This window comes from Chenopodium album, chromosome 4 (genome assembly GCF_948465745.1).
Source record: "Chenopodium album chromosome 4, dcCheAlbu1.1, whole genome shotgun sequence".
NCBI classification, from domain to species: Eukaryota; Viridiplantae; Streptophyta; class Magnoliopsida; order Caryophyllales; family Amaranthaceae; genus Chenopodium; species Chenopodium album.
In genome coordinates, this window is record NC_137837.1 from 78,658,151 (window position 1) to 78,764,708 (window position 106,558).

General features: G+C 34.7%; 11 protein-coding genes and 1 pseudogene across 18 annotated transcripts; 7 read left to right on the forward strand and 5 right to left on the reverse strand.

Moving 5' to 3' along the window:
* The first annotated feature begins 6,297 nt into the window (after nucleotides 1-6,297).
* Nucleotides 6,298-13,480, forward strand: LOC145629436 (uncharacterized protein At4g26450-like). Of its 5 annotated transcripts, XM_081682037.1 has the most exons (7): nucleotides 6,298-6,754; nucleotides 7,239-8,674; nucleotides 8,762-8,840; nucleotides 9,072-9,258; nucleotides 9,898-9,952; nucleotides 10,586-10,680; nucleotides 12,944-13,480. In XM_081682037.1, the coding sequence occupies exons 1-6, from the start codon at nucleotides 6,750-6,752 to the stop codon at nucleotides 10,642-10,644; spliced, it is 1,821 nt and encodes a 606-aa protein (XP_081538163.1). In that variant the 5' UTR covers nucleotides 6,298-6,749; the 3' UTR covers nucleotides 10,645-10,680; nucleotides 12,944-13,480. The 5 variants fall into 5 exon arrangements, 3 of the variants coding, with proteins under 3 accessions (XP_081538163.1, XP_081538162.1, XP_081538161.1); XR_014111675.1 differs by having other exon boundaries at nucleotides 6,299-6,754; nucleotides 7,239-8,840; nucleotides 9,898-9,976; nucleotides 10,589-10,680; XR_014111674.1 differs by having other exon boundaries at nucleotides 6,300-6,754; nucleotides 7,239-8,840; nucleotides 9,898-9,976.
* Nucleotides 13,481-18,371: 4,891 nt separating this feature from the next.
* LOC145627437 (pirin-like protein) lies at nucleotides 18,372-21,865 on the forward strand. The gene is made up of 6 exons (XM_081679822.1): nucleotides 18,372-18,589; nucleotides 18,774-18,823; nucleotides 18,930-18,968; nucleotides 19,108-19,136; nucleotides 20,434-20,600; nucleotides 20,928-21,865. The coding sequence occupies exons 1-6, from the start codon at nucleotides 18,471-18,473 to the stop codon at nucleotides 21,421-21,423; spliced, it is 900 nt and encodes a 299-aa protein (XP_081535948.1). The 5' UTR covers nucleotides 18,372-18,470; the 3' UTR covers nucleotides 21,424-21,865.
* A 4,446-nt stretch (nucleotides 21,866-26,311) lies between these two features.
* On the forward strand, nucleotides 26,312-31,330 carry LOC145629437 (beta-1,2-xylosyltransferase-like). The gene is made up of 3 exons (XM_081682039.1): nucleotides 26,312-27,128; nucleotides 28,545-28,694; nucleotides 30,143-31,330. Exons 1-3 carry the CDS (start codon nucleotides 26,424-26,426, stop codon nucleotides 30,863-30,865), a joined length of 1,578 nt encoding a protein of 525 aa, XP_081538165.1. The 5' UTR covers nucleotides 26,312-26,423; the 3' UTR covers nucleotides 30,866-31,330.
* Nucleotides 31,331-34,066: 2,736 nt separating this feature from the next.
* Nucleotides 34,067-37,826, forward strand: LOC145627438 (putative MO25-like protein At5g47540). Its single transcript, XM_081679823.1, has 11 exons — nucleotides 34,067-34,670; nucleotides 35,763-35,924; nucleotides 36,055-36,173; nucleotides 36,260-36,334; nucleotides 36,424-36,514; nucleotides 36,661-36,720; nucleotides 36,808-36,876; nucleotides 37,008-37,106; nucleotides 37,213-37,257; nucleotides 37,387-37,489; nucleotides 37,571-37,826. The coding sequence occupies exons 1-11, from the start codon at nucleotides 34,506-34,508 to the stop codon at nucleotides 37,645-37,647; spliced, it is 1,065 nt and encodes a 354-aa protein (XP_081535949.1). The 5' UTR covers nucleotides 34,067-34,505; the 3' UTR covers nucleotides 37,648-37,826.
* A 3,867-nt stretch (nucleotides 37,827-41,693) lies between these two features.
* LOC145627440 (putative serine/threonine-protein kinase PIX13) lies at nucleotides 41,694-42,819 on the forward strand. Its single transcript, XM_081679824.1, has 4 exons — nucleotides 41,694-41,777; nucleotides 41,914-42,050; nucleotides 42,232-42,346; nucleotides 42,465-42,819. The coding sequence occupies exons 1-4, from the start codon at nucleotides 41,741-41,743 to the stop codon at nucleotides 42,794-42,796; spliced, it is 621 nt and encodes a 206-aa protein (XP_081535950.1). The 5' UTR covers nucleotides 41,694-41,740; the 3' UTR covers nucleotides 42,797-42,819.
* Nucleotides 42,820-44,337: 1,518 nt separating this feature from the next.
* Nucleotides 44,338-47,288, reverse strand: LOC145629438 (small ribosomal subunit protein eS8). Its single transcript, XM_081682040.1, has 5 exons — nucleotides 47,155-47,288; nucleotides 46,887-46,959; nucleotides 45,332-45,662; nucleotides 44,800-44,966; nucleotides 44,338-44,569 (listed from the first exon to the last, which is right to left on the reverse strand). The coding sequence occupies exons 1-5, from the start codon at nucleotides 47,156-47,158 to the stop codon at nucleotides 44,494-44,496; spliced, it is 651 nt and encodes a 216-aa protein (XP_081538166.1). The 5' UTR covers nucleotides 47,159-47,288; the 3' UTR covers nucleotides 44,338-44,493.
* Nucleotides 47,289-53,029: 5,741 nt separating this feature from the next.
* LOC145627441 (uncharacterized) lies at nucleotides 53,030-57,399 on the forward strand. Its single transcript, XM_081679825.1, has 4 exons — nucleotides 53,030-53,573; nucleotides 55,959-56,087; nucleotides 56,306-56,490; nucleotides 56,870-57,399. Exons 1-4 carry the CDS (start codon nucleotides 53,343-53,345, stop codon nucleotides 57,237-57,239), a joined length of 915 nt encoding a protein of 304 aa, XP_081535951.1. The 5' UTR covers nucleotides 53,030-53,342; the 3' UTR covers nucleotides 57,240-57,399.
* Nucleotides 57,400-57,683: 284 nt separating this feature from the next.
* Nucleotides 57,684-58,767, reverse strand: LOC145628295 (serine/threonine/tyrosine-protein kinase HT1 pseudogene; annotated as a pseudogene).
* A 1,666-nt stretch (nucleotides 58,768-60,433) lies between these two features.
* LOC145629439 (mitochondrial import inner membrane translocase subunit TIM22-3-like) lies at nucleotides 60,434-65,496 on the reverse strand. Its single transcript, XM_081682041.1, has 5 exons — nucleotides 65,232-65,496; nucleotides 62,765-62,829; nucleotides 62,373-62,445; nucleotides 62,229-62,282; nucleotides 60,434-60,920 (listed from the first exon to the last, which is right to left on the reverse strand). Exons 1-5 carry the CDS (start codon nucleotides 65,428-65,430, stop codon nucleotides 60,679-60,681), a joined length of 633 nt encoding a protein of 210 aa, XP_081538167.1. The 5' UTR covers nucleotides 65,431-65,496; the 3' UTR covers nucleotides 60,434-60,678.
* Nucleotides 65,497-66,123: 627 nt separating this feature from the next.
* Nucleotides 66,124-72,440, reverse strand: LOC145627442 (kinesin-like protein KIN-12F). Of its 2 annotated transcripts, none has more exons than XM_081679827.1 (16): nucleotides 72,037-72,440; nucleotides 71,784-71,921; nucleotides 70,862-70,945; nucleotides 70,654-70,779; nucleotides 70,501-70,560; nucleotides 70,343-70,396; nucleotides 70,159-70,251; nucleotides 69,950-70,045; nucleotides 69,688-69,836; nucleotides 69,257-69,397; nucleotides 68,981-69,110; nucleotides 67,950-68,870; nucleotides 67,764-67,865; nucleotides 67,608-67,676; nucleotides 66,702-67,484; nucleotides 66,124-66,582 (listed from the first exon to the last, which is right to left on the reverse strand). In XM_081679827.1, exons 1-16 carry the CDS (start codon nucleotides 72,322-72,324, stop codon nucleotides 66,337-66,339), a joined length of 3,480 nt encoding a protein of 1,159 aa, XP_081535953.1. In that variant the 5' UTR covers nucleotides 72,325-72,440; the 3' UTR covers nucleotides 66,124-66,336. The 2 variants fall into 2 exon arrangements, with proteins under 2 accessions (XP_081535953.1, XP_081535952.1); XM_081679826.1 differs by having other exon boundaries at nucleotides 67,593-67,676.
* Nucleotides 72,441-82,298: 9,858 nt separating this feature from the next.
* LOC145629440 (uncharacterized) lies at nucleotides 82,299-85,347 on the forward strand. 3 transcript variants are annotated; one of them, XM_081682042.1, is made up of 2 exons: nucleotides 82,299-82,659; nucleotides 83,794-85,347. In XM_081682042.1, the coding sequence occupies exon 2, from the start codon at nucleotides 83,817-83,819 to the stop codon at nucleotides 85,104-85,106; it is 1,290 nt and encodes a 429-aa protein (XP_081538168.1). In that variant the 5' UTR covers nucleotides 82,299-82,659; nucleotides 83,794-83,816; the 3' UTR covers nucleotides 85,107-85,347. The 3 variants fall into 3 exon arrangements, with proteins under 3 accessions (XP_081538168.1, XP_081538170.1, XP_081538169.1); XM_081682044.1 differs by having other exon boundaries at nucleotides 82,299-82,634; XM_081682043.1 differs by lacking the exon at nucleotides 82,299-82,659 and adding an exon at nucleotides 82,666-82,992.
* Nucleotides 85,348-87,440: 2,093 nt separating this feature from the next.
* LOC145627443 (protein TORNADO 1-like) lies at nucleotides 87,441-92,768 on the reverse strand. Its single transcript, XM_081679828.1, has 3 exons — nucleotides 91,239-92,768; nucleotides 89,642-90,885; nucleotides 87,441-88,979 (listed from the first exon to the last, which is right to left on the reverse strand). Exons 1-3 carry the CDS (start codon nucleotides 92,749-92,751, stop codon nucleotides 87,612-87,614), a joined length of 4,125 nt encoding a protein of 1,374 aa, XP_081535954.1. The 5' UTR covers nucleotides 92,752-92,768; the 3' UTR covers nucleotides 87,441-87,611.
* Nucleotides 92,769-106,558: the final 13,790 nt, after the last annotated feature.

Here is a 106,558-nt window from a genome sequence, read left to right on the forward strand (position 1 = left end):
ATTCGATCATGAATACTCGTGATCAAAACGATTTAAAGGTTAGGGTTAATATGCACCAGATTTTATTTTTAGGGAAATTCTACATGGTGGCCTCATGTTTGTAATTTTTCCACGTGGAAGACGATGTTTTTTTTGAATCTCTAAAGTGACATCAAAATTTTTTAAAGTTACAATTAGTGGCCTAATTGTCATTAAATGGGCTAACCATCTCTTCAATGGCTCATTTTTTAACTAAATTAAACGAAATGACTAACCTACCCCTGATTTAATTCATCCCTTCCCCTTTTTCATTAATGCCAACCACATTACACTGTTGATCGACATTGAATCAACAGAAATCCCAAAACCTTTCTTCTTCCTTCTACCTACATCAAATCAAACACAAACCTAGTGTGTGATAATTAGGGCGAATCGAACACAAGTGATTGTCAAATTTTTTCTGAAATTATTGAGCAATTGTTAGCGATTAAGGGGTTGGGGAAGATCGATATTTGGGAAATTTAGGGGAGCGAAATTTAGGGTTTTTGGTGGGATTTGAAGCAGAATTCGCACAATCGTGGACATCCTAGGAGTTGCTAAGTGGTATACAGACCTGAAGCAAGGTATGTCTTTAAATATAATGTATTTTTGATTTTTTTTGTACTTGCAGAAGTTAGATGCTCTGTTTTTGCTTGTGTGTGTATTTGTTGATTAAAGATGAGAACTTTATGCTTGTTTGGGGGTGTTTGATGTTGAAATATATGCGTCTGGTTGTTATATTGCAGAATGGATCAAGTTATGCTTAAGTTTGCTCATGGTGGTAATGTAATTGATGTTTTTGTTGAAGATGTGGATAAAGTCATGTGGATTGATTTGATCATTGAGTGTGAGGAGGGGTTTAGGAAAAATAACTATGACTTCCCTAAATTCCCTAATTTTCACTACTGTTATAACTTGAAAGCTGTTAACATTACTTCTGATAGTGATTTGATGAGTATGCTGGATAGATTAAAGGATAGGGCAGAGAAAACTATTTGGATTGGATTTGGGGATAAACCTAGTGATAGTGTTATTGCTGCTAGAAAGCTAGCTGAAACACAGAAAAAAAATAACCCTCCTAGCCCACCTAAAAAGTTGAATAGTCCAGAAAAGGAACAGTCTCAGACTAATGAGGGGTTAGATGATCTTGATCAAAATTGGGATATAGGAATTCCTAAAAGTGAAGATTACATCAATGATCTTAGGGTAGAAGCTGAGTTAAATTTCTTTGCACCACCTGAAGAGGAGGATGAATATGAAGAGAATAATCAAAAAAAAGGGAAAAAAAAGATTGCACCTAAACCTAGGAAAAGTAAGAAACTACCTGTGAAGAGAAAGCTGCAGTTAGTCACTAATTCAGAGAGCATAACCCCACAAGAGACTTTTTCTAATGCCCCTATTGTTCCTCAAACACAAACAACTATCATTCCAACTCCCTTTCCTCCTGTCCTACACAAAATTCCTAGGACTACAGCTGCTAGGAAGAGGGGTTCTCAGAACAATAATACTTTGGTTGAGGCAATGGTGGTGACTGAGAGTGAGTTCAATGCAGCAGTTAGGAATAGACAGGAAAATGAAGCTCAAGTGGAGGATGACAGTGATCATGAGGTAGATAACAATGCTAAGGTGTTAGATGACAGTGATAGGATGTTAAATGACAGTGCTAGGGTTGAAGATTACATAGATGACAATGTTGAGCTTCAAGATGACATGCAAGTAGGGCTTGGGCAGAGAGATGACATGCAAGTTGGGCTTGGGCAGAGAGATGACATGGATGGTGCAGATGCTGAGCTTCATGGTGACATGGATGCTGATGGGATGGATGGTGATGGTGAAGATGATGAAGAAATTGGGGACATTCATGACTCATATGACCCATACATAGCAGAGGAATGGCAAAGGGAACTAGGTGCAGATGATACATATTTGAGCAGGCTGTATAAAAATGGGGAATTTGTGTCTGATGTTGAGTTTGGCAGTATAATGTTGAAGCCTTGGATGATTTTTAGTGATAAAGACCACTTCATGTCTGTATTCAGAGACTACTGTATACAGTGTGGCTTTGCAGTGGTGGTTGATAGGAGTAGTCCAAGGAGATTCACTGCTTCATGTCTTGATCTGCATTGTAATTGGAGAATCCATTCAAGCAGGCTGCCAGATGGAGTGACTTGGGCAATAAAGAGCATAAGTAACTCTGAGCATACTTGTAGAGGATTGGATGAAAGAAACCCCTTGGTGACTGTTAAATGGGCTGCAGAAAAGCTAATGGAAGACATAAGGGCTAATAATGACATATCTGGCAAGACACTAAATGAGCTCTTATTTAGTAGATATGGTGTGGTAATGGCAACAAGCACCCTTTATAAGATGAGAGGGGTGGCTTTGAGGGAGATAAATGGTGGCCATGACACCTCTTATGGGCATTTGCCAAAATACTGTGAAATGGTGAAGGCAACCAACCCAGGATCTGAGGCCCACTGTGTTTGGAAGCAACTGAATCCACCTGATCCAGCCCTCACATTTTCAACAATATTCATTTCATTCAAGGCTGCAATAGATGGTGTAATTACTGGTTGTAGGAGTTTGGTGGGAGTTGATGGAGCCCACTTAAAAGGCCATTTTGGTGGGGTTCTTTTGTCTGTTGTGGCAGTAGATGGAAACAATGAATTGTTTCCCTTTGCTTGGGCTGTAGTTCCCAAGGAAAATGCTGACACTTGGAAATTTTTCTTCTGGCACTTGAAAAAAATATTGTCAGACTCTGGGAGGGGAAATGGCTGGTGTATCATTTCAGACAGACAAAAAGTAAGTTTGCTCTTGTTTTTTATCCTTGGGTGTTAATGAAATGCAACTAATTACTAATATAATGATTGTGTATTTGTATACAGGGAATAGATCCAGCATTGACTGAGATATGGCCTGAGGTGGACAGGAGGTATTGCTGCAAACACTTAGCAGCAAATTGGAAAGGTGCATTTCCTGGCCCTTTGATGCATTCCTTGTTCTGGTTAGCCTGCAGTGCCACATCACCATTCACATTTAAAAAGGCCATGGATAGGATACAAGTAGTAAATCCTAAGGCTTGTGAATGGTTGGCTGATTTGGGAAACCAGTCAAGGTGGACAAAACACAAATTTGATCCCAAGATATGCAATGATGAAAACAAAACCAACTTTGTAGAAAGTTTCAATGCAACATTGGGTGTGGATAGGTGCAGGCCTGTTTTAACACTATTAGAAGGTATAACTATTGCTGCAATAAATTGGTTTAATTTTGATTTACACTGTTTATAACTTGGTGTATAATGTTACTTGAATAGGTATAAGAAGAATGTGTATGGTGAGGCTATCAACTAGAAGACAGAAGTGCAGCAGTTGGAATGAGGATGAACCTTGTCCAAACATAGTGAAGAGACTAAGGGTGTTGACCTTTGAATCAAGAACTTGCAAAGCTTATCAATCAAGGGAGGGTGAATATGAAGTGAGGGATGGGAAGTCTATGCTTCCTGTATCACTTAACCAAAACACTTGTGTTTGTGGTTTATGGCAAATTTCAGGTTTGCCTTGTAAACATGCAGTTAGAGCAATATTGGCTGCTGGATTGAACCCTTACAACTTCTGCAGCACATGGTTCTCAGTCCAAACATATAAGCAAGCTTATGCCAACTCTATTAACTCTGTACCTGATTATGAGCACTGGCCAGAGATTGATATGCCTACAATACTTCCACCACAAATTACAAGAGCCATTGGTAGGCCATCTAGACAGAGAAAAAGGGCAGCTGATGAACCAGACAAAGGGAAAAGATCAACTACAGTCAAATGTTCTAAGTGTCAGTCCTATGGTCACAACAAGCAGACCTGCAAGGGTGGACTCACTGCAGTTGAGCAAAGTGCAAAGGATGGCAAGAAGATTGCAAAGGCTAGGGCTAAAACTGCAGCACAGAAAGCTGATAAACAAACTGCAGAACAGGGCACTTCCACATCACAGCCAGTTGGGAAGACAAGATTCACAAGAAGCTCACTTAAATTTGCTTCTCAACCTGAGCCCTCCATTAACACAACTCAGCATTCCAAAAAAGCTTATGAGGGTCCCACCAGCCAACCTATGACTAGGTCAAAGACAAATGCAAAGGGAAAGAACAAAGTCTAAGTTGTCCTGTCATTATTTTGTAGCTTACTGAACTAAGTCAGAGCTTTAGTATTGTTGTTTAATTTTTGGAGTCTAAGATACATATATGATCAGTATTTGGAATACACCATTTACTGTCCTGTTTTTTGACATTGCAACGGGCTTTTGATATCATATTTATGCACAATTTCTTTTCATACTTATGCTTTTCAATCTGTTTTCCATAAAATTGTTGCCTAAATTAACATAACCACAACAAATACCATAAATAAACAACAAACAAATGTAATAGATAATGACAGTAACAACCCCAATTTTTATTTATACTTAGAAAAATTACATACTTCATTCATAAAACCCTTACAATTTAGGATTCACCTACTTGCTACTACCCCTTTTCCTTCATTACCCTGAGTACATCATTTCATGTAAACAAAAACACAAATTACTAACACGAAAATAGCAACTCTCATAACCCTCTTAAACCCAACAGAGAGGTCTTCCACCATGTTGTGTATTGCAGCAATTTCTGAATTTGGTGAAGCATCGTAGTATCTAACATCATCTTCAGTAACCCAGTCAAAAAACCCGCAACCTCTGATTTTTTCCCTGCATTTGTAGTATGGCTTCTTAGGATTGCTCATGGAATCAGAAAACCTAACCTCAGCGTTTTTAGGAGGGTTACAATTGCAAAGCTTCATCCTTACCCAATTGAAGCTTCCATCAGATGCGCCCCTGTTCCTTGAAGACAGTCCTCGAAAATTCATCCTTACCCAAGTGCAAGTTCAGAGCTTTTTTTTTCGAATGAAATTGCAGATTAAGCCCTAGGAAATGAATTGGAAGAGGGAAAGATTAAATAAAGGGGAATTCATGTTAGGAGGGAAACTGATAATGAAAAAGGGGAGGGGATGAATTAAATCAGGGGTAGGTTAGTCATTTCGTTTAATTTAGTTAAAAAATGAGCCATTTAAGAGATGGTTAGCCCATTTAATGACAATTAGGCCACTAATTGTAACTTTAAAAAATTTTGATGTCACTTTAGAGATTCAAAAAAAACATCGTCTTCCACATGGAAAAATTAAAAACATGAGGTCACCACGTAGAATTTCCCTTATTTTTATTTTTATTTTTATTTTTATTGCACCGAATTGTTAGCCCAAACTTGATAAAGTCGAGACTAGTTGTACAAGATCAAATAGCCTACATATATGAATTGGGCACATAATTTTCATCAAAGCATTTAAAAATAGTTAAGTCTTTTGAGATTGGCCACAAAGAATTGTCTAAAAATGACCAATGTGCCTTTGACTATACTTATCTATCTCACAACGACTATGTTTAATCACGTGCATAAAGGAGAAAATACAAGTTAATCAGACTGATTTAACAATTATGTAAATCAAGGGGTATATTGGTAATTTCACCAATAAAATTAGGGACAAATAAGTAATTTGAATCTTCTTCCCTTCTCTGCTTCTCACATCAATACATCACAGCTATGGCTGTTTGAATTGTTCTCCTTCCTCCTCATGAGCAACACCATCATTGTGATAAAATGTCGTTGTGAAGAAGACTGTTTCCCTAAAGGATTAGTAATTTAGTAGGCCCTAATTTTACACTCTTTGCTACCAGGGTGTCGTTTTATTATTACCGTTGCGAAGTAGCGTTGGGTCATTGCCATTGAGAAAGGATGAATAAAAAGAGGCGGCAGGAAAAAGATGAGACGAAGATCCAGGAAAGCCTCTGTGGTTGATCGACGATAAGACAGGTTGTGGTGGTTGTGATGGACTTAGGGCGATGGTTGTTGTTGCGATCTGATGCGAATAGATCTGAAATTTTAAATATCATAATTTTTTTTCTAAAAAGTTGCAAAATATTACTTAATTGCCACCTAATTTAGCAATTAATATAACAGTAATATTAACGCACGTAAATATTACAATCTATAAAATGATACACTTTAAAAAAAACATAGAGTAATTACTTGCTTCCTCTTATCCAATTTTTGTAAAAGGAAAAAAATATCAATGGTCTTATGCTACAAAATTCCAATTCAGCCCTACAAATGTATTGTCCATCTCAAAAAAGATAAGGGAAAAACACGTGGGTAAATGAAAAAATGAATTTAAGACGAAAATTCACAAGTTTTAGCTACTGGATGAACCCTAAAACTCGTACATCGATCAAGAAAAAATAAAATAAAACTCCCATAAAATTAATGCGAAACCCATAAAAAATCCCCATTAAAGGAAATTATAAATTCAGAAAATTTGTTCGGCGTTTTTCAAAAAAAATAAAAATAAAATAAATTCAGAAAATTAATAAAAAAAATCCTCTCACATCAGTCAATCCTTCTTCTTCACCCTATTTTACCCACTTTCTCTCTCCTCCAGAATTCTGCATATTTTTCAGTGGGAGTTTTATTTCTTTTTTTTTTTTTATGTTTTGATTTTAATTCATCCCTTTTTATTACTCCAGCTGCTGATTTTTCCACTTTAATTAGCTGGGTTTTCTCTTCTATGATTTGATTTTAATGGGAATTTAATAGTATTGTGAAGACATTTCAAGTTTGAAGCTTCTTTCTTGATTTTATAAGATCAAAGATGAGGTAAATTTTTATTTTTTTTAAATTGTTTGCATCTAATTTGATGTGGGTATTCTTGATTTTACTTTGTTTTAACGCTAATTTTTGTATTTTTTGTGATTACTAATGCATAAATTCAAATTATATTCTGGGTATTTCAGATTATTCCATTTCTTTCATTTTTTCGATATTCCCTAATTTTAATTTTGGTCAATATTGCTGATTTTTGTGTGATATCTGCCATTTAATGTTGCTTCTCCAAAATTAGGTCAATTAATTGTTGTTGATGATGTAATATTGAACCTTCAAAGTATCCCAGATCATAATATTGTTTTCGGATTTGCCAGTATTTAGTGTAGTGATTACAAGTTTGATTGTTGTATGCCAACCTTTGATTTAGAGGAATTGGAAAACTGGTTCTATAAGGGTTAAAATTTGTGTTACCAATTTGAGAAAGAGCAGTTTGTAATATGGTTTAGTGTATGTTAATTTGTGTGAATGGATGCAGGTCTAATATGACAGGATCAGGGTTTTACAACTCAGAACCACGAAACTTCAACCGTGGTTTTGGGCGTGGGGCGCCAAGATCATTTCAACCATCTCCGCGCCATCCATCACCACAGCCAACTCGTAAAGGCGATCTTTTCATTGAGGCTGGTAAATTAGCAGTCGATTATTTGGTTTCGCGTGGATTGTTGTCCTCAAATGTGGTGTCTGGAAAATGTCAGAATGGCAGTTTGAAAAACAATTTAGTGGAATTACAGGATCTTCGTAATTCGTTAGATAGGGATAGTAGTAGAAGGTCTTTGACTGATTTGGATCTTACCATGTCAAGGAATAACTCAAGGGAGAGGAGAAGACTTGGACCCTTTAGGAGTTATAGTTCTGACTGGAGCCGTGAGAATGAAAAGGAAGGATCGCTGAGTGATGAAGCTGTTCCTTCAAGGACCATGGAAGTTGATAATGATACATTTCACAAGGATACTACCAATGATACGGATGTCGTTCAGAATTCTCATTCAGTTGAGCCTGCTCCCAAAGATGATAGGCAAAGTGAGTTGCAGGATGAGATTGCAAAGGGATGTTCTCTTGGTGATTTAGAATCAACGGTGAATTCTTTGGTCCAAAACAAGGATGATAATGAGGTAGTGAAATCTTCTGATGCAGTGAATGACGTGTTTGAGGAGACTAAACCTGGCACTGAGAATTATGACGAGAAAGATACTGTTGTGGACCACATGGTTATTCAGCAAGGTGAAGAAAAGATCAATGCTTCTCCTTTGATGGGCAGCAACCCAGACAGTGATCCACTTCTGTTCAGCAAGGAGAACAATGTCACTGAGACTGGACCTGATTCTCTTGACTGCCAAAAATATGAAACCATGAATGGTTCAGAAGAGATTCCTAGTTCCAAGTCCCTTGATGTATCTGATCACTCTTTCAGTGATGCAGGAGCTATGAGCCCTACATACCCTGCTGATCAGCAAAAATTCGTGGAATCTCTGCCTTTTACTGATAAAACATTTTCTTATGAACAAAAAACTAGTGAATTACCTGAACTTGGGATGTGCAGTTCTATTGCTAAAGATAGAGGTGAGAAACGACCCATGGAGATGGATCATATGATGGAGGGAGCAAAGAAAGCTAAGCAACAATGGCTTTCTGTTGCTCAAAGTGATGAGTACTCGCAGCTCTCAGATCTGAGGGACAAGAATTCTGTTTCACCAGTAAAAAGGGCCATTAACATTTTTAATGTGTCTGCCAGTCAGGAGAGCTTTACCAATGTCTCATTGCCTCTGAAAGGGGGTGTAGAATCCGATTTAAATCAAGGAGAGAAGCAGCTGCTATCAAATTCATTTAAAATTTGCGACCTCAACCTTATGGAAGCCTCTGATTTGCATGAGAACCATGAAGTTCCTGCTTTGTTGTATCCCTCAATTCAAGGTTCCAGTCGAGAGTTACCTGTTGATATCGATTTGTCCATTAGGAACAGTTGCAGTTTAACTAATGAATTCAATGGATCTGGATCAGTGAGAAAAGATATTGAAATAATTGATTTGGAAAGTACATCTTTGGAGGGATGCAAAAGCTCAAATACATCCATGAAAAAGTAATGTTATTTCCATGGCCTTTTTCTTTCTTCCACCTATCACTTTTCTTTTTTCATTGTGATTTTTTCACCCCCCCCCCCCCCCCCTCTTCCCCCTCTCTTCCCACAGCTAAAAAGCATTATGTGTGTATTTTTAGTATCCTTTAATTTGATATTGCATCACCGTTGCATGTGAAGCCATAGAATTATATGTGTTGATGAGATGTTTGCTTATTTTTCATCAATGAGCAGTACTGAAGCTGGCATAACAAGCATAGAGGGCTTTCAAAATCCACAGAATGCTACTGAGAATCCTGATGGTCAGGATGGGTATGGGTTCATGATATCAGAGTTACTTGGTAATGATGTCCCAAATTGTTCTTCAGTTCAGCCCGAGATGAATTCTTTGCACAATGGCATGGGCCTTAATCATGGCGAGGTACAACTCCTGAATTTTGAAAATATTGTTTAATCTCATTATGTTATTTTATTCCGTAATTGTTACCTTTATATTGGGATGTCCCTTTTTAATGTGGGTGTTAGATTTGTTGGGGACTAGATGGTCTTTGCGGAACAAAACAGAATAAGAGATGCAAACTGGGGACGTCCTGCTTTGAATGTAATAATGTATTTATGCATGTTTAGTGACTATCAATATACCAGTATAAGAAGATGTATAAAGTTGATATACAAACAATTTAAACCCTTCTGAATAGGCTGGTGTTGGGGGTGTCTTTCTCCCATCTCCCTTTAGATAGCTTTGTGTGTGAAAATGGGTATTGAGGACTAATTGCCCAGGCTGGCTGTTGCTAAGATAATTTGACCACTTCCTATTCCATGAAGATTTGGAAAGAATTTTATTTTATCTTGGTGCTTCGATTGATAGCTTATTTATCCAGCATTATTTATCAACTTTGGTAATTAGTGACATTTATGTGTAAAATAATAATATAGCCGAAAATATGCTACCCTATACCGAGTGTTTTGAATTGCTGTATTAAGAATGTACACTTTAGTTATTTGACTGGCCTCTTCTATAATTAGTTTTGGCTAATAATTTTGGTGTTGATTATTGCAGGCAATGTTCACTGAAGATGATCCAATCTACATGTCCTTGGGAGAAATTCCTCTAAGTATGCCAGATATTTAAATTGCTGGTATTATTGTTTTCTTATATGTAGAAGCATTTAGCTTAATCCATCTGAATCCCAAGCTGCTCCCTGGACAAATAATTTGAATTTGCAGGGACCCTTACCTTTAGGTTTGGATTTTTAGTAGTACTCTTCTTCGATGCTAGGAATCTTAGCACTTTAGAGTCTGGCTTTGACTTTTTGATCATCGCTGCTTGACCTATTTTGAAGGCACACCATTTTTACTCGTATACACTTGTTCAATAACCCATACTCTGAAGATAGAAAGTTTATGACTCTTTCGTAACCACTTAGTGATCCTGTATGGCTGTGCCCATAGTATACCTATCCTCCCCTCCTCCACCCCCCTACCCCTTAACAACAAGAAAGCATTAGTCCCAAAATGATTCCCCACCCCCATCCCCCCCCCCCCCCCCTCCACCCCCCCCCAAAAAAAAAAAAAAAAAAAAAAGAAAGAAATGGCTTGGGGAGCAATTCTCAGGAAAGCTTATTCTGAGAGGCTCTAGAATTAGCTGAGTGTCTTGCTGCTTCACCTGTTAGGCTTCTTTTGTTGTTTTCTTGGGTTAATAGTATCTGTTGATGGCTGGCATTTTATGGTTGAAACTCGGTTTGCAGCAGGTCTTTTACGTGCATGGGAGCAGCCTACGCAAGAGAGAAATCCTTTTGAACTGTAGCTTAATAACATGAGATGCAAATAACGCTGTAATCAGGTAATCTGCCTCTTTACTTCATAACCTTGTATGTAAAAATGTTGAGATTCTTGGGAGTTCATCTTTTACTGAATCAAACAATTTGCAACATATGAATCTAATACAAATATAAATGACATTTTGTTGATAGTCCTTGTCACAAGAAGCTAGGGTGCTTATACTACCATGCTATTTATTTTGGGGCTTCGTTTGCTTATTTCATGGACATGTTTATCAATCTATTAAGTGTTCAGTAGCTACTTGTTAGTTGTTTAGAGTTTCTCATAAGTTAGATAATTAGATCATACTTTTTGGGCCAATTGACCATATTGGTATAAAAGTTAACACCCTCGTAACAGATTAGTATAAAAGTTATTGCATTGGTATAAAAGTTAACATGTGGCGACATATTGGTATATAAGTTAAGAAATTCCGACATTTACCCCTATTTTCTCGTCGGAGGATATGCTTACGATACACACACTTATTTTTAGTGCTAATAACTTTTATCTGACATTTTTTTTCTTCTTTTCTCTACTTTTTATATTAATTTAAAAAGATTATGAAGTAAAAATCCAAAAAAAAAATAAAAATGAAAAGCCTATAGTAAAAAGAAGCTAGGGGAAAACGAATAGGAAAGCTAAGCTTGAATTTATTGAGGGCATTGGTTTTTTTTTTTTTTTTTTTGGCTTATTATACTAAGTAATTGGTTTTTAAATTAAATAAATAATATTGAGATTTTAATTTATCTTTTTAGTTGTTTGGGGTTTTTATTATTTAGTTCTTTGGGGTTTTATCACTTGATTGATTTATCAAATTTATTGTATTAAATTTAATTCTTTTTACTAATGCTTATTCAATGGTGTAATTAAATTTAAGATGATGTAACTATTCATAAATAAATTATTGATAATAATTAAAAAAAAAAAAAAAAAAAAAAGAAAAAATTATTGGTAATCTTAGGTGGGAGGGAAGAGGAAAAAATTATTATTTGGTGTTGAATAAGTATAATATGATAATAAGTAAGATTGCAAAAGTAGTTTAAAACAAATTATTGTTGAAAACATAGTATGCAACACACTCTTTCTTCCGACGAAATAGGGGTAAATGTTGCTATTTATTTACTTATATACCAATATGTCGCCACATATTAACTTTTATACCAATATGTCGCCGGCAATAACTTATATACCAATCTGATCACACGGGTGTGAACTTATATACCAATATGGTCAATTGGCCATACCTTTTGTGCCGTAGTTGCAAATTTGCAATCACCATAGCTCCTAATTCATGTTGCTGATACACTGGTTGAGAGGCAAATGACTAAATTCTTTTTACAGTTTTGGGTTGATAGGGGTCCTGTATAATTCTTCTACTCAGACTCTGGTACTGATCTCAGACTCACCTATTATGTTTTGGTCCTGAAAGAGCATAGAAGTGTAAAGTGTCCTTAGCCATTCAGATGGCGAAGATCTGACACATACTTCAAATTGAAGAGCCTGAGAAACATAATATGAGATGCATAATTTGGATGATTTTTGTGTTCCAGTGTTACAAAAACTCACACTAGACTTATAATTTAAGTTTTAACTCCTGTGATGAAAGTAATTAGGGACACGCTTAAAAACTCAATATGCTTTTATGAAGTCGCAGTTATATGTCAAGATTGTGGTCTTGTACCAATTTGAAAATGGAAAAACTCTCTTTTCTCATCTTGAAATGAGGGGTTCTCAACTGATGACACAATTGATTGCTGGAACTGAAGCAATTGTCTTGATCCAAGTTGGCATAAAAATAAAGCATAAAATGAGAATAGTTTAGTGCAAATCTAAGCTCCTTGTTACCTTTTGCAAATTTTCTTGAGAAGCTTTAGGTTGTGTATATTGATGGTGATAAATAGAGCACTCGAGATTATCAGTTTACAGTTTAGGGTTGGTAGGAGACCTATCACTTGCTAATTTCATACTCTATCGTAGAGACTATTTTCTTTGATTTTGAAGCTAATTTCATTTCACTCTATCACTTGCTGCTAATTTCATTTCACTCTATCACTTGCTGCTTGTTTGTTATGTGTGATTCAATTATTGTCCGAGAGGGGTATAATAAAAGTCTTAGAAATGGGAACTTTGACATGACAATTTTCCTATGAACAATACTTGCCTTCTTGAACTGAGGATTATTTTTGTATGATGTATGCTCGTAATTATACTTTTACAAGCTCATACATGCATTTCTGTAAACTAATATGGTTTCTCCTTGTTTTCTTTTTATTCTGTGATAGGGTACCTGCATGCTGCAATCACTTGTGTGAAAGTCCGTTAAGATAATGAGATTTCGTAGTCACAGATTGCAATTATCCTCATACTGGTACTAGCTGTGTAAAAACACATTGTACTTGAGGATATTGCTTGCCCGAGGTACCCTGGAAATCGTAGAAGGTTCCTGTGTTCAGGACAAAGACCTCCTTTTTCCAACCTCTGAACATGGTGTGCCGTTCTGAATTAGATTTAGCCATCATTTAGATGTTTTTACAAATTTATGTGTAGCCTCAATAAGCACCATTTTCAAATGCAATACCAGTGTGTGTGTGTGTGTAACAGTATGGCATATTGTAATGTATATGCGCATTTGCCACGAGCATTGCATAAGAATGACTGGAACTGCACCCATGTTTGAAGGAGTGTTACCAGTTATGAAGGTTTTATCGAAATTAGAGAAGCAAAACCAATTTGTTGTTCATGTAGAGGAAGATGAGTCCATGTAGAAAACGCTTTTCTTATATTTGGGAACAATACTACAGTTATATTTGCTTCATCTTGTCTTCAGTTAATTATACTACCTCCGGTTCTTATTACTCACTCGAAATCAATATTAACATCTCATTTTGCTATTAAATTATTAAGCTTCCCTAAAGTAGTGTTAAAACTTGAAATCAATATTAACATCTCATCTCGCTATTTATTTTCCACACTTTTCACATGAAATTAACAAAATAATACAAGCATGACTCGTATTATAATCTTGCCAAAGCTTTAGGGTCTGTTCTCTTTGGATTATTTTCATCTCAATTCAATTCATTTCAGTTTTTAATTTCCTTTTTTCATAAAATTTTCTGTTCAGTCAATACCAGACATGTACAAAATTTATTGAGCCATTATTTTAATTAGAATTTGTAACAGTCAATATGTTATTGCATGACAGTTACTCTTAGCCAGCTGAAGTAATTAAGTGAATATAATAATCTTAAGTAGCTTATATTATTAGCTTAACTTAGACCAAACACATATTGCTTGGATCATAATTATGTCATCCAACGGCTATGCTTCGTTCTATACTTGTATCATGCTTTTGTGTAGATGACATCATTAATGTATCATGACATTTTAGTTGCTGCCGTTTTTATCCATTAAATCCACTATTTTATCAGATAACTTTGCAATTATTTTGCTTGATTAATACAATTTGACATACAATTGGATGATTATGAGCCACTAAGTGTAAATACAAGTACATTATAATCTATTAATGGAATCTTGTCCTTATGGTTAAGTTTGATTCAAATACTTGATTACGTACTTAACTCTAAGTACACGATTCTTTGTAAATTTTAGAATTTTCATACTACATCCATTTCATAATAGTTTAAATGTGACACTTAAAATATGAAATCGAATCTTATTGTTAATACAACTTTTTTTTTTTTTTTTAATATCGTCCTATGACAATCAACTTTAAAATTTAAACGAGTGAATGGGAGTAAGAAAACCTAATGAGGCAGGAATCTATTACTCTATTAGGACTATTACAAGCACACAAATAGACCATAGTTTTCATACAGTGTTTAGACAAAAGCATATAACGACTTATATAAAATCGTTGAATGATAATATGATATGACTATATGAGAGAATCAAAGTCATGTCTTGTTATATTTTCATATTTTTACTCTAAGAATCTTTGAAATAGTAATAGAATAGTCCTATATATATTTCTCTACGAACATATTACGCCATCTTTAGTTATATCAGTGTATGTCTACATTGAAATCAGCAAAGTAATCAAATTATTCAAATATAATTATGTAATTATGTACCGTATTTTCATAGGTTGGCAACAAAGAAGGATAGATATTTATATTTTACAAAAACTCAAATAAAATTAAGACTAAAAAAATCATCATGCTTAGATCACCAATACGTGAATCACCTTTGTTTGCATGCACAAATTGTGATTTGTTTTAGCTTGTTCATCAAGTTGGTAATCCCTTTGTGTCATAATACATGACACAGATAAACATTGCATACATATCAATACATTAAATTGACTTATTTTTATATAATTAAATATAAAAGAAAATTATTTTAAGAAGTATATCATGAAACTTTATACTCCGTATTATATATTAAAACCTATAGAACAACATATTTTATGATAAAATATATTTTTATTACGTTAGTAAAAAATTATGGTCAAACTTAATGCATTAATAACTTAATAGTGAAAAAATGTCAAACGTCTCATGTATTATGTGACAGAGGAAGTACCATTTTTTATTTATTTTTCAGCCATGCAAAAAAAAAATTGTAATTAAGAGTCTGTTCACATTTACTACACTGAGCTGAACTGAACTGATTGGAGCTGAGCTGAACTGAACTGAACTGAACTGAACTGAACTGAACTGAATAGAGTTGTAATGAATATTTTATGAGAGAAGGAAATCAGGAAATGAACTAAAGTGAAATAAACTGATTGGAGTTGAAATGAACTGAAATTAATTAAATTGAAGTAAACGGTCCCTAAGTATATAAATGGTAGGTATTAAAACATTTTACCATCCAATGATCCAAAAAAAACTGTCATAATACATTGAATAGAGACATGAGTGAACAAACAAATATTATAATAGTATAACATGCATAAGCATTTCATCATATATGTGTATTTTAAAAATATGGATAAGTCGCAAGTGTGCATGAAACATCCATATATATATATATACCTTCTTCAAGTTTAGATCGTGTGACAGTCAATATTTTCTTCATTCATTCAATTAATAATCTCCCTTCTTGCTTCATTCTATTATATAACACTAACTTTGTCAAACTTGTAGTTTGACATTAATACCACTTGAAAAGATCGAAATAAGTGAGTAAAAACTAATACGTTGTCAAAGAAATATTGTTAATTAATTAGCTAAGGAAAGATTTATCTACAATTAATTAAACTTTCATAATAGTCGACTATTCTTCGGATTCACGTGAGACAATTCTTCTAATCACATGCAATTGATTAAGAAATGGAGAAGAGATAAGTAGAGAAGCTAATAAGACTGATCAAACACCACTTATAAAATGAATGATGCTTGGTTAATGTCATTCTGATGCACAATTAAACAACTTGTTAATAAACACGTAATTCCTTCCAAAAATTAGAAATAAAATTATTAATAAGAAAATTATTAAATGAGCAATAACCATCCTTTATTCATCAAAATAAACAAAAAGTACCTTGGCTACACCATACCCCTGCATGTGCAATTGGTGTAATATTTAAAGAGCATAAGAGGTATGTTTTATATCTTTTACTATCGATCCTTTGTATAATCACAAATATGGTCTGTTCTGATTTACTGAATTGAACAAAACTAAACTGAACTGAACTGAATATTTTACAAGAGAAGAAAATTAAGAACCGAACTGAACTAAAATTAAGCTGAAGAGAACGGTCCTTATTCCCTTCAATCCTTCATTCCTAGCTTCTTTCCATAAATTTGAAGGAAAGCTTTCTATAAGGTGCTTAGAAAAAAAAGTCCTTTTCAAAGGAAGGACAATCAAGATATACATTTTCTTTCAATAATATATTTGTACTTAGGAAAAAAAAAAAAAGTCATTTCAAAAGGATGAAACACAATCAAGAATTAGATCACTTATAAATGACCAAATATATTTTTGAACTATTTTCAAATTCATTGTAAAAAAAGATGAGAGTGAATGAGTTTTAAATTAAATCATATGGAAATTACACATACATTTGCAATGAATTGAGGGGAATTCCACCGGGCATGAATGTTTGACTATGACTACCTTATCATCCACATTATTAGTGGGACCAATTTAGGAGTTATGGATCTTTCTAAAGCCATGTATGTGCCTTTTACACCTTAGATTATTTTCCCTTCCCTTAAAATGCTGGCATATGCATGGTCTCATCAATCAAAATATTTCCATGGACCAACCCTACATTCAAGTTATCAACATAGAAGTATTTATTATAAATTATACTCATGTATATAGTTCTTATCAAATAATGTAGTTGACGAACTCGTACTTGATGGACATTCTCCTTACCATAAAATAAAAATCATATTCAAAATTTAGGATATTTTTTGTAATTTCAATAATGCTATCATGTCGCCAATTTATTATACGTGCGGAACTATACAGGTTTGTGGAGCTAAACAAACCTATATAAAGATTCACAAATCAACCAGCTTCCTAAATGTAGCCATTATATTAGGGTGACATGCTTAGCTCATTACCTTCTTCGTTCTTTCGTAAATTCATCCTTTGAAATTTCATGCTAGCTAATGAAAAACTTATACTTCGTATATACTATTAATATATGATCTTTAATAATATTTTAGTAAAAAATAATACAAAATAAAGATGATAGTTCAATAGTATATTTTTTAAATTCGGTAAAAAAAAAATTAAAAAAAAAAGTATACAAAAAAGTATACTCAATTGCATAATTATATTTTCATGGCACATAAATCACATAAAATGATCAAAGAATAATACTTTTTCGGTTTCTTTTTGCTTTCAAAACTTTAATTTATTCATTGTTCTTATATACACAATTTTGAAGTGATTTGATCAATGATTTAGGGCATGTTCTGATTTAATGAATTGAGCTGAAGTGAACTGGACTGATTGGAGCTGAACTGAACTGAACCGAACCCGAAATGAATATTTTGTGACAGCAGAAAATTAGGAATTGAAATGAACTAAATTAAACTAAACTGAACTGAAATTAAGCTGAAAAGAACAAGCCCTTCGTGTTAAGAAAAATAGTCATGCAACTGAAATACTCAATTTATACTTTTACTAAATCAAATTTATGTAAAGGGATGAGAAAGTATATAAATGTATAGGAATGTATTACAACACTTTTAATTTTATCTTATTTTATACGAAATATAAACTTATCTAAACTTATTTTATCTTTTTCAAACTTTCAAAACTTATCGAATCTACGAAGTACTAGAAATGAACATGACCTAATTATTTCCAATTTAATCATACATTCATAGTTCATACCCTTGTGTGCAAAAGAGGAAAGCCAAAGTGAACCAAATTAAACAACCCAACATTTAATTCAAGGAATAAGGAATTGTATCAAGTCATAAAATGTCACATATACATATAAAAACAAAATTAAAAAAGTTGTTCATGATTCTCATGTTTATATAAACATCACATATACGTTATGCTGACGTAAGCCAAAAGTATAAAAGATTACCTAGGGTGGCAAGGAAGCTCTCTAGTAGGCCAGTTTATGGGACCCACTTCCAAGTTTCCTTCCTATTGACTAAATTAATTAATTAATTAATTAAATAAACTACTATACTGTTGAATCTGATTAACGAACTTCCCTTAGTATAAATACATGCATTCAAATTCTAGTTTCTATTTCATTTTCTAAGTTTAAGATATTTTAAACATAACATTTCAAGAAAGAAAAAAAAAAATACTCCCTCGATTCATCCAATAAAGAAAGTGTCCGCTTTTCATATTTTACGGGAAAAGATGGTTGATACAGAGATCTCCGATAATGTTATTGATGTTCCACGTCCTATTGTTAGGAGGTTTCAAGCTAGGCCTCAACGTGAAGGTGTTGGTGCTGTTGTACGTAGAAGCATTGGCCGGTAAGCTTATATTATCCTCTGTTTATTAGTATTTTTCGACATGATTCAAGGACGGTTTGTGTAGGATCAAATGGGGTTACTAAAAATACAATAAAACTCGTCTGCATCATTAGCCTTTATTTGAAGATACATATATTTCGATCCACTGTTTGGCTCAATGGGTGTTATGTTTTTTTATTTTCAGGTTTGAGCTCAAGTATTTTGATCCTTTCATAGTTTTGGATGAATTCTCAGGTGGGTTATTAAATTTTTTGCTAATACTTGTTTTTAATTTGCTTAATTTATAGTAATGTATTGTATTTTACTGACATTGTTATTATTTGTACTGTTATTTCTGCAGTTTCTGCTCCTGCTGGATTTCCTGATCATCCACACAGAGGTTTGTTCTCTAACATTCAATATTCAGCTTCATAATAAATAAGTAATTTTCAGATTATTTTTACAAAATATATAAAATAAAATAAAATAAATTGAATAAGATTTATATGTCATATTAATATGTTCTGTTTTAATTACAGGGTTTGAGACAGTAACTTACATGCTACAGGTAAATTTTATAGTTAATCTTGTTTCATTTTGCAAGTAGTATGTATATATTCAAGTTAGGTGAAATTTCCTTCTTTCTTCTTAATGTGAATTTTTCCATCTTAAACAAGATTAGTAACAAACTATATATATTAAATTAATGACTTCAACTTGAATTTTAAGCAATGATAATGCATTTTGACCAACAAAACTACAGTACCAAATTATAAGTTTGCTTATTGTTGCATTTTTATATTGCAATTGCATAGCTAATGTGATGACATGCTCACATGCTTAATACTTGGAAGTTAATGGTATGTTTTAAGAAGTAAACTATATAAGGTCTATTTAGATTAGCTAATGCATCGATATATAACACACATATATATTGGGATGAGAACGATGTTACATAAGTTTTTACATGAAATATGAGATGTGCAACAAATGAGTATGTACAGTACAGACTCATCGGTAAAAGTTGTGTAAGTGTAAAATGAATAAAAACATAACATAGGTTCAATCAGTCTTCTTAACACATCAGGGATATGTTAAGAAACCGCGAGTTGATTGGTGCTAATGTACATATGTCATTAGTGCTTGAAAAACATGTTTTCATACAATGTTACTTCACATGAAACCATCATATATAAGTGACTAATACTATCATTAGAATAAGACCAAAGACTACACTTTCTTGGGTTTCTTTTCAATTGATAAATATTACGTGTCCTCATTTGAGATACAAAAAACTTTCGAATATACGAAGTTGTTTCAACCACTATATTGTAAGAATTTGAGGATATATTAATTTAATTTGGATACAGCTAGATTTTGCTGTTGTTGTTGAGAAAACATGCTATCATATGCTTTAAATTTGGGAGCTAATATGATATGCACATTGTGCACCAACATTATTGCGTAGTGCTATCATGGTCCATGCTTCAACTCACCAAAAAAAAAAAAGTGTGAATTTGAATTCTAAACCATTTAGATTCTCACTAGTATGTACACAAAATTAATCATTTCATGTGAATAAAACATATACAATAATAATGTCACATAAGTTAGTGGTGATCAAGCCGACTTTAGAAAACGATTAATAATGTCCAATTGGTTGACTTAATTAAGTTAACACCAGAAAAGAGTTTGACCACTTACAATCTTGACGGAGTTGATTTTAACACTAACTGGTATAAGTGGACACCTACCTTTCTTTGCACTCAATCTTTAACTTGTGACAATTAGTCTTGCTTAACCACATGCCGGTTAATGTTTCTCTTTTCTTATCGATTGTATGTATTTGTTGTATGTGTGCATAGGGAGCTATTACACACGAAGATTTTGCTGGACATAAAGGAACTATAAATGCCGGTGACTTGCAATGGATGACTGCTGGAAAAGGGATAGTACACTCGGAAATGCCCGCAGCCCAAGGTGTTCAAAAGGGTTTGCAACTTTGGATCAACCTATCTTCCAAACATAAAATGTAAGAAACTTTATTTTAATTATTATATTTTATATTTGGTTCGTAATTAATTACCACTATAATGTCGATCAAACTAATTATTTATAGATTATTTAGATAATTTTTAATTTAGTTTGGCATCATTTTTTATTTTCAGTTTCCTTTTTTTTGAAAACCAAAAACAGGAAACTAGAAAAAGGTGTTTCCACTTTACTGTTGTCATTTTTCAAAATTATTCATTATGGGACATATATCCTATACTTTTAAAAAACCAAAAAACAGAACACCACAGCAATGCCAAACGGATCCTTAGTTATTAACAATTTGTACTTTTAATATTTTGTTTAGGGTTGAGCCGAGATATCAAGAAATACAAAGTAAGGATGTAGTAGAAGCGGAGAAAAATGGGGTCAAAGTTCGAGTAATAGCAGGGGAAGCCCTTGGAAAAAAGTCACCCGTTTATACAAGAACACCAACTTTATACTTAGATTTTACTTTAAAGCAAGGAGCAAATCTTCAACAACCAATTCCAAAATCATGGAATGCATTTGTTTATGTCTTAGAAGGTGAGGGCATTTTCGGAAACTCAAGATCTTCACCTGTAACGGCCCACCATCTTCTTCTTCTTGGGCCTGGTGATGGGCTAGTTGCTTGGAACAAGTCCAATAAACCTCTTAGGTTTATTTTAGTGGGTGGTGAGCCATTGGGTGAACCATTGGTCCAATTAGGGCCTTTTGTCATGAACACACAAGAAGAGATTGATCAAACTCTTGAAGATTTTGATAATTGTGTTAATGGATTTGAGAGAGTGAAGTTTTGGAAGTCTGAAGCAATGATTGACTGATAAAATTTATGCACTTGCTATATATCCCTATTTACTTACCTCGTCTCAATGTATACGGGAGTTATGAGATGGGAAAAAAAAAAAATCAGCGGATTAATATGAGGTCTAATCCAAGAGAAAAAATTAAAGAAATTTTTTTTTTGAAAAGAATACAGGGTAAGAAAATCGAGCCACATACCCCTAAAAGGAAAATGAGCAAAGTAAGAAGATACGATATTAAGATTCACTTTCTTCTTTTTTTTATGGTAGCAAACCATTTCATTTGACACATAAATTAGATCGAAAATGAAAGATTTAGTTAGAGATATCATTACACTCTCTAACTCCTTTTCTCTTATAAGTAGACATCGATTACGAGTAGTGAAGAGTATTATTTGAATTCTTTATAGTCTTTATTACATTGAAACATGTTAGTGTTTATTTAAATAGCTTGTTATTATAATTGTGTAATGTTGTTTCTACTATGTAATTTAATGTATTTCCCTTAAAAATTGTATCCTTTGTAATTTTTTCACCAAAATTGGCAGCCTATAATAAAATAAGAAAGCATTACAAGTGGAACTATGTAAAATTTCTCCTTTATTAAGCTATTGTCTTTATTTCACTCTATTAATTTTTGCATAATAATGGAGTATACCTAACAACATTTTACAAAATTATGGAGTAGAAACCTAAAGTTTAACACGATTTTATCTCATGAAAAGGTCAACAAAATTATTAGTTTCAGAAAAATTAATACATATTTATTAGTCAAATTAAATTATACAGGAGCTCAATACTTTTCAAGTTTTTTTTATTGACATCTTAAGAATACCTCAACAACTTAGCAATAATCAAAATGGACAAATGGTCCACACATAAAGTTTCAATTCATCAAAAAAATTGAAATAAAGTGCTAAGTATAGTTTATAAAACATACTTACCTCCGTTTTTTATTAGTTGACACGTTTTGAGTTTAACACTATTCACACACTTCTCTTTTGACCATGGTTTGTAATTTATATCAATCAATCAATCAATCAATCAAAGCCTTAATCCCAAAAGTGGGGATCTTGTAATTTATATGTAAGGAGAAATATAGTAAGTGGGATCTTGTTAGATTCTTCACAATGTATATTTTCATAAATCAACTTTTTATAATTTTTACTTATCGATTCTTTAAGATATTAATGATTTAGTTTGTACATTGACAAATGTGACTAAAGAATCGCGTCAACTAAAAAAAAACGGAGGGAGTAGTTTATAAAAACATAGTAGTTTATAAAAACATACCACCAAACAAATCATATTTATGTATAGTATATGATCAATTATCAAGCCCATAAGTTCTCCAATTGCCCATAAACAACCATCCCACATCCCATGCCCATCAAAATCAATAATTATATCCACAAATTGTTTAGATGTAATCATTATTATGGTCATTTGGCCTATAAAAATCCACGTATCCTAAACTTATTTTTTCCAAATAAAAATTAAGATCATACGAGTATATTTTTTTTATTTAATTAAATGCGTATAAACATAAGACGAGTACATAATATGTTAAATCAATAACTAGGATATGAATACGACAAGTATAGTATTATATGGAGTAAGTGTTAAGTTGATATGACTTAAGGTTTATAGTTTTATCCGCCCATTTAGCTTTTCTAATTATTTCCTCAATTAACATGCTAAGAAGGTGTGTTACAACTCATGTATAAAAAACAACAAAGGACATACATGTTTTTATAAAAGAAGATTTTATGAATTTAAATATTTAACTTGATAAAATTTACTCTACATATCTAAATAAGATCGATTTATTTATTAAAATGAATAAATCGAAATCAAAGTGTTCAACCCAACTAAGCTTAATTTGATGGTTGAAGCCTGAGAATATGTTTTAGACTTTATCACTCCCTCTCACATAAAAGGCCCTTTGGGCTTGAAATGTGGATGCAGCACAGACCTTCTCAAACCCGGCGCGAATTAATTCCATTTTGAAGGAAGGGAGGATGAGATTCGAACCCGTGACCTTTATGTCATGCTGGCTCTGATACCAACTACCATAATTCCCTTTGTTAAAAAGATTAAATAAAAAAATAATAATAATAAAAAAAAACAAATACAGGATGTTTGTTTGAAGGGATAAATGGTGGAATAAGATTAATAATCCCTTGTATCTTACCATCTCTTGTTTTTTTAATGGGAATTGTTCTATCCCATGTAAAAGGAATGAGATAAAATATAGAGTTATTCTTCTATTCTTATAACAAGGGAGGGGGGGCGGGTTGGGGGGTTAAAATTGAAAAATATAATATATATATATATATATATATATATATATATATATATATATATATATATATATATATATATATATATATATATATATATATATATGTAGTAGGGTAATAAATTTTAGTGGTAGTCAATTAAATACGAGACTATTAATTTCTTTTAGAATCAAATAATTTAAATGACACATAAGCAAAATTGACAAATGAGATTTTCCAGTTTAATTAATTAAATATAAAATATTATCTTTTGATATTAGGAATTTAATCTAAATATACTACCTCCGTTAACAGTTATTTGCAACATTTGCCATTATCGGTTGCTATCTATTATGTGCAACATTCCACTTTTAGTAACTTTTTGCCAATTAAATGACCATATTACCCTTACTTAAACAACTTAGATATCTAATTAAATCACTAACTTGATTTAACTCTTTACCTAATGAATCTGATTATTGTAATCATTTTCACCAAAAATCATTCATCTTCATCAAAATCATTCATCTGCCTCACCATTCATCTCCATCAGAATAATTCATCTCCCTCACCCTTCTTCAATTTCATTAGAATCATTCATCTCCCTCACCCTTCTTCAATTTCATCATAATCATTCATCTTCATTAAAATCATACATCTCCCTCACCATTCAATTTCATCAAAATCATTCATCTTCTCTTGCGATTTGGGTTCAAACGACTTTATATGACCCGAGATATATCCCCTAGAATTTCTAGACTTTTCGACACCGGGCCCCGAATCCTCCAAAATTTCTCAAAAAGCATGGATATTAGCCTTCAATTTTGAAATTATTGACTTTTTTTTCGCCCGAAAATAAAAATTGCCGAAATGTTTCCCATGATCCCTAATACCGTCCAGGAGTCCCATTGGGTGGGTGGAACCATCCAATTTGCCTTTAAACGACCAATTTACCGGTTTACAACTTGCACCGGTTTCATTAACTCAAGCCTACCACGAACGTTTATGACAACAAATAATTATCATATATGGTTTCAAATGACATTATATGACCCCGAGATGTATCCCCTAGAATTTCAAGACTTTTCGACACCGGGTCCTGAATCCTCCAAAATTTCTCAAAAATCATGGATATTAGCCTTCAATTTTGAAATTTTTGACTTTTTTCGTCCTGAAATAAAATTGCCAAAATGTTTACCATGATCCCTAATACCTTTTTGGAGTCACATTGGGTGTGTGGGTGGAACTATTCAATTTGTATTTAAACGACCAATTTACCGGTTTACAACTTGCATTGATTTCATTAACTCAAGCCTACCACGAACATTTTTGACAACAAATAATGATCATATATGTTCCAAACGACATTATATGATCCCATTATGTATCCTTTAAAATTTCATGACTTTTCGACAGCGGGCCCCGAAACCTCCAAAATTTCTCAAAAAGCGTGGATATTAGTCTTAAATTTTGGAATTTTTTGACATTTTTTCGGCCAGAAATAAAATTTCCTGAAATGTTTACCATGGTGACTAATATCTTCCGGGAGTCCAATTGGGTTGGTGGAACCATCCAATTTTCCTTTAAACGGCCAAATTACCGGTTTATAACTTGCACGGATTTCAATAACTCAAGCATACTACGAACATTTATGAAAACATATAATGATTATAAATGGTTCCAAACGACATTACATGACCCCGAGATGTATCCCCTAGCATTACTAGACTTTTCGACACCGGGCCCCGAATCCTCCAATATTTTTCAAAAAGCGTGGATATTAGCCTTCAATTTTGAAATTTTTCACTTGTTTTCGCCCGAAAATAAAAATTGCCGAAATGTTTCCCATGATCTCTAATACCGTCCAGGAGTCCCACTGGGTGGGTGGAACCATCCAATTTGCCTTTAAATAACCAATTTACCGGTTTACAACTTGCACCGATTTCATTAACTCAAGCCTACCAAGAACATTTATGACAACAAATTAAATAGTTATCATATATGGTTCCAAACGACATTATATGACCTTGAGATGTATCCTCTTGAATTTCAAGACTTTTCGACACCGGACCCCGTAACCTCAAAAATTTCTCAAAAAGCGTGAATATTAGTCTTAAATTTTGGAATTTTTTTGACATTTTTCCCCCGGAAATAAAAATTGCCAAAATATTTACCATGGTCTCTAATATCCTCCGGGAGTCCAATTGGGTTGGTGGAAACATCCAATTTGCCTTTAAACGCCCAATTTACCGGTTTACAACTTGTAAGGATTTCATTAACTCAAGCATATTATGAACATTTATGACAACATATAATGATCATATATGGTTCCAAACAGCATTATATGACCCCGAGATGTATTCCATAGAATTTCAAGATTTTTCGACACCGGGCCCCAAAACCTCCAAAATTTTTCAAAAACGTGGATATTAGCCTTTTTGGAATTTTTTTACCTTTTTTTGCCCAGAAATAAAACTTGGCGAAATGTTTATCTGGTCCTTAATACCCTACGGGGGTCCAACGGGAATTGAGAGAGTAGTAAAACGTTTCTAAATCCACTCTCATAATCTCCAAATTCCAGTACATAACACAAAAACAAAAAAAATCACACCAAACTCCACATTCTCAAAACACACGTCAAATTCGTCAATGGCGCAAATCTAGCAACTACCCCTCTTCTTCAACTCCCCACAATTCTCCTCATCTTCTCTTTCACCACTTTCTCTCTCCTCCCCTTCAATGGCGGGTTCACCAAAACCCCACTCACCCCACAACTACTTCACTCGCAAACTCCTCACCAAGAAAACCTCCATTACTATCCTCCTTCTCTTCTTCTTCAACTTCATCTTCTTCTCTTACTACTTCCATCACTACCCTCCTTCTCTCTCCTTCCACCATTACAACTCCCGCCATCTTCGCCTCACTCTCTCCGACCAACCCCCACTACTTTCTCTCTCCTCACCCGTCGCTAAACCCTGGCCAATTCTCCCCTCTTACCTCCCCTGGTCCCCTCCTTCTTCTTCTCTCTCCTCCTGTGAAGGGTATTTTGGGAATGGGTTTTCGAGGACTTCTACTGTTCTTCCTCGAATTGGGTCGTCGAATTCGTCTTGGTTTCGGTGCCATTTTAGTGGGACTCTTCGGAGCTCCGTTTGTGAAGGTGGGCGGGTTAGGATGGATCCGGGTAAGATCCGGATGTCGGTTGGTGGGGAAGTGATTGAGGAGGTGATTGGGAGGTCGGATGAAGAGGAGCTTCCTGTGTTTGAAGATGGCGCGTTTCGATTGCGGCGAAACGGGGTTGGGAAGGGGAAGAAACGGGGTAAGGCGGTTTCGAAGAAGTTTCTTGATGATTTTGTTGATGAAGGTGAGATTATGAAGCATACTATGAGAGAATTGTTTCAGACAATGGAGTTGGTTGAAGATGAAGATGATTTTCAGTGTTCTCAGGTTAGGGTTTCTAAATATACTATACTTTTTTTTTTTGTTCTATTTTTAGAGATATATTATATAATTATGCTAGTTTGATTTATATTATTGTTGTTGTTGATGTGATATTGATGTTGTAGAATTCAATATTCTATAGTTATGGTTGATTAGATCAATATTAGTTGATATTGAATGAAATTATGTTTACATGTTCAACACTAATGTAATGTAGTTTGAGTTTGAAGAAGTTATGCTCGTGAGTACCTTGTCGGATTGTCGATGCTCCAAACGGGTTTACAATTCGATTTATATCAAATCCATGGAAAAGTTTCCAATTTAGAGTGTCTTTTCACTTGAATTTCGCTTATCTGAGCTTATTGGCACTTATTCGAGCTTAGTTTTGAATTGATCATGATAGCCCTTTTAGCCATAGGCTTGATTTTGCTTGAAATTATTGAAAAAAGGCGGGGGTGAGTTAATCCTAACTGTCCTACATAGTTTTGAATTGATCATGGTAGCCCTAATCGGCCATAGACTTAATTTTTTCTTGAAACGAAGAAAATAAGGTGTAGAGAATGGAGCCTTACACGCAGACATGTGTCTGAGTCGGAATGTCAGATTATCTTAGGAGTTTGTGCCCTGATTACTAGGTTTTGCAAATTGATTTGGAATTAAGGTGGTATGGTTATTCTGTAAATGAAGCGCTGATGTCTCATTAATGTGAACTTTGGTTTCTCAGATTATCTTTAATACAAAGTAGATAGTTTTAAAGGGAACTCAACCAGTGATTATATGCGTGTATTCTAAAGAATTACTTACTGAGAAGTGCTACTTTGGGGGCGGGGAAGAGAAGCCTTATAGGGACTTAGTGAAAGAATGAAAGAGAGGGAGACATAAAGATCCACTGTGGTTGATGAGCTCTTTATGATCTTTCTGACTTTATTTTATCTATTACCAAGTAAGAATGAATCTTTTGGACGATTGAGGAATGGGAATACATCCTAAATCTATTTTCCTTTTGTGAAAGAAAAACCTTTTCCTCACAGTTATGCTTTATTTGTTTACTTGTAAGTAAGTGTCTGACTGAAAGCTAAATTATATACAAGGACAGTTAGAAATTGTTGATTCACCCTCTTATTCATATGTAGAACTTTTAAATTATGGCCCTTTCTATTAACCTCTCTTTTATACATAAAATTGCAATCTTGGCGAAATGGGAGGGACATGGGAAGGGGTTGGTATAGGCCACATTTTAGTGTAAAAAAGGGATGTTGTCTGAAGGCACGTGATGAATTCTATTAGTTAGTCGAGTGCTGTGAAACTAATCACTTCAATGTTCAAACTGTGATCTAAAACTCTTCCTACTTTATTTATTGTAGCTTGGTTTTCAGCTTTCCTTACCCTTTGGTTATGTGACACAATATCTTGTGCTTGCAGTGGATTGAGGAGCCAACACTATTGCTGACGCGGTTTGAGTATGCTAATGTTTTTCACACATATACTGATTGGTATAGTGCATATGTTAGCTCTAGAGTAACTGGATTGCCAACACGGCCGCATGTGGTTTTTGTTGATGGTCATAGCAAGGTAAGCGAGTCTTATTACTCTCCATTTTCGACCTGTATCATTATTTCTTGGCATGCTCTGTAGGTATATGGATATAGAAACTAAGTTCTTGTTCTTTCCCTGTCACTGCACCTGTCATTAGAGAAAGCTTGAAAGGAAAGCTGGTATCTTTAAGAGCATTGGCTAAGAATAATGAGACATGTTTTTTTTTTTCTTATGTTCTTGGTCATGATTCACAAGTCATAATCAATGTAAGATATAATTTTTAGAATAAGTGACGAGACAAATCAAGTGTCAGAATATGGGCTAACTCAATGTAAGTGGAGATCACCCTTCACTAATCAGTAGTGGAAGAAATCACCAAATATCTCTTATCAACCAATGGTTATCACTCTTATCATTGAGCACTCAGCCCGCACAATTTCTGTATATTGTATTGTAAAATCCCTTTCTCAACTCAGATATCAAAGAATGCTTGTTATCTCTCACTTGATATTTAGACTCAGGATTACTTTCGAATAATGACCCATGCTCACTCTGTCAAGAGTATAGATTCTGTTCCTACTCCAAATAGGATATATTCTAGACTCATCTTAGTCTAGATCTCAAATACAACAAGCACTAGGAATTTCTTAAACTAATATTTATCTTCACCAAACAGTTTCAAAATTATGAGGAAATAATGCATACATAAATCCTAAACAACCTAGAATAAATAATTTCCAACTAAGCTAAACATCGAACATAGAAAATCTTGCGGCACAGCAGCACACGATTGTGTGCCATGACTCACAGTCATGTGCTGAGAATACATGTGCATGGTCATATGCTGGAGTTGTGTGCCATGTCCCACACTGTCTTTACTATAATAGCTTCTTGATAGACCAACCCAGGAACATGTTTTGAATTTTACATAAATGTAGTAGTAATAAAAAGAAGAAAAGAGACTTTGATCGGGAATAATTGAATTACGGAAAATAAAGGATGGTTATCAAGCTCTCCATTGGCCTGATTCACTCCCAACAGTCTCAAGAGCTAAACAAAGCTAATGTGACTCTTCAATATTTTGGATGCCTTTCTCTTTGCCTACTCTCCTTATTTATGGCACTTTCTGAGTCACATTCACCTCTACTAATCATCCATCTTCCTCCTCAAAGATACTACTAACAGAATTATATTAGATTACATGATGATCCTCCCTACTAGCATTTCTTGAGCTGGATTTGTTAGGCCTGTAAATTTAATGGTAAGTACTTGTTTCAAAATTGGAAAACCCACATCATTCATCATAGTCTTGATTGGGATTTGTTATCCCTTGACTGGGAAAAAAATCCTTGAGACATAAGTTCTCTTGTCTGCATTTGTCTTCTAGTTGAGGAATTGTTTCTGCATTGCTTCCATATGAATCTTGACATCTCAAAGCCAACCTACTTTGATTTAATGCATCAATTAAATTTTTTTTTTTCCAGACACAATTGGAAGAAACATGGGAAGCACTTTTCTCAAGTATTAGATTTGCTAAAAACTTTACTGGTCCTGTGTGCTTTCGTCATGCTGTTTTTGTACCTTTGGGGTACGAAACAGCCTGGTTTAAGGGTCTGAGTCAGCATATTGATTGCCGCGGGGCTTCTGCAAAATCCCTGTGGGCACACCCTGATAATCGCAAAACTGCACGACTATCAGAATTTGGGGAGATGATAAAGGCAGCTTTTGATTTTCCTGTGGAAATCCCCAAAAGACCAAAGTCATCCTCAGAACATAATGTACTTTTCGTTCGACGTGAAGATTATTTGGCACATCCACGTCATGGTGGTAAAGTTGAATCCAGGCTCAGCAATGAACAAGAAGTATTTGATTCATTGAAAGCATGGGCTTCTAATTATTCTCGATGTAATGTAAACCTCATAAATGGGTTGTTTGCTCACATGTCTATGAGAGAGCAAATCCGAGCTATCGAGGATGCTTCAGTGATTATTGGAGCTCATGGGGCGGGTCTAACTCACGTAGTATCAGCATTACCTGACACTGTAATTCTTGAAATTATTAGCAGCCAGTTTCGGCGCCCCCATTTCCAATTGATCTCTCAGTGGAAAGGTTTGGATTACCATGCCATTAATCTCTCTGGATCTTCTGCTAATCCAGCTGAAGTTGTTAGAGAGCTTAAAAAAATCATGAAAAGCATTGGTTGCTGAAGCTCTGTATATTGGTATCACAATTCTTTTCTGCATAGCTAAGAAAATATGAATGGTCGGCCATGTTGGTTATAGAGTTTCCTTTAAGGCCTTAGGTGTGAATTTCTGTATACAATTCTAGGTGTTATGAATATTAAAGGAATATATTCAGGTTTGAAGAATTTTGGTCATGGTGGCTGACGAGTCAAGGATGCGGCTTCTTAAATATTTTTAACGGATTGAGTTGTTTTTCTGTGTGTTCTTCCTCAGGCAGTTCAATGCAAGGTAGTTTAGGACTTTAGGAGTAACATAATTTGACCAGTTTGTACTCCATTCATATTACCAATTTCGCCTCTGGTTGCAGGTAGGCCTTTGTATACTTTGGCCCTATCATTTGTATACTTTAAATTTAAGGTAGTCCATGTACAGTTATAATTAATATCAATATGGTGGATGATCCACTTGAATGGATCTCAATTACCTCGAGGTTTGTCTCTCAGTGATCTCTCCTTGTCTTTGATACTTGACTTTTGTTACTGGGAAGTTTTCTTCTGCTTGCACTAATCTCTAAGATGCTAGGAATAACAAGAGGCTGAGCATGATATGAACTTTTGAACGGGGAACATACGTATTCTCATGTCTTGTACCTTATATAACCTGTCGAATCTAGACCGTACAGCGAATATCTTTAGCAATGTGAAAAGCACATCTGAAGCCCTTTTTACATGGGTTCTAAAGTTTCAGTGTGTGGCAGACAGTGATTACAGCGACCTACAATGCAAGACACTATCATGCATTTTAGAGTCTTCCTGGTTAATTTTAACTTGTGAAGAAGTTTGGAGCGAATTCGTCCGATGGTGGCCACACCAAAACACTCTGTGAGGTGATGATTTTTCTCACAGGTATATTATTCTGCAAGCTGCTCCATCCAAATATAGATAAGGTGGGCTTCAGGAGGAGTAGTTTCATTTTAAGAAGATGAAAATGAAATCTCAGTGGGGTTGTTACATATCTATATCTGATTACTGAATTGATTTCATAATATTTTTTTCTTTCCTTTTTTCTTGGTAGGGCATAGAGTAGGCTTGATTTTGGACTGAAGCATATTAGTGGAAATAGATCTGAATGTCTATTGACAGCATGTAAAGTACCAACAGTTTGTTGCTTATCAGTTTTCTTGATGAAATTACTGTTCTTTTTTAAGAATCAGAAACTTCTTTACCTTTGATTTGGGAGTAATTATTTGTCAATTGTACTGCATATTATGTTTTTCAAGTCCTTAAAATCATACGCGCTTTATTAGGGGTGTTGATGGTTTCATTCTGTGGAAAGTAGAACTTCGCGTTTTCTGATTTCTGTGAATTAAGATGAACGGTATACCTTGCTATAGGTGTACCCGGAAACAGTCTAAGGATGTATGTAGGGGTGATGTTACCGGAAAACTGAGTCTCACATGATATTCTTGGACTATAGAAGCAAAGTTTTGTTGCCATTAGTTTTGTAATTGCTCCAAGTTTCCTACCTAACAGCAACTAGCCTATATTAAGATTATTAACCCGATATGATATACGAAACACAGCAAATTTATTTGTTGGACCATCTTATCTACTCCGTACTAGATATAGGTATGAGTCATATGACATTGGTTGATGTACTTTATGAGTTTTGGAGAAGTGGTTAGTTGTTTAGATATGCAAGATTTCCAAAATCGAGAACGCAAAAGTGACTCTTAGTCGAGTTTAAGATACTTTAGTTTTAAGTGATGAAGGGAGTATGTTACAATTATTTTTGGTCTTAGCTATAAGATTGTCAAATACAATTGTCGTTTATTAACTTCTACAATTTCCTAACTAGCTTCGAGGATTTAATTACCAAGTAGAAATTGGTCTAGTGGTTAATATTGCATCTCACAACTTTGTGATCGTGGAATAATTGAGATCTTTCATAAAATAAAATAAAAAAATTGTTGTGGGATCAATCTCTACTGGGAGTCCGGGAGAAACTAGATTAGAACTCTCTTGGATCGAGTTAACACATGAAATGTTTTGGTTTGATAGGATGCCCTATTAAGGAGCTAAAAAAACACTTTAGTCATGTCACCCAGAAATTTTAGTGGCTAATTTATAGTACATCCGTAGCACTCTTTTATTATTATTAGAGACGTTTCATGAAGGGGGGATGATGAGGATCAAACCCCTCAAGAGATGGAGGGACTAACCATCCCTCCACTCCTAGATCCTCGTAATTATTACTGTATAATTTAAATTTTTAAAAATATTGTTTATTCTTGTTAGCAACTTCTTTTTTCAAATAAAAAAAAATAAAATATGACTCGGTGTTTTTTTTAAAAAAAAAAACTTGACTTGGTGTTGTTAGGAAAAACGAATTTTGATTTAATTAAGATTTTTTTTTTTTTTTTTTTTATATAAAAAAAAAATTATAATGGCAAAGTCATGGTACTTTAATGAGATTTATGGGCTATAATAAAAAGAAAGCTCCGGTCTTTTTCATTGATAAAGTCCTTTATATCATTGTTCACCCAACATACCCATTTTATAAAAATAACACTTTGTAATACTGTTTCAAATTAAAATTTCCAACTTCCAAACACATGACATTTGTCTGCTCTAATGCCAACTTTTTTATTAATTAGCACCATTAGAATTTTAAAGTAGTTGTTTGCTCATATGAACAATCTCAACAGTAGATTTTATCAAAACATATTTTTTTTAAGAATAAGATGACTTATCGGTTCATCCGTGGTTTACTTGTGTTGAAGGAGAGTATAACTATAGATTTTTTTTTTGGTGCAAAGAGTATAACTATATACTTGTACGTGATATCACTCTAGTCAGATTTTAAATTAGTTTGCAATTAATGAAGTTATCTATTAAGATATGATTTTTGAGTTAAAATAGCTTTGAATTTTACCTTATGTTTAACTTGATTGGACAAAATCAACTCGAATTAGATTTGATTAATCTAACATTTATTTTTGTAAAAAAAATCTAAAGCTTATCTTTCTTAACATAAACAAAATACACCCTTAAAACGTTTATATTTACGCTTTTTATTACACTTATTAAATTTGACCGCCATACTCAATTGCTTACCGATTAACAAATTATAAACCTAAGCACTTTTGCCAAAATTAATAAACTTTAACTTATGATATGATTCTACCTACGTAGTCAAATTATAAAATCTGATTCGGTCATCACCATCCACTCAATCAAACATTGCATACATTTTTTTATTTCAAAATTTATTCTTTATTTTCTTGCTTCATATTATCTTGATTAAATCAAAATTCCAAAATCACATGATAATTGTCTTTTGCCCTTTCTTTCTCCCCTCAAAAATCTACACCCAATAACAGAAAACAAATAAAAAATCATCATCATCAAAAATCGAAAAAAAAAAAAAACAGAAATACCCATATCAAAATTCTTAGGTTAATCATAAAAAATGTCATTATAGCAAACACTATATTTCTTCTTCTTTTAATACTACCTAATTTTTACCTGTAAATTATACATATCCATCAATTTATCACTCTTTTTTTGTGTATGAATTTACGCAAAATTTGAGTTTTATTCCTTATTCTTCAAAATTTTTTTTTTTGACCCAAAAAAAAGTTTGTTTTTTTAATAGAGTTACAATGGTTAATTTTTGGAAGAAGTTGAAAAATCTTATGAAATTGAAGAACAAACTCAAGTCGAAGTCCAAGAAGAAGAATCGAACCCCGGTTGATATAGTTCGCCGTGCTCGAGAATTATTGATTCTTATCAATGATAATACCAATGTTGATCAAGCACCTAATTGGGTTTGTTTTTTAATTTTAATCTTTGTTTTTTAATTTTAATTTAATTTTAATTTAATTTTTAGCTTATTTAATGGGGTTTGATTTTTGTTGTGTTTGGAACATCAATTTAATAGTGGGGTTTTTAATGTTATGGCAAATATGGGAAAAAAAAAATGTGATCTTGATGAATAATGATTAGAAAAGGTTTGATTTTTATGATTCTTTATTATTAATTTTGTATTATTTTGTATAATGTGAGAAACTCAATTTGGTTTTGTGTGATTTTTAATCTCAAAAAATATGAAACAGAATTAAGGGAGTGAAATTTTAATTTTGATCAATTTTGGATTATGTTGTGGGTTTTTACTCTGTTTGGAATGTGACAAATATTATTTGTATGATGAATAGATAAAGAACATATAGTACATTATTATTAAAGTGCAGGAAATTGATGATTTAACTTATATATACTCTTTCCGGAACTGATTTATGTGCTATTATGATTGATTTCGTCGGATTATGATTGAATTCGTCGAGTTCAGTAAACTCATTGCTGATGTATGATGAATAGATAAAGAAGAACAGAAAGTACATTTTTATAAAAGTGTAGGAAACTGATGATTTAGCTTATATATACTCTTTCCAGAACTGATTTATGTGCTGTGATGATTGATTTCGTCGAATTATGATTGAATTCGTGGAGTTCAGTGAACTCATTGCTGATGTATGATGAATCGATAAAGAACAGAAAGTACATTTTTATAAAAGTGTAGGAAACTGATGATTTAACTTATATACTCTTTCCGGAACTGATTGATTTATGTGCTTTGTTGATTGGTTTCGTCGAGTTAAATGGAACTAAAAAAGAAAAGTGTAGGAAACTGATGATGTAACTTACTTCTTTCAGAACAGATTATGTGCTTTAATATATGAATAAAATTGAATCATGATTGGTTTCGTCGAATTAGGTGAACTCGGTGTGGATGTATGATGAATAGATAAAGAACATGAAGTACATTATTATAAAAGTGTAGGAAATTGATAATTTTGATTAATACTCTTTCTAGAAATGTGCTTGAATAAGACTGAATTGTGATCTGATTTCGTCTTCAGAAGGAAGAACTAGGTGAACTCATTGCGGATGTTAAATCCATCCTTTATGGCACGAGTGAAGCTGAACCCGTCCCAGAATTTTGTGCACAAGTAACACAAGAATTCTTCAGAGAAGATACCCTTCGTCTACTTATATTTTGTCTTCGGAAACTTGACTTGGAGGTGAGCTATGAAATAATAATTACTGACTGAATGGTTTTCCTATATGAATTTTGAACTTGAAATTGTTAATTTTGGCCAAAATCCTGTTTTCCTGATGTTGCTTATTATTAAAAAAGATGATCTCTCTTAGGCCCGTAAAGATTCTACTCAAGTAGTAGCAAATCTGCAAAGACAGCAGGTTCATTCACGTCTAATTGCGTGTGATTACTTGGAAGCCAACATTGATCTTATTGATGTATTGGTATCAGGGTACGTAAAACAACGATTTTATCCTAATTTTTTCTTATTATGCTTAAGAGTTGATGAATTGCTTAAGAGTTGAATTCTGTCACAAGGTATGAAGACCATTTACTAGCTTTGCATTATGGTAATATGTTGAGGGAATGTATTCGCCATCAAAGCATTGCCAAGTAAGTGATCAAATATCATGTTATAGTTCTTATTCTACGTTTTTCCTGATAAAAAACAACAATAATGTTATTATTTCATCTGCTCATAGATATGTGCTTGAATCGCACTTGTGCAAGTTTTTTGATTACATACAACTTCCAGATTTTGATATTTCATCAGATGCAGCTGCAACTTTCAAGGTTTTATATCTTGCTCTATCTGCTTATCGTATTAGCTTACTATTAAAATTTTATGAACTACAAGAATGCCTGAACATTTAGTATGTTAGATGATCGATATGAAATTGCTCCCGTCTTACAAGCTGTATGCCTTGTGGTATTTGTAGGAGCTATTAACAAGACACAAAGCCACGGTCTCAGAATTTTTGTCAAATAACTATGATTGGGTAAGTTGTATATAAGTTACACTTATATAACAACATACATTTAACATAATGGATAATAATAAGTATTAAATTTCATCCGTGATATAGTTTTTCAGAGAATTCAACAATAAGTTGCTGCAATCCCCAATCTATATTACAAGGCGTCAATCTGTTAAGGTAAATCATTATGTTAATTTAGCAGTGATAATATATACCTATATAACTTAAAATCTCATCATTTCTTACGTAGTATTTGTTTTTTTGGAGATTGGTAATGTATAACTTTGTATTTTGTATAAAACCTCTAGCTTTTGGGAGATATATTGCTTGATCGTTCAAATTCTTCTATAATGGTGCGATATGTGAGCTCAAAAGAAAATTTGATGATTCTTATGAATCTTCTCAGGGTATGTAATTTCGTTTTCATTGAATTAACTATTATTTTCACGATTAATATCGTGATTCAAAAAATAAAAATAGTTATTAACCAAGTAATATATTGTTTTGGTATAGGAATCAAGCAAGCCCATACAAGTGGAAGCATTTCATATCTTTAAGGTATATGGAAATATATTATTTATTTAAGTTATATTACGCTTAAGAATGTAAGGCGTAATTAAGGATCATAGCGCCCTTAATTATTACAGTAAACAAAAAAACTAGATGTTAATTTATTATGTATGACAGTTATTCGCAGCTAACAAAAACAAGCCGCCTGATATCACAACCATACTGATAGCTAATAGAAGCAAGCTTCTTCGATTATTTAGTAACTTTAAGTTGGATAAAGGTAATCTTTATTACACATTTAAGCAGTTCATAATTTTGTTTTCAACTTGAACTTTGAAATTGCTTATTACATTGTTAGCAGAGGATCAACAATTTGAGGCGGACAAAGCTCAAGTGGTTAAGGAGATAGCGGAATTGACACCAAGAGAGATTCGATGACAGGCTTAAGTTGAAGAAAATTCGGAATTTTGTTACTAGGTGCTTAGGTTAAAGGAAGTTGTTACCTTCAAATTGATATTCAACTTGTATATTATGTAAGCTATTTCTTCATCGAGGCGGATTTGTAAATAAAACATCTTACTATGAGATTGATTTCATTTTTTGACTATTTAATTTGATATCGATAAGCGTGTCTATTATTTGACCTAAAGTTAAGTAGAGTTAAATATGTCCATGTAACCAAAGTTGTTGGTAAGAGAACTCAATAACAAATGTTTATTGTACAATATCTAAAAAAAAAGTCGAATATTTGAATAGATATGTGTCAATCTAGAATGATTTAAATTATTGCGATTAAAAAGCGATTAATCTACAAAATCTTTCTACAAATCAAATTAAAATAGTGGTGTAAATTGACTATATTGTTGAGATACACTTTCTAATTAATTAGCAAATCAAATTTGATCATCTTTTGGATTTGTAACCTAAATTTTCTTCTGAATTTATTAGCAATCACTTCAAACTTTCAAAGTCAGACTTTAGCAATATTACTTAGCTTCTCCTGCCTTCTCATTCAATCTACCAAGATCAATTCACGGAGTTTTACAGGTAGTTTCTTTATCCCCAACTCAAATTATCCAATTTAATTCGATTTCTTGCTCATTTACATCACTAAATTGTGGAACTATAACTTTTCAAGTTGTAATTTTGTGTTTATCGACATTTTGGTGTATAAAGTTTTTAGCTTTGCTGTAAAAATCTCGACTTCATGGTATTGCATACCACCTGTTTGATAAAATGACTAAATGAAACATAGTAATTTGATTTATGTACCCATTTGAGTTTTCAATGAAATTTTTCTGAGATACCCAAATTGAAAAAATGTAGAATCACATTTTCATCAAAATTATTGCTTCATTTTGCTGAATAATATGATTATTGTTGGTTGTAATTTGTAAAGATAGTTCATTCTCTAACATTATGCACAACAGCACAATACCTCTATATTTAATTGGCTAAATTCATAGATTTCTAATTGTTGGCTGTAAAGAATGAAAATTATCTCTTTTTTCTTTTCTATTGTTAGTTGCTGCAATAAATTTGGGGGTGAATGAACTAAAAAAGGAGTAGAGATGGTGATGTGTTATCCTTCGACGCCTGGAAAGCTGGCAGTGACGATGGGATGTTTTCTTGGTGGTATTTCTTTATTTGTTGTTGGTATACATTATTCCTACAAGAATGTTGCTCCACAACAAGCTCGTACGAAAGCTCGAAGCGATTTTGTTAGGGAGCATCTTAGGAAAAAGCATGGCTTTGGTGAGAAGAAAAAATGAGGCAGAGTGCCTTTTGCTTTATGTTCTAATTTTGTGTTTTCCCATTTAAACATGATGATATGTTGATGAATGGTGGCTTTACTTTTGATGCAAGAATCAAAATTAATATTTTCTCCTTGTAATCTTTGATTGACTTTTGAGTGGAAGTTCCATTTGAATACACAATGTGATTATTCTCTAAGGTTTAGCTTTTTGTAGTAAAGACTGAAGATTTTGTTTCAGCTTTACATACCTTTATATTCATTCATGGATGAAGAGTGATGCTATGGATGTTGTAGGGTTCGGAGTACTCTCACTGGTGACATGGTTTGCAATTTTGTTTTGGTACAATGATTGTTGTAGGGACAGGAGAGGTGGGAAGGTTAGTGTTGGAGTTACGAAAAAGTGTAACATGCGTTCTCAAATTGGTATGCTGAACTAAATGGTTGTTGGAGTTGGGTTTTCTGCAATGAGCTGCACAAGCAAAGTTTCTGCTCTTTTGGGTTGAGCTCACAAGATATGTGGATCACAGATGATTCAAAAGGACGCAGTACTAAATGGAAACGCATCAACAATCAGAAAGAGCAGAAACTCTCTGCGGAAGAGAGTTATCTGCTAAAGATGATCCATCATTTTTGAAGCTCGATGTATATCTAAATGGCTATTCGTCTTTGGGTCCAACAAAGAGCTTGGGATAAGTAATATTTGATGCTCTTAAGTGGTTCAAGTGCCTACTTTATGCAGTAGACAGAATGGGCACATAAAGTCATCTGAGTCATGAAGGTGCAGTCTCTGTCTTTGATAGAAGATATAATATTTTTGAAAAGCCAGTACTTTAGGTAATGGCAGATAAGACCCCGGATTTGTTTCTTACTTTCTTGTGATATTAGAAGAAATAGCTCAGAGCATGGTTCTTGCTAGAAGGTTATGTAATGGAAGAGGAAATGAAGAAGAAAGCATTGGGTAGTGCCCTTGTTTTCCTTTCCTGTATATAAATATAAGAAGTGGGAATACAATTGTTTATATTCTTTGACTCTTGCATACTCTATTACTCTAATACCTCTTGAATCATTGCTTCTTAATAATGAGAAACAGTCCTGGTTATAAGGAAAGTATATCAGACTTCTGGACAGTATAACTGTCAATAACTATGCCTGGGCTGAGCTGTTAATGAGAGCATTGCCTGTTTTTATGCTAGATTGCTTGCTAGTATTGTCAGATGTAGTTTGATACTTGGAGGGCTTATTGATGTTTTTTTTTTACACTGGTTAAGATTGATGAATGAGCAATATATTATCAAAATTTGTTTTTCAATTCTGTGTTATTTATGGAGCATCTCTTTCAGCTTCCCTCCCCCTCAGCGCCTCAAGTGACACTGCATCTGGCATCCCTCTGCTAACAAATTACAAATGAATGTGTGATGCATAATTTCAGATGCAAAAGGTATCAGAGGAATTCGGCCAAAATATAGGTGCTGAAGTCTGTAGGTATGATAGAAACCTTTCTGATTAAACTTTCAAATCCACTCACAGACAATCACATTGGCATTTTTATAGATGTTTTTGGATGATGTTTTGACGAATGAGAGTAGAAAGTCACTATTTTACTCAGATATACATTCTATTACAAACTCTCACTTATAAACTCAACCAATGTGGGACAACGTTCCACTCACATGTGGGTTATCTTATGGGCTCAACAGATAGAGACCTCACCAATTAAACTTTTAGTGGAATTTGTAATTATGTTTTAGCTTTTTAAGTAAAATTGAAGAAAAGTGTTAGAATATATATGACTTTGAAAACGTGTGTTTTGTCTTTCTGTTAGATTACAGGGTAGATTAGAAGATACAAAGGAGATGTAGAACAGTAGAATCAGCCAAAATAAGCAAGACGTTGAAGTCTTTCTGTTGTTTACTCCTGAACTTAACGTACTCAATCAGAAGAAAAAAAAAAAAAAAAAAAAATTCAGTCAATCTTTATGTTTGCGTTGTTCATAGGGTTGAATTCCACCTTATGACTTAATGGTTAATGTCTAATTCTACTTTCCTAAAATAGCCTGAAATAATTTCTTTGCTAACATATATGGAAACTCAGTTGACTGACATTTGATGTTTTCTTGTACAGATTCATAGTCTGTAATTGACTGCAGAATGCAAGGTAAGTCAGCGTAATTCTGCATAATTCTATACATTCTTTTGCTGTAATCTTCTGTTAGTAAATGAGACTACCTCTATATAACTTGTAATACATTCTTATGCTTTAACAACTCCTCATTCCCATTCACTTACCCATCATAATGTTCTCGTGCTTGCGTAATCTTTCTAAGAAAAAAGAATTGGAACAGAAAGCACCAGACCATGAAGTAGGATGTTCCAGCAGTAGCTTGAGGAATTTCGATTACAAGGAGTTGAAAAAGGCAACCAAGAACTTCAGCTCGACGAGGTCTCTCACTGATGGACTAGTGTTCAAGGGTTTTATGAACGAGGCGGTTCTTACTCCATCTTCTTTTTCCACTTCCAAAATCCCTGTGGTAGTCAAGGCATATTATTGTAGTGTAGAGAGTAGTCAACATATAAAATGGCAGGTAATAACTAACATTGCATTTTGGATGAATTAGAATGCATTAGGTTCAATCTTTCTAACTGATTTTTTGATCAACTTCTAAATATGTAGGATGAGCTGAACTTCTTGGGAAGATTGTCTCACCCGAACTTGATTCGCTTATTAGGATCAGGATATTGCTGGACAAAGGAACAATTTTTCTTAGTGTCTGAATATATGCCCAAAGGAAGCTTAAATAACCATTTGTTAAATGGTAAGCAGTTAAAATGTATAAAGTATTACTTTACTTATTAGTCTAGTTGTACATCAATTTATGTTACTCCCTCCGTTACTTTTTATTAGGCATTTTGATCAATGTCGTCCTGCTAAATTCGAGTTTTCCTCTGCAGGTAATACGCTTAGCTGGGATCAGCGGATGAACATTGCTTTGGGAGTTGCTCAAGGCCTAGCGTTTTTGGATAGTAGTTGTTCGGACATACCTTGGGTGTACGACTACTTTAGGCCCTCACGAATACTTCTTGATCAGGTACAAAATAAATATGAAGTATGATCATATAACAATTTGCTTTCTGTATTGTAGTTTATGAAGACCAATATGATACAAAGTATAAAATGTATGCAAAAAGCAAAATCTAAGATATAAATATGTCAATAATGTCATAGTGTCATACATAACTCTTATGTTTTTCTCCTTGTGGATCGTTCAGGATTATAATGCAAAGATATCGGTTTTTGGCTTACCAAAATTTTCAAGGGAAGAAGACTCGAAAAAACAGTTTAGTTGTAAAGGTTCAGAGTATTTTTCTCCAGATATCTTAAATAGTAAGTAATGTTTTTTTTTTTTTCATGTGTAAATCACGGTCTTTGCTAACCTTGTTCATTTCATATTTCCCTGGTACTTTTGTAATCTTATGTTATTTGTGTGATTGTAAAACTGCAGCAGGTCATAGGACGAACCATAGCATTGTGTATAGTTTTGGAGTGATATTGTATATGATGCTAATAGGCGTTCATCATGCTAAAGATACAAATAGGGAGAACTGGATAGAGCGGCTCTCAGTCTCCAACAAGGCAGAACTCGAGAAAGTTATTGACCCGTGTTTGAAGGGTCAATGTACACTCGAGGTAGCTTTCAAGGTGGCTCAATATACTAGCAAATGCCTTGGTGTGCGGCCTGCAAAGAGTGCAAACCGCCCGTCTATGCAGGAGGTAGCATTTGAGTTAGCTCAACTGCTGAAAACTGCACCTAATACTCATGGTGGAACGGAGTAGTAGCTTACTTTGTATGCTGTGGTTGTACATAGGCAGTTAGGCACATAGCATTATTCATCAAAATTATCTGTTAAAAAAATGTGTTGATAATTATATTTCATTCGTAGATGTCATATAACTTATTTATTTATCAATTGATTTTACTATATAAAAACATGTGTTAATATGTAACATGAGGATTTTGGTCGTTTAATTGTGCAATTTTGGGCTGATATTGAATTTTCTTTTATACACGTCCGATTTAAGGCCCTCCGTTAAGTATTACTCGTATTTGTAACTTTAGAATCTAATATTATATATATAAAGGGGAGTTTTTTCCCGAGATTTTAGAGCGCCACGTAGGATTTTTATTTTTAAAAAATTATTAGAGCGCCACACAGGATTAATATTTTTAAAACGCTACAATTGGATTATACCACCTAAGATTAGTTAACGTGCCACGTAAAATTATAAATTATAATTATATCCAATAAATAATTCAAGTGCCACATAAGAATAAATGACCAATGAGATTTTATTCAAGTGCCACATTAATTAAATACGAAATATTATCTTTTGAGATTAGAAATTTTATCTAATAATTTAAAACAAATACGGAGAAAATGATATATTACATACAACTAATAAAATAACAAATGTAATTACATAAATATGAATAATTTTTTAAAAAAAAATTAGATCGATCCGTGCATCGCACGGGCTTCATATAGTATTTTATATTAAATTCCCTTCAAGTTGCAACTATTGCTAAACGGAGGTAGTAGATACTTAGGTGGTCTTTAGCAGTGGGTGTGGTAATCCTGAAGGGCTGTAGGACATGGAATGTATAGGAGTTAAAGTTACTCAAAAGTCCAATCAAAATCAAAATCAAAATCAAAATCAAAATCAAATTTTAGATTATTAAAAACTCTTAAGATGGTAAAGTAAGGCTTGAGTTACTCCTACTAAGCTTGTGAAGGTTACTTTTTTATGGAGTACTATTTTGTGAAAAAGGCTCATGGAATTTATAGACAACTAGTCCGTTGTGGTTAAAAAAGCATTAACATTGTTTTTCTAAATTAATTTTAAAATTTTTGAATTGAATACAAACTAGCAACTCCTAAATTTTGGAAAATTAGGGTTGGATTTTTTTGAGCCATTTTACACATTCACATCCCAAATCCCAATCAAAAACCGAGCTTTCACCAAATTCATGTTCCAATGGTTGAAAAATGATAGTTTTTACATTAACACAAGTACCAAAAGGGAATGAAAAAATAGTTAACCAAACTAACCCAAAGGTTGTGAAGCACTGAAGTGAACAATTTCACCTCCATCTATCATACTGTGACTTAATTTAACCTGCAACTAACACGCCTTAGAGTTAAGTGTGTATAGACGCTGGAGTTGGGTGTTCAATAAAACATAGGCTAAAGCGTGTTCAAGATGCAACATTTTTCTTGTTCGTACAATCTTTCTTAATTGGAAGATCCACAAATAAATCATACTGATAAGTAATTCGTGTATACCCTGTTATACTTGCTCGAGCTTAGGAATGAAAATGGAAGCCAAAGTTTAACTAGAGGTAACATAAATATAAAATCAGCACGCTACACATTACAAAAAGTTTTGGACGAATTAACAGAGTTGAACTCAACACAACTACCATCAACCAAAAAAAGATATAACATATCTGACTATGATTCTACAGCAAAAAATTAAGCAGCAGATTTGCCCTTCTTCTTCTGGATTTTCTTCATGTAGAATTCCAGTTCTTTGCCCTCTAGTATATATCTGAAACAGACCAATTTAAAGCTTCTTTAATGAAACGCAAGCCAAACAAAATTTAGGCCAAAACATCTAAACTACTTGATTAAGTATTTTATGCTGTTCTATAGTAAAAGGAAAAGCAACTTTATCCAAATGATGATTTAAAGATGTCATTGAGCTACGATTTAGCAAATAGTAGGTCTTAGTTTTAATGGTAGAACAAAGTCCATTTTCACAAAAGAGAAATCACATACCCATCAGCACGGCCACATTGACCAGGACGGGAAGAAATGCAGGCCAACAAACGACCACCACCGAATTGTTCTTCAATGTGAGAGTCCAAAGTGCGGGTCTGCTGACGCTTTTCCAGCTTCCTCGCAACATGGTTACTCTTTTTGGCTTCTTCAGTGGTCTCAGCCTCCTATCAAAAAGAATACAAAACATACATCAGAAACCTAGTACAACCAAGATAATAATGACATACGCGTCTACTCTTGGAACTTCTCCAATTTCACTTTTAACAAAACTTTTCAAAAACTAAGTATAAACTCATGCTCTTAACCAAGTAATTAATCAATCCACAACTCAAAACCATAATTACAAGACCTCACACCCTAAAACCCATATTTGGTCAACTCTGCCACATGACATCTATACATTGTTTAATCAGACATAGGCTAATTAACAAGAAAACTGTAATGTGCAATGAAGGAATAGCATATATAGGCTAACTTCAATCAAGGTAAACCATGATGACAAGGGTTAAAAGGAAGAGGAAGCAAATACCTCGCTTTCTTTCTTTGCAGCTACATTCTTCTTCTTGCGTCCAATCTCAACTCCGTAATGCTGGAGATACCACTGCTTAAAAGGTGCAGCATCAACCTGGACAATGGCACTCTTCACCAAAGTCTGGGTCCTAACCAACTCATTGTTGGATGCATTGTAAACGACATCAAGAAGACGGGTCTTGCGAGTCACAGCTTCACTACCCCATGAAAAGTTACCAGTATCCAACCTCAATGCACGCCACTTGACATTACCACCACGAACCCTAACCCTCCTAACAGTCTTGTTGCTTGATAGCTTGGTGTTAGCTGGCTGTCTCCCAAGCTCGTACCTTTATATCATCAAAATAGCAAATTAATCATCAGCTCAAAGCACACAAGGGATGCAACAGGAGAGCACTGAATAAGGTGAACACTTTATGCAGACAAGGGTAGAGTCAAAGAGTCAAAGGTAGATAGATATATGCAAGTAATGAATCAGCTAGCCAAGCACTAAGATCCACGGGAAAATGAACATAAATAACAATGCAAAGTAATAAGAAACATGTATCATTCAAGTAGATAAAGTAACTCATGTAAGAACAGGGACATGACAGAACCAATTCATTATCGCACCAAATTTTACAAAATTAATTTGTTTAAAAAAAACCACATTTTTAAAGGGGGTTCTTGAAAATGTACCAATTAGAGAGGATCCAAATTGAAGAAAATAGTTCAAATTTGGACAATAAAACTCTCATAATCTTGGGAGTTTTTATGTGCCTCCAGAACAAAGCATACAAGAAATCGATCAGAAGATCTCACGCCTTATAGCCGAAAGATGAGGCAGTATCTAAATATTCTAGTGAAACATTGACATAAAAAAAATAACCAATGTAAAGTTTAATTTGAATGCTAGGGTAACTTTATGGAAAGCAAAGAGAAACATATGTATGCCAAAGTATCACTTGATTTCCTCAAAATATAAGGAGAACATAAAAACGATAACAATAGCACAGTGATGTAGCTTACAGATATGTTGCGTGCCGGTGGAGTTACTAACCAGCACAGGACCGTCTAATAAGCACAAACGAATCACTAATTTTTCAACAAATATAACCAAAGAGCACACACAATTACTAAAATCAATGGTGAAACGACTCACAATGAGACAACGATGAACAATATGTATGCCAAAGCATCAATATTTTCCCCAAAAATGCAAGGAAAACTTAAAATTGATGACAATAGCACATTTATGTAGCTTATGGAATATGTTGCGTGCAGATGTAGTTACTTATCAGCACAGGACCGTCTCATAAGCACAACAAAATTCATGAAATTAAATTCAAAAAATTGATCATACTCAAACATTATTATAAATCATGAAATAACACAAATTAACATGCTCTTATGTACAAAAATCAACTAAAAGAATGAAATTTTCAATCATATAATATCATTTCATCACATAAATCTGACATCAAAAATAATACAAACATAATCAAAATGCAAATCAAATTCTCAAATAAAAACCTAAAGATCGATAAATAATATTAAAAAAGAGGAGAAATTACTTTCGCTTCTTCCTCCAGGCCTTCTTCTTGCCACCAGTGGCACGCCTCTTGTGCATAGAATCACGAGAAATACCTGATAAACAAAATCAATCCCCAAAATTAGAAAAATCAACTACACATTCAGAAATCAAACCCTAATATTAGAAAAAACAACTTCAAAAACACATTCAGAAATTCTGAATGCGACGCCATTGAAGATTAGCTTGAAGAAAAACAAATGAAGATCTGATGAATTGAACAGGTTGAAAATGGAGGAGAGAGAAAATACCCATTTTTGCAGAATTGGAGGAACCAGAAACTAGGGTTTCTGAGAGGTTCGACTATGAATATGAGGGAAGGGAGGCAGTGAGGTGATGAAGAAGAAGAAATGGAGTGAGATAAACCCTAATTATTTCGTCAAATGGGCTTTATTTGGGCTTTTATTTAGTTTCAATGTATTTAATGGGCTTTGTAAATGATCTGTTAAGAAATAATTAGACCCGAATTCCTTACCCTAAAATTTTTTAAATGGGTTAAAGATTTTTTTTTTTTTTTTGAAGAACACAAATGGGTTTAAGATTATGGATTTGCCCGTCGAAAAAAAAAAGATTATGGATTTGACTATAGTGTGTTTCATAATTTGATTATTGGGAAAATAAAACTATATATAGAAATATAAACTTAAGATTTTTTTTTTTATATATATATATATAAAAAGTACTACAGTACAGAGTAATTTTTAACTAGTACTTGGCTATTTGCTTACAAATTTTTAAATAAGGCTGGTGTACATTAATTATACGGCTATTTCACCAAATGCCACTGAGCACTTTAAAAATTCACCAAATGCCACTGAGTTTTTAAAAAATTCACCGAGTGCCATTAATGACTAACGGCAGTAACTCCGTTAGTCATTAAGGCTAATTATGCCACGTGGTGGCTTATGATTGGTTGCTTATTAAATTAGTAAATTAATTACTTAATAAAAAACTTTAAAAAAAAAAAAAAAAAACACCCACCATGACCCAGCCCCAACCACCGTCTGTCACTGCCACCACCATATCTCCGCCTCCAGCCAGTCCCCACCGCGGCGCAACCCAGCCCTGAACAACCGCACCGGCGACGACGCAACCCAGCCTAGCTAACCCGCGCCAACGATGCAACCCAGCCTAGCCAACCCACGCCGACGACGCAACCCAGCCGCGATTCACAAACTCTCTTTCTCCCTCGACAATCCCTCCCCTCCCCACCGCCGATGGCCAAACTCCCCCCCCCCCCCCCCCCACGCCAGAGAACCCAAATCAGTTCATCCCCTCCGAGCTCCACCCTTTCAACCATCACGCCGGATCCCTTAATTAAAAACCCCAAAAATCGAAATCTAGGGTTTCGACACCTTAAACCCCCAATATCGATTTCCCTTAATTCGAAGCCCCTTCTCCGCTCCGGCGAACCCAAACCAACCCTTCCCCTCCCATCTCCACCCCCTGAAACCACCTCACTTAAACCCTAAAATCAAAAACCTTAAAATCGAAATTTAGGGTTTCGATTTTGGAGATTTCAATTTTGGGGTTTTAGGGTGTCAAGGATGGTGGTTTAAGGGGGGGAAGTGGATGGAGATGGTAGGGGTAGGGGGAAGGGTGGCCGTCGACACCAAAGAGGATGTTGGTCGTCGGTGGGGGTGGGGGCAAGGGGTTGGGCTGGCGTAGGGGCGGTGGTGTCGTGGTGCGGTGGGAAGAGTGGCTGGGGTTTAGTTTTTTTTTTTTTTTTTTTTTTTTTTTTTTTTTTGTTTCTGATTTTTTTTTTTTTTTTTTTTTTTGAAAACTTCTAATTTTAATTTTTTTTTTTTATAAATAAAATAAGGGTTTTTCTACATTATAACCCTCTAACTTTCCATTTTCTACGATGTGCCCCCCCTTTTTGAGAAATCTACATTGTAACCTCAAAATACATTTAGCTTCTATACGGTAACCTTGCCGTTAACAAATTCCGTTAGTGGGGCCCACTCATCACTTTATAATATTTTTTATCGATTTGCGTGTTGGAAATGGTTTCTTTTAAGATTTTGGGGGCTATTTTGGTCCTTAAGAGACCAAATTGAGCTCAGATTTGACAAAAAAATGACGCAAATGTCTCGTTTTGCGTATTAAATACAGAAACACGCATTTCGAGACATTTCTTAATATGCAATACGAGGCATTTTTGTTATTTTTTTTTTCTAAATATGAGCTCAATATGGACCCTTTAGGGCCAAAATAGCCCCCAAAACCTTAAACGGAACCATTTTCAACACGCAAATCGATAAAAAAAATATTATTAAGTGGTGAGTGGGTCCCACTAACGGAATTTGTTAACGACAATATAACGGCAAGGTTACCGTATAGAAGCTAAATGTATTTTGAGATTACAATGTAGATTTCTCAAAAATAGGGGGCACATCGTAGAAAACGGAAAGTTAGAGGGTTATAATGTAGAAAAGTGAACCAATTAGAATACACCACGTGGCATAATTAGCCTTAATGACTAACGGAGTTAACTGCCGTTAGTCATTAATGGCATTCGGTGAATTTTTTAAAAACTCAGTGGCATTTGGTGAATTCTGAAAAGTCCGATGGCATTTGGTGAATTTTTAAAGTACTCAGTGGCATTTGGTGAAATAGTCATTAATTATATTACTCAAATCGGATGTAAGGGTTTCTATAAAATGAAAGTCATATGTTTGAAATCTTAAAAATCACTCATATTGTGTAAAAAGAAGTAACAATACTACCCTTAAAATATTTTATCTCTTAAAACTCAATTCCAAATGTATGTGTGTAATGAAAATCATAACGGGTTAAAAGTCATCCAAATCTAGTTTAAAGTTACCCTAATATAGGGTGTTGTACTGTTGTCTTGTAAAATATGATGCAATTTTGAAACATAATTGTTTATAATATAAGGAATTGCACATCTTTAAAGTTTCAATGTTTTCTCACACATTAAACAAAATTTATAAGATTATGAAATTCATACATATCTACACTTTCACTTAGTTTTGTTAATTAAATCATTAATATCAAGTTACTAAACACACTCTTAATTCGTTACATATAAATAAAGATGGCACTGGCCGGGTCAGTCCGAAGCCTAACACGGCACGAGGACGAGCACGAAAAAAACATAACACGACACGATATTGTGCGTGTTGGGCGAGCCTGACCCGCCTTTATTTGGGAGAAGCACGATAAGGCACAACTAGGGATGGCAACGGGTCAGATTTGGACCGGATCCGGATGGACCCGGATCCAGATCCGTTTTTGTAAATAGGATCCAGATCCGACCCGGATCCGTCGAGTCTAGAAAATGAAGACCCGGATCCGGATCCGTCGGGTCCAACGGATCCGGGTCCAATATATTTGCCTAATTTTTTGCAATAAATGTAATGTTCGGGTCAAATAATTTATTTCAAACTTACGTTGTAGGTTATTAAGTTCAACCCCAAATTAACCAACTTATACACTCATATTTTGAATTAAAATTATAAACAACAAAAAAAAAAATACGATGTTACATATGAGCTAGTGAAAAAACAACGATGATGTATATAATATGAGCATCCAAAATTCATCTCTTGAAAGGGTTAATCTTTATCATTACTAACATTATCAACATTTTTAATAGGATTGGATTGGATTGGGAGAGAAATTCGGATCGGATCAGATTGGAAAATTGAAAACCGAATTATATTTTAGATTGGATCGGATTTGGACTAAATCCAAATCGAAAACCGAAAAGACACCCTAACTACAACTACAATTAATATTAGATTAAATAAATTTTAGGATAGTCTACACTAAATATCCTTAACATTGGTAGCTATACTAATCCTAAAATACCTTCAAACTAATATTGTGTTTGCCTCTAGATCACTTCCTCCCTCGCTACTACAACTTTATATCTCCTACTCTTTGAGATTCTTGTTGCTCTACTTCTTCCGCTAGTATTTCTCTCTTTCCTCTTCTTGCATAAACTCACGGTGTATATATATGCTAACAAACAAAGCTAGTTTCTTCTTCAAACTTGCCACCTAACTACAAGTAACCCAACTTAAGACAAAATATACTGAGTAAACCCTTTCTCTCTCTAGCGCTCTCTCTCTCTCCCATTAACCCTACCGTTTTTTCTCAAATTGCTCCGGCCATGAGGCTCACCGGCGGGCTTACGGCTTACCGCCCATGCCACAACATCGGCGAGCCTCCGATCTATCTCCTTAGGTTGTTTTTGTCCTTTCTCGTTTTGGTTTTTTGTCTGGTCGGCCTTACAACGTGCGCCGCTCCCCCTTTTCGACCGCCTTTTCTCCTCACCGGTCTTGCTGTCGGCTTGCTGCCGTTTTTCTTCTCCGCTTCCCCACCGTGCCTCTGCTCCACCGCTTTGCCCGTCGTCGCGACGTTTTGTAGGAGAATGGGGAGGGATAGTTATCTTCCTTTGAGTCCCTCGCATAGGGCCGTTCTCAGTCTGGTGTTTCCAGTCGTCGTTGCCGCGGTTCAGGGGTGTGTGGGGTTTGGGCTTCTCGGGCGGGTCTCGGCGGTTCGGGCTTTACTGTCCGGCGGTATGTGGGTTGGGTTGGTGAACCTCGGAGTTTTGGTGGTGGTGTTCGGATTGGCTGCGGGGTGGGTTGTTAGGGTTACAGTCGTAGTTCTTGTTTATAGTTTTCCTTCTGTTTTTTCTTTTAGTGGTGTGTGTGGTGTTTGGGTCTCTTTTTTCCGTCTTTGTGTGTGTGGTTTATTTGGGTTTGTTATTTTTTCTTTTTTTGTGGTGTGTTGGTGTGCTATGGGGTGTGCAGATCGGTGTGCCGATCTTCTGGTGTAGGATTTGAGCCGGGTTTTTTGGCTATGGGGCTTTGGTTTGATCTTTTGTTGGTTTGGACTAAAGGGTTATGCTTCCATGCCGATATCCGTGCTGGAATCGGAGATTGTCTTGTCAGTGGTGAAGTGTACGACACCAATTTTGATTTCAGGTCGAGGAGTACGGGTTTCTGAGCCAATGAAGGTTCGCGTCAAAAACTACAACATATTGTCAGACCCCCTTGCAAGAGGCTGCATAGGACAACGTTATATGAGCCAAGGGTATTTTAGAAAGTCATTTTGCGCGTGCAATTGTAGTTTAATTTATGTCGAATTTGTAATTGGTTCTTTTGTCTTTGTATTGTTCGATTACGATTTCTTATGTAAGTGTCGTATGGCTTACTATTAATGAATTTAATCTCCCCCTTCAAAAAAAAAAAAAAATAAAAAAAAATAAAAAAATTGCCACCTATTACCCCAAAATCAATACCTATAAACTAGCACAAGTAGACTGTGGATTAGGCATAAGGCAACCATCACAATTATTTCACTAACTTGGATTTTCAAGTCCACTTGTGACATATCTTTTCTTTTACTACGTAATTATTTATACTACTTGGGGAGATTAACCCAACAAATCCTTATATCAAATACACATTTCAAGTATGTTAGTTTTCTCCGTGTCCAAAACTCGTCCTTTTACACTAAGGCTATGTTTGGATAACAAAAAATGGAAGGAAAGGAAGGGAATGGAAAGGGAGGGAGACAAAGTTCCTTGTTTGGATAATATGTTGGGGGAGGGAAGGGGAGGAGGAGGAGGGAGAGATCCATTTTCCCTCCTCTTTTAATAAAGACCATCCCTTCTAAATTGGAGAGATTTGGAGGGAAAATGAAGCTCATCATTTCCTCCACTTTCCCTTCCTTCCCCTTCCTCCTATTTCCCTCTCTTCCATTTCCCTTCTAATTTCTTATCCAAACATAACATAAATGCACATGTTGATGGCACGGATGAAACTTGAACACATACGCTTTGTTTGGATAGCAAAGAAGGAAGGAAAAGAAGGGGGGGGGGGGGAAATGGAGGAAGGGAAGGGAAAAGAAAGGGAGGGGGAGGTGAGCTCCATTTTCCCTTCAAATTGGAGAGATTATGGTTATTAAAGAGAGAGGGAAAATAGATCCCTCCCTCTCCTTCCCCTTCCTTCCCCCAATCTTTTACCCAAACAAGAGATTTTGTCCTCCTTCATTTCTCTTCTCTTCTCTTCCTTCCATTTCTACTTATCCAAACAAAGTGTTAGAGTAAAGAGTAGTCGCAAGAAACAATTTTGAACTACACGATTCTTGCTTCATGAATATTGTTAAGGTACAAGATGAAATACTAAAACAAGACTCATTTTTACCAAACGATCTGTTTAAAACAACAGGTCTCTTTGAGTTTGACTATTAATTTTATGAAGAGAATATTTTTATAATATGCTTTGATTATATAATTGAAGTGCTTAAAATAAGGGATTGGACTGTTAAAGTCAGGTGGGGCTGAACTAGAAACAATAGAAGAAAATTCAATAGAAAGCCACCTTTAACGGCTAGTTTTGTGGGTTTCCCTTCCCGCCCTGCAGTGCCGGAGTGGCGTGTCGTGTCGAATCTACTTGAAAAAATGGGACATGTTAATATGATCAGTTCATGGGGTTCCCATGTTTCAATTGCTCAAAATTCTGACAAGTTTATTCCAAAGTTGCAATCTTTGAAACAAAGTAGAGAAACCCTTTTAATTGATTTCAATTCAGAAAGAAGATCAAGGAAGTTTCAGAAGATTGGAGTTGGGATTCCCAGCTGCTGCAAAAGAAGTGAATTGATTGATTTTGAAGAGAGAACAAGCGCAAATGAGGTATTGGGATGCCCAAATTTCACTTAATTTAGCTCAATTTGTTTGATTTGTTCTAAATTATATGGATGTAATCCTGTTAATTGGGTAAATTGTGGAAAATTGAAGGTTTTGCTGGATTTGTTGCTTCAGTATAACTGATTGGTTTGATTGATGTTGTTAATTTCTTAGTTCAATTGATTTATGAGTCTAAATTTGAGAATGAATCTGTATTGAATCATCTGGATTTCAGAAAATCAGGTTTACTTTGTTCCTGCTGAGCTTTAATAAGAAAATGTTCTTTTTTATTTTTATTTTTTATTAGAGCCAAAATTATGACCAGGATAATTAGTACATTTGTAAATTATCTGCAATCATTCACTTACAGGATTATAAATTCATTAACTTATATCTAAGCCCCTTCATGGCTTCCTTCCTAGGAAGTATTGTGTTATATGTAGCTGAAAATCTACATATGACATGGAAGCTTCTTTCTTTGCAATGGGGATAGTCTCCTTTCCATTTCCGAATTCGCTTTGTAGCTATTGAATTAGGTTTAGCTGTGATCAAGTTCGACATTGCAAACCGAGTTTGAGTTAACTACACCACAGTGCACTTGCTTCTTGGTTTGAGAAATTACATTGCATACCTCTATACTTTTTCGCGGAAACTCGCTTTGGAAATATAGCATTGAGAAGTTGAGTAGTAGCACCTTAAGGACTGCTTAACATAGACCATAAGTGTACTTTCTTCTTGGTTAGAGAAATCACATTGCATACCTTTATATCTTTTCCCGGAAACTCAATTCAAATAGAATTGAGAAGCTGAGAAATAGAAGCATAATCTAGCTCAACTGCTTAACATCATTAACTGGAGATTCAACTGGTTGCACTGGCATTATCTAGTTTCAGATGAAGGTTTTTTTATGTTTTCTCAATCCATGCTTTATGAAATCTGCAGAGGTTTAAATTTATGGTGGAGTGAAATTAGATTATCTTGAAAATAAACTATCCATGAGTCGGTAAACAAGGGTGATTCTGTATTCCCAGTGAATGTGAAACTCCTTATCCAACTTTTGCTGCATGCCTTTATATTTAGGCTATGATGTCTAGTTTATGAAGGCTTCATTTTATCCACTTCCCTTCTATTAGTCTTCAGGTTTGGAGCACAGGATAGGATAGCTAACCAAGCAAATAATCAGCTCTAGTTTTTGCTATAATTGAATCTTTAGAAGGGTTGTCTTACGTAGCTGATAATCCATATTAGACACGGATATCATGAGTGCATCTCTTGTCAGCATTAAAAAGAGAACTATCTTTAACCCAAATTAGCAAACTAGATAGGTAGAATGTATTAAAAACCTTGAGTCTTGGAACAGCATAATATAACTTGGGATGTTTTTCTTAAAAAGATTATATGATTCTCAGAGCTGTTTAAGTTAAATATGAGCCCTTAAGAATATCAGAGACAGAGCTTGGTACTTAGATAGTTGAAACTTGAGAACATGGAGATTCCATTTTTGGAATGACGTGTTAAGCACTCTTAATCAATGATTCACCTGCAAGTGTGGAAAATTTTGTTACAGATAGAAACATTCTTCTAGCTACTGCTGCTGTATACATAATATAACTTGTTTCTTGTATGCAACAACAGGAAATTAGGCTGGTTGCTCTAAAGACTATATCTATTGTCTCCTCATTCATATACTTGGAGAAGTTTAGCTCTAAAGTGGAGTAAAAATTAGGCTACTTTAAAATTGATCTCTAATCAACATAAATTCCATACCTGCATTGAGAAGTAAGAACAATTACTCTGATTTTTGCTAAAAGCTCCTAGTTTTTAAGGTTACATCTCTTATTCTTCCACTTACCTTCCAAGCTAACAAACAGCACCACCTGACACAGAAGTAGCTGACATGCTGATTTTTTTTTTTCATAAACCAACTTCTCACAATACTTTTTCTGCTCTGTCATACCTCATAATCTCCCTTCCCTCGTCTCTGTAAGAAGAGTCGTGAACTCATGGGCCTTTTCCCTAAAATATATTTGTATTATTTTAAGGCATTAGCACTAGAATTCTCAAAGTTTTTTTTTTCCTCAAAAGTTGCTTTAGTTTCTTTTTGCTTTGAGGTCCTATATTATATCATTACTGTCCAGTTGTTTTTTGTAGCAATGACTTGGTGGTGTCAAGTACATACATGCAAGACTCCAAAAGACACTACAAGATAGTGGGAAGGGACTTGTTGGAGGAAAGGGCACCTGAATGTTGACATTGCTAATGTGTTCATTTAAATCACAGAGAACTGCTTAAATTTGTTACAGTTTGCTTGCTCTGAGACTTGCTGCATCACAATCATCTAGCATCAGTTTATGCTCACTGATACAATGTTTAATTTTTTTTGCTGTGAAGGTCAAAAAGGAGATTATACAGTGTTACGAACTAATTCACAGGCTAGGGAGGGGAGTTATCTATATTGGCTCTGCAAGACCAGGAGCTAATCATCCACATTATAGCCAATCACTTGAGCTTAGTAGAGAGGCAAGTTACTCCCACATTATATCTTTTACTCTTCTTAACTAAGTCATTCATTTTTCTGATATTGTGCACATTATGCTCAAAACCTGATTGCGCACATGCTGTAGTGCATCTTGTATCAATGGTGTTTTTTTTTTTTTTTTTTTATAATTTTATTTATTATTTTTTTTTAATAAGAGAATTAAGAATTCTTGTACATCTTCACCATTTTTCTCCTGCAGATTGCAAATCTATTGAATTGCACTACATGGACAGGAGCTGGTCCAGGACTAATGGATGCAGCTATTGAAGGTGCGCTGCAAGCTGGGAAGCCTGTTGGTGGATTTAAAATCGAGAAAGAAGCTGGTCAATGGTCTTCAACAGGCTCTCATCCTTACCTTCCTGCTGATACATATCTTACTTGCAGGTACCCCCATAGTTTATTTTGCCCTTCCTCTTCTACTGCCTTTATGATGACTCAAATTTTTTTTTCAATTCCTTAGCATTGCAAACTTCAAAACTTTTCGTACTACCCTTCACTTGTTGACTTATTGTTTCTTCATACCGAGTCATAGCTTAATTTTTTTTTCCCCCTTCCCTTTCCTTTTCCTTCTTTTGAGTAATAGCCAATAATCATGGTTTTCATATCAAAACTGCGTTTATTTATTTAATTTACATTTCAGTATGGATATTTAAATCAAAACCCATATATATGTGGACTAACATCCAGAGGAACATAGGTGATCTTTTTTTAATAACGCCTTTAAGGTAATCTCACTCACTCATCCATCTTATTATATGTATAGGTTTTTCTCAGCTAGGAAACATGGTTTTGTGGATGCTGCAGTAAGAAATAGTCCCCAAGACCGAACAGCTGTAATTGCTCTTCCTGGTGGGATTGGAACTCTTGATGAGATGTTTGAGATCCTAGCGCTCATTCAGCTGCAGCGAATAGGATCTCAACTTCCAGTTCCATTCCTACTCATGAATTACGATTCATACTATTCTAAGCTCCTGGATTTCTTCAATGACTGTGAACACTGGGGAAATCTCGCAAAGGGAGAGGTTGAATCACTTTGGAAAGTGTGTAGTAACAATGAAGAAGCTCTAACCTATTTAGCAAGATTCTACAGTCTTCCTCTCATCAATGAAGAGTTAAAGAACACGAAACAATAGTTCCTTTAGACATGTAACTTGTTGAAGATTATTTGATCAAAATAAATTTGTAGCATGGCTTAAATTTTGTGATGTTTACCCAAAACAGGAAGAATTTAATCTTGTTCATGTCATGTTGCGCAACCTTAAATTTTAGTGAGGGTGTGACTCCCTTTTTGTCGATTTTTCTTGAAAAACTTTCAGGGATCTAAACTCTAAATCATTACAAGCAAAGCAACTAGCAATTCCACACCAAGATCAAGAACAAATTAAACTAATTGGGGTCTTCATTCAATACATCTTTGAATCAAAATATTCCAAAATCTTTATAGAAAAACTTAAAGAGATGATTGTATTTACAACTTTTTGAGTTTCTAATCAAGAAAAACTAACATGTTAAGAGAATCTAACAAAACACCTAATCAATTGAATCACTCAAGGAAAACAAAAACCAATTTCCCCAAGTCATGGAAATATACAAAGCTTTCGAATCAAGTGGAACAACCCCTTCTTGTGATGATCCTGTTTTACACATTGCTGCAACATCTTCACATTCCCTTCATTATCATCCTGAAATCCTTCAAACTTCTCCAAAACATTCACAATCTCCGAAAACTCAGGCCTCTTCTTAGGATTCTTGCTCCAACACCGTTCGATTAGCAGCCTCATAAACTCAGGACAGTCCTTAGAAATCTCAGGCCTCAAGTTCTTGTTAGCAACGCCATAAGCAACTTGAACCGGACTCAAACTACCAAAAGGAGTACTCCCTGAAACCATCTCATTCAACAACAACCCGAAACTATACACATCAACCTTCCTGCAGTACTTTTTTCGTGTGATCATCTCCGGTGCCATCCATCGAAAAGTCCCTACATCTTTGTAATCACACCCTTTTGCCTCACAGGAAACACCAAAATCTGCAATCTTCAGACGAAAACCCTGATCAATCAGGATGTTCTCAGGCTTTATATCGCGATGTATAATCCCTTGAGAGTGCACATACTCCATCCCTCTAGCAATCTCTAACGCAATCACAACAACTTTCTCGAAAGGAAGCAGAATTTTACTCCTTTCGAACCTGTTCAAGTACGCCCTCAGAGAACCCTCTGACATAAACTCTGTCAAAATACAGTAAACTGATGTCTGCCTGCAGGCTGCAACAATTTCCACCACATTCGGGTGTCGAAGCCGTGACAGTATCTTCCTCTCCTGATCAAACTGTTTCCTCAATCGATCTGCGTGTAACTCACGATCTTCTCGTTCATCATCGATCTCCTTGAATACTTTAACAGCCACATCTCTGTCGCGGTATATACCGTAATATATACTGCTTTCTGCACCTTGAGCCAGTTTTTTAACATACTGTAACTGCGAGAAATCCAAATCTCCTTCTTCCTCCATGATCCGAAACATGACTAACGAACATTAACTCCGTTAATATAGATCGAATCCTCGAAACGACACGCGTAAATAAACTCGTTACAAAGGAAAACATTGATTGCATTGATCATGATAAAACACATTGTTTAAGCTTGGATCATACAATAACGTTGGCGCCATAATCTTATGAACCAAATCTGTGATCAACCCAACACCGTTCTCGGCCTTAGGCCTTCGACAGCCAATTATAAGACGGTCTTACACAAATGTTTTTCGAAAAAAAAAAGAAAGATTTAGAGAGGGGGAGCAATGAAAAATTTTGTGGGATGAAAAATACTTGAGAGATTAGGGTTCTTAGAATATGAAAAAGGGATCCAAATTATGTTGTTATGTAGGAGAATTTGATTAGTTTTTTCTTAACAACTTTTAGTTTAAAATAAAATAGAATTTGATGAGAGAAAATTATGATTTTTTTTTTTAGGAGATTGATTATTTATTTTGCCCTTAATTTACTTGTTATATACATATTCATTTATGGGAAGTTTATGCCGCCAATCTAATACGTTTACTTCAAGTAATTCCTCCGTGTTTTTTTCAATTTTTTTTTTCAATTGGATTTTTTTTATTTATTAGTATATATATTTTTTGAAAGGGTTCATTTGGATATTTTAATTGCAAATTGCAACAGATAATTAAATATAGGATTAGCTTTTATTTTTTGAATAAAATAGGGAGGGGTGGTTTCATATATAGGATTAGCTATATACAAATGAAGTTATAGAAACAAATTGAATTTTAATCTTCTCTTTTTTAATATATGAACATTATCCTTAAAAGATCGTTCACAATTAAACAAACTGAAATTTTTATCAAAAATAATCCATATAGACAGTATTATGATAAACCATTAAGTTATAGAGATTATTTTCTATCATTATAGCAATCATCTCTATATCTTGTTTTTTTATAAAATAAAAAAAAATACAAATTCATAATAGTATAATAGGTACTTCCTCCGTTACATATTACTCGCAACAAAGGGGTATTATTTGTGAGACATAAATTATTCCTTTGTTGCGAGTAATATGTAACGAAGGGAGTAAATTGTTTACAGAAGAGAAAGAGGAGAAAGTTCTTGAAATAAATTTAGAAGAGAAAGAGGAGAAAGTTCTTGAAATAAATTTTGGCATGACCCATTATTCAAGCATTATTAGTAGAGAATGAGTCAATGAAAAACCTTTAGAAAGCTGATGAGTTGAAGGTAGAATTAAATCATGTCTTTAAAAAACTCAAAGTTACTTATAACTAAAGGGTAATGTTATATGTAGCTTTAAGGCTATATATAAGCATTAAATATACTCTTGGAAATTGTATAAATTAGGAATTTATGACCAAAACACGCGTAAATCAGTGTTATTAATGTTTATATTTTGATGATTTCTTAACTTTTTATGATTTTCAAGTGTAAATAACAAAGCCTTAATTATTGATTAAACACATCCTAAAAACATTTTCACAAGTGCAATCTTTCTTAAATTTTATTCCTGCCTTTCTTTTTCTATGAAACTTATCACCCACAAAAAATTATGGAGAATTACCATTACTACACGCGCTTATAATATACGGAGTACTCCATACAAGAAATTGAGAGTACGGAGTAATAATTCAAGGTCACAAACTCCCAATCATCATAGGAAAATATATATATTTTTTTTGTTTTGAGAAACCAATTTAATTCCAATTTAAATCGCAATTGTATGCTTAATTGATCATAAAGATAACCAAGATCAATTTGTTATAGATGATAATACTAAAAAATTGGTAGGATCTTAATCTGAGCTCAAAACAAAATCATTCCTCATTTGCAACTTCATTAAAATGATTAGCTAACATCCTTCGTAACAAAAACAATGAAATCCCTAAGCAACTCATGGGCCAAAAAGAGTAAAGAAATAAGCTAACTACATCTAAAGCAATGGGTAAGAAAAAGAGGTTGCGAAACATGATCCTAATATACATATATAGAAGAGCTTTGTAATAGCATAGGGAAGACGTAGGCAACATAAGCATCTCCGGACGATTATGCTGCAAAAGGGTGGTTGCGATTCTTTGATTTTCTGAGTGATTGACAGAAGGACAAGAATGGACCCTTTAGTTCATCAGACAGGGGAAACGCCAAAGGAGGAACTGCAGTCGGGCAACTATAGTTTTCTTGGGATTTGTAGGGTTGTGCCATAGCTGATTGCTTTTTGTTTAAGAATTCCATGGCGAAGGCAAATCCACCAAAATAAACGCAGCTCTGCAAGAGAGCTCCAGGAGCGCCTGACACACAGAATACAAAATTGAAATAAATCAATGATTGTAAGTCTAATTCGAAGCAGTATATTGCACACAGATCTTTATCCTAGTTATGAGCCGCTACATCAGTATTCAGTCCAACAGATGAACATTTGTTTTAGAATTAGTAAGCTTTTCCTTGCTAATTTTCCTCTCGAGCTAGGCTTAACCCCCACCCACTTTATCCTCTCTACTCTCCTTAAACCTTCAACAAAAAAGTAAAATAAACTTAATTGAGGAATGAAGTATGACTCAGATAAACCATATCAAACATAATGCCCCTTTCTAGGAATGGCAACGGATCGGATTCGGGTCGGATGTGGCTAAATCCGAATCCGATCCGTTTAGTAAACGGACCCTGGACTTGGATCCGAATCCGAGTCCGAATCCGAAAAATCCGAGTCCGAATCCGATCCGACTCGTAATTTTCGGATCCGAATCCGGTCTGTTTATTCGGACCTCCGAAATGGTCCGAATATTTTTTTTTATTTTTATTTTTTGTAATGTCATATATCTATAATTGCTTGTATTGTCATACCAATTAAAGTATAAACATAACATATTTAAATTATAAACTAAGTTACATAACAAAATTTTGCTACAAAACAAGCAAATAATTGTCCCAAGTTATAGAGCATATGCTTACACTCTCGGATTCGGACTCGGATTGGACTCCGTCGGACTTTGCGTAGGGTCCAAGTCCGATCCACCTCCTATTCGGATTCGGATCTATTTTATCGGATTTGGATTCGGACTAATTTTAAACGGATTCGAATCGGATTTTTTTCTTTCGGATCGGATCGGATTCGAATCGAACTCGGATTAAATTGCCATCCCTACCCCTTTCAGGAACATGATTCATTTACTATACCATTTGTCCTATAGGTAAACATGATGAGATATGCTATAATTTAGGCACCACAATATTCTATGACTATCTAAATCAAATAAGCGGAAGACAGCATTTATATTGTTAACAAACACAGTAGCATTTATATGGCAATCTAACAAAGGAAAGTGATAAAAGATATCAGGCTTAGTGGCTAACAAACATCATGATACCTTATAACTGAACATGAGATAGTAGAGAACATCTGCCGGAAGAAAACAAAAAAAAAGAAAGTATAAAACTACCTAGCCTCCATAGAGCAACTAGTACATTAATGGAGCAATCTATTAACAGACAACTCATCTGGAAGCACAGGATATACACCCAACCAAACACAATCACTTATAATACAAGCATACAAAATCACTCCACATTCAAAACAAGGGGTAATTCATACTACGAACCTGGATAAGTTAGAGCAAGACCAGTGCAGCAGCCAGCCACTCCGGCATTAATGACTTTTAAAACAGAGGCAAACAAATCAATATGTTAGGAACATTACTACAACACAGGTAATATCAGGAATAACAATATTCAAGATGCCGTACCATCATCCTTCTTTCTTAGCCTCCTTAACATGCATACCACCAAACTATGAATCCCAGAGAGTACTGCAAATGTCTTTTGAAAAGAATATATGGGGCAAATTGCTCAATAAGGACATTATAAAATAATTCTTAAGTATTAAAAAGTACGGAAAAAGGATGAATTCACAAGTATTACTCCCTCTGTTCCAAAAAAAGGGTCCTAGTTCATTTTTCAAAAATACTAAGGAGCATTAAAAAATGGATTATTTTAAAGGTGTGTATTAGAATATAAAGTATTGGAAAAGATACAATTATTTTTTCAAAGAAAGAGGAGCACAACAATGGAACACACAAAAATCTGGGACAGGAAGGCACCAGAGCATCAATAATCAATGTCAGGAATAAAGTCAGACCTTGGCATTAGAAGCTGCATTTGCGAAAGAGCCCTTAAAGCCTTGCTTCTTGAACAATCCAACACCTGTAATAAACACCAGTAGCAACCACTTTCACATTGAACAAAGATCATCCTAAAAGACCACACAATAATATATATGGAGAAAAGACGCAAAAGAAAGTACACTTCATAAAATACTATCAAGATAGATGGTTTCTAACAAGAGGAAGAACATAGCAGTCTCCCTAGGCAGAAAAGGCACAGTTAGATCTAATTGCTAAAACATCATTATAAAAAAATCCATTACAATTCAAAATCTATCCAGTAGGAGTTGGGTGCATAAGGATACCTACAAATCTACAACCCACATGTGCAGAGTGAGAGAGAGAGTCTATCCAGTACGAGTTGGGTGCATAAGGATACCTACAAATCCACAATCCACATGTGCAGAGAGAGAGAGAGAGAGAGACTCCATTTTTCAATAGTTCAGCAAAAGGAAATCTCCATTTTTCAATAGTTCGGCAAAAGGAAATCTTCATTTTTCAATAATTCGGCAAAAGGAAATCTCCATTTTTCAATAGTTCAGCAAAAGGAAATCTCCATTTTTCAATAGTTAAGCAAAAGGAAATTATATCCAAGTGCTTAATATCCCAAAAGACAATAAGGTTCTTTGAAAAAGCATTCTAAGCCTGACACTATTTTCAATCTGATCCATGAAAATTTAACACCCTCTAAAAGTCTAAATGTGATAAGAGTTATGTCCTGCAAAATCTCTAATTCCACCCACAGAATCTCACATCTCCATAATAATGATCACATCAACCTTTAAGAGAAAACTATAGAAAAGACCACACTACATCCCTGGTTCTTCAACCACTAAATGGTATGGAGTTACCACATTTGAGTACTTTATCATCTCTAAACCTAGTAACTTGTGTCATGCACAATTATTCAGGGGACATAGTTCAGCTCCAAATAATAACTATGGCCTTCCACAGGCTGTCAAATTCTTTTCTGAAATGACTAATTTTCAAGGTAACGTAAATATTGAGAAGTATAATCAAAGTGATCTAGAGGAGGAGTAAGATACGAAATTCAGCCTCCCAATTTCTAGCTTCCTTTTTAGCAGCTTTAGTCTCCATACTATCAACATTAAACAGCCACTGCTCTAAATTTAGAGAGTGAGAGGCAGCGAAATAAAATGAAGAGACAATCTGAGCCAAAAGTGAAATCTATTTTGTGTATACAAGCAGTCTCTGACTCTCCGCTCCTATTCTTGCATCTTATATTGCCAAGTTATACTTGATCACCAATACATTCTGGAATAGCACATATGTGACATTCCTGCTTCCTAGTACCTATTTACACTCATTACTAAGGCAAAAAAGAGAACTTCCCCGTTGTGTCAGTCTTTGCAGCAGTCTCTCACCACATCCTCCACCTCTCAAAAAAGAAGATGCTGCTTATTCAAAGTTTGCAATTTTCACCATATCAAGAAAGGTCATGGGTAAACATTAACTCTATGAACTTCTGGTCCATTAGAAAGGCCCACAATACCTATAACTTGTATGTGTGTATCCTAAGGATATATCATTAGAATAATACCCCTGCCAAGCACTTATAACAGCCAAAATATAGCCACCTTTAGATTCAATCATGAACAAAACCAAGCTTATTTTTTTTAATCTCGGCTAATCCTACAATATCCCTTATTTCAAATGCTGTCAAAGAATGGTTCCCCTCTATTTTATACATACCTAATTACTATAATGCTATCACTGCACGTCTAAGAAAAAGTCCAAAAAATATTAGCATTACTGGACAACTCTCAGAGCTTTTGACGATTCAAATAAGGTCAAAACTACAGTCATAATAACCAAAAAAAAAGCAGCCTTTGGAGAACTTCTCGAACGACAAACCATTGACAATTCTATAACATACATAGAGTATATAATTACTCCCTCCTGACCTCTTCAAATAGTCATTTCAACTTTTATCGTGAGACAATTACCGTTAGAAAAAACTTTCAGAGTCAAAGGGAGTAATACTTAATAACACCACAAAATTAACTCCAATTTCCTCAGCAGCAACCACAATAACATCAATTTATTGTTTCAATCACAATAAGTAATTTCAAAATCTCTAAGAAAGTTCAAAATTTCGTTCTCAATCCCAAAAAGGTCTATTTTCTTTATATTCTTCAATTTATAGGTTACAATGAGCCCAATTTGATTTATTCCATCATTATCTAAAGCTAAATAACAAAAATTCTCTGCAATCTCCAAGCAATATTCGCAATTACAAACAAAAAATTCATCAAAAAGAGTAAAAATCAAATCCAATTACAAATATCCATTCACAATTTCACGAGAAACATTCTTAATTCCACATAAAAAGCTAAATTTACTTGATAATACTTCAAAATTAGTCACAATTTCTTGAAATTAAAAAAAAATCAACAAAATAAGAAGAGAGAGAAAGATTACCATATCCAAAAACAGCGCCCATTCCAGCACCACCAGCAGCATCACCGGCGAACTTGACGAGGCAAATCAATGGAGAAGAAGGAATACCATTGATAGATAAAGCATTATTAGGAGAAGAATTAGGGTTAGGGTTTTCATCGTTGTCAAACTCAGAATCGGTGTTGTTAAAGTCAGTATTATTTGGAGCTTCTTCCGCCATCGCCGTATTTTCTCTCTCCTCTTTTTTCAGTTTTTTTTTTTTTCTCTCTCTACTTTTTCTACCTATCTACTCAGAATATCTGTAAAGAAAATTAAAACTTTTAGGTTTAATTTTGATTTTTGTTCTAATCGCATAAGCCTATAAAACGATGTCGTTTTACATATTACTCTTCATCTTTTGTGTGTGTTTTTGCCCTTTTGATGTAAAAATTGTTACAAGTTACAAGCTTACAACTTACAAATGATGGTTGATTTTGACGGAATTTGATTGAGTTTTTAATTCAGGACTATGGGAGATGTGATCGATAAGGTATAAGGAATGATATGGCGTAGTTATTCATTTAATGAATTATGAGCAACATTAGTAGAGATACATTTTTATAATTTTTAAAGATTAAGAGAGTTACTCGATCTGTATTATTCTTATCTTAATCACCATAACTATTCTCATGTCTTGTACACAGTATAGAAATTGCTAGTTCTCAATTTCTTATGCTTTTAAATGAATACCCTTGTAAAGTGTGCTCATATAAATTTCGTAAACTAAATTTAATTTAGATCAATTCGACTCCAGTTTTATTCGAAAAATGAGTAATTTGGTGATTTGAGTCTTGTGATATCATCAATTGGGCTATTGTTGCAACAATGATAACAACAATGCGCATCAAGACAATGAAGACAACTATTTATGGAATGAGAGAATAAAAAACATTTAATTAAATTAAAGAATGACAACGTTTTGATCCTTGGTTCTTAGCAATTTGACAACAAATAGTGATCCAAAGTATAACAATGGAGATTAACACGGTTTGTACACACCCATAATATCACCATGACCCAAGTAGGGTCAAAGGCTAGCCACTACTAAACCCAAATGCACAGACTTTATTTATATTATCTCCAGATTTTAGTAACGATGATCTTGATATATGGCTCCAAATTCTGCTTTCCAAGCATCATCATCATCCTGGCCTGTGAAAGTGCTGGTGGGAAGCGGCTCATCGTAATGTACAGGCCTTAATGCAGACTCCGGCAACTTACTTTCAGCCATGTACTGTTTCATTGTTACCATTTCCATCTTGTGTTTGTTCTTCTGTTTTTCCAATTGCTTCCTCAACTTGTCATTCTCTTGTTGAAGATCAGTAAGGTTGGACTGCAAAGGATACAGAAATTCAAAAGTATGTAAGCAAAAATCATTACAATGTATTTAAATCGATCTTGCAAAACTAACTCATATCCAATTACGTGAACTGTTGTGATCAGAAAATTTACCTCAGCAAGTGAAGCAGCTTCCTCAGCTTCTCTAAGTCTGACTAGAAGTTCACCAGCAGTTTGAACTGCCTCAGCAGTTTCTCTGAGCTGTAATCTAAGGCCCTTATTCTCCCTTCTCAATCGTTCTCGCTCTCTCTTCTCCTCAGCCCTCATTGTTGAAAGCTCAGCTGCAAAAGCCTTGACATAACGAGCACCAGTGCCTTTGGCTCCTGCCTTTGCAGCAGCTTTCTTGACATCAGTTACAGTTTCCATTATCCTTCTGTGACTTTCTGATAAATGGTCATACTTCTCCTGAAGGTCAACATAGTGTTCCACAAATCTTGCATGGCCAAGCACTGACCTGTGAAGGGCATCATCTAACTCCTCTGCATACTTTTTCTGTTGTTGCAAGTCCATCTCTACCTTCTCAGCATGATGACGATGGGCTTCAATGTCAATTCTAAGTTCTTCGGTCAAGTTAATCCACTCACTCTCCATCTCAGTCCATCTCTCTCTCTCCTTTTCCAACTCTTCAGCATTGTTGAACTGGGTGGTGCTCATGCTTTTCCGTAAATTCATGGAACGTGATAGCAGAGATGATCTTAGCTTGTCAATGGACTTGTTTGGAGCTGCATCAGTAGTATAGGCCTGTAACTTGCTCTTCAGAAGCTGAATTTCCATGAGAAGCTCTTCCCTTTCTCTCATATCAAAAGAACCATTAGCTATTTCGCACTTGTCCTCAATTGCACATGCCTCTTTTATGATCTCAGGTTCTTGATCCTCAGTCTCACCGTCATTGCAGCTCTTCAAAAATTTATCAAATAAAAACACTTCAGAAACAGGAAAAAAAAGCAGCAGCATAGGTAATACTACAGGCCTCTTATACAATGGCAGGGAAAATTTTCAACTCACTGGGAAGCTACTGACCTTGTCTTCAATTTCTTGATTATTTTGTACAGCATTATTATTCTCTTTTTCTTGTTTCAACTGCTCCACCTGCACACACGGTTCAAAATATTAGTTAGGCAGAAGCTTTTATAGAAAAGTTATCTTTCAGAGGATTATACAAGAAAAAAAAATTACCAGATGGTTGAGCTCCTCAATTTTAGTAGCTTGTTCACTGCAAACTTTTTCAAGATCCTTCTGCGAATTAATGGCCTGTGCAGCAGTATCTGCATCCTTTTCCTGAGAGGTCAAAGAAAGCGTATAAGAAACAATGAATATGATCATTTTGGTGCAGTCCATTGAGGCCTTAAGATTTACTCCTACCTCTTTGTTTGCAGTTATCCATGTCTTCAAACTATCCTCAACTTCATTTGAGACGCTCTGCCCTTTCTGACGGCAAGATATACATATAAAGGAAGAAGGTGATCCATCAACTGATGGCCTAACATCTGATAATGTTTGAACAGAAGCATAGGCCTTGTCAACTGCTGGAGAAGGTTTTAACATCAAGTGCTCGAAGGAGAAAGCAACCGAAGACTTTGACAAATTATGCTGCTGATGAGAATCAATGACTTCCAAGCCTCTTCTTAAGCTAGCAGCCAAAGATTCAGTAGGTCCTGAAAACATCTTGCTTGACCTTAAAGAGGATCTCAGCATTGGCTCACTTTGCCTAACTGACTTCCCCGGCACAGCTTCACAGAACTCGGCACTCTCATTAACAATGTTCTGCTCAGCCAAAAGACTTGGTGAACTTACCATGCTTTTTCTTGTAGTATTTTTAATTTTGGGTGACTCGGATAATGCTGGCTCTTCAAAAGCTGCAGAATGTCGAGATGAGCTGATAGACATACTACTTCTAGAAGCATGATCACTACACTGCAATGCCTGATCAGAACTGACTTCTACTGATTCATGTAAACAGTTGATTTCATGCTCACTGGTGAAATAGCTATCACAACTTCCTCGCACAGACGAAAAACTCATGGTATCACTGTCACAAGACATGTCTTTTGATATCTCTTCACAGGATCTGTTCAAGTGGTCAAAATGTTTACACAAATCTCTGACATCAGTTTCGTCAGCGTTGTCATGTTCTTCAATCTCATTATCTATTGCAGGCAACACCAGGGAGCGGTTTAGGCTAATTCTTAATTGATTCATGCTTTCACGCACACTTTTCCCTGCTAATTGTCCATTCTCAGAGCTAGCTGGGCGAACATTTAGTTTTGCTTTAATAAGTTCTTCCTGAAAAGTAAATACACAGTTTTTTTATAAATATGACTGATCATAAAGATTTACTGTTTTCTAATCAAAGTGTACTAGAATGAAATAATCAAAGGTAAAAAAATATACACCTTAAGTTGACGGATTTGATCTGTTAGATCATCCATATCTTCTTCTGTAATCTCATTAACAACTGGCTTGTTTTGAATGGATTTTACTCGTTGTCCAAACCTGAGTGTGCTAAGTGTCTCAACATAATTTCTGCATTCAAATACCAAGAAGACTATCAGAGTCCCATTCCCATGATTCTGAAGGGTTACTCTACATGTATTAATGGTAATACATGCCTGTAAATAGATGTTCCTAGTTTGAAAACATAAACTATTAGGTAAGATGAAGAAGAATACTTTATATCAGGAGATATGGTACAGATGACAGAGAGTTTGGAATTGCCACCAAGTGATTGCTGCAGTAAATGTGTTAAACAGGAATCTCTGTACATAAGATCATCAGGTTGAGTTCCTGCTGCTAAGATATTCACCAAGTGCCTGCAACAAATAGATAATTTTCTATAAGGGATCGTTGTAGATAGACAAGAAAGCAACCTCAAATAAAAAAGCTAGTTGTCCTTTATATCTCATTGAAGTATCGCGGTTTATTCATATTCTATATTACTTGGACTCGACATTTCACCTTAAGTACTACTGACACCTGAAGATACATACCCATGTCTGCCTTAGGTACCCAAGTTGCATTATTATTACTTTGTATTATTCAACAACTATAATCTGAAAGCACAAATAAAAGCCATGACTCTGAGAACTTCATGATATCTTACCCAAGGTGAGACAATGAACTGTTCAGTTCTTTTCTTTCCCTTTCAAACTCTCTTCCAGCATCAGCTTGTTTATCTCTTCCCATTCCAGCAAGATCAACGAGGCTGATTCGACTAGTTTTTGAACTGCTAATGTTACTTGATGGTGTTTCCTGTTCCACAAACTGATAGTCAAGGACCTACTTAAGAAAAAGCAATTGCAATGATGCATGATCATATCAACTAGAACTAAATCATTTTTTTTCAGGAGCTGATAGAAGGATACCTTACACCAGGATTCAATCACGCATGTGAATACAATATGAGATCGAGAACTCTTAGAATTTACACTTGTGGCGCCAACTTTTCGACTAGAAAGTCCCTGCACCATTAAATTCGGCATGAGAAAACTGGCACAGTAAACTAGTACATGATTTATGTTATGGTCATTAGACTCATTACAATATGGAAAACAAAGCAATATCTAATGAATACCTTGATTAAAATTTGAGTAACATCATCATAGCTTGTTACATACTCCTCAGTCAAATTCTCTATATAAAACCCATTTTTGGCATCATCCTTTATCTGAAAAGTTATGAAATGTTAATCATACATAACATTATGCAATGACAACAAACGAGCTTATAAAAGCAATTCCAAGGCAAAGATCAAGCACCTTCAAATTTCTCTGTGTGGGATCAAGTAAATCCCCAATTTGTCCATTGTATATCTGTTACAACCAATTTTATCTAGTCAAACACCTTGATTCACATGATAAAGCAACAACTATACTGGTTATGGTATCATCCAAGATTATTAGGTCAATAAAATTACCTCAAGAAATGAGCAACGACACTGGTAATTTATCTGTTTATCTTCAGAATTCACCTTTTCCTATACACAAAGCATTGAATAACTCAATTTCTAACATATGCATAACATATACTTCTGAAATTTATCAACTAGATGGCAGTAGAGTCAACATACTCTCTCAATATCAATGAACAACTTCTTGAAGATACGCGGAACAATTCCTTGCTGAGTACTAGGAGACTGTCCCTCGACCATGGCGCTTGGCGGCCCCCACATTGTGTAGGTTTTACCACTCCCAGTCTATAACACGATTAAGCTACATTAATTACCCTGAATATAGAGTCACACAGATAAAATGACTAGGGGATTTCTTTTGTAATACCTGTCCATAAGATAATATTGAAGCATTGTAACCTGCCAATGCATCCTTGACCAGAGGTACACCAACTAACTCGAAAACATCTTCCTGGAGCACAAAATCAAACAAAATGGAATTTTAAAACCAAGGCATTAAACATTTTAACTTTGCAATTTCCAATCAAAAATTTCTAACAATAATCAGTTCAAGTACTTGATTTCTTTGGATCTAAAACAATGATCATTCTTAGATATCAATTCAACATCAAGTGTCACTTAAAATTAATCATATTGATCCATTGTTAAAAAAAATTAAGAAAAAAAATCGTATTGATCCAATATTAAATATTACACCAACCAACTCAAAAACATCTTTGTAAGTTCAAACACAATAAAACTAATAATCAAGGGATTAAACATTTTCACTTGGCCTTTTCCAATCCAAATTCCCAATATTAATCTCTTCTAAAACTAAAGTTCCTTGATCGAAAACTACGATCATTCTACTACACCTTATACTAATGCAACATTATATATTTTTATGTCACTTCACAATACCAATACAGCACTATTTACTATATTGGCAAAATTTTAAAAATGTGCAAAATGTAGCAAAAATTGTAGCTATAAGACTAACAATATAAAGTTTCCACAATATAATACTAGATACATCCTATTACTTTGTTTTATTACTTGATTTCTTTGGATCAAAAACTACGATTATTCTATGATTTCAATACAACATTACATGTCAATCATTTCAATGCAATACTAAATCTTACTTTACAATACCAATAGAACACTAGCTATAATATCTAACAAAATTCATAAAATGTGCAAAATGTAGCAAACTTTCTAATTATAACAAATCAAAAATTACCCAATTATACAACATAAAACTAGATACATTATATCAACTAAAGAGGAAGACCCCCCATTGATCTAACCTGCTTAGTATTCGAGTCAAGAACCGAATTAAAATTGAATTCCCGGTCACCAATCGATACTGAGTCCTCAGAAATCTTCCTAATCGTCGGATCGCCCAATTTTTCATTAACAGTCTTGGGTCTAATTCTCACCACCACCTTCAAAAAAACATACAATAACAAAAATTATACAATTTTCAAAATTTCAAAAATCAGGAAAAAAAATTAATTAGTAAGATTACAAACAAAAATAAAAATGTTGGGATTAAATTACCTTAACTGAGTGATCAGTGGAAGTAGAATGTTCTACAATAGGGTCTGATCTAGAAGATTCAAGAACTTTGGAGTGAGAAATCGAGAGCTTAGAGGGTGATTTTTTAGGGTTTGATAAAAGGGGAAATTGGGGTTCAATTGATTGAATATTGGGATCAATTGGAGCTGCATTTTCGTCAGCAAAAGTATGTGATTTCGAAGTTGATAATGGCGATTTCTTTAAGTTTGATTGGCGTTTTGAAGAAGAAAGAGATTTGTTTAGCAGATTTCTTACTGAAATCATCGACATTTTTGCCCAATTTGTCGATTGAAGTTAGAGAATTAGAGAGTAGAAAGAGTATCGTGTTAGAGAGAGAAACAGAGTTAGAGAGAGAAAGAGGGAAGAGGAGTTTTTTTGAATTTCTGAGTTTGAATTTTGAAGAAGAAGAAGTAGTAGGAGAGAGAAAGAGAGCGTTTGTTTTGTGAAATGGGAAGAAATATGACCGTTGAGAAATGAGTTTTTGATTTTTCTGTGGGTTTGGATCCGTTAGAAAGTTAGGGTTTAAATTTTTGAATTTTTTTTTTTGGTGAATTCTACTCAAATGCCTTTTTTTTTTTTTTTTTTGGAGATGAGTCATGGGAGTATAGGACTCATAACATTGGGTTTAAAATTGTGGTAATCATGTGATCGGTACGATTTATCTATTAAAAATCGGGATTCTACTTTGAATCGGAAGGGGCTATCAGAATCGAATAGTAAAATCAAATCATAGAATCGTAAGATATCAAGACGTAAAATATAAATTTAATTAAAGGTATGAAATTATGAGTTTGAAACCTAATTATTAATTAATTAATAGTTATTTAACCATTAAGCAATCAATACTTGACAATATATATTTATAAAAACCTATATAAAAATGTTTTTTACTTGTAAGGATTTCGCTAGTTCGGAAAAATATGTAAAATCGAATAGAATCGTATGATATACATGAATCGTAAAATCGTAAGATTCTAAGATATAAATCGGGATTTTAATAACAATGATGACAAGCTTATATAATGTTTCGAATGATAAGATGAAATTAGAGGGGGATTTTAATAACTGGGAACATGCCCATCAATATTAGAGTTAACTGTCAAAGTGGCTGGAGGAGGCTCCTATAGGTGTCCTCGATCTTGTAGCTCTTGACATTTCAAGTATTTCCTAATTAAATAAAGCTTTTGCTTCCTGTCCAAAAAAAAATAAAAAAAAATGTAAAAAAAAAAGGTTATTATTTGATGGCACAAGGTTTTTTTTTTGGGGATACTTAAAGGTTAATATCATAATAAATTTACTCAAAAGTAATTTAGTAGCTTTTAAAAAGGGTGTTGTTAAACGTCGCCCGTATTTTACATACTAATGCCCACAATTTATCTTAAACGGACCATTATGCCCCCTCTCGTTCTCACTCTCATCCGATAAGCAACTACTCTTAATTCTCCATGAAATTAAGTGGCTTATGATCTTTTCTCCTTTAAAAAAAAGTGGGTTATGATCTTCAAATAATAATAATAAAAAAAAAAGATAAATTAAGTGGCTTATGAGCTGTCCTCCATTTATGCAACTTCCAAGCTTTCTCCGCCATTGCAGACCACCATTTCCCCATGCCTTGCTATTCCAGTTCGTCTTTCAAAAAAATCTCCCCCTTGCTATCACCATCTCCTCTCACCTACCAGGATACCACCACCACAAGCACCACCTGCCATCAGACCCACCATCGCGGCACCAGTGCACCACCATCACCGTGTTTTTTTTTTTTTATTTTTTTATTTTTACAAATAAAATTAGAGAAACGCCTAAATAAATCGTATTCCGTAGGTGGAAACACCTGAATTTTTCGTTCCCACCTACGGGTTACGAAAATTTCAGGCGTTTCCAACAAAACGCCTAGAGATCTCGTAACCCGATGGTGGGAACGAAAAAATCAGGCGTTTCCACCTGCGGGTTACGATATCTTTAGGTGTTTCTGACCACCTTCTTTCTCTGATTTTCGCTGCCTCATGTCTCCATTAAACGTCTCTGTGAAGAGGTGGTAATTTTAATCCCAATTAAATTACTACTACTTTCAAATTTATGGTTAATTAAAGATTCCTTACAATTATATACTTGTATATGTGAAAAATAAGCAAAATAAGTTGTTTGCAAATATTAGTCGTATAAATAAAATTAGTGTATTGGGCTGATTGTGTGTAATGCGTGTATTACCAATTTTAGGAGAAAAGTTCCAAAGCCATTTTTAATGGAGAAAATAGAGTAGAAGCTTCATGGATGAGAGTAAGAAAGAAAAGGGGCAAAATAGTCTTTTTAAGTCAAAATGTGGGCGTTAGTATATAAAATGAGGACGACGTTTAGCTTTAAAACACAGCTATAAAAACCTAATTATGTTAGCTTTTGTGAAACACTATCAGCAGCAAAAAACTATTATCCAACATAACCTTACCTTAAAAAAATTGAAGTCTCATAATTAGGATTGATTAGGTTTAAGTAACTCCGCTATGGATGCAATTTTTTTTTTTCACCTTAAAAAAATTTAAAGTTTCATAATCAGGATGGATTAGGTTTAATCTAGTGCTAATACATAACGAAATCAAGTCTAATCAGATCTAATACGCTAAAGGTGAAAAGAATGCACTCTAAGGGCCTGTTTTCTTCAGGTTATTTTAAGTTCAATTCAATTTAGCTCTAATAAGTTCAGTTCAGTTCTTAATTTCTCATAAAATATTCAATTCAGTTCAACTCAACTCAGCTCCAATAAGTACAGTTCAGTTCAGCTCAGTTCAATCAATCAGTAAATGCCCCATAAAATGTATATAACCCTCTTGTATCTTGATTTATGCAATTACCAATTAGAGCATTCCCACAACTGTGGAAAAAATTCCTCATCCCTCTCTACCCACCTTCCCCCTCCACATCACTTGGCTTTTTTCATGATTTTTTCCCATTTCTCATATTGCATTCCATTCAAGGAAACAAAAAGAAGTTCATCGATCACTCCCTTACCCACTTTCCACTCTATTTCATGAAGTAAATGATTAAAAAAGGGTAACATGTAAATGTGTTGAAACGATGGCAATGTGCCAATTGGATGATTTTATAGCAAAATTTCAAAAAAAATAAAATAAAATAAAATAAAAATAAAAAGGAAAATTTGTCAAAAATAACACCACCTTTGGGGGTCTTCCTATAATAGCACCACCTTTTGATTATTCCAGAATAACACCACCTTTTACGTGCATTTGCCAAAAATGAAACAAAAAACCGGTAACTTGTTTTATAGGTAACCTTGGGACACGTGTTCTAATTTGATTGGTCAATTTATTTATTTTTATTTTTGATTTTAAAAAAACTTTAAAAAAAAAAAAAAACAAACCCCCCTTCCCAGCCCTCTGCCCACCCCCTTTCACCGGCATCCACCACCCCCACCAAGACCATCCACTTAAAACCACCCTTTCTTCGGCCCCTCCACTTCCCGACCCCATTTCCAGCACCCCCTCCCCTTTACCGACCCATTTTCGGCCCTTTCCCCTCTTCCCGAGCCATCCAAAAACCACCACAAGAATTTGGGGTTTAATGTTTCGGGTGGTGATTTGAGGGGGGAAGGGGTGGAGACGGTCGTCTTGAAGGGCGAAATTGGTTCGCCGGCAAAGTGGAGATGGTTTGGCGCCGGTCGGTGGGGAGAGGAACGTTTTCGAGGGGAGGGAGGAGGATTATTTTCGAGATGAATGAGGAGGGTTTTAGGGCAGGAGGAAGGTGGTTCAGTGGTTGGAGCTGGTGGTCGGGGTCTAGGTTAGGAGGGGTGCCGCCGACGCCGGAGTTGGGGCTCTAGTCGCTGGTGGTTACAAGGAGGCCTAGCGGTGGGGTTGGCTGCCAGGGAGGGAGGGGTTTTTTTTTTTAATTTCAGTTTTTTTTTTTTTTTTTTAAGACTTTTTTTTTATTTTAAGGTTTTTTTAAAAAAAAAATTAAAATTTTGACTAATGACATTGTGACACGTGTCATAGTAACCTTTTTAACAGGTTACCAACATGTTGCGTTTCATTTTTGGCAGATGTGTATCAAAGGTCGTTTTATTTTAGAATAATCTAAAGGTCGTTCTTTTCTTGGAAGACCGGTGAAAGGTGGTGTTATTTTTGACAAATTTTCCAAATAAAAATTGTAGCACATACAAATTTCTTCCTTTAAAATAAATAATAAAATTAATTTATTAATAGAATATCATGTGACATTACGAAAGAAATAAAATTGTATTTAACAAATCATATATAAAGCTAAACTTTTAGCCAGGCAACGAGACAGCGACACTTGGCGTTCCAACTTTTCGCCAAGTGTCGTGCCACGTAGGATAAAATTATATAGAATTCAATTTCTAGGATAAAAAAGGTAGTTTAGAAATTTATTTTCAATCAAATTTGGATAGAAAATATAAAGCTAAACTTTTAGTCAGGCGATGAGATAGCGACACTTAGCGTTCCAACTTTTCGCCAAGTGTCGTGCCACGTAAGATAGAATTATATAGAATTCAATTTGTAGGATAAAAAAAATAGTTTAGAATTTTATTTTCAATCAAATTTGGATAGAATTTTAGGATAAAATTGTTAATTTAGAGTTTTATTTTTGATAAAGTACCAATATTTTATATGTACAAATTGAATTATAATTTTATTAAAAAAAATAGATTATTACTGTCATAAATTATCATATAAATTTATTTTTTGTATCATAATATTTTTTTGGAGCAAAGGAATTAGTTCAAAATGTACCACATCCATGATTTATAATATATTCTAATCAATTAAAATAATATACTTCACAATCTAATATAATTTTATTACTGTGTGTAGACCTGTCAATCAGGTCGGGTCACGAGTCATTTCAGACAAGGTCAAAAAAAAAAAATTCACCAATATTATTATTATGTGTCATTACATGTCTACAAGTTTAAATCGTCACAAAAACACGTCAATTCCTAACTAATTTTGTATCAATGATATGTTTTAAAATTTGACATATAGATTAAAATATATCTTTAAATTTAATAAACAACCCGGGCATCGCACGGGCACAAAACTAGTAATAATATATTGAATTAAACAAAGTCTGAATTTAACAAATACATAAGTTAATGAATCAAATAAAGCTTTTCTTAATAAAAATTACAATTGTCGAATATTGTTACCCCGCACTAATATAAGTAACGTAAAATTATTTTCTAACAATATCCCGTAAATAAGGTTTTTTAAAATTTGAAACACAAATAGAAAAAATCAAAGTAACTTATGTGAATAGTGTTCAAATTCAAAATGTGTCCATTAAAATAAAATGGATAAAGTATGTAATCATAGAAGGGAAGATTATAAATGTGTGCCCTTCATCTACTCCACTAACATAATGAAGTGAAACTTCTACACCTACGTAAGCCCATAGCCAAGCAAGTGACTTTTTGGCAGACATTCGCTGTTACTTTGATACGAAGTACCAAGAATTTTATTAATTACATTGTTTATTTTAAAGTGATACTCATTAATTTTCTAGATGATTTTGGACCTTTTTAGTTTTATTATTTATGTTTTTGTGCTACTACTCTTCTACAAGTTGCATTTCTTAATTGTTATTGCGACTTTAGTTATGTTACAATCAATAATACTATGATAGTGACCATTTATAGCCCTTACTCTAATCAAGCAACTCGAAAGCTATAATCATGGAGATTAATTAAGATCAATTATTGGTTAATTTTTAATTTTTGGGATGTTACCGAACAAGGTGAGGCGCCTTTGTTTGACAATTGATTTTGCGCATCTTTGTTTTTTTATCATCAGATGATTTTTTGTGATTAACACGGTGATTATATATATGTGTGTTTGATAAATAACTTTAAAATAGAGTTAAACAAGTAAAAAGGTCAATTGTATAACATTTTTTTTTACCAACTTTTAATAGCCAAATGTAAATAGATAAAGTTAGTCTTATTCTTAGGAAAAAAGTTAATCGTTTTACATCATAGCCCGTGTAATATTTACTAGTTGGTCAACACAAGTCAAGTGAGTCATTATGCATTATTGCCTTATGTGTGATCACATAAGTCAACTATTGCAGGAGCAAGTAACCAAAGTTATTTGTTAGATTACACATTAGAATTCTTATTTAGATTTTTTAATTTAGATTTAGAATGTTTTATTATAAAATGCATAAAGTAATAATTTAGAGAGAAAGTTTATGATATACGAGCATGAGCTAAGACTTTGACTTTGCTCTTAAAATTATTGTTAAGAGTTCACACATAAAATTATCATTTGGATGGTAAACCTTGAGTGATAGGTCACAAGTAGCAAACCCAGCCTTGAATGGAATATATAATTTCAACAAATGGGTTAGGAAAATATTGAAATGTGATATATATTGTAATTAATACTCCTTTCATCCACAATTTTTTTTTTTTTTTTAATTTCGTTTGGGTAGGTATTGAGGATTTTTTTTTGGTGTACTAGCTTTCCCGTTCACCATTTGGGCTAATCGGGATTCGAGGCTCGATTTTGGGTGGTTCGATTTCAGTCCCTTCCCATTGTTGTTGTGGGAGATCTTACCCATGCCCATGGTTTTTTCTATCAAGTGCAGCCTCAATCACTATTGCACCAACAACCAGTTGATACTATTATTACAAAAGAAAGGGAGTTATTGAAAAGGATCAACATCAACATTTCTAAACTTTATACAGAATGAAAACTCAGATACAAGTATTAGAAAATGTAACAAACTAAAGAAAAATATAATGGATTCACACTACTAAATCTAGAGCACAAAAGTAAGATATCATCTACAAGTATGATTGAATGAAAAGATAGAACCCTTTTACTTGTTTCCTTTCTATTCCGTTTTCAATATTTAGGCCTTGTTTAGTTCACCTTAGAAATTGTGCAAAAATGTAACAAACTAAAGAAAAATCATATGGATTCACACTACTAAGGGCTTGTGTCACATTTACTGAACTGAGCTGAGCTGAACTGAACTAAACTGATTGGAGCTGAATTGAACTGAACTGATTGGAGCTGAATTGAACTGAGCTGAAATGAAATAAATATTTTATGATATAGGGAAATTAGGAGGTGAACTGAACTGATTGGAGCTGAACTGAACTGAAATTAAGTAAATGGATTCACACTACTAAAACTAGAGCATAAAACTAAGCTGAGATATCATCTACAAGTATGATTGAATGAAAAGAACTAGAACCTTTTATTTGTTTCCTTTCTATTCCTTTTTCAATATTTAGGCCTTGTTTAGTTCACCCTATTTTTATTTATTTCAATTCATAAAAGTAAGTTCAGATAAGAAAAAAATAAGTTCAAATCAGACATCGTTTTATGTGCAGCTTTTTATCGCTTAACATCTTTAATTTTTTAATGAAAAAATTATGAAAATCACATATTAATAAAATACACATTATTACGAATCTAATAAGACCCCGCTTGATATTTTCTTCCGTGTATATTATCGTATATTTAAGGTCAAAGTTTGGTCAAATCTGACATTTAGATTAAATCTTATCAGACCAGATCACACCAAATTAGATCAGAACAGAACAGATAAGTTCACATAAGCAAATATAAAGTGGACTAAATACCACCTCAAAATCTTTTTAATTATATCCAAATTTAATCCAAATTGTTCGTAACACCCTAATTGAAATAGAAGTAGTCACACACTCACAAGTCACCACACCTTTGGTTGGCGGTTGGCAAAGGTGGGTCCCAAGCCCAAAGGCTTTGGTGTATGGCCTACAACTACAAAAAGCACTAAAAATGAACCTCATTGGCTAACAATATTGAACCATGGCCACCTCGTGGGTCGGTTCACCGTTGTCCCATTTAAGTCCAAAATTTGGACCCTCTATTTCTAAACCGTACACTTATATTATAGTATTATTCCTAATTTACATTTTCTTACTTCATCCTTATTTATTTATTCCCCTTTTTCTCATTTACATTATCATTACTGTCTTCTTCCCTAACAATAATGTCGATTTCTTTATTTTATAATCCGGATTCTTTTCAATAATTAAGGGGAAAATAAATCTTATCCTAGCATTAGCAATCTTCTATTATTTCTATTCTACTAGTGACTTTGACATAAGCTATACTAGTACGTATACTGCCTCAGGTTTTTAGTACCCCTTTTATAATTCTTAAAAGTTTGACCCGGGGCTTGTTCACTTCAGCTTCAGCTTCAGTTTAGTTCAGTTCAATTTCAATCAATTCAGTTAGTTCAGTTCAGGTCTAATCAGTTTAGTTTAGTTCACTTCAGCTTCTAATTTCCTATTCTCATAAAATATTCATTTAGCTATATTAAGTTCAGTTCATCTCCAATCAGTTCAGTAAATATGAACAGGCCCCCACTTACGCGTGCGCTCATTTAGTCATAATAATATAACTTTGACCCTATGTCATATTTATAAACAAAACATTTAACAATTTAACGAGTGGAATCTTGATAAAGTTATAAATTTTCAAATATTTTACATTTTATTTTAATATTTAATTATACATAGCTGAAGCAATTTATGATAAAAAAAAGTGCTTTTAAGAGTCTATACATGTAAAACGAGTTAAACTTTCAGAAATTGAGCAAGTACGTTTTCTTAGTTGTACCTTTTTATTTTTATTTTTTTTATGGCATTATTATTCGGTATTTAATTTTTCATTATGTATACGTATGAAAAATCTAATCATGTTAAATATATTGAATCGTATTTTTATAATATCAAAATTTGTACACATAGTTAATATAGTTTGGTTAAAGATAGGTGTTGACAAATGTCAAACCAATATTTATATGGTATTATTAATAAATAAATAATGGAGCAAGTATAGTTTTCTTAGAGGATAGTGGTGTGCAACTAAATTGAGAAGTGAAATTATAGTTTTTATCCATATATGGTGTGGATTGAAGATGACATAACACCCTCAACACTTGTACTTTGAAGTTTGAACTCTTCTAGTCAAATGTTTCTCATAAGTGTTCAACCGCTTGTGAAACTTGTGAGAATGATGTCAAAGCTTTACCTAATTAAGGTACCAACAATGCTGAATACTTGTACATTTATTAATACAACATATATAGCTAGTAGAATTAGCAAGGTTAATGTAGAATTTGGCTACTTTAAATCAACACATTTATTAAACAACGTAAATTTTAGTCTTGAAAGAATATTGACCTAACAATAGACATTTACATGTGTGTATTTCCTTTAAAAAATTTATACAAAAAATAAAAAAAATAAAAATTGATAGAAGAAAGGATCATTTATTCAATTCTCTTTGATAATTGATTGGAAATTTTAACAATTTGTATTTCTAAGGAGTAAACTATCCATAATGTTTTGTTACCTTACACATGTAGCTTTCAAGTTTATACTTTATATTTCTACTTTTTTGATTGAAGATGTTAATATGGCGGTCCATGAATCAATTGTGTGAGCATTTTATTTTTAGCATCAATAATTTCTAATATCAAAATTATCAAAAAGGTAGTAGTCATTTTTTTAATAGTTGTATTAGGATTGATTTATTTTCACCTAAATTTCTCTCTCTATATATAGAGAATTAGAGATGGATTGGAATTTAGAATTAAATCCTTTAATAAGCATATATAACAAATATCAATAATTTGGGCCTGATCTTGTGTACATGACCTCTATTAACTCTAGGTGATGTATTATCAAAATTATGAATATTAGGTTGCTATATTGAATGAGGAAAAAAATGTTTCACAAATTGTCGTAAAAAGTTATTTTGATAGAAACAAAAATTCATACTTAAACAAGAAAATTAATCTAACAACACTAATTAATATACATGAATCTCAAACTAGACATCATCTTAATTAGAAAAATAAGGAAGTTTGAGAGGATCTTTCTCTGTACACACATTCAAGATGTGAATCATCAATCGCCACGCTAATAGATAGAAAACCATAAATTAACCGAGTATCTAACTCACAAATTTTAAATTACACCTTCAAGATTGGCTGATCGACTAGGTCCCAAACTAAACAAAAAATCAAGTAATCAAGTGAAATGTCAATTAAAGTTCCAAAATTAGCCAAAACCCAAAAGCATAATGCAAAATTTATATGCAATTGATTTTTATTCAATACTTTGAAAAGTAAAGGTTGGACCTTTTTGACAAAGAATAAAAAGGAAATGTTGAAAATTGTTGATACACCAACAACAACTCTAGTACAAATATACATAGAAATTCCAAACAAACGTCCAAAAATACCCTGACTCTCACAGAAAAACAATAACCACTCTCTGCATTTTTTCAGTACAGAGATTTCATTCTTACCCTTTTTCTCCACTCTTCTCTATCTTTATTCTTCCTTTTTTTTTATTGCACAAATTTCAAGCTTTAATTTTTACTCAAAATTTCCCTTTTTTTTGTTTTTTGGGTAATAATTTCTCGATTAGGAGAATTGGGCAATCGACAACTCTTTGAAATTTAATCTCTTGAGCTAAGTGCTTGCCTCCAAATAAACATCATCTTTGACTTTTGTTCTCAAATTCCAATTTTTGGGCCTAAAAAGTAAAGAAATTATCCTCAAAATCAGGTCTTTTTTCTGGGTTCTTATCTGAATGCTTTTTTCTTGCATTTATTGCTTTCATTTGAATAGATGAAGGTTAAATTTGCAGTTTTTTGATCTGGGTTTTTTCTGGGTTTTTTTTAATCATTTTTTTTGTATGACTGTTTCAATTTACTTCGATTGTGGTGCTAGTGCTTCTGATTATGTGGGGTTTGTTATGCCTCTTTTTCTTGGTATCTGTTAATTTTGTGGGGTTTTGTGTTATGTTTGATTGATTATATTTTATTATACTCTTTTATAAGCTCAAAATTGGGATTTCACTTATTCTACCTGGTGTAATTTGGAGCTTAACTTATTGAGGTAAGTTTCCTCTTTTTAAAAAATCTAGGGTTTTGGGTTTATGTTTATCTAATTTTGGGTTTCTTTGATGGAATTTCTGTTTAGGGTTTACTGTAATTGAATGCATGTACAATTGGGTGTATGCATATTTGATTCTTTGTTGAAAAATTCGCTTTAATCAGCTAATTTTAGGTTTTGTGGTGCATTAATATTGGTTGATTTGAAGAAATTTAGTAAGGAATTTTATAGTACAATAATAATAATTGAGTTTTTGGAATCTGGGTTTGGTGAGCATGTGCACAAGAATACCTCATACACTTCTTTCTAAATTTGTGAAAAGTTAGATTTTTTATTTTAATTAATTTTATTTAAATGTATCTTCTTTGAGATCAGTGGAATATTGCTTCTGGGTTTTTTTCTTCATTTGTGTTTATTAATTGCAGCATGTGGATCCTGGGGTTTTGAAGATGCAATGTTCACTGTATCTTGTTTCCTTTTGTTCTGGGATTTGTGTAATTGTGTTTGCTGCTAAAAATTTGTACTTGGGGCTTTGATAGCATTCATCTCCTTCATATTTGGTGGATTAAAGAGTGTATTACCTACGCGAATGATTAGGCTTTATAATTGTTTTATTAAGCTTCTTTGATCTTGATTTTTAATATAAAAAAACTTGCTAATTTTGCTGTAATGTGAATAATGTGTTTTGTTGGACTTTGTTATGGTTAAATCATGACTATCTTCATTGATATAAACTAGTGTGTCGCGCTCTTTTATAGCCTTTGTCAAAATTGCTTCATAATTTGTATTCTTATGGTATTTCAGGTTTGTAGTTCTTGTGTTGCATAATGGACTCCCCACAGTCTGTTGTTTCACCTTTTAAGAATCTGACTGTTAGTGGTGCTGAGCCAGAGAAGCAGCGATCAGAAGTCTTATCCCGTGGCTCTTTCACTCACATAGCTAACGGAACTGACAAGAACGAGGTGAATGGGAATGTTCATAATCCAGAAGACTACATTGGTAGTCTTGATGTGTACGTACATCAGGCAAGGGACATTCAGAACATTTGTATATACCACAAGCAAGATGTTTATGCTAAGCTTTGCCTGACCAGTGATCCTGAAACCACTGTATCCACACAAACCATCAACGGCGGTGGAAGGAATCCGGTCTTTAATCAAAGCCTCCAGCTGAATGTTAGGACGGTAGAGGCCTCCTTAAAATGTGAAATTTGGATGCTTAGCCGTGTCAGAAATTACCTTGAAGACCAGCTTCTCGGGTTTACTCTTGTGCCACTGTCAGAAATCCTGGTCAAGAATGGGAATTTAGAGAAAGAATTCACTCTCTCCTCAACTGATCTCTTCCATTCTCCATCCGGGTTTGTTCAATTGTCTCTCTCGTATTCTGGAGCTTCCCCTGAAGTCATAGAAATCCCTAAACTACCCATGGATGCTGAAAATGCAGTGCAGGATTCAGAAACTGTCAAGTCTGTTCCCAGCGAGTTTGACAAGTTTGAGTTCCCTGACCCAAACATTGTCAATGAAAATCATATGATGGTATCTGAGTACTTTGGGATGAGCTTGGAGTCTCAAACTACTGAGAGTTTGGTTTCTTCAGACAATGAGAGTCACGAGCTTGGTGTTCGTATCGTGGAGAGCTTCTCGGCCAATAGTGAGGACTCTAAGCCGAATCTTAACGCTGATTCCCCTCCTAGCAGTGTTTCAACCAATGGTTCCCCATCTGTTTGTCTCCCTACAAGCTCTCAAACTTCTGAGGCTCCTGTCACTTCAAAGTCTCCAAGCCAAGAGCATGTTTCCCCATCAAAAGACAACAAGAATGCTGAGGGACATGGTGAGAGCAGTTCTGCCGATGTTTGTAAACCATCAAAAGATACAACTGTAACCCCACTGGTTACTGTGAATGTCGAGCCAGAAGAGAAGATGGTGCAACAGGAATTTGTGAATATGTACATGAAGAGCATGCAGCAGTTTACTGAGTCCTTGGCCAAAATGAAGCTTCCAATGGATCTGGCTGAGCCTGAACCAACCAAATCAGGGGATTCTAGCTCAGATCAGAAGTTGGAAACCCCGAAGAGTGCTGGATCACGGGTCTTCTATGGGAGTAGGGCTTTTTTCTAAGCTTTTTATGGTCACAGGTGGAAGCTAAAACAGGTGACTTTTTAGATTTTAGAATCAAAATCCAATATTTAGTGATTACTAATGTATGTTGTGATGTAATTTGTGCTTTTAGTGTTTTACCTTTGTATGTTAAGAATGTCTTAGATGATGATCGGAGATATTGAGCAATGTTGTACTAGATGCAAACTTTGTTCTGTTAAATTTCCTTTCATGATAAATGAACAAGTTTGTTCTGTTTAAATATCTCATTCTTGTTTACTACTTGTGGTAATGCATTCCTCTATGCTCCTACCTTGTGTTACATGAAATCATGGACCGCCTTTCCACCTCAAGGAATTGTGTCAAACATGAATGACTAGGAACTCCCAATACATCATCATCTTGGACCCAGTAAAGAAAATCATCATAAACTTGCTGAGTTTGATACTATGATTAGTACTCATGGACGACATGACTCGTGAGTTTGAGCAACATTAGCTACAAACTCAATTACATGGTAATGAGTGAAAAAACAAACAAAAAGAAATTTCCGAACATGATTAGTTTTGAAGTACGGTGATACGGTGTTCCAAAATCTCGACTTAATATCCTGTTCTTTATTACCTTAGTGCTCTTGCTTTCTTTCTTTCTTTTGATTTCCAGTTTGAGATTTTCCAGTAATTATGGTATCCAATAAAAGCATATATAAGCTCGTGTATGCTAATGAACCCTCAATATACATGTAAGGTGGTCCAAGAAAGTATATAAAAGATTCATTATGATTTATGAATATTATTTTTGATTGTATCATATAATTGTTCAAGTTCTTTAGGCTAGATGCCTAGATTCATAATAATGGAGCCTAAAGAAAAGGAAAAAAAAGACAGTAATTGAGAGAAACAGGAAGATGTAATTTGTGCTTTTTTCCCCCAAAAAGTTCACTCCACTTATATACAAGATTGGCCCTTATTTCCACTTTTATCTGTGCTTTGATGATCACAGCAGCAGCTTTAAAGCAGCCTTACATATTGGACTGATTAATAAAGAGACTATTGTATTGTATAATGGGGTAAAGTTGCTACTATAATGATTATGCATTTCCCTTAGGATAGTCACAGGGCTCAAGGGTGAGGGACTACTTATCCTCTTTGTTACCTAGGCATTATAGAAAGGATTTAACTTATCTCTTTTTTCGGGACCGCCTGCCCGATAGGGGCGTTTCCTTGGGAAATCTTTGAAAGATACACTATTCATAGTTTCGAGGGCTGATACACTTATCTTTGAGAGTGGATTTTTAGTTATGTGTTAGTTTTTTTCCTTTCTTTTTTGGATTAATAGGCGGTGTTTTGCATAGTTCCCTAATCGCAAGGAGGGTATTAGACTATTGGGATGTTATGTAACCTCAAGATTGAAAAGGATCAAACGTAGGGGCGGAGTGATATATTCTTGTATATCTTTCTTTAAAAACAGAATTAATTATTTAGCGTGTGATAGAGTTAGAAGTCTCTTAAAGAGGCATTAAATCATGGTATACTCAAATTCTACAAGTCAAATACTTTGTACTCTGTAACTTTTTCTTTCAAAAATCAATTTAATTGGGTAGGCCAAGTGGGTCAATTGATTCGTTCCCAAAGTGTAGCTTCACCTTTGATTGATTAGTACTAGTATTCTAAAGTTGCCAGTAATTTGCATTGTTATTGAAGTGACAAATTATATTGTACTGGTGGTATAGAGGAAATATGTGACTTTGAAATGGTCATTTGATTAGATGGGGGCTCCATCAAATTTGGTTGGTGAAATTCTGTTTGAAAAGTTACTATACTAGGATACTTGTTTAGGCAATGGAATTCTGTTCAGATTGAACCACAATAGAGCTTGATAGCAACTACCAACTGTTAATTTTGCTGAATTAATACAGAATTTATGAACAATAGGATCAAACTTGGGATTAGTCCTAGTTGATTAGATGTTAGCTTCCTGTCCCATAATGGTGTGATTGGTGTCAAGACTGCCAACTATACGATTCATGGGGCGACGACTTTGGTCATGGATTTATGAAGAGAGAACACTGTCTGATATCCATTTCAATAGTATCAGATGAATACTAACAGTCTTATTGCGTTGCAGGTCAAATGAAATGGATTCATTCTAATATAATCTGAATCAACTTTATGATTTTTTCTTTAAATAGAGATTTGGGTCATTATCAGTAACCCTGCTGGTTCACCTTTGAACCTGTATGGTACAAGCTACCTCTGCCCTGAATTACTGTCAACTTTTTAATTACGACTAATTGCTTCTTTCCTGTACTTAGTCTTCTCTTATCAAGTCTCAGTGACGTTTGTATATTAAGTCTCAGTGACGTATTCCATCATACATCAATAATGAACATCAGAAAGCACTCATATCAGAAGGGATTATACAGTTTATGAATATTGATGGCTTCTACAAGAAAAAGAAAAGATTATATGTCATCAAAAGATAAGGAAGATTCTTCAGTATCAATATTGTATCATAGTAGTAACTTTAAAGGGGTACTTCAACTATTTCATTGGCCCTTAAACTCATGTGCCTCCTACAAATCCATGCAACTTGTCCTGTATCTCTATACTTCACTCTCCACAGTCCAAACTTCTCTGCGATATCTCTTCCAGCTGAGCAGCCTCGGTCCCTCAGGAAATCAAGAACCCACTGCTGTGCTGCTCTTTGATCCTGCTGAATATTTCGTGATCTGTCTCTTGTCCTACTGTTCCCCATTGCCATTGCCCCGATAGCTGCTGCACCTGCTGCCCCGGCTGCTCCAGTCAGAAGAGAAGAATCGAGCAGGTGGGCAGCTTCTTTGCCTAAATTAGGTATCATAGATCCCATTCCTGTAGCCAAATGTGTACCTATCTTCAAGGCAAATGTTAATAGTGTCATGAACTTTGTCATGTAGGGTGCCAAGCATTTGACTGCGACATTATCAATCTGCATAACTTCACAGCCCATTTGATCTTCTACCACATGCATCTCCCTCCTAAACTCGCACAACATGTGGAGTCTCATTGCTGTCATTCCTGAAATGATTGTGGTCACAAGTTTCCTGGAATAATTTTCTGTTCTCACAAAGAAGAACATGTTTGGCACTTTCCTTTCTTCAATGTGTGCATTGTAGTTGACTAAATGATCAACTTTGCGGTGTAGTTCAAGCAAAAGCCTGTGCTCGTAGTATCTCAGCCCTTGTATCTCTTGCTTTAGATCTCTGATCTCCTGTTCGATGATCTTCAGCCTCTGTAAAACTTGCTCTACTCCCTTAGCTATCCCACTGAATGATGGATCAACACTTTCTGAAGTCACGACTGCTACACTATCAGGGTCGTCATCTGGAGGGACATCAAGTTCATTTGCTAGGTTGTAAAGATCATGATATCTTCTATGAAGTACCTCTCTAAAGTCATCGTCTGACAAGAGGTCCCTTGCAAAATCAAAGCCTGCTCTTATGATGGGCTTTCCTGCATCAGATACTGCACTCCATGTATGCTGGTAATCATACATTCCATCTGCTGAAACAGTTAGTAGAGCTTCTTTCAGTTTGTGTAGTGAAATTAACTGAGTCTTTCTGTATCTAGGAGGAATCAAACTTCTCACACATTCAGGTCTAATGATGTTTTCAATCAATACAACTCCTTGGCAGAGGCCATGAATTGCAGGAATTATGAGATGATGGATAAGTCGGAGTGTTTCTGTTAGATTCTTGGTAGAGCAAGCCAAGATATCGATATAATGGCACAAATGTCCACCAAGCTCCACTCTGACGTCAATTCCATTGATGTTTATTGAAATGAGAGAGTTTTCCATGCTGTAAGTTGCTCCATGCTGATCTTTCAGTTCCATGAATTTATTGTGGAGATTCACCTGCATTGCAAATAACACACATAAACAAGGTACTCTCATTTGTCACTCTGCTCAAATTCGCAATATTTTTATTGACATTATTGATTCAGTGAAGATGACCCTAGTTTTAGATGATATACTGTCTTTGATCTACTGGCAAAAATCACTACATTATTGGTTTCTTTGGTTCTTAATTTGATACACTCACAATACATAACGTTTTGGAATATTGGAACCGTGTATGGATTGATATATTTACCTTACTAAGCATGTTTTGAGAAAATGAAGAGTACTCTTGACATATTTTATAATAGCTGACAGTCTGACACTTGTATAATGAAATCCTGAATAAAGGCTGTGTTTTGGGACCTGAGGGACTAAATCTAGATTTCATTTGTTTATCTGTTTGCTTTTCTTATACTCCATCCGGATATATAGTTATGTATACTATATTGGAGTCAGGAGAATAATTGGCACATTTCCTAAAATCGCAATGAATTATGATTGGTCTTTAACATGCCATTAAGTGATAAGAATGTGAAGTGCAGATATAGCATTATAGCACAACTATTATGAGGGGTATTTTTGCATAATCATGTCAAGCCTTTAATTCTGTAAATTATTTTCGGATTAAAACTTTAAAAGTAGGATAGTAGAGCGTAAAACAAGAAGATGAATCTTGCCTGTAGTTGAGGAAAGAAGCCAGGAGTCAAAAAAGTGCAGCTTGAATCATCACAATCAAGATGCCGTCCTGCATACACACAATCAGATGAACTGAGCTGCCACTTTTGTTGTTTTTGCCTCCCCTCTTCAAGAAATGAAGGGACAAATATGGCTGAGTTTGGATCGTTTAGGTCTTGTTCATAACATAGTTCTAACTTTAGCATCAGCTTAACAAGGTCAGTGGCCTCCAAATTCTCGAAAACCTTAGAACTCATCCCTAGAAGCTGACTCTGAAAACTTCCTTTCAGAATTTTTTCCAAGTCTTTCCTGCTTATGAAACCATTCCTGATTGATCCTTGCTTTCGAGCTGTTCTTAATCGGACTAATTGTCCCAACACTTCTTGGCAAAACCATTCACAATCCAGGATAAGTAAACCAGGATCATCAAAGTAGATAACCTCTCCTATCTGATGAAGACAACTAGCAACTGCCCGCCTTCTCATATCAGTCTTCTCTTTGTTCTCAAACCTAGACCGAACCCTCAAAGGTGGAACCTTGACCTGACAAAGCTCACAGAATTCTTTCCAGCTCATAGCAGGTTTGTTGTCATGTTCTTTCCTCCAGTCCAACAGTATCTCTGCTAAGTCATTGCACAGCTCATAAACTCGAGGAACCCTTTGTAGGATCATCTTGCTCGTGTTCTTTAAATGTTGAGCAAGTTTACTTACAGATGTTGATGATCTTGCATCAACCGTAAAAACAGTTGGATAAAACTCAAGAAAACCGTTGAATTTGTCTCTCATTCCTTGGATTAGGTTCACAATAGCCTGAAAATTCTGAGAGGGCTGAATGACTTTGTCAAAGTGTGTTAAAACTATGGTCACATTCGGAAGCATGCATTGTTGGACTGCTCTACTTGAGTTAGAGACGATGAATCTGAGCCAGTACTGCAAGTCTTCTTCAATTTCAGCCGGGTCTTTCATCTCTTTGTTACTCGGTTTTCTGAACATACTCAACAAAACTAAGAAAAATGATGCACTCCCATGCCCTGGGAACATAAGGTCATGCAGAGAACACAGTTCTTGCTGACCAGCCAGATTCCATATGGTTATCTTTGTGTCTTCATCTTTGAAACTACTGATTTTTATCCCCTCTGATTTGATTGCTTGTTCAACCGGGTTCACCAAAGTTCGGACTTGGTTTACATAAGGTAGCTTGGTTGATGAAAAATTGTAGGATATTGAATTGCATAGTGAACTTTTACCTGCATTACTGAATGCAATTAGCTCAACATATGGTTGGTATTCACAAGACTATCCCTCAATTTATACATCAGAAAACTTCTTATAATATTAAAATTACCAGGTAAGAATTAAGCCCTCGAAAATAATTTGATAACATCTTATTATAGTCTTCTGAAATAAGGACCTGTAATTTATGATTGTTTTGTGCTAGTAACTTGCAATTTAATGGACTATAATTTTATATTCATGACTGTCATATATAATTAATCAATTTGTGCAGATAACAAATTGCTCTTGTTTCATATGTATAGCGCAGACAAGAATTATGGCAGAATAAAATAAGAGTAAAGATAAACTTAGTTCAGGAGGTTACCTGCATATTCCTGCCCACAGACGAAAACTCGACAGCTCTTGGGTGTAATCATCGGCATATCCTTAAAAAAATCCATATCAGGTTCAGACTTTGCATTCTGACCCAGTTTCTGATATATCCCTTCAGCCATTCCTGCCTTATGCAACGGCGTATCCTCAAGATCAATCTCTTCAATCCAAGGATTCACCTGTAAAGTCCCCACAATCGCCTGTAAAACAGACTCTCCCTTAACTCCCCTGCAACCCTTCAATGACAGATACTTCAACGACGCATTTTTTTCCAAAGTCTGAAAAATTCTGACAATGTCACCAGGTCTCAGCCCCTGATCATCAACTATGCCGAGCCTACTCAGGCTCTGATTGCTCGTGATCATCTGCAGGATCGCTTCCAAGCCTGCCCTCCCTACTCTCATTCTTTCCCCTCCAAATGTAAGCGATTTCAGTGTCGTGTTTGCTTGGCATTGCAGGGCAGAAAATCTGCTCAACGGGCAAAGCAAATGCTCTACTCCTACCCCACTAAAACAATTCCCATCTAAATGCAAAGTCTCCAAGTTTCTGTTCTTAAATAGTCCTGCTGATACATAAACAACCCCTTTATCTTTTAAACAACATTTTGACAATTTCACTTCTTTCAGAGTTCTATTCTGCTCCAACACCCATCTGAACTCCCTCGCCCATTTCGACTTCAGTCTAACTCCTGTCATATCAAGAACCTTAACTATTGTATTCATACCGAGAGCACAGACAACCCTGCAACTTCCTGATATGTCAAGCCTGTATATTCTGAGTGTGCTACTTTCTGGCACAAACTCCACCACTTTTGTGCATCTTTCTCTCTTTTCCGCGCTCCAAATGTGAACTTCCATGTCTCTATTCCTAGCTAAAACTGCTGAAATTATCGGTGTTGCTATAAACGAGCTTGAATCGAATACTGTCAGCAGCTTCAGAGATGTATTAACTTCAATCATCTTTGACAGCTCTTCTGCCCCTCTTAACCCAATTGAATCTTCCCAAATTTGCAGCTCTTCTACGCAGTCATTCGCCTTCAAAGCATCAGCTATTATCCCAGCACCTCTGACTCCAATGCAGGATTCACAGAACACAATTTCCTTCAGATTATCAGCAGCCTTCAGAATCTCTGACAATTCCTTCAAGCAGTCTGAACTGAAGTCATTTCTTCGAAACACGATTTGCTTAACTGCCGGGTTGTTTTCAAGCAATGATTTGAGGCTCCGAAGATACTCAACTTCCCATACTACTCTATGGAACTCCAAGTTTCTTAAGCCTGACGTCGCGCTGTTTTTCGTCATTGTTGAGAGCTGTGTAAGGAGGAATGAAAATAGAGCATTGTTTTCCTTTGACAGGTTTATGTTGATGCAGGATTCTGTTTCTTGTTGACAGCCTGAAATTTGATGAGAAAGAAAGAAGGAAACTTTCTGCAGATTTATGCAGTTTTCTGATTCCAACACTTGCAGTACCCATTGCAGATCTTTCAAGTTTTCATCAGATGCCATTTTATTTAGAGGTTCATGAAATTTCTCCTATTTTTTTGTACAGATGATTGTAGTAATAAGTTACACCCTGTATGGTTTCTGATTAAAGGGTTTTTTTTTTTTTTTTTTGTAAAGGTGTCAAAACCTGATCCAATATGAAACCAACTCGAAAAATATTTAATATAGATTTCGACTCACTTGAACTCAATAATTTAGCATGTCTCAAGTCTAAAAATTAGACTCAATATTTAAAGGTTAAATCGTGTTTGTTTTTCTTGTATCCAATTAAACCGTGTCAATTATAATAGGACATCGGAGTAATTTGTATAGAGGGGGCCCAGATGAGGTGTGACTGATCTGGGAGTTTGACAAAAAAGGGCCGTTATGTTGTTGTTATCATGTTTAGATATTCTGAGCTTGTTTTTCAAGAAATTACTTTTGGGAAACCATGTTCCCACTTTATAGGTTTTGATGCTTTTCTTTGTATATTGTTGCAATAATTCCTGAATTCCAACCCTTAAATGTGGGTAGGTATCAAATGCCGTTACAATTGTTAATGAGTTGACATTGAGCAAGCTATGGTATGTTGCTATTCTTGTAAGTTCTTGTGGCCGGCAGTGAGGAATGAGCTAGATCATGTTGCCGTCGCCGTCGCCGTCACCGTCGCCGTCGACGTCGACGGGGCTACCAACAGGCATACAGGAGATGTATGTAGTACAAAGTTACAAACTAGTGCTAGCTTTAATTTGATATAGGGCTATATATTTGGGTTTAAATGATAGGTTTTGGTTTTGTGTACGCTACAGGGAAACTGCGCAAATTTTAAGATGCATCATGGTGCACCACCACGCCTATACTTTTGAACAATCAGTAAAAAAATCTGAACAATTGCAAATTTTGAACATGTAGTAAAAACATCTAAACATCGCAAATTTTGAACATTTAGTTAAAAAATCTGAACAATTGCAATGCATCATGCCTATACTTTTGAACATTTAGTAAAAGAAATCTGAACAATCAAGAATTTTGAACATTTAGTTAAATAATCTAAACATCACAATTTTGAACATTTAGTAAAAAAATCTAAACAATCGCAATGCACCACGCCTATAATTTTGAACTTTTAGTAAAAAAATATGAACAATAAAATATTTTGAACATTTAGTAAAAAAATCTGAACAATCGCAACTTTTGAATTATTACGAGTCAGACAAATTTTGAACTGACTCGTAATAATTCAATAGTTTTGTAATATAAATTGAACATTTAATGTATACAAAATGAACAGTTTTTGATAAAATATGAACATTAAAATTGCATGTTTATGTTCAATTTTTGTGACGTGTTCATATTCTTTTTACTAAATGTTCATTTTTTGTAAAATGTTCAATTTTTTTTTACTAAATGTTCAAAAGTATAATCGTGGTGCACATAATACTAATTGGGGAAACTGTACAAACATGGTACCCTACAGGTTCCGGGTCCAAAATTTTATTACCAGGAACTGGAACCTGTTGCATTACCCGGAACTGGAACCTGTTCCGAACAGATTTCAATTCCAAGTCAAGATACCCTGAATTTTTGCTGCTCACCCCTAATTATATCATGTGATCACTAACCAACTCATACAATTCTAAACTGTCTAGTGTGCAACTGCATTCATAATAAAATGTAGGTGATCGTTAGCAAAACTGCAAAGGTAACACTACATATATAATTGCGTAGTTTCCAGGACACAATTTGTCATAACAACCACGACAAAAGACTAATCCTAACCACAATTTTTTTTTTTTTTTTTTTTTTTTAGGAAAACTCATCCTAACCACATTTAACCGATGATAAACTTGTAATTGACTTATGTTACCATACTTTCCTTTTGTTTGTTGTAAACTCAGCTTAATTAATGTAATTTTAGTTTTTTTCAAATTTGAAAAAAAAAAAAAAAACAAAACAAAACAAAACAAACAAACAAACAAAATTTACAAACAAACTATACAAGCTTTTGTGTGTGAAGATAGTTTTAGAGAAATATAAGTGATAAAACTTTTTAAAACAGATTTACTCTAAACCCGTATGTCCTCACCCATAATTGGACGAACGTATTAAAATTCGGCCCATTTATTTATTAGACGGATCTAACCCTTTAAATCTTTAACTTCATTGAAGCGAATTCAATGTTTCCATTGAAGCGCATTCACGTTCTCCATTGTTCTTGGATCCTTAATTGATAATTGGATCAAATATGCACTTTATCCCTAAAATTATGTGTTTTTTGGATTCTTATTTGATAATTGGATGAAATGTGCACTTTAGCCCTAAAATTATGTGATTTTTGGATCCTTAATTGATAATTGGATCAAATATTTGATAATTGAATCAAATATGCATTTTATCCCTAAAATGATGTGTTTTTTTTGGATCCTTGAATCATTACTTTATGTATTGCACATTCCTTTGAAGAGAAACCATTAAAGATTGAACACTTTACCATGGGCTGCTCGGCACCGGAGTCATTTCGGATATTCTACAGCATTTGGGGTGAGGACGACGTGAAGGCATATTCGGTTGCAATACCCTCTCATATTCTGATAAAATATAATGAATAATTCTCTCTGTATTTCTCATTTAACATAAACGGCCACATACAAGTATATATAGAATAGGAAACTTGGAGGGCAAGACCAAATTTTTGGTAGGATATCTTTTTGGGGAATATTTGTTATTATCTTTTATATTGTTTCCTATTTTCTAGTAACCTAATTAAGGTAAATCTAGGAATTAGCATTGTATATATATATTTTGCCCCAATTAATGAAAGAGGAAGCTGTGAGTTTAGAGTTTCCTTCATGGTATCGGAGCCTTGAATTTTTTAATCAACAATGGCCGGTGATGACTCTCCTCCTCCACCGCCACCTACAAAAATTGAAACAAATTCTCCTTTCTACCTTGGACCGCAAGATCGGCCCGTGGATTTCATTACCTCACAACGTCTCAAATTAGATAATTTTCATGATTGGTATCATGCCGTGCGAATTGCCTTGTGTTCTCGCCGGAAGTTTGGTTTTCTTGATGGTAGTATCACCTCCTTTGAACCACCGTGTACGAAGGATGATTGGGTTACAATTCATTGTATGTTAGTTTCGTGGCTCATGAACACAATCGATCCCGAGGTAAAGTCTATGCTTTCACATTATGATGATGCTAAAAAATTATGGGACGATTTACATGAGCGTTTTTGTCTTGTTAATGGCCCTAGAATTCAACAGATTAAATCTGACATTAATCGTTGTGAGCAAACAAAAAATATGAATGTGGTCGTATATTATAGCAAATTAGCTGTTTTGTGGGATGAATTAGACAAGCTTGAACCCTTAATTGCTTGTAAATGTGGAAAGTGCTCGTGTAATGTGGGTCGGCAACATGATGATAGGCGTGATAGTGATAGACTCCAGCAATTTTTGCTTGGGTTATATTCTGATTATTATGCTCCCCTTCGGTCAGCCCTGCTCTCGCAAGATCCATTGTCGTCTTTGAACAGGGCGTACCAGCAGGTCTCACAGGACGAGAAAGTTCGAGGTTTCTCTCGTAAAAAAGACGAACCTTCCCCTGCTCTGGGCTTTGCTGTCCGTACAGGTGCAGGGAGGGGGCGTGGTGGTGGTTCTGATCGGCAGCCGCTGGTGTGTTATAAGTGTAAAAAGGTCGGACATGAAACCTCCAAGTGTTGGTCCGATAAGATATGCGCTTATTGTAAAAAGCGAGGCCACGAAGAAAATCGGTGCTACGATAAATATGGGTGGCCGGAAAGGACTGCCGACAGTCAGGGGGGGCAATCTCCGGCTGGTCGAGGTCGTGGGGGTCCAGTAAAGGCTAATGCGGTTACGGGTGGTGGCTCGAGCTCGGATGACACAAGTTCCTTTGCTTCGGGTCGGTTTTTTCTAGTGAACAATGGAAGGCGATTACGGGATTGATGGGTAATGCTACAATTTCATTATTATATGATAATATTTAGTTGCTATATCTTGTGCCTAGAATATAATCTTTTGAGATCTTTGTGATATTTCCTAATTTTATCAGATTAGGGAAACCTTGTATTATATATTGGCTATGGCCGTATCAATGGAAATCAAGCAATTGAGTTTGTTCAATTTAATATATTCTCTCTAACTTAGCATGGTATCAAGAGCAGGTTGGAATTTTTTTTCCAACAAGGGTCGGAGACAACACGTCTCCATTATTGTCACTTCATTCTCTCGAAATTACACCCATTACACCGTTTTCCCTTGGGTTGCAAGATCAACCTAAGAATTTTTTAACTTCTACCCAACTCAAAGTTACCAATTTCCATGATAAATCTGATAGAATTTGCAACAACAACTGTCATGTGGAGGTCAATTGTGATTTTCATGCAACACCAAATGATTGCTTTAAGGGGGGGAAGCACTCTGCTTGTTGTGCTTTCCATGTGCGTACTAATGCAGTTTTGGGGTCGAAGGTTTCAGCCGAAAGCTACTCTACTAATGGTCATGTGTTTTCTAATGAACAATGGAAGGTGATTACGGGTTTGTGTGGTAATGCCGAAAAATACTTGAATAATTCATTTGATGTTACCTCTTGGATTATTGATACAGGAGCGACTCATCATGTCACCGGAGATAAATCTTGGTTGTTTGATATACAAAGTTTTGAATGTCCGGTCGGTCTTCCCAACGGTGACACAGCGGTGGCTTCTTTAATTGGTTCAGTTTGTTTGTCAGAAAAAATTAAATTAACCAGGGTTCTTTATGTTCCTCACTTGAGTTGTAATTTGCTTTCTGTGTCACAACTTACCGTTGAGATTAATTGTATTGTCCAATTTAACCCTTATATGTGTGCTATACATGATCAAACGAAGGAGCTGATTGGAACGGGAGTTAGGAGAGACGAACTATACTATTTTAGCAATTAAGATTCGGTGAATCATGTTGATGTGGGTGAAGCAACCTCAACCTGGGAGTTGTGGCATCGTCGAATGGGTCATCCCTCCGAAAAAGTAGTTAAGTTACTTCCTCATGTTAGTGGCGATAAACATAATCTTGCTAAAGGGTGTGAGGTATGTATGCGTGCTAAACATCCTAGAGATAAATTTCCTTTGAGTGATGGTAGAGCTTCTAGGATTTTTGAGAAAATACATTGTGATTTGTGGGGTCCATATCGACATGTCTCGTCGTGCGGAGCTCGTTATTTCCTGACTATTGTTGATGACTATTCCCGAGCTGTTTGGATTTATTTGTTGGTTGATAAAACTGAGGTTTTTAGAATGTTTTTAGCGTTTGTTGCAATGGTTGATAGACAATTTTCTCAGACCATTAAAGTTGTGCAAAGTGATAATGGCACGGAATTTAATTGCTTGCGTGATTATTTTAGAGCTACCGGTATTATTTTTCAAACCTCTTGAAGTTGGGAGAGCTTTGAGGTTTGAGAGAAAACATAAACACATTCTTGAAGTTGGGAGAGCTTTGAGGTTTCAAGCTAATTTGCCTATTTATTTTTGGGGGGAATGTGTCCTTGCCGCTGCTCACCTAATTAATCGTACACCCACTCCTTTGTTACAAAATAAAACTCAATTTGAAATTTTGTTCAATAAACCACCCTTATTTGATGCTCTTCGTATTTTTGGATGTTAGTGTTTTGCTCATAATCAAAAAACAAATGGAGACAAATTTGCAAGCCGCAGTAGAAAGTGTGTGTTTGTAGGATATCCGTTTGGTAAAAAGGGATGGAGGTTGTTTGATTTGACTACAAAAGAATTTTTTGTTTCAAGGGATGTCAAATTTATTGAAGAGGTTTTCCCTTTTGAAAATCCTGAAACTGTGAACATTTCACATAGTGAGTATGAGGCTCAACAAATTCATAAGGATTTTTCTGACATTAATTTTGAGGAGGAATTAAATGTTGGAGACCAGGTCGTCCAACTAGTCCCAAGTCTAGACCCAGCGACAGGCCCATCATCACCAGCGCCCAATGGGTCTCCAAACCAACAGCCCGAGTTGGAGTCTGCTCAGGCCGCTGGAAACCCATCGGTTGCTGGGCCTTCTCATACGCGGCCCAACGCTGCCTCTGATCTAACGCAGCCCATTGCTCATAAAATGTGTTATAGGGTAAACAGTACCTGAGGAAAGTAATGTCGCAGGTGAACGCTGAGATGATGTAGATGGACTTTTATTTCTTATTGTGTGTGTCACAAAGTCACGGTGCTTCACATTCGGAAATTTCTGTCTCATGCCTTTACCCAAGGCTTCGGTCTCACTTGAGATGTTACTTTGATCACCCTGCTGCACAACATTCTTCTCACTTAGAGCAGTTTGCTCACTGCCGTTCTGCTGCCCAGCATGCTCTTCTGTGCTGCTGCACTCATCTGCCGCACCAGAGCACACGGAAGAGGGGATGGCAGGCTCCTCCGCATCCTGGTCGCGGCCTGTGGGCTCCTGGCGCAGCCCAGCCGTGGTTCCCCCAGCTGTCCCCACAACACCATCAGCTCTCACACCTCCCTCGTGTTCCATATCATTGCCCTCACCATTCACATTCTCTGCCACACACCACTCATCATCACTCACACTCCCAACATCACAATTCCCAACATCACAATTCCCAACATCACGAGTCAACGAGGCATTCATCAAATCTTTGTTCATACTAGAAGCAATGAACGGGAATTCACTCTCATTAAAAATCACATCCCTTGAAACAAAAATTTCCTGGGTCTCTAAGTCATAAACCTTCCACCCCTTTTTCCCGAAAGGATATCCTATAAATACACACTTTCGGCTTCGACTCGCAAACTTATCACCCTTAGTTTTTAGATTGTGCACATAACACAAACACCCAAACACCCGAATATACTCATATGAAGGTGGTTTTCCAAATAACACATCACAAGGGGTTTTATAATCAAGCAATTGAGAAGGAGTTCTATTAATTAAATGACATGCCGCTTGCACACACTCCCCCCAAAATTTTAAAGGTAAATTTGCTTGAAAACGTAAGGCTCTAGAAACATTCAAAATATGTTGATGTTTTCTCTCAACACGCCCATTTTGTTGAGGCGTTCCCACACATGAGGTCTCAAAATAAATCCCATTGTCAAAAAAATACTCTTTCAAGGAATTGAATTCTGTACCATTATCACTGCGGACCACTTTAATTTCTTGAGAAAATTGACGTCGAACAATCGCAACAAAATTAAGAAACATATACTCAACTTCCGTTTTATTTCTTAACAAATAAGTCCACACACCCCTAGAGTAATCATCTACTATGGTAAAAAAATAATGAGCACCACAAGAAGATGGAGTCTTGTAAGGCCCCCATAAATCTAAGTGAACAAGCTCAAAAATTCGGCTTGCTTTATTTTGACTCAAAGGGAAACTACTCTTATGTTGTTTTGCCCGAGGACACACATCACATGTTTTAAATTTAGTACTACTACGACTCACAAATGGAAGCTGTTGAAGTACTTTACCCGAAGGATGCCCCAATCGTTTATGCCACAACTCTGTGGAATGATCCCCGTCTATCTTCATCGCCTTCACCATAGGAACACCCCGAAAATAATAAAGTCCATCTACTCGTTCACCTGCTCCAATCACGTTCCTCGTTGTGAGGTCCTGTATAACACAAAGTTTGTTAGTGTAGACACCCATTTGTGTCTCCCCAAAACCAAACCCAGTGATGAGTACCATTCACGTCGAATCATAATCGAATGAAACGAAAGTGTGGAAAGGTCTAGTGTTGCGGAAAGTTTTTGTTTCTTTTCTCTTCTCTCTGTTTTGGAAAACTTTATTTTAAGAAAACAGTCAATCCAGTTTGGTTGGTCCATGATATGGGTCCAATGATAGTGTAGTTGGATGGGGCTTGCAAAGACCTTTCCAACGATATATTATAAGCCCAATTCCGATGAATATTGAGGAAGTTATGGCCAATTTACTAAATTGGGCCCGGTTTGAGCTTTATGTGCGGCCCAATGATCTAGGGGAGGGCCTAATATGATTTATCATTCCTAATGCAATTAGGAATGGTTTTAGTCTTCTAGATTCTTCTAGAAGGTTCTTTTCATTCCTAATTCAATTAGCATTGATAAGTTGACTTTGTTGACTTTTCAGAGTTTTAATCAAAATCAAATAGCATTTTCGAAGGAATTATATTATTTTATCCTCCAGTACGGTAAACTTTTCGTATTTTCGAAAACACGTTAAAATCAAGACTGGCGTCCAACCCCAGGCCTTGGCGCTTGGAACCAGGCTTGGCGCCAGGCGCTAGCCACTGGTGTCTGGCGCCAGCTAGCCAGGGTTGGCGCCAACCTTGTTTCCTGAGCGTCAGACTCTGTTTTGTTAAATTATCTTTTTGGCTGATTTTCTCTATAAATATCGTATCAAAAACTCCGTTTTCATTCACGAATTCTCATCAACAATTAGTTTTAATTAGCTTTCATCAACAATCATTAATTCTTTAGCATTCTTTCATTCAATTCTTTCTTACTTTGTTTTTCATACAAAATTCCGCATTCACAAGATCTAGATACACCTAGCCATATTCGAAGTTGCCTTCGCCCTAGGCGTGAAAGGTTTAATTTCTGAGGGTTTGGTCCCAAATCTCTCTTTCAATTATTTAGTTTAATTGTTTTGATTATTATTTTCCTTGAAGTTACTAACGTATGTATTTTGTTATTAGAAAGAGGTACGAGGCATCAAAGTAAGTACTTTTATTGGTTTTAATTGATATTATGATGTAGAAATCATGTTTATATTGTTATTATGATATTCCTAGTATCATGTCTAGGGTAATTTTGATATTAAATATGATTGCTATGATGTCTTTTATTCTCTTCCTAATATTTATGATTGTTAGTATCATGTTAGGGTTAAAGATTTGATTTTTATTGCTTAGTGACATGCTAGGATTTGTTATTAATCTTGTTAGTATCATGCCTAGGATCTTGCAATTATTATGCTTTAATATTAACATGAATATGATTATAATCGTTATAATTTATGATTATGAATATTATTATTATTATTATTATTATTATTATTATTATTATTATTATTATTATTTTGATGATAATTATTTTATTTATGATGATATTATTATTATTATAATTATTATTCATGATATTGATTATTTATTGTGTTGCTTGATTATTTGTATTTATTGCTTGATCACACCTTTTATGCATGTTTAAAGGGAATTTGGTACTTGTAATCACGCTTAATAAGATATTTAATAATCTTGTTTAGGGTTAATGTGATTATAATTCAAGTGATCGCCAATAATAGATTTATTTGTGCATTAATATTCAACCAACGTAGATTAAACATGCTTAGGGTTAATCCTATTGATTGCATATTAATTAGAAAGCGCACATGAATACGATCAGAATAAAGTAGAGGCCTATTATTAGGGCAGGTTCAATCTCTTTTAGGTTGGATTTGTACCTTCATCCCCGAACCCTTATTTGGTTCTAGACCTTATGGAGTTTACGATCTCTTGGATCGTTAAGGGGTGTAACCTTCACCTCGTGAACGGTTTACAAGTTCCTAAAAAAAACTTGTTGGCGACTCTTTTGCTCTATCTTCTTCCCTTTTGGAAGCCACCGTACTTAAGTGTATGATCACAGTGGGGTTCGAGCTAGTGGGATTTTAAAGGCTTGAATTTATTCCCTACATTTAGTAAATTGCATAATACAATTAGATTCGTCACTCAATTGAGTCACCGAAATTAAATTGCAATTTAATTGGGGTACATAAAGAACATTGTCGATTTTTAAACCCCCCTGCAATATCACCGATCCAATTTTTGATGCGTTAGCATTTTTTCCATCCGGCAATCCCACCGGACAATGGCTCACATTGGTCAAAAGAGACAAATCGCATGTCACATGATTCGAGGCCCCTGTATCTATTATCCAACCCAAATCATTTTTATCATGAAACTTGGATTTAATGGATGTCAAGTAGTCCAACAATTGTTGAACTTGAATCGAAGTCACTCCCGCAAGACCACCCACATCAACGTGTGCGACCTTCACCAAATTCTGATCACCATCCATCAATGGAATCACAAATAATAGTCACTCATAGGTGCTTTGAGAAAAAAAATTAAATGATGTTTGTGAACTCTCACAATCTCTCAAGGTTATGCGTAATAATGAATATTACGTATAATTGCAATCTCTAGTAAATTATTGTTGGATCAAACCTAAGCTCATGATACCATGATAAAATATAATGAATAATTCTCTCTGTATTTCTCATTTAACATAAACGGCCACATACAAGTATATATAGAATAGGAAACTTGGAGGGCAAGACCAAATAACCTAAAAGATATGCACAATATATTCTAAGATATATATCCCAAATATTCACAATATTATCTTTCCTAATATATTCTGTTTCCTATCACCTGTCTTTTTAAGGTTGTGTATTTGTGATCTTCTATAATTGATATGTTGGCTGTTAATTTGCTATGTGTTTTTGTCAATTATTTAACTAGCTTTTAGGCTTCAGGGCTGTATTTGGACCAGGGCAGGTAGGGCGCCCGCCCAGGGCCCCAAATTTTGAACCTCGCGTATGCTAATGCAAGTCTAAAAAAAATTAAACAATTTAATTATATACTGTACATTGTAAGCGCATGGATTAATTATGGAGCAATTCCCTTGAAACTTCAATCACATTTAATCATCTCCTAGAAAATAGCTCCTTCAATTTTGGGAAGTAGATAATTCCAAATAAATTCTCCCATTCAATTTAATGTTACACGTATAATCTTTTTTATTTATGAAATCAATTTAATTTATCCTTACCTTTGTTTTTTCTGATTCATCTTCCTTCCCAAATTTATTTTTCAGAAGATGGATTATCTATCCCATATACTTACATATTTTGTGCACCAAAAAAAAATTATACTTATGTATTTTCCACTATAAATTAATTAAACAAATTTCAATGGAATTAAAAGATTTAATACTTACAAATTTTCTGTATATTTATTCTCTATCAAATGTTCTTTACATCTCAAATTTTCCATTTCACTGTTTGAAGGTCTTCAATATTATTTTACTCCGTAATTTTGTTCGAATTATTCAGCTATTTTGCTTGTCAATTTTCAATTTTACTATTGTTGATATTGATGATTATTTCAATTTTTATTATGATAAAGTTCAATTTATTATAAGAATTTGTTCTGTTTTCTATAATACAAATATCTGTTTTAATTTTTTTTAATTATTTTTGTTCTTTTTTTATTTTATAAATTAAATATGTAATACCTAATTATACTTAATGTCTTTTCTTAAAAAAATAAATAATTACATTTAATTCTAATATGTGTCATTAAATTACTTGCTTGTACTGTTTCAAAAAAAATATATAAAAAAAAAATTACTTGCTTGTACGAAATTGTAGGTATTAATCATTCTACATTGTTGAATTGAGTATTGTAATCGGGAATTCATGACTGATTTTATAATCTTTGATGGTTTTTGGCTTTAATAAGCGGGATAAGGTGATATAATTCTTTAATTTTTATAATGTTAGAGCATATTGATGTACTACTCATAAAAACATAATGTATTACATTCAATAAAGTGTTATATAATTTTTTTCATTTTGCACACCCAAATTTTTTTCCTTATTCAGATCATTAGTAAATTCAAACATTAACTTATTAGGGCCCCGTTTTTTTATTCGCCCCTAGGCCACCAAAATATCAGAAACGGGCCTGTTAGGCTTCAACCAGATCAAACAAAGGGTAAGTTTTGGAATGTACTAATTACTTTGCTTGTTCTCACACCAGTGGATGCTGCTGCTATCTCGTGGTAAGCTTTAGCAAACGGTAAGACACCTAGACAAGCCCGAAGATTGTCCTATCCTGGAGCTGAATGAACAACTGAGCAAAAATCAAACACCAAAGTGCAAGAAAATATGCGTCAATCAGTGTCTTAGATCTGAAATCCACATATTGTCAAGTCGTGTGAAATTTTTAATGGTTTTCATTCGAAAATTGCCTTTCTGTTATCTTGCTGTTCTATTTTTCTTATGTTACCATACTGATGCTAGATAAGAAGCACATCCATTTGATGAGCGGCCGCAACAATACTTTTGTTATACACGAAGGCTTGGCTTAGATGCAAGGCTGAGTCTAATTATTGTTAAGCTGAAAGTTAGAGTTACTTTCTAGGTAAAATTACACTATCTCGTGGTTGTAATACTAATACAATAATACAAATTGGCAGATATGCTATAATAATGATCTAATTAACAAGCTAAGGCAATTCTAATAATCAAGTTTATACTCTAGTTTTCCCTAAACAAGGTGCTTAATTGATTTATATTCATGCCCAAACAAGAGCACTTTAATTGATTTATATTTTTGTTTTTTTTTTTAAACATAATTGATTTGTATTTAGCGATAGATACTTTATTTAATTTTAATGATTATATTGTCAACTAAATGAATGGTCTAGATTTAATATCAAATATCAAATGCTCAATTAAGAGATTACAATGCTTAAAAATTTTCCTATAGCCATTCCAAAAGTAGACACATTTTTCATATCTATATCTATATCTATAACTATTACTAGTGGTGGGCATGGGCCGTGTCGGGCCTGCCGTGGGCCGTGCCTAGGCGGGCCATGAACAGTGTCGTGCCGGGCCGTGCCGGCCCACGGTGGAGGCGGGCCGTGCCGTGCCGTGCCGGCCTTCAAGGTTTCCCTGTCCACGGCACGGCACGGCCCACCGTGCCGGTCGTGCCGTGCCGGGCCGCCCGTCGTGCCGGCCACCGTGCCGGCCCACGGTGGAGGCGGGCCGTGCCGGCCACCGTGCCGGCCCACGGTGGAGGCGGGCCGTGCCGGCCACCGTGCCGGCCCACGGCTTACCCTTTTTTCTTTTTTTTTTTAAAAAAAAAAATTAAAAAAAACTTTAAAAAAACTTGAATTTTTTTTATGAAAGAAAAAATTGAATTGAATAATTATACAATTTAATATTTGAATTTAATAATTATTAAATTTTTTATGGAGTTAAGTTATATTAAATATTGTTTAAATTATATTAATATTTATTGTTCATTCATAATTTACTATATATCATATTATTCATATAACTATATAAGTATTAGACAAAAATTAAATAACAATATAACATATTCCATAAAATTAAAAGTTGAAAAAATTCATTCATAAAAATTTATTAAGTAAAAGATAATATGAAGTACAAGTGTACAACTAACAATAATTGATGAATAACTTATTTTGTTATTTTATTATACGGCTAATGTTAATAGAGTACATAGCCAACATAGGAAATACTAACATTTTCACTAATTAATAGAGTACATAGGAAATACTAGAATTTTCGCTAATTAATATTAATTCTCGAGTTGTTGGTAATCTTCAATCAAGGTCTTCATTATCTTCTTCGTCTTCATTTTCGGCTTCATGTTCACTAGCTAATGCGGAGGAGCTAGTTGAACCAGAACGATCGGAACCATCGATGTTGTCGTTGGCCGTAAAAGTACGATCTTGGATGCGTTCTTGGGCATCCATCCAATCCTTCAAGCAAACACACATTTCTAGTGTTTCGGGCTTCAAACTTGTTCTTCTATCGTCTAGAACCCTTCCCGAAGCACTAAAAGCTCGTTCCGAGGCAACGGAGGAGGCTTGGATGCTGAAAATATCACGTGCCATTGCCGCCAAAATTGGATGCTTTGTGCTTTGGGATTTCCACCAATCTAGGATGTCCATCCCCAACCTCGAATCTTCGTCCAAGCCTTTCATGAAGTCGTAGTTTAA

Coding starts and splice junctions, on each gene's coding strand:
- LOC145629439 (XM_081682041.1), bottom strand. CDS start 65,430: ATGGCGGAAGAAGCTCCAAATAATACTGACTTTAACAACACCGATTCT. Junction 62,830..65,231: donor GGGCGCTGTTTTTGGATATG/GTAATCTTTCTC, acceptor TGTTTATTACAG/GTGTTGGATTGTTCAAGAAG. Junction 60,921..62,228: donor TCTTGCTCTAACTTATCCAG/GTTCGTAGTATG, acceptor TCTGTGTGTCAG/GCGCTCCTGGAGCTCTCTTG.
- LOC145629437 (XM_081682039.1), top strand. CDS start 26,424: ATGGCGGGTTCACCAAAACCCCACTCACCCCACAACTACTTCACTCGC. Junction 27,129..28,544: donor ATGATTTTCAGTGTTCTCAG/GTTAGGGTTTCT, acceptor TTGTGCTTGCAG/TGGATTGAGGAGCCAACACT. Junction 28,695..30,142: donor TTGTTGATGGTCATAGCAAG/GTAAGCGAGTCT, acceptor TTTTTTTTCCAG/ACACAATTGGAAGAAACATG.
- LOC145629440 (XM_081682042.1), top strand. CDS start 83,817: ATGGACTCCCCACAGTCTGTTGTTTCACCTTTTAAGAATCTGACTGTT.
- LOC145627438 (XM_081679823.1), top strand. CDS start 34,506: ATGGTTAATTTTTGGAAGAAGTTGAAAAATCTTATGAAATTGAAGAAC. Junction 36,515..36,660: donor ATGCAGCTGCAACTTTCAAG/GTTTTATATCTT, acceptor TGGTATTTGTAG/GAGCTATTAACAAGACACAA. Junction 37,107..37,212: donor TTCTTATGAATCTTCTCAGG/GTATGTAATTTC, acceptor GTTTTGGTATAG/GAATCAAGCAAGCCCATACA.
- LOC145627441 (XM_081679825.1), top strand. CDS start 53,343: ATGGGACATGTTAATATGATCAGTTCATGGGGTTCCCATGTTTCAATT. Junction 56,088..56,305: donor CACTTGAGCTTAGTAGAGAG/GCAAGTTACTCC, acceptor TTTCTCCTGCAG/ATTGCAAATCTATTGAATTG. Junction 56,491..56,869: donor GATACATATCTTACTTGCAG/GTACCCCCATAG, acceptor TTATATGTATAG/GTTTTTCTCAGCTAGGAAAC.
- LOC145627443 (XM_081679828.1), bottom strand. CDS start 92,751: ATGGCATCTGATGAAAACTTGAAAGATCTGCAATGGGTACTGCAAGTG. Junction 90,886..91,238: donor CTGTGGGCAGGAATATGCAG/GTAACCTCCTGA, acceptor TCAGTAATGCAG/GTAAAAGTTCACTATGCAAT. Junction 88,980..89,641: donor GCTTCTTTCCTCAACTACAG/GCAAGATTCATC, acceptor TTTGCAATGCAG/GTGAATCTCCACAATAAATT.
- LOC145629436 (XM_081682035.1), top strand. Junction 8,841..9,071: donor TCAAATACATCCATGAAAAA/GTAATGTTATTT, acceptor ATCAATGAGCAG/TACTGAAGCTGGCATAACAA. Junction 9,259..9,897: donor TGGGCCTTAATCATGGCGAG/GTACAACTCCTG, acceptor TGATTATTGCAG/GCAATGTTCACTGAAGATGA.
- LOC145627440 (XM_081679824.1), top strand. CDS start 41,741: ATGCCCAAAGGAAGCTTAAATAACCATTTGTTAAATG. Junction 42,051..42,231: donor CACGAATACTTCTTGATCAG/GTACAAAATAAA, acceptor TGGATCGTTCAG/GATTATAATGCAAAGATATC. Junction 42,347..42,464: donor TTCTCCAGATATCTTAAATA/GTAAGTAATGTT, acceptor GTAAAACTGCAG/CAGGTCATAGGACGAACCAT.
- LOC145627437 (XM_081679822.1), top strand. CDS start 18,471: ATGGTTGATACAGAGATCTCCGATAATGTTATTGATGTTCCACGTCCT. Junction 18,590..18,773: donor GTACGTAGAAGCATTGGCCG/GTAAGCTTATAT, acceptor TTTTATTTTCAG/GTTTGAGCTCAAGTATTTTG. Junction 20,601..20,927: donor CTATCTTCCAAACATAAAAT/GTAAGAAACTTT, acceptor TATTTTGTTTAG/GGTTGAGCCGAGATATCAAG.
- LOC145627442 (XM_081679826.1), bottom strand. CDS start 72,324: ATGTCGATGATTTCAGTAAGAAATCTGCTAAACAAATCTCTTTCTTCT. Junction 70,046..70,158: donor TTACTCAAATTTTAATCAAG/GTATTCATTAGA, acceptor TTAATGGTGCAG/GGACTTTCTAGTCGAAAAGT. Junction 68,871..68,980: donor ATCAAATCCGTCAACTTAAG/GTGTATATTTTT, acceptor TTTACTTTTCAG/GAAGAACTTATTAAAGCAAA.
- LOC145629438 (XM_081682040.1), bottom strand. Junction 45,663..46,886: donor GCCTGGAGGAAGAAGCGAAA/GTAATTTCTCCT, acceptor GATGATATAAAG/GTACGAGCTTGGGAGACAGC. Junction 44,967..45,331: donor CTGCAAAGAAAGAAAGCGAG/GTATTTGCTTCC, acceptor TCTTTTTGATAG/GAGGCTGAGACCACTGAAGA.